The 144,179-nt window shown below is 40.8% G+C and overlaps 3 protein-coding genes and 1 pseudogene across 8 annotated transcripts; 1 reads left to right on the top strand and 3 right to left on the bottom strand.

Moving 5' to 3' along the window:
* Window positions 1-15,546: 15,546 nt before the first annotated feature.
* Window positions 15,547-16,090, bottom strand: LOC110301429 (peptidyl-prolyl cis-trans isomerase B pseudogene; annotated as a pseudogene).
* A 29,572-nt stretch (window positions 16,091-45,662) lies between these two features.
* Window positions 45,663-64,895, bottom strand: Fam76b (family with sequence similarity 76 member B). 2 transcript variants are annotated; one of them, XM_021172046.3, is made up of 10 exons: window positions 64,541-64,895; window positions 63,782-63,846; window positions 62,844-62,898; window positions 61,628-61,783; window positions 59,599-59,798; window positions 56,422-56,469; window positions 56,166-56,246; window positions 55,369-55,501; window positions 52,590-52,691; window positions 45,663-48,180 (listed from the first exon to the last, which is right to left on the bottom strand). In XM_021172046.3, exons 1-10 carry the CDS (start codon window positions 64,625-64,627, stop codon window positions 48,091-48,093), a joined length of 1,017 nt encoding a protein of 338 aa, XP_021027705.1. In that variant the 5' UTR covers window positions 64,628-64,895; the 3' UTR covers window positions 45,663-48,090. The 2 variants fall into 2 exon arrangements, with proteins under 2 accessions (XP_021027705.1, XP_021027704.1); XM_021172045.3 differs by having other exon boundaries at window positions 55,369-55,504; window positions 64,541-64,894.
* Window positions 64,896-65,264: 369 nt separating this feature from the next.
* On the top strand, window positions 65,265-85,218 carry Cep57 (centrosomal protein 57). 2 transcript variants are annotated; one of them, XM_021173115.3, is made up of 11 exons: window positions 65,265-65,746; window positions 71,050-71,206; window positions 73,727-73,906; window positions 74,332-74,453; window positions 75,781-75,897; window positions 76,636-76,713; window positions 79,233-79,343; window positions 80,046-80,123; window positions 81,801-82,036; window positions 82,672-82,816; window positions 83,884-85,218. In XM_021173115.3, exons 1-11 carry the CDS (start codon window positions 65,702-65,704, stop codon window positions 84,115-84,117), a joined length of 1,503 nt encoding a protein of 500 aa, XP_021028774.1. In that variant the 5' UTR covers window positions 65,265-65,701; the 3' UTR covers window positions 84,118-85,218. The 2 variants fall into 2 exon arrangements, with proteins under 2 accessions (XP_021028774.1, XP_021028775.1); XM_021173116.2 differs by lacking the exon at window positions 65,265-65,746 and adding an exon at window positions 65,763-66,070.
* A 1,095-nt stretch (window positions 85,219-86,313) lies between these two features.
* On the bottom strand, window positions 86,314-143,518 carry Mtmr2 (myotubularin related protein 2). Of its 4 annotated transcripts, XM_029481117.2 has the most exons (17): window positions 143,272-143,518; window positions 136,169-136,239; window positions 113,181-113,286; window positions 110,917-111,021; window positions 107,667-107,742; window positions 104,932-105,026; window positions 104,455-104,565; window positions 101,574-101,675; window positions 100,405-100,488; window positions 98,218-98,367; window positions 97,451-97,639; window positions 93,845-94,030; window positions 93,107-93,313; window positions 91,127-91,219; window positions 89,611-89,724; window positions 88,222-88,398; window positions 86,314-87,398 (listed from the first exon to the last, which is right to left on the bottom strand). In XM_029481117.2, the coding sequence occupies exons 5-17, from the start codon at window positions 107,710-107,712 to the stop codon at window positions 87,237-87,239; spliced, it is 1,716 nt and encodes a 571-aa protein (XP_029336977.1). In that variant the 5' UTR covers window positions 107,713-107,742; window positions 110,917-111,021; window positions 113,181-113,286; window positions 136,169-136,239; window positions 143,272-143,518; the 3' UTR covers window positions 86,314-87,236. The 4 variants fall into 4 exon arrangements, with proteins under 4 accessions (XP_029336977.1, XP_021028772.1, XP_021028771.1 ...); XM_021173113.3 differs by lacking the exon at window positions 110,917-111,021 and having other exon boundaries at window positions 143,272-143,517; XM_021173112.2 differs by lacking the exons at window positions 110,917-111,021; window positions 136,169-136,239.
* Window positions 143,519-144,179: the final 661 nt, after the last annotated feature.

Raw genomic sequence — 144,179 nt, 5'->3', positions numbered from 1 at the left:
ATCCCAGAACCTACATTTTATAAAACACTCAGAGAGGCACCCTGGAGCTAAGGCTGCTACGCAGCCCTCTGCAGGCAAGTCTCCACCAGGAGAGAGGGGGCTCACTCTTAAGCTCAGAGTTGAGATCACCACTTTCTCTCCAATAACTGTCTAAAGCAGGACCTGACAGGAGCGCCAGGGCACAGGAACAGCGGAGCAGCTGAGGACAGGATCCTCCTGGTCACCATCTGCGTCCAGGAGCTAAGGTTGCTCCACAACCCTCCACACACAAACCCCTCTCAAGAGAGAGCTGATCTCTGCAGGAGTGCTGACACACCTAAAATCACAGACTTACAGGCCCATAGCACAGAAAAGCTCCAGTCAGAGGCAGCAATACCAACTAACACCAGAGATAACCAGATGGAGAGAGGCAAGTACAAGAACATTACCAACAGAAACCAAGGCAACTTGGCATCATCCGAACCCAGTTCTCTCACCAGAGCAAGCCCTGGATACCTCAACACACCAGAAAAAGCAAGATTTGGATTTAAAATCACATCTCATGATGATGATAGAAGACTTTAATAAGGACATAAATAACTCCCTTAAAGAAATACAAGAGAACACAGGTAAACAGCTTGAAGCCCTTAAAGAGGAAACACAAAATCCCTTAAAGAATTGCAGGAAAATACAACCAAACAAGTGAAGAAATTGAACAAAACCATCCAGGATCTAAAAATGGAAATAGAAACAATAAAGGAATTACAAAGGTAGACAACTCTGGAGATAGAAAACCTAGGGAAGAAATCATGGGTCATAGATACAAGCATCACCAACAGAATACATGAGATAGAAAAGAGAATCTCAGATGTAGAAGATATCATAAAAAAAAAAAAAAATTGACACAACAGTCAAAAAAAGGCAAAATGCAAAAAGCTCCTAACTCAAAATATCCTAGAAATCCAGGACACAATAAGAAGACCAAATCTAAGGATACTAGGTATAGAATAGAGTATAGCCAACTTAAAGGGCTAGTAAATATCTTCAACAACATTATAGAAGAAAACTTCCCTAACCAGAGAAAGAGAGAGAGAGAGAGAGAGAGAGAGAGAGAGAGAGAGAGAGAGAGAGAGAGAGAGAGAGATGCCCATGAGCATACAAGAAGTCTGCAGAACTCCAAATAGACTGGACGAGAAAAGAAATTCCTTCTGTTACATACTAGTCAAAACACCAAATGCACAAAACAAAGAAAGAATATTAAAAGCAGTAAGGTGAAAGATCAAGTAACATATAAAGGCAGACCTCTCAGAATTACACCAGACTTCTAACCAGAGACTTTAAAAAGATCCTGGAAAGATGTCATACAAACCCTAAGAGAACACAATTGCCAGTCCAGACTACTATACCCAACAAAACTCTCAATTACCATAGCTGGAAAAACCAAGATATTCCATGATAAAAACAAATTTACACACTATCTTTCAAAAAGCTAGCCCTACAAAGGATAATAGATGGAAAACTCCAACACAAGGAGGGAAACTAAACTCTAGAAAAAGCAAAAATTTAATCTCCTTTTAACAAATGAAAAACATTTGTTAAAACAAATGTTTTAACATAAACATAATTCCACCTCTAACAACAAAAATCACAGGAAACAACAATCACTTTTCCTTAATATCTCTTAACATCAATGGTCTCAATTCCCCAACATAAAGACATAGACTGACAGACTAGATATATAAACAGGACCCAACATTTTGCTGCATATAGGAAATGCACCTCAGTGACAAAGACCGACACTACGTCAAAGTAAAGATCTGGAAAAAAATTTTCCAAGCAAATGATCCCAAGAAACAAGCTGCAGATATTCTAATATCAAATAAAATCGACTTTCAACCAAAAGTTATCAGAAAAGATAGGGAATAACACTCCATACTCATCAAAGGAAAAATCTACCAAGATGAACTCTTAATTCTGAATATCTATACTCCAAATGCAAGGACACACACATTCATAAAAGAAATTTTACTAACACTCAAAGCATACATTACACCACACACAATAATAGTGGGAGACTTCAACATCCCACTGTCATCAATGGACAGATCCTGGAAAAACAAACTAAACAGAGGCACAGTGAAAGTAACAGAAGTTATGAACCACATGGATTTAAGAGATATCTAAAACAAAAGAATATAACTTCTTTGAAGTACCTCATGGTACCTTCTCCAAAACTGACCATATAATTGGTCATAAAACAGGCCTCATCAGGTACAAGAATATTGAAATAATCCCATGCATCCAATCAGAATACCATGGACTAAAGCTGGTCTTCAATAATGTCAATAACAATAGAAAGCCCATATACACATGAAATCTGAACAATGCTCTCATACCAATATTCTTCAAACTATTCCACATAATAGAAACAGAAGGAACCCTATCCAATTTGTTTTATGAAGCCACAGTAACACTCATACCTAAACCACACAAAGACCCAACACAGAAAGAGAACTGCAGACCAATTTCCCTTATGAATATTGATGTAAAAATACTTAATAAAAAGGATATATCAAAATGATCATCTGTCATGATCAAGTAGGATGCAAGGATGGCTCAATATATAAGGAAATCCATCAACATAATCCACTATATAAACAAAGAAAAAAACCACATGATCATTTCTCTAGATGCAGAGAAAGCATTTGACAAAATCCAAGACCCCTTCATAATAAAAGTCTTGGAAAGATCAGGAATTCAAGGCCCATACTTAAACATAGTAAAAGCAATATACAGCAAACCAGTAGCCAACAGCAAACAAAATGGAGAAAAACTTGAAGCAATCCCACTAATATCAGGGACTAGAGAAGGCTGCCCACTCTCTCCCTACCTATTCAATATAGTACTTGAAGTCCTAGCCAGAGCAATTAGACAACAAAAGGAGATCAAGGGGATACAAATTAGAAAGGAAGAAGTCAAAATATCACTATTTGCAGATGATATGATAGTCTACTTAAGTGATCCCAAAAATTCCACCAGAGAACTCCTAAGCCTGATAAATTCTCAACTGAGGAATACCAAATAGCTGAGGAGCACCTAACGAAATGCTCAATATCCTTAGTCATCAGGGAAATGCAGATCAAAACAACCCTGAGATTCTGCCTCAGGCCAGTGAGAAAGGATAAGGTCAAAAACTCAGGTGACAGCTTGGAATACCCAAGATACAATTCACAGACCACATGAAGTTCAAAAGAAGGAAGACCAAAGTATGGGTGCTTTGGCCCTTCCTAGAAAGAGGAACAAAATACCCACAGGAGGAGATACAGAGACAAAGTATGGAGCAGAGACTGAAGGAAAGGCCATCCAGTGACTGTCCCACCTGGGGATACATCCCATATACAGTTACCAAACCCAGACACTATTGTGGATGCCAACAAGTGCTTGCTGACAGCAGTCTGATTCAGTTGTCTCCTGAGAGGCTCTGCCAGAGCCTGTCAAACAAAAAAGTGGATCCTTACAGCCAACCATTGGACTGAGCACAGGGTCCCCAAGGAGGAGTTAGAGAAAGGGCTGAAGGAGCTAAAGGAGTTTGCAGACCTATAGCAGGAACAATAATATCAACCAACCAGACCCTATCCCCATCCAGAGCTCCCAGGGACTAAACCACCAACCAAAGAGTACATATGGAGCAACCCATGGCTCCAGCCACATATATAGCAGAATATGGCCTTGTTATACATCAATGTGAGGGGAGGCCCTTGGTCCTGTGAAGGCTGGATGCCCCGGTGTAGGGGAATGCCAAGACAGGGAAGCCAGAGTGGGTGGGTGGGGGAACATCCTCATATAAGCAGGGGGAAAGAGGTGAGGGAAGGGGTTTTCAGAGGGGAAACCAAGAAAAGGGATAACATTTAAAATGTAAGTAAAGAAAATATCTAATAAAAAGAGAAATCAAAAATAAAAATGAAACAGTCAGACATGGTGGTGTATTGGTAATCCCAGTGCTGAGCGGGGAGATATAGTTGAATCCCTGGGGCTTGATAGCCCACCTATCCTACTTGGTGAATTCTAGACCAATGAGAGATCCTGTCTCCAAAGAAATGTCCAAGGAACGGTAACCAAGATTGATATCTTGCCAGGGGTCTATCCCTGGGCTTGGTCCCCTCTGAAGCAGCCGACAGGGAAGAGTTTAGTTTGGGACAAGAGTTGGTCTTGCAAGAGAGTAGTGATTTCTTTAATAACTGTGCCTATCTTGACTCTAAGTTACTGAGGCCAGAAGCTGCAGGCCTGCGGGTCTGTTGACACTTGTTGCTAACAGTAGGTGATTAGATAAAGGATTTATTGCTTTTGCTCCCTTCTCTGTCCAGGCAGCTAGAAGTCTTTCTGGTTAACTCTTTGTGAACCAGAGAGGAAGGAAAGGAAAAGAATCAAAATGCTTTATACAGGCAAATATGTACAGACACATATTCATTCAAACATTCATACAGCAGAACTCTGGCTGGGCCCGACTGTCTGTCTCAGTCAGTTCTACAACTATTCATGTATGGTTACATACATACATACACATTTCCCTACGCATATATGTATAGACAAATAGGCATATACATATAGATGGAAGGGTGAGTGCATGGATGGATGAATGAATGGATGGGGCAGAGCCACCCAAGCCAAACCAACCAACCAATTTCTTTTCTCTGGCCTTTTTATACTTTCTTAGACAAAAAGTTCTTTAGAAAATTACCTCAGAGATAAAATGTTACATAAAATGGGAGTTATAGAAGGATATTGGTATTAAGTTCAAAGCAATGTTTCATTCTAATATACTCATTAGAAGTTCAAAGCAACAGTTCTTACATGGCCTTGTCTTGTCACAGTGCACACCTGTGGTTTTATCCTTGAACCTAAATGTTTTTCCTTGAATACAGATTTGTTCCAAGTCTCTCTCTTTTTAGTGTGATTATGAGAGCTCATTGTAATCTTTTTATATAGCCTTTACTTGCTATGAGAAGTAGGCAGATTCTACCCTTGACTCTAACTTCATTGCATCTTTCTAGGAAAGCAACTAAGACCACCTCTTAAATTCTCTTCCTAAAATCATTTGAATCAAATCAGGAATTCTATAGAATCATTAATTCATCTAAACAGCATTAGCTCATCAAAGTTCATCTTTATGTTGATCTGCAGGAAATCTGGTCAATAGGGTGGGCTAATGCCCAGGGATTATTACATTAATTTAATAATGACAGGAAAGGCGTGTCAGCTGCAAGAAACCATTCTGAGATGGAGTCTCTTTGGGTTTTGACATCAAGCTTACCCATTGCAGACCATGAAAAAAATGGTGGGCCACCTCCAGGAAGGCCATCTGCCAGCCTTTGTCTATCCTAGAGGGCTCCTGATAGTATCTGACATCCACATGCACAAGAATCCATGTGAACAAACATGTACACACACACACACACACACACACGCATGCACGCGCGCGCGTGCTCGCGCATACACTGAATAAATAGCAAATATGTCTTATCTATTAGGTATCCTGTGACTAATAGTGTAAGTCCTACTAAAAGCCATATCCCCAATGTCTCTTGCAAGGTGCAGTGAGAGTAAGAAAGACTATATAGCTTTAGGTTCGAGCAAGTCAATGGTTGTGATTGAATTCTGTCACCTGGAGAATACTTGTTTGTTTGTTTGTTTGTTTATTTGTTTGTTTGTTTGTTTGTTTTAGAAGTGAGCTGCCCTGCAGACAATACCTCTATCACTTTCCCCACTGCACAGACATGGTGTCTCTGTAGCCAGGTTTATTCATATAGGAGGACAGATCCACGTTCTACAGAAAGTAGACTTCATGATCCACTCAGGACAGGGCTTCATCTGGTACAGAGAGGAAATGAATTACTTTGCTGGTTGCATTCCTTCATTTCAGTTCTGTTGTTCTTTCTCTGAGATGGAGTTTCGCTATACAGTCCTGACTAGCCTGGAACTCAAAGAGATTCCCCCCCACCCCCACTGTCTCCTGAGTGCTGGGATGGAAGGTGTTTGCCACCATGCCTGGCATTTCAGGTTTTGGAGCAAAGGAATCTATGTCACCCTACTCAGAAAAGTGTGTCTTCTCTAATTTTGGCAGTGCTAAGACACAGACCAATTCAAAGAGAAAGAAAGCAATGAGGCAATTAGATATATGACAGAATTAATCTTTCTCTTGCTTCCATCTCTACTCTTTGAAATTGCATGTGATTATCTTTTCAGTTCTGTCTGGCTCCCAATAAATTACTTTTAAGATGTTATTACCTAATGCTTAAAATAGCATATCAGCTGTCAAAAATATTGTCTAAATTTCAGTTTTGTTCCTCAGTTCTTTTTATTTTTTTTAAAGTTACATCTTTATTTATTTTAGTGTGGCTGTGTACATTTGTGAGTGCAACCATGCCTCTGTGTGTGTGTGCATATGCATACCTGTGGGGTGTGCATGCGTGTGTGTGTGTGTGTGTGTGTGTGAGAGAGAGAGAGAGAGAGAGAGAGAGAGAGAGAGAGAGAGAGCGAGTAGATCAGAGGAGTAGTGAAAACCACTTCTTTCTTTCTACCATGCTGGACCCAGGGATCGAACTCAGGTCATCAGACTTGATAGCAAGTGGTTTTACCTTATAAGCTACCTCACCAGCCCCTGATCATTGGTTGTCTGAATCTTCTGGTGTGGGGCTCCAGGGCACCATGCCTAGCATCATTTGGGATGCACTGCACCTCTGAGAATCCTGTAGTTCTGTGTGACCCCTGACCTCACAGCACTGTCACTCCATCAAAGCAGAGAAGCAACAAGCATGTCTACAAGCAACAGACATGAACATTTTGGACTGCTGACATTCTGACACAGGAAGAGCCTCTCTTCAGCTCACAAACAGAAATTTTAAGAACATAAACTTTATAGAGAAGTAAGGAATATAGCTCTCATCTACATCTCATGCAACCACAGCAGTGTCCCCCACACTGTGAAGTCGGTTCCTCCTGTACAGTGAAGAGAAAAGCATTTACCTGAAGGGATTTATGTGAAGACACAGGTACAAGGATGTATAAAGATCTTATGGAGCAAGTATCAGTGAGATAGTGGCTTATGTTCACAGGGCTCAACAAAGAGCTGGAGAAGAAAATGGATCAGAGGCTCTGTCTCACCTGGCCCCTGTAAACATATCTGGCCTGACCCCATCTTTGGCATTACGAAAACATAGATGCCTACCCCTAAGATCTGGCTCTCAGCATTCTTCATTTGCTAAAAGAGTTCACTCAGACACTTCTTCCTGCCCACATCTTCTCTGGCTTTGGGAATCCTGCTCTCCATTTCTATCTCTGAACCCTTTTGCTCTCATGCCCTTGAAGGGTACTGTATACTCTGCTCTGTTTTTGTGATTCAGATCCATAACTGTGTCTGTGTCCACAAACATTCCAATGTGAGTAAAGATTTTTCTCTCCCTCCCATCCCACCCAGGGAGAACGAGGGTGGTCCACAGTGTGCAAGTGGAATTTGAGCAAATGAAAACGAGAGCATCCATTACCTACATAAAAGTGATGCAAGTGAAGATTGTGTTGCTTCTTGTACGAGTTACTGGAAAATAGATTTTTCCACATTTTAACACCATGCATCTGCTTACCCACTCGCACAAGCTCATGCTTACTGTTGCTAATTATTTAGCACAACTCATAATACACAACCTATAAGTGGCAAAGCATCTTGCAGAGAATAACCAAACACAAATGGAAGACAAAGCAAAAACAAAAGCAAGCAAACAAAACTTGAACTTGTCCAAAGTTGTCCTTATTGTTTCTTTCAGCACCAGCCTTTGCTGGGAGCGGCTGTCCTCGCCGCTGCTTACATTTCAGCTCCTTGTGCATGGCTTCCCCTCACGTGTGGACTGACATTGTCTCGAGGTATGTTAAGTACAAAAAAAAAATAAAAACCAAAAACACTTTATGCTTAAAACACAATGCCCCCAGTGATATGTATACCTTTATAAGAAACTTGAAGGAAGAGCCAAAGGAATGACTCTCTTGGGGTTAGATTTCAGATATAAAACCTCAAAAATTATCTCTATTCCTGAAATGATGTCAGTTGTGGGGTTTTGTCCCTCTTCCACAAATGCTAAAACCTAGACAGAGCAGACAGAGAGCATCAGGAGTTATTATGTATGAAACACATAGTTTTCTTCTTTCATGTGACCTCTAAGGTTAGAAGCTGGCCTCTCTTCCCAGCTGGCAAGATGGATTTTAGAACAATCAAGCCTAGCTGTGAAAAATCCTCTCTGGGCTAGGACACCACCAGGCAGCAATGTTCCTGTGAAAAGTCACAGATCCCTTCCCTCAGAAAAAGCCTGAAAGGATTGTGCTCTCTGTAAAACCCAAGGTGACCAATGATTCTGGGAGAATATGTTCTAATTCTAAAACTATCAGCACAGAAAAGGCAGATGTGCCCATGTGAGCCTCAGCATGGCACAAAGACTGCACTGGAGGCTGTTTAGCTCCAGCCTTCTCTGGATTGTTTCCAGAGAGCCAAGGGAGCTCACACTCCAGCAGGTGCCCAAAACCACATGCTGCATCTTTGCTATTTTTATTTTGATATCGCAAGACTCATCTTGTTCATGAAAAGACAACCTGTGAAGGAAAACCAGGGTGACCAGAGAAAGAATACAGAGCATGGAGACGCTTGTCTGAGATTTCAGGGAGTCAAGAGTGATGGACGTTGTGGTAGTTGGTGAGTGAGACTTCAATACTAGAGGCAACTGCAGACAAAGAAGCAGGGACCTGTGGAAAGGGATGGTGACAGAGGCTGGAAGCACATCCAGGAGCCACTGAGACAGGAGCATCAGAAGGTGCCAGCAAAATGCTTTCTGATCTATTTGTTATTGGCACTGATGCTCACAGGCTCTCACAAGGTCTGTCAGAAACATTGATATAATGACAGTTAATATCAATGCTGGAAACCTCAGAACCCTCCCACCCCAAAGAGCCAGACATGAACACAAATTCTGCAAAATATTGTATGTAGGTACTGAGGGTTCTCTGTCTTCCTTCTCCTAGGCTTTGCCTACTGGTTTGCTTCAGCTCTGTGCTCCCATAAACCGCTGCCTCATTTAACCACAGTCAAAAATATTGGACAGAGTCAAGGTGAACAGCAAGCAAAAAGCTTGGGAAGCTTCCAGGAAGAACGCTGAAGGCATTAGTCACCAGAACAGGAAATGAAAGGACGGATCAATGGGAGGCTTTGGTTTCTTCAGCTCCCCATCACCTCTGCTGTTACTTAGTAACCAGTGCTCAGTGTTCCGTCTTGAGCTTCCCATGAAGGAATGCCAAAGCAACAGAAACCAAACCAATCTGTCTTTTTCATCTTGAATCCACCAAGAAAATATGACACAGCTTCTATCATCTCCCTTTGAAGGGATTTCAAGATGCAGCTAATTATTACATTGAGTTCCTTACTATGTACAATCAACGTCTGTTCAAAAAAAAAAAAAAAAAAAAAGACTGACAGAGCCTGGACAGTGAGAGACCACGAAGTCCGCACCGCCCCACCAGCGGAGGGGACTTTCCTGCAGATTGTTAATAGAAGAGGGACATAGATTTCTGTCTTATTTAAAGCACAAAAAAAGTATATAAATAAAATATTTGGGAGTTGAGAAGTTGAATTACGAGTAAAATACAATTTTTAGATCCACAAACTTTATCTAAACAACTTGCTTTTCTGCAAGGAAGTTCCTTCTCTGACAGAAGAAGACAAAAATATTCCTCCCAAGTACTCAAGGGCAAAGGGTCATTTCTAAAGCAGCCATTTCACAGAAAAGAAACAAAGACTCAGAAATCAGGAAAGACTGACCTGAGCATGAAGCTACTTAAGTACTCAAGGGCAAAGGGTCATTTCTAAAGCAGCCATTTCACAGAAAAGAAACAAAGACTCAGAAATCAGGAAAGACTGACCTGAGCATGAAGCTACTTAAGTACTCAAGGGCAAAGGGTCATTTCTAAACCAGCCATTTCACAGAAAAGAAACAAAGACTCAGAAATCAGGAAAGACTGACCTGAGCATGAAGCTACTTAGTAGCTTCCCTACTCTGGGGTTAGTTACATTTACACAGTGCCACACTGTCTGCCATGCACCATGTAAGGGCTATGAGCAATTGAACCCAAGTAAGTCCTGAGCAAATATGAGGTCACTGTTCATCAGCTATCCACCACGAGGACAGCCAGGCTGGCAGACATTACCTTCTAGTTATGTATATTCCTTTCCTCAGTTGAAGACTGAAGAAACTGGGACACAAGACAGTCATGCAACTGCCTCAAATTATATTCTCATTGGAAGGAGAGACTAGACTGAAACTCACTTGTACCTAAACCCGACACCTTGGCTCTTACCAAGCCTCCATCCAAGGCTATGTATGCCATCTGGAAACTTTCGACTGACCTCTAAAGGCAGTGGGAGATACTTTAGCTAAATGTAAAAGGAATTTCTTTCTGAAAAGCAGAATTTACTGACTCTGAGGTACTTTTCCAAAGTTGTCCACAAAACTGCACTGCCCTAGGAAGCTTTGAAATGAGAGGATGTTGATGAAGGCTTCCTTTGCAGTAGGTCTACCTAATGCACAGTGAGAGGTGAGAGCATGACTTTAGGGAACAAGAACAGAAACAAAACAAACTTTCACCTCCATTTTCCTTGGCGTTCAAACGAGCAGAAATAGGAAGATTGCAAACGAAAGAGACGATCGATGTCCTAAAAGAAAAATGCATGTGAACTTTAAAGAGTTGAAGAGATGACAGTGACTTTTAGGCTGGTGTTGAAGTTTAGGCAAAGGTGTGTGTTTGTGTACAGCGACTAAGCCTGTGTGCATGGGAAGCAGCCACTCCAGATGGCTGAAAATGTGGTAATGTTGGAAAACACATATAATGATTGGCACCCTAAATGAGAAACAGATGTCTCCTCCTAAGAAAGATTTTAGAATAACTTGCCTGCTGACCTCTTCAGACCTCTTTAACTGGATCTCTGCATCAGTCCTACAGGGACACTTGTTGACACTTTAACCCACTGCACTGTGTCCCAGGAAGAAAACAGAGCACCAGCCAAAAGGCAGCCAGTGCTCAAGTGTATGTATACAATAGATAAAAATACAAACATCCTACAAAATTTTATGTATTTTGCAGATTGTATAACATGGCAAAGGTTCTCGTTAATTTTATGTCAATCAAATAGGATTATCAAAAAGCCAGAATTTTAACCCAAGAGCACAAAAAAAAAAAAATGAGTCCTGGTGGACATCGGGCTATCTGAGAACCAGGCTGTGCTCATTCTCCTTGGCCAATGTTCCCCAACAGCTTTAGTCTAAAGTCTTATTTAGTGTAAAGTCTTCTTGCTTCCAGCTTCCTCTCTGGATTCTGAATGCTGTGCACTAGGCTGTGATTGGGGCAGAAGCATCTGGAGTTTGAGAAGGCTCATCTAAAAGGCTGTCCAGTCCACGCTTCCCCAGGGGCATGTGGAACTGGATCGCAACAAGTTGACCTCATACAAAATCGTAACCTTCTTTTAAAAATTATGAGTTTTTTTAAGTAATTGTTTTGTAATTCAACTGCATGGTTCAAGCATGAATTTTACAGGTGAGAAAGTTGCATTGCTATGCCAGGCAAAATAAACACATCTATGATCTCCTATCCTGTGATTAGATCCCCATGGATTTAAGGTGTGCCCATGGCAATTATTTGTCCAGTGTGTCTCAGAGAAGCCATAACATTAAACATTGTTTCTAGACTCTAGATACGAAATGACATATGAATGTTTTTATTTCATGAGGAAATGGCATAAATAATAGAAGTTATTAGCTTTCATGGTGTTCAGGTTTCCTAATCCACTAACTCACTTCCCAACTAACAACTCTACGGCATGACTTGGTTGATAATAAATGCCAGCCCAAGACACTGAGGAAGTTTGTTGCTTGTCACCCTGAACTGGGAAAGCAATGAGTGAGTGTCAGAGCAGAAAAAATGGCCGTCGATCTTCTGTTTAGTCAGAAAAGATTTTACAGAAAAGATGTCTTTTCTCCCATCAGTCTTTCGGGTATCTAATGGAGACATCGCAAGAAAACGGCAGTCAGCCCCAGAGGGGTCAGGATGTGGTGATGAGACTTGCCTGTTTGATTCAACTAGAACCGGCCTTTGGGACTCACATGCTGAGTGCTAGAAAGCCAGAGAAAACTCTGGGGCACGTAAGTGAGAGACTGGTGGGTGGGCTGGGGCCAAGGAAAGACATAAAACATCAAATTTTAGAAAGAACTCAAGCTGGAGCCAGTGCAAGGGAAAACTGGAGATCAGTAGGAGGGCCTAACCACGGTCCTCTCCTCATCCTTTGCTGTGCTTTCCTGGACACCAGATCCTTTCCTAGCAGTTCCATACCCCATCCTCCCAGCCACCTGAAACAACAAACCCTTCAAATCACTACTAAATCTTGTGTATACAGTGGAGGCTCATTGTGCACAAATGTAACATATTCTGACTTTTGAAACTAGGATTGACACTAATGCTTTCTAAAATATTGAACCATAAATAATTCATTGGCTTATATTAAGGTTCCAATGGCTTCATAATAAAAGCCAGACCAGGATATACCCTACAGCAAAAGTTGGAGTTCACACCTATGTTTCTACTATACAATGATTCCATAATTATTTCAAGGGTAGAATGCTTTGAAGGGTCATATTGCCATTCTTCATATACTCCATTTATTCCATCTTTGGTCTAGATCAATTGTGATCCAATCTCAATGTGTTTAACAATTACTGAGTGAAAGAATCCTCAAAGACCTCTAACTGTACTTCATAGCTGATAGAGTGCTTTAAAGAAGATTTAAAAATATAAATCATGTATTGTACACACGTGCATGTATGTATATGCACATGTGTGTGGGAGCCAGAGGTTGACAATAGGTATCTTCCTCAATCACTCTCCTTGGTTTTTGAGACAAGATCTTTCACTAAACATGAAGCTAGACTGGCTGTGCATCCAGCCCTAGGGATTCCTGTATTTCCGTCTCCTCAGCCTGTGGTTACAGGTGTACGCTACCATGCCCAGGTTTTCTGTATATGGGTGTTCATGATCAAACTCAACATTTGAGCCATCTGCGCAGACTCTTAGGCAAATTCTTCGTCTCAATGGATTTTCCATCTATTTTCAAATTTTGAATGTGCCCAGCTGCAAAAGTCACCTCCATGTACCACGTTTTATACATTTTCTGCATAGACGATTGTTGCTTTTGAACTTTCTCTAAAAAGATTGGAAGTGGAGGAGAACTGTCTAAAGAGCAAAGGGAAGTGGGGGGAGGGGAGGGGTTATAACTAGTAGGGGAGGAGAATGTAGAGGAAATAGATTCAGTGTAAAACATGTATGAAATTTGAAAATATAAATATTTAATATTTATATAAATAAATATTAAAAGAAAGATGGATAAGGAGGGAGAGAAAGAGGGAGGAAGAAAAAAGCAAGCAAGCTACTCATAAGAGAAATTTGGGATCTAGGATCACTCTCAGTCCATTCTGGCAGGAAGAAATGACCCATGAAGAACTGAAATGCCTATCCCAGATCATAGCCAGAGGTCACAACTGTTCTCCTGACCAAGGTGAGTGATCTGCAGGTTTTGTGCTTTCAGGGTGTTTTCAGGTCACACTCTAGCATAGCTCTCTGAAGAGCATCAAATCCTAACTGGGGCAGAGTCCTGTGTGTGGTCCACCTTCAAGGGTAAAGAGAAGGAAGCTATGAAAAGCCACTTGTGCAACATTCACACTCAAAGTATTGATCCTGAACTTGGGTAAATATAAAAATATGGAGAAACTCACAGGCAGCTTAATGGAGAACCTGGGAGAATGTGAGCCAGAGCTGGTAAGATGGCTCAGCAGTTACAAGCACTTGCTGTTCGTCGAAAGGACCAAGTTCCACTTTTAGTACCTTCAGTAGGTGGTCCACAAATGCCTGGAACTCCAGGGAGTCACGTACCATAAGCCTCACCATAAGTATCCTTTTCTAAATAAACTGTCTCTTTTTCTATGACTAAAACTAAAAGAAAACAATAAGTTTCATGATGGTGTTTTCATACATGTTCTATCATCATGTTCTGCTCATGTGCTCCAGTCATTGCTTTGCCTGTCCCTGCTCCCACTGGTCCCCCTCTGCCTTTATGTCATATGTGTATTAAAGTCTGGATTCCACATATGAGAGAACACATGGTTTCTGCCTCCTCTTGCCTCACCTCTCTTGTTCCTCCCGCTCATTGGTCTACTCTCCTTCCCTGAAGCCCGCCCTCCTCTAATCTCATGTCATAGATAAATCCAGATTCCCCAGTGAGAGACGGCATATGGTGGATGTCTTTCTGAGTCTGGCTAGCATGAAGATCTCATTCGTGTGTGTGTGTGTGTGTGTGTGTGTGTTCTTCGCTTATTCATCTCCTGGTGGACATTTAGACTGACATTTAGCCTGGTTCTGCATCTTGCATAGTTTCACCAACTCTTTAGCAATGACAAGATTGCATGTTATCCTTATCTTCATTCTACTAATCCTAGAAAATGACTTAGTTCTACACTGGAATGTCTAGATTCCTATCCATAACATGCCTAGAAATCATTTTACTAAATTTGTGGAAGAGAGGGGACTTGTCACTCACCATGAAGAATACATGGGGTTTCTGACCAGAGCTCCTGCTGTAGCAGAGGTTCAGTATTGGGACAGGCAAGAAGGGGTTGAGGGAAGAGTCCTGTATCGCAGTGCCTCTTATTTGGCAGCAACTCTTCCCCTAGGCAGCAAAACCTAAACAGGGGTAGTGTTAGGTGTGTGTGTGTGTGTGTGTGTGTGTGTGTGTGTGTGTGTGTCTGTGCCTCTGTGTATGTATATCTGTCTGTCTGTGTATGTGTGAATGTGCCTGTCTGTGTGCCTCTGTGTGTGTATGCCTGTCTCTGTGCATGAGTGTATGAATCTGTGCCTATCTGTGTGCATGTGTAAATATGTCTGCTTCTTTGATGTGTATATGTGTCTGTTTCTGTATGTGTGTACATGAGCACATACCTATCTCTGTGTGTGTATCTCTATGTGTGTTCTAGTGAAATACTTTGAAGGACATTCTGAAGTAGTCCATAAAGACTTAAAGGACCAGAGTAAAGGAAATGTCTTAGTGTTGTATTGCTGTGAAATACCCCATGCTTTCTTTTATAAGAGTTGTATGCTTAAAGTTTCAGAGCTTTAGCCCATTCTCATAGTAGTAGGAAGCATGGCAGCAAGCATGGCATTGGAACAGCAGTTGGCAGCTACATCCTTATCTGGGCTGAGAAAGGGGGTGGGGATTAGCAAGGGTATATATATATATATATATATATATATATATATATATATTCCACTTTATTGATCAGCATTGGTAAGAGTGGAATGTGAGGGGTGTGGTTGATCCATCAGATGGAAGCACAAGGGCCAGAGTGGCACAGAACCTTGTGACTGACTCCCTTCACCTGTGCGGATATCAACAGGACCCAGACGGACAGCTTAGAGGGAGGAGGTCTCTGAGGCTCTCTATTCCTTGGCAATGACGAAGGGTTTCTCCACTTTGATCCTGCCACAGTCTGCAACTATCACATCCTTCGGGGGCTTATCCTGGCTGTCTGTCTTGGTGCTCTCCAGCTTCCATACCACATCCATGCTCTCTAGAACTTGGCCGAAAACCACATGCTTGCTATCTAGCCAGGAGGTCTTGACTATAGTTATGAAGAACTGGAAGTCGTTGGTGTCTGTCTGCATTGGTCATGCTCAGCCATCCAGGCCTTCAGCTTTAAATTCTCATCTGTGAGGTGCTCATCACAGATCACTTTCCTCATGTGCCATTTCCCCTGGTGAAGTCTCCACCCTGGATCATGAAGTCCTTGATGACATGATGGAACTTGCTGTTTTTGTAGCTAGGTCCTTTCTCTCCTGTAGCTAAGGCTACAAAATTATCCACTGTTTTTGGAACAGTCTTTCCAAAGAGTCCAAAGACCACTCATCCTACAGGTTCATCTACAATTTGGAAATCAAAAACTACCTTACTTGGGAACCGGGAGTAGTGGATCATATCTGCCATCCCAGCACTGGGCAGGGTGAAGTAGGATGACCTCTTGGCTAGAATGAGACCTTGTCTTAGAACAAGCACGACTGGTTATGGTAGGCATGTCTCTTTAGCCCCAGCACATGACTTCAGTATGTTTCTGTGTCCTCTCTCTGAAGCCCTTCCTCATGGCTCCAATTACTCCATCCTTGTCTGGCAAGGGCTTATGAAAACACACTTTCTCCAACAAAGCCACACCTCCTTATTCTTCTCAAATAGTGCCACTCCCCACAGCCAAGTGTTCCACTATAAGAGCCTATGGGGGCCATTCTTATTCACACCATCACACTCCATTCTGAGACCCTCATGGCCCTGTAGCTACATCAGAGTACAAAATGCATTTATTCTGACTTCAAAAGGCCCCATAGTCTATCATAGTCTCAACATTGTACAAAGTTCATAGTTCCTTCAGAGACTCATAGCGATCTCTTAACTGTAACCCTCTATAAAATCAGAATAATAAAAAAAAACAGATCACAAGCTTCCAACATACCATGGCATAGAATATATATTACCATTCCAAAAGGATCATAATGAGGAAACACTGGACCAAAACAAGACTGAAAAGCAGCTGGGTAAACTGCAGACTCTGCATCTCCGTGTCTATGTCAAAGTGCTCTTTAGATATCCAACTCCTATCTACCAGCCTTGTTGACTATAACACACTTCTCTCTCTTGGGATATCCCCCTCCCTATTGGCAGCTCTCCTCAACACGTATCCCATAATTCTGAAATCTCTAACATCTTGGGGTCTCTAAGGCAATCCAGGCTTCATGTTCACAGCTTCATGCAAATGGCCTCTCTGAGCCTCCCTGCAGGGATGCCTCTGCTAGGCTTCAGTGGCTCTCCTTAACCACGGATGGAGAGCCACAACCTCTTTCTTGTATCCTTGACTCAATCTAGAACCATGCAGCTGAAGCTGTTGAGTTCTGCTGCTTGGTGAGCTGGAACTGTGCCCCTTATTCAATTACACTTACAGTTTCTGTTGCTGATGGTCTTGCCCTGAGGTCATACCACCTTTATTCCTCTTAGTATCAGGCTTCTCTTTACACAGGACTTAGCTCTATTATACTTCCCATGGCTCCTTTTCTCCTCAAACTATCCAGTCTGTATTTCTTGTTGTCCAGATTGCTCCTTTTCATTATAGATTAGCACTGGAGTGATTACTGATCCTTTTCACATAGTGCCACTCATGATGACTAAGTGTTCAAATACATGAGCTGGTGGGGCCATTCCTACTCATGCCACCACAGGAAGACAAGTGAAGGCAGAACACATTTCACATCCCACTCTCCCCCTCATACTAGGCGTGGCATCGGAAATAGATCATATATGTCTCTAGAAATTTGGAAGTAGCTCTCATCTCCACAGCTGTGAAAGTTCTGAGGGATAGCTCACATACTCCTGGAAAGTCATTTGGTATGCAAGCCTGTCCTGGCCTCGTGGGAACTCCTGATACACTGCGGCTCAATCATCCTTGGCTGCTTGTGAAGCCCAGTGACTCACACCACAGCCAGGTGAGCCCTTCCACTCATTCTTATTCCTAGTAACACTCATGACATAAGGGCAGCTATCAGCAGGTGATGTCAGGAACAGAGCAGCAAAGAGCTCTTGAAAACTAGAACACACTCATGATGTTCATTTAAACCACGCAGATACTGAGCAGTGCGTTCCTGAGAAACAGATGCATTTTGGTGCATTTTGTATAAAAGACAGATGCTACCTAAGCACTGATTGCTCTTTAAACTCTACAACAAATTCGTCTGCAAAGGAAACCATCACTGCTTATTAATTGTTGGTACATTTATTCTGCCTCGATGGGAGATCTGCAGAAGTGAGAAAATCTAGTGGGTTTCAAGTCAAATAGAGGAGCAATATTGTCCTCAATTAACTGAATAGTGCCTGGGAAGCATCTTGCAGATGAGCTAAGGCCATCTCCTTGCAAGTAAGGTAGAAGCATCCGCTGCAGGCCACAGCTTTCTGCATGAATCAGTGTAGAAGAGTGATAATTCGCTGGGACCAGCAAGATGGATGAGCAGGCAAAGGCGCTTTCTGCCTAGTTCAAACCCTGGGACCCTCAGGGTGGAAGATGGGAAGAGCAGTCCTCTGACCTCCACACAGCATTTGCTGTGTTAACATGTGCATGCTCCTATAACACACACACTCACACACACACACACACACACACACACACACAGAGACACGCACACACACAGACACACACACAGACACACACACACAGACACACAGAGGCACACACACACACACTATGATGATAATAGATAAATAAGTACAAACACTGAGGAATAACCCTACAACAGCCAGTATTATAGTTTATACTCTAAACATGTTTTGATTTTTTTATTCTAGCATTAACTATTAACACTGTTTAAAGTTGACAGCTTCCCTCCAGCTCTAAATGAAAACCTCACCAGGGGCCAGAGAGATGGCTCAGTGGCTAAGCACACTGGCCACGCTTGCAGACGACCTGGATTTAGTTGCCAGCATCTGTCAGGTGGTTTCCAGTGCCCATAACTCTTCTAGCCTCTGTATATACATGACCTACTCACACGCATACACATGAACAAACAAGAATCTTTAAAAAGTAAAGAAAGAAATCTTAGCTAGATTGGATGTGTTTTTCTGTTTTCACTGGAATGTACCCAGTTTCAAAAAATCATACTTTTAATAATTTTATTACCTAAGTTTTAAATGGAGGAGCTAGGGAAAGTACCCAAAGAGCTAAAGGGGTCTGCAACCCTATAGGAGGAACAACAATATGAACTAACCAGTATCCCCGGAGCTCGTGTCTCTAGCTGCATGTGAATCAGAAGATGGCCTAGTCGGCCATCATTGAGAAGAGAGGCCCATTGGTCTTGCAAACTTTATATGCCTCAGTACAGGGGTATGCCAGGGCCAAGAAGTGTGAGTGGGTGGGTGGGTGGGGTATGGGGAATTTTGGGATGACATTTGAAATGTAAAAGAAGAAAATACCTAATTAAAATAATAACAATAATAATAATAATAATAAACTTTTAAAAAAATGCAATGAATTGCCAGACTAGATTTCAAGTAGCCTTTCTTCTTCACAACACACAGATGCTGTGACCAGTAGTGACTGCTTACGGTTCAATATTTGTGTTTTTGCATTTTACGAAAACTGGGCTTCAGATCTGCTCAAAGCCAATTGCAACATTTATCCCAAGAGGAAAATTAGAATAAAATTTGCATGATAAAATCACCAGTTTACATCCCACAGCCTTAGCTGATTTCTACACTAACGTGGAAAACTTATAGGAAACTATCTCTGGAACACGTTCATCATTAAGTCTCCTAAGAGATGGCTGCTTAACAGGTTAGGACAGGAGCTGAACTCATGTTCCTCATTGCTGAGAACTCTTGGTGTCAAACAAATTCTGTCAGGGTATTTATCTCCACACAGAACATTAGATCTTATATTTTTAGGTTTTCATTAAATTTCATAAAGCAGGTGTATTTGTAAGCTGAATTTCACTGATGTGCATGATCCGTTTGTAGACAGATTCGCTCTGCTCCTTCTTCTGGCATGCTTACCTTTAAAGCAGTATTTTAAAAACTGGGTTTTTAAAAAGTCCTTTGATTTCAGTGAAGCCCACATTGTCAAATCCCGTTCTTCCAAAGGTGAACTGAAAAGGAAGTCAACACTCCTTAGACAGACTTTGGCTTACTTCCAGCTGATGTGTGTCCTACCACCTATGTCATAGACCCTCAAATCAGAAGCATTTGAGAACTGAAAATGACTTTGTGGATTATGGAGCCTCCAATCTACTTACTTTAAGAAGAATAATTGGGGGCTGGTGAGATGGCTCAGCAGATAAGAGCACTGGCTGTTCTTCCAAAGGTCCTGAGTTCAAATCCCAGCAACCACATGGTGGCTCACAACCATCAGCAATGAGGTTCCATGCTCTCTTCTGTTGTGTCTGAAGACAGCTACAATGTACTTACCTATAACAATAAATAAAATCTTTTAAAAAAAAAAAGAAGGGGGAGGAGGAGGAGGAGAAGGGGGAGGAGGAAGAGAAGGAGAAGGGGGAGGAGGAGGAGAAGGAGAAGGGGGAGGAGGAGGAGGAGAGGAGAAGGAGGAGGAGAAGGAGAGGAGAAGGAGAAGGAGAAGGAGAAGGAGAAGGAGAAGGAGAAGGAGAAGGAGAAGGAGAAGGAGAAGGAGAAGGAGAAGGAGAAGGAGAAGGAGAAGGAGAAGGAGAAGGAGAAGGAGAAGGAGAAGGAGAAGGAGAATTAAAGCCTGGAGCTGCCCCTTCCATAGATACCAATGCTTCATAAGTCAGCACAGCCCTTTTCTTCAGCACCCACTCCTACCGTCTGGCGTTCTGACGATTGGAGTTCAGAACCTATCCTGGGTTCTGGAGATTGATTCTCTTGGGCTCTGCCTAGCACTTCCCATGCTGAGGCTGCTGTTTCCTAGCACAGACTCTTTTCCAGGCCGGGGAGCAGGCTCTCTCATTGGATGGGTTTGCTCTGCAGGTCCTTTCACAGCTTGGATTGGTAAAGCAGGTTGCTGGCTGGGTGTAGCGGCTCAGGCCTTGGGAGGTGAAGGTAGGAGGATCAGTAGTTCAAGGCTCGCCTTAGCTTTATAAAGAGTTTGAGGCCAGCCTGGGCTATGAAAAACAAACAAACAAAGCAAGCAAATAAACAACAACAACAAAAAACCCTGTATCAAAAATCTAAACAAAAGAGCTGACGGTGGCGCCCTTAGTCCCAGCACTTGGGAGGCAGAGGCAGGCAGATTTCTGAGTTCGAGGCCAGCCTGGTCTACAAAGTGAGTTCTAGGACAGCCAGGGCTACACAGAGGAACCCTGTTTCGAAAAACCAAAAAAAAAAAAAAAAAAAAAAAAAAAAAAAAAAAAAAAAGAGCTATAGAGATGGCTTAGGGTTGAGAGTATTCATTACTCTTGCAGAGAGAACTGGGGTGCAGTCCCCTTTAAGATGATTTTTATCTAGTGTTTTGGAAAACAAACTAACATAATGGTTATAATAGATTATGTAGAATATTTTGTATCTGGACTCTAATAAATAGTTCTAAATACCACGCTATACGCTGCCTTTCTGTCTATTTTGGACAAACAAACCAGCAACTCTGAGCCTCTGGTCATGTGGAATAAATGAAGGTATGGTCCAACTCCAGTGGGTCAAAGAGACAGTGAAACGGACGAAATCCAGCTATGTAGCCACCACTGAGCATATGTTGGCTCCTGTTTATCCTTCCGATTTCAAGTACCCAAGGAGAAGCTTGATTTTCATCCAAGGAAAACACACAAAACACAAACATCATGTAGGCAGAAACAACGTTAAAATAGCCACTCAATAATTAATCCAGTTCTCAGAATCGAAAACAATTTCATAATGACAGAATGGAAAAGAACACTTTTCAATAGCATCTCAATGCGCAGCTGAATGAAGCCCGTCTGACCTTCTTACGGTATCCAGATGCACTGTTTAATTTTTACAGCCTCACAGATTCCAGATCATGGGGTCACCTAGGCCAAAATCTGCTCAACAATCTAACGAACCATTCCCCACGGGACAGTGAGCTGCACGATCAGAAGAGGATGTGACAGTCACCAGTACATTTTTGTCCTGACTAACAGGTGGGAAGATTACTTTTTTCAAGTCCAAGTTTCTTGCAGTGGTTCTCTTTCCTAAATTTATTATGATTAATATATAAAATACAAAATCATGCTAACCTATAGGGTGATATCTTGACCAATTAAAGAATGGGCCTGTTTTAGCTCAGGGCTCAAGGTACAGTCTCTCGTGTAGGGAAGCCGAGGCTGTAGAAAGGAGCTTGAAACAGCTAGTCACATTGCATCAGAAGAAGAGAGCAATGGATGGTTGCTCCTGTTCAGTTCCCCTTCTCTACTTGTACAGCCCAGAAACCTAGCTAGGGAATGGTGCCAACCACAGTGAGCAGGTCTTCCCTCAACACAATCAGGGTAATGCTTCAGGGACACACCTGGAAGCCCATCTATTGGGTGTTACTAGATTCTGTCAGGTTGACAACTAACCTTTACCTTTAGAGTTTCTCAATATGCTCTCCTGTGCCATGTGCTGCTGGATCCAGTTTGATGCTGTTTTGTGGAGGATTTTTGTATCTATGTTAATCAAGGACATTGGCCTAAAGTTTTCTTCTGTTGTGTTCTCATCTGGCTTTGATAGCTGGAGAGGAACTGGTGCTGGTTCTTATGGAAATGTTTGGTGGAACCCAAGTAGCAAATATGGTGCAGGCTCTTCTCAAATGGCAACTGACTCAAAAGTTGGTTGCTGCTATTCCATCCAGGCTGTCTGTCTCGGTTATTAGAGTCTATGTACAAGTATCTATTGATACCTTTAGGTTATGACATCTCTGGAATCATCCATAATAATTGCTAATGGCCATTGAATGTGTATGATATCACTTACAATGTGTCTCCTCTCTCATTTCTCTTAGCTAGTCTAGCAAAATGTTTATTCTGTTTGTCTATCAAAGAAGCAGATTTTTGTCGTTAATCATTAGAATTTTTGTCTCTGTTTTTGTTGTTGCTGTTGTTGTTACTGTTTTAATTTCTGCTCTAGAATTTTTTATACCTTTCCTTCTACCAATTCAGGATTTTAATTGTTACTTATTTTTCTAGTTCCTTGAGATGAAAGGAACTAAGTGACTTGTTCAAAACCTTTCTATTCTTTTGATTTGAACACTGAGGCCTTTAACATTTCTTGACTTTGCTATGCTTTGTTTCCATTTAAAAACAAATTGTTGAGATTTTGTGGCCCATCATATGGCTTATCCTGGACAAAGCTGAGTGTTGATGATAGGCTTACTTAGCAGCTTCTAGCCTATGGCCCTGTCTGCCTTCCAGAGTGGGGCTCAAGAACATCCAAGACCACGGTTCTGCCAGCTCCCTTGCCACCACCACCCAAGGAGTCCTGTGGGCATCAAGGACATTCAGCAAGCACCAGGACTAAAGGCCAGTGTAAGAACAAAATCAACAAGAGCCAGGGCAATGTGGCACCACCATAGCCCAGTGAGTCTACTGCAGGAAGCCCTGGATATCCTAATCCAGCCGAAGCACAAGAAGATGATCTTAAATCCAATCTTATAAAGATGATAGAAGCCTTTAAAAGGGAAATAAATAAACCCCTTAAAGAAATATAGGAAAATATAATCAAACAGGTGAAGAAAATGAATAAAGTTGTTCAAGACCTGAAAATGGAAATAGAAGCAATAAAGAAAACACAAACTGAGGGAATTCTGGAGATGGAAAACCTAGGGATGAGAAGAGGAAATACAGGCGTGAGAATAACCAACAGAATACAAAAATCTCAGTGGTAAATGATATGATGAAGAAATTGATACATGGGTTGAATAAAATGTTAAATCTAAAAAGTTCTGAAACAAAACATCCAAAAAACCTGGGACACTATGAAAAGACCAAACCTAAGAATAATAGGAATAGAAGATTCACCGCTACAACACCCAGAAAATATTTTCAACAAAATCATAGAAGAAAATTCCCCAACCTAAAGAAAGATATGCCTGTAAACATGCAAGAAGCTTATAAACACCAAATAGATTAGATCAAAAAAGAAAATCCTCTTGCCACATAATAATCAAAACACTAAATGTACAGAACAAAGAAAGAATATTAAATGTTGCAAGGGAAAAAGGCCAAGTAACATATAAAGGTAGACCTATCAGAATTACACCCAATTTCTCAACAGAGACTCTAAAAGCCAGAAGCACCTGAGGAGATATCTTGCAGACTCTATGAGATCACAGATGTCAGCCCAGACTACTATACTCAACAAAGGTTTCAATCATTGTAGATGGAAAAAACAAGATATTCCATGACAAAAATCAAAATTTAAAAATATCCATCCACAAATCCAGTCATACAGAACATCCTAAAAGGAAAAGTCCTTCCCAAGGAAGCTAACTAAGAACATAAATAACCCCATACCAACAAACCAAAGGAAGGAAAGCACATACAAACACACACACATACCACCACCACTACCACCACCACCATCAAAATAACAGTAATTAAAAATCATTGTTTATTAATATATCTCAATATCAATGGACTCAATTCCCCAATAAAAAGACACAGGCTAACAGAATGGATACATAAACAGGTTCCATCATTCTTCTGTATACTAGAAACACATCTCAGCAACAAAGTTAGACACTATCTTAGCATAAAGGGCTGGAAAAAGGTTTTCCAAGTAAATGGTACCAAGAAGCAAACTGGAGTAGCTATTCTAATATCTAATAAAATAGACTTTCAACCAAAAGTAATCAAAAGATATGGAGAACAACACTCCATACTCATCAAAGGGAAAATCCACCAAGATGATGTTTCATTTCCGAACATCTGTGCCCCAATTACAAGGGTATCCACATTTATAAAAGAATCATTACTAAAGCTTAAATCACACACCAAATGCCACACATTAATAGTGGGAGACTCTCACCAATGGATAGGTCATTGAGACAGAAACTAAACGGTGAAATAATGAGACTAACAGATGTTATGAACCAAATGGTGCTAACAGATATGTCTGGAAATATCCCTCTTCTCAGCACCTCACAGAACTGTCTCCAAAACTGACCACATACTCAGACACAAAGCAAGCCTCAATAGACACAAGAAAATTAAAATACTTCCTTGTATCTTATCAGACCACCATGAATTAAAGCTGGAATTCAACAACAAGAACAACAACACAAACAACAGAAAACACTGAACAACTCTCTACTCAATGAAATTTTCCAAGTAAATGATCCCAAGAAGGGAGCTGGAGTAGTCATTCTAATATCTAGTAAGATAGACTTTGAATCGAAAGTAATCGAAAGAGATGGGGAAGACTGTAGCCTCTCCCAGCCTTGAGCAGGCTGATTCAGACCTATGCTGCCACTGTGAATGAGACCACCTGGAGTGGAGGCTTCTGGTCTATTGCTCTGTCACTTGCGCACTGCTACCCACTGAGAGGCTGAACCTGTCTTCCTGAGATATTCCTGTGATAGCTGACAACCTGGCAGACGAGTGCTAACAACTTGGCAACAAAGCATCAAGAAGTCTGGCATGGCAGGGGATGGGCCTCCCCCTTTATAAGCACAGACTCTTAGTAAACATTGGGCCTTGATCAGAAATCTGTCTTGGTCTCTGTACTGGCTAGTTTTGTGTCAACTTGACACAGCTGGAGTTATCACAGAGAAAGGAGCTTCAGTTGAGGAAATGCCTCCATGAGATCCAGCTGTAAGGCATTTTCTCACTTAGTGATCAAGGGGGAAAGGCCCCTTGTGGGTGGGACCATCTCTGGGCTGGTAGTCTTGGTTCTAAAAGAAAGCAGGCTGAGCAAGCCAGGGGAAGCAAGCCAGTAAAGAGCATCCCTCCATGGCCTCTGCATCAGCTCCTGCCCACTGACCTGCTTGAGTTCCAGTCCTGACTTCTTTCTGTGATGAACAGCAATGTGGAAATGTAAGCTGAATAAACCCTTTCCTCCCCAACTGCTTCTTGGTCATGATGTTTGTGCAGGAATAGAAACCCTGACTAAGACAGTCTCCTTTCTTCTCTCACCATTTCCTCCCTTACAGCTCCGGCCTCCCACTCAGGAACCCAGCTCGTGTGGCTGCAGGTGGCTACAAAGACCACTTCATACTCAACAAAGAAAAAATTCACCAAGATAATGTCTCAATCATTTACTTGGAAAACTGGGAGAGAGCCAGAGGGATCAAAGACACCATATGAAGACCTACAGAATCAACTAACCTGGGCCCATGGGGGCTCACAGATACTGAACCAAAGAGCACGCATGGACTGGATCTAGGCCCCCTATATATTTATAGCATAAGTGCAGCTTGGTTTTCATGGGTCCCCTAACAATTGGAATGGTAGTTGTCTCAGTCTCTGTTCCCTCCCATTAGATCACCCTTCCCCGAGCTGGACTACCTGGTTGGGCTTTAGTGAAAGAGTGCTTAGTCCTGCAGGGACTAGATGTCCCAGGGTTGGGTGGTACTCATGGCGGGGGGGGGGGGGATACTTCCCTGTCTCTGAGAAGGCGAAGGGGTAACAGGGGAGACTTGTTAGTGTGGGACTGGGAGGAGAGGAGAGAGTGGGGCTGTGATCTGGATGTAATGTGAATAAATAAATAAATAGAAAAAAATAATTGTATTACTTTCTATATAGAAGCTCAAAGTACTGTTAACAAAATCTGTACCAGAAATGCATTTGAGTTTACTAAGAAGCACTTTCTAAATGTATGCAGCAAGGCATTTGTGTCTATGCCTGTACACATGATGTGTATGCATGTGCAGGTATGTGTATAGGTGTGCATACATCCACACATGCCTGTGTGGAGACCAGAGAACAATATTTTCTGTCTGCCTCAGTAACTCTCAACTACACTTTCTGAGGCATGTTCTCTCACTGAACCTGGAACTTTGCTTGCTGGTTGGAGAGACCCTGGGAACCCTGGGAAAGTCTCTGTCTCCTAATGGAATTACCCAATGGAATGTCCATCTGCATTCGTAGCAAGCACATCACCCATCATTATTCATCGTACCAAGCACTGAGCCACCTCCTTAGCATAGATACAAAAATTCTCATACCTGCTATTGAATTGTAAAGTTAGCTAGGAGCCATGCACTCCTTGTACCCAAATGCAAGGGAAAGGCTAAAGTAAATTAATGGACACATTAGTTACTTTTCCATCTCTGTGATAATCACCACAGCAAATAGTAACTTACAAAAGGAAGTTTTTACATGGCTATGGTTTCAAAGGAAGGGTCTAAAATGTTAGGAAGGCACAGCAGCAAGTGGTGGGAATGGGAAAATGGCTGGTCAGAGAAACACCAAGAAACAGAGAACAAGCAAAGTGTGTGTGTTTGACTGAAGCCCACTGCTTGCTGCTGGGAAACTGCACAAGCTGGGAAAACTCCATTTGCCATCCTTCTCCAATCTCATCCACACTGGAAAACTCCATGCCATTCTAACATGGCCATCCTACCCAAGTGCCCACCCAGGTGCCCATGTTCTGACCACACTTGCGTATAGTCCCAGCTCCTGGCTGACATGTGGTCACCCCTTGCCTGAGGTCTATAAAACCTCCCTGCCTTATCCTGTGCACGCTTGCCTTCTCCAGCCTGTTCTTCGGGACTATCAGAAGTTGTACCAATTACACCTGTATGCATTTTCTTTTAATCTTGTCTGATCTGGCCTATATTGTGTCCGTGAAAAACCTATTAGGGTGATGTTATAAACACTCAATGTCTGCCCCCAGTGATGTACTTCATCCAGCAAGGCTGCACCTCTTAAAAGATGTGTAGGCCCTGCAGAGAGTGCCATCTTGGCTCCGGGACTCCACCGAACTTAGTCTACAGGTTAGAGTGAGGACCACAGAGGCAGACAGCTTCTGGGACAGGCGGGAGCCACAGAGCCGCTGAGGCAGCACCCTTTTGGGGCCGCAGACATCCGGCACCCTCCCAGTCGGAGGACAGTGACCTGCCCTGCAGGGAACGCCATCTTGGCTCCGGGATTCCGCCGAGCTTAGTCTCTACAGGTCAGAGTGGGGACCACGGGGGCAGACGGCTTCTGGGACAGGCGGGAGCCACAGAGCTGCTGAGGCAGCACCCTTTAGGGGCCGCAGACATCCGGCACCCTCCCAGTCGGAGGACAGTGACCTGCCCTGCAGGGAGCGCCATCTTGGCTCCGGGACTCCGCCGAACTTAGTCTACAGGTTAGAGTGAGGACCACAGAGGCAGACAGCTTCTGGGACAGGCGGGAGCCACAGAGCCGCTGAGGCAGCACCCTTTTGGGGCCGCAGACATCCGGCACCCTCCCAGTCGGAGGACAGTGACCTGCCCTGCAGGGAGCGCCATCTTGGCTCCGGGACTCCGCCGAGCTTAGTCTCTACAGGTCAGAGTGGGGACCACGGGGGCAGACGGCTTCTGGGACAGGCGGGAGCCACAGAGCTGCTGAGGCAGCACCCTTTTGGGGCCGCAGACATCCGGCACCCTCCCAGCCGGAGAACAGTGACCTGCCCTGCAGGGAGCGCCATCTTGGCTCCGGGACTCCACCGAACTTAGTCTACAGGTTAGAGTGAGGACCACAGAGGCAGACAGCTTCTGGGACAGGCGGGAGCCACAGAGCCGCTGAGGCAGCACCCTTTTGGGGCCGCAGACTTCCGGCACCCTCCCAGCCAAAGGACAGAGACCTGCCCTGCAGAGAGCGCCATCTTGGCTCCGGGACTCCGCCGAGCTTAGTCTCTACAGGTCAGAGTGGGGACCACGGGGGCAGACGGCTTCTGGGACAGGCGGGAGCCACAGAGCTGCTGAGGCAGCACCCTTTAGGGGCCGCAGACATCCGGCACCCTCCCAGTCGGAGGACAGTGACCTGCCCTGCAGGGAGCGCCATCTTGGCTCCGGGACTCCGCCGAACTTAGTCTGTACAGGTCAGAGTGAGGACCACAGAGGCAGACAGCTTCTGGGACAGGCGGGAGCCACAGAACCGCTGAGGCAGCACCCTTTTGGGGCCGCAGACATCCGACACCCTCCCAGCCGGAGAACAGTGACCTGCCCTGCGGGGAGCGCCATCTTGGCTCCGGGACTCCGCCGAACTTAGTCTGTACAGGTCTGCTGACAGAGGATACTCAGAATCCCCAGAAGAACAACCTCTGAACAGAGACAACTATAACAACTCCAGAGATTACCAGACGGCGAGAGGTAAAGGTAAGAATCTTACTAACAGAAACCAAGACCACTCACCATCATCAGGACCCAGCACTCCCACTTCGCCCAGTCCAGGGCACCCCAACACACCTGAAAAACTAGACCTGGATTTAAAAGCATATCTCATGATGATGGTAGAGGACATCAAGAAGGACTTTAAAGAACTACAGGAGAACATGGCTAAAGAGTTACAAGTCCTTAAAGAAAAACAGGAAAACACAACCAAACTGGTAGAAGTCCTTAAAGAGAAACAGGAAAACACATCCAATCAGATGATGGAAATGAACAAAACCATACTAGACCTAAAAAGGGAAGTAGACACAATAAAGAAAACCCAAAATGAGGCAACACTGGAGATAGAAACCCTAGGAAAGAAATCTGGAACCATAGATGCAAGCATCAGCAACAGAATACAAGAGATGGAAGAGAGAATCTCAGGTGCAGAAGATTCCATAGAGAACATGGGCACAACAATCAAGGAAAATGGAAAATGCAAAAAGATCCTAACTCAAAACATCCAGGAAATACAGGACACAATGAGAAGACCAAACCTACGGATAATAGGAGTGGATGAGAATGAAGATTTTCAACTCAAAGGACCAGCAAACATCTTCAACAAAATTATAGAAGAAAACTTCCCAAATCTAAAGAAAGAGATGCCCATGAACATACAAGAAGCCTACAGAACTCCAAATAGGCTGGACCAGAAAAGAAATACCTCCCGACACATAATAATCAGAACAACAAATGCACTAAATAAAGATAGAATACTAAAAGCAGTAAGAGAAAAAGGCCAAGTAACATATAAAGGCAAGCCTATCAGAATTACACCAGATTTTTCACCAGAGACTATGAAAGCTAGAAGATCCTGGACAGATGTTATACAGACACTAAAACAACACAAATTCCAGCCCAAGCTACTATACCCAGCCAAACTCTCAATTAACATAGATGGAGAAACCAAAGTATTCCACGACAAAGCCAAATTCACACATTATCTCTCCACGAATCCAGCCCTTCAAAGGATAATAACAGAAAAAACCAATACAAGGACAGGAACCACGCCCTAGAAACAACAAGAAGGTAATCCCTCAACAAACCTAAAAGAAGACAGCCACAAGAACAGAATGCCAACTTTAACAACAAAAATAACAGGAAACAACAATTACTTTTCCTTAATATCTCTTAATATCAATGGACTCAACTCCCCGATAAAAAGACATAGACTAACAAACTGGCTACACAAACAAGACCCAACATTTTGCTGCTTACAAGAAACTCATCTCAGAGAAAAAGATAGACACTACCTCAGAATGAAAGGCTGGAAAACAATTTTCCAAGCAAATGGTCTGAAGAAACAAGCTGGAGTAGCCATTCTAATATCAGATAAGATTGACTTCCAACCCAAAGTCATCAAAAAAGACAGGGAGGGGCACTTCATACTCATCAAAGGTAAAATCCTCCCAGAGGAACTATCAATCCTGAATATCTATGCTCCAAATACAAAGGCAGCCTCATTCATTAAAGAAACTTTAGTAAATCTCAAAGCACACATTGCACCTCATACAATAATAGTGGGAGACTTCAACACACCACTTTCACCAATGGACAGATCATGGAAACAGAAACTAAACAGGGACACAGTGAAACTAACAGAAGTTATGGATCAAATGGATCTGGCAGATATCTACAGAACATTTTACCCTAAAACAAAAGGATACACCTTCTTCTCAGCACCTCATGGTACCTTCTCCAAAATTGACCACGTAATTGGGCACAAAACAGGACTCAACAGATACAAAAACATTGAAATTGTCCCATGCATCCTATCAGATCACCATGGACTAAGGCTGATCTTCAATAACAAAATAAATAATAGAAAGCCAACCTTCACGTGGAAACTGAACAACACTCTTCTCAATGATACCTTGGTCAAGGAAGGAATAAAGAAAGAAATTAAGGACTTTTTAGAGTTCAATGAAAATGAAGCCACAACATACCCAAACTTATGGGACGCAATGAAAGCATTTCTAAGAGGAAAACTCATAGCTCTGAGTGCCTCCAAAAGGAAACTAGAGAGAGCACACATTAGCAGCTTGACAACACACCTAAAAGCACTAGAACAAAAGGAAGCAAATTCACCCAAGAGGAGTAGACGGCAGGAAATAATCAAACTCAGGGGTGAAATCAACCAAGTGGAAACAAGAAAAACTATTCAAAGAATCAACCAATCAAGGAGCTGGTTCTTTGAGAAAATCAACAAGATAGATAAACCCTTAGCCAGACTCACTAGAGGGCACAGGGAAAGCATCCTAATTAACAAAATCAGAAATGAAAAAGGAGACATAACAACAGATCCTGAAGACATCCAAAACACCATCAGATCCTTCTACCAAAGGCTATACTCAACAAAACTGGAGAACCTGGATGAAATGGAGAAGTTCCTAGACAGATACCAGGTACCAAAGTTGAATCAAGATCAGGTTAATGATCTAAACAGCCCTATATCCCCCAAAGAAATAGAAGCAGTCATTAATAGTCTCCCAACCAAAAAAAGCCCAGGACCAGATGGGTTTAGTGCAGAGTTCTATCAGACCTTCAAAGAAGATCTAATCCCAGTTCTTCACAAACTATTCCACAAAATAGAAACAGAAGGTACTCTACCCAACTCATTCTATGAAGCCACAATTACTCTGATACCTAAACCACAAAAAGACCCAACAAAGATAGAAAACTTCAGACCAATATCCCTTATGAATATTGATGCAAAAATCCTCAATAAAATTCTTGCTAACCGAATCCAAGAACACATCAAAACAATCATCCATCCTGACCAAGTAGGTTTCATCCCAGGGATGCAGGGATGGTTCAATATACGGAAATCCATCAACGTAATCCAGTATATAAACAAACTCAAAGACAAAAACCACATGGTCATCTCGTTAGATGCGGAAAAAGCATTTGACAAGATCCAACACCCATTCATGATAAAAGTCTTGGAAAGATCAGGAATTCAAGGCCCATACCTAAACATGATAAAAGCAATCTACAGCAAACCAGTAGCCAACATCAAAGTAAATGGTCAGAAGCTTGAAGCAATCCCTCTAAAATCAGGGACTAGACAAGGCTGTCCACTTTCTCCATACCTATTCAACATTGTACTTGAAGTCCTAGCCAGAGCAATTCGACAACAAAAGGAGATCAAAGGGATACAAATTGGAAAAGATGAAGTCAAAATATCACTTTTTGCAGATGATATGATAGTATATATAAGTGACCCTAAAAATTCCACCAGAGAACTCCTAAGCCTGATAAACAGCTTCGGTGAAGTAGCTGGATATAAAATTAACTCAAACAAATCAATGGCCTTTCTCTACACAAAGAATAAACAGGCTGAGAAAGAAATTAGGGAAACAACACCCTTCTCAATAGTCACAAATAATATAAAATATCTTGGCGTGACTCTAACTAAGGAAGTGAAAGATCTGTATAATAAAAACTTCAAGTCTCTGAAGAAAGAAATTATAGAAGATCTCAGAAGATGGAAAGATCTCCCATGCTCATGGATTGGCAGGATCAACATTGTAAAAATGGCTATCTTGCCAAAAGCAATCTACAGATTCAATGCAATCCCCATCAAAATTCCAACTCAATTCTTCAACGAATTAGAAAGTGCAATCTGCAAATTCATCTGGAATAACAAAAAACCTAGGATAGCAAAAACTCTTCTCAAGGATAAAAGAACCTCTGGTGGAATCACCATGCCGGACCTAAAGCTCTACTACAGAGCAATTGTGATAAAAAACTGCATGGTACTGGTATAGTGACAGACAAATAGACCAATGGAATAGAATTGAAGACCCAGAAATGAACCCACACACCTACGGTCACTTGATCTTCGACAAGGGAGCTAAAAACATCCAGTGGAAGAAAGACAGCATTTTCAACAAATGGTGCTGGCACAACTGGTTGTTAACATGTAGAAGAATGCGAATCGATCCATTCCTATCTCCTTGTACTAAGGTCAAGTCTAAGTGGATCAAGGAACTTCACATAAAACCAGAGACACTGAAACTTATAGAGGAGAAAGTGGGGAAAAGCCTTGAAGATATGGGCACAGGGGAAAAATTCCTGAATAGAACAGTAATGGCTTGTGCTGTAAGATCGAGAATTGACAAGTGGGACCTCATGAAACTACAAAGCTTATGCAAGGCTAAAGACACCATCAATAAGACAAAAAAACCACCAACAGATTGGGAAAGGATCTTCACCTATCCTAAATCAGATAAGGGACTAATATCCAACATATATAAAGAACTCAAGAAGGTAGACTCCAGAAAGTCAAATAACCCCATTAAAAAATGGGGCTCAGAACTGAACAAAGAATTCTCGCCTGAGGAATACCGAATGGCAGAGAAACACCTGAAAAAATGTTCAACATCCTTAATCATCAGGGAAATGCAAATCAAAACAACCCTGAGATTCCACCTCACACCAGTCAGAATGGCTAAGATCAAAAATTCAGGTGACAGCAGTTGCTGGCGAGGATGTGGAGAAAGAGGAACACTCCTCCATTGTTGGTGGGATTGCAAGCTTGTACAACCACTCTGGAAATCAGTCTGGCGGTTCCTCAGAAAATTGGACATAGTACTACCGGAGGATCCAGCAATACCTCTCCTGGGCATATATCCAGAAGATGTCCCAACCGGTAAAAAGGACACATGTTCCACTATGTTCATAGCAGCCCTATTTATAATAGCCAGAAGCTGGAAAGAACCCAGATGTCCCTCAACAGAGGAATGGATACAGAAATTATGGTACATTTACACAATGGAGTACTACTCAGCTATTAAAAAGAATGAATTTATGAAATTCCTAGCCAAATGGATGGACCTGGAGGGCATCATCTTGAGTGAAGTAACACAATCACAAAAGAACTCACACAATATGTATTCACTGATAAGTGGATATTAGCCCAAAACTTAGGATACCCAAGATTTAAGATACAATTTGCTAAACGCATGAAACTCAAGAAGAATGAAGACCAAAGTGTGGACACTGTGCACCTTCTCAGAATTGGGAACAAAACACCCAGGGAAGGAGTTACAGAGACAAAGTTCGTAGCGGTGATGAAAGGATGGACCATTTAGAGACTGCCGTACCCAGGGATCCATCCCATAATCAACTTCTAAACGCTGACACCATTGCATACACTAGCAAGATTTTGCTGAAAGGACCCAAATATAGCTGTCTCTTGTGAGACGATGCTGGGGCCTAGCAAACACAGGAGTGGATGTTCACAGTCAGCTATTGGATGTATCACAGGGCTCCCAATGGAGAAGCTAGAGTAAGTACCCAAGGAGCTAAAGGGATCTGCAACCCTATTGTTGGAACAACATGATGTACTAACTAGAACCCCGGAGCTCTTGTCTCTAGCTGCATATGTATCGAAAGATGGCCTAGTCAGCCATCAATGGAAAGAGAGGCCCATTGGACTTGCAAACTTTATATGCCCCAATATAGGGGAATGCCAGGGCCAAAAGAACGGGAATGGGTGGATAGGGAAGTGGGGGGGCGCTATGGGGGACTTTTGGGATAGCATTGGAAACGTAATTGAGGAAAATATGTAATAAAAATATTAAAAAAAAAAAAAAGAACCAGGGGAATGCCAGGACCAAGAAGTGGGAGTGGGTGGGTAGGGGAGTGGGAGGGGGGTCTGGGGGACTTTGGGGATAGCATTTGAAATGTAAATGAAGAAAATACCTAATTAAAAAAAAAAAAAAAAAGATGTGTAACCTCCCTTCACAGCACTGTTTAAATCGGAGTCTGTACCAAGTAGCAGTTATCCACTGGGTGATTCAGGGCTGTGCACACTTGTTCTTGGCTCCTTGCTTCATCCCAAGGAGTCTCCACCCCAACTCTCAATTCGGTTGCTTTTCAGCATCAGGCTGGGATAGTCCCTAAGCAGACTTCCCATGCAACTCTTCTACATGTCTCCCTCGCCTCTGGTTCCTTGTTCTACAAGATTTAAGTATCTTAACCTCCCCAACCCCTGTCTCTCCCTTCTGTTTCTGCAGAGCAGACCAGTTGATTCCCTTCAGACCCCCTGAGTACTGCTGTGCATAAGTACAGTAAGCTGAGGCACTGGGACACCCACACTGTTTTCTTCCTCCCGGACCACAGAGCTAGACTGCTGCGCAGAATCTGAAGAGAGCTATTACACACATATCTGTCCAGTTTCTTGTGCTCTGGGCTAAGGAAGCAAGACCAGCCTTAGAACTGAGCTACAGCTGGAAATATAACGCCAGAACTGTTTTAATCACTGCTATGCTTTAGGCAAAATAGCTTTCCAACTAAAGTAAGAGTCACGTGATTCCACCGAAGACTTAACCTTCCTCTTCAAAGGTCAGGGTAGTCCCTTTTAATCACTAAGCAGAAGCCTTAAGGTGCTGAGGTTTGTAGGGCTTCTATTAAAAAGAGAGGAGTTTTTGAACCCTTTCCACTGAGCAACCATTGCTGCCAAGTGGTCCTTTCTCACCAGCATCCCTGGTTCTGAATCCCCCACTTTCTTCTCAAAAGTCTTTTAATAGAATAGTCTGCCTAATTATCCATCTGTTCAGAGTCCGAGTTCCCCACTGAGGGACTGTATGGGTGGCTGCACACCAGGGGTGGTGGGGAGATTTGCTCAGGGTTAGTGCTTTTTTTTAAACCAAGGTAAGAACACCTGTTCTTTTAGGGAAATACTTGCTGGAAATAACAGTTCTACCTTTATTGTTTAATGCAGAAGAGAATGTTTAACTAATTCACAGAGGAACAGGGGCCTCTTTTCCCATCATTTAGAGGGAACACTTTAATTAGGTTTGGACTTAAGTTCATCTCCAGAAAGATAGCTAATAATATCGGAGAGTTTTTAATAACAATTAACCAGAACAGGATTCTCTCCTTCCAGTCAGCACAAGAGCAATGCAAGAGACCATTCAAAACATTGTCTATCTAATTGACCTCTGGAGGATGACAAATTACACCTGGCAAGTATTTATAGGTTTTTAATTTGGGTTTGTTTTTACTCTTTTAAGAAATTCACCAAGGGGTATGTATGGAAGCCTTGGTTCATTAACTCAAGAAGTGTTTACTTTTCTCTTGTGTTGTGTCCGACCCAGCGCTGGATATTCCCTGGGGATAAAGTGAGTGTGGCCCAGTGGCCAAGGAACACATAGTCTCCAGAAGGAACGAGATAGGTAACTGGATTACAACATGTGATTGACAATATGTGTAATAGAAATAGTGTGGATGCTTTTATTTAAAAGAGATAGGCTGACACAGCTGCAGGAACACAGGCCTGAAGATTAATTCTTCAGGTTATGGAAAGGATTTCTGGAGGTGGGACCATTCCCGTAGTAGATGAAGGACAACATCCCTGAGCCAGGTGTGAACTGGGAGACCATGGAAGTGTTCAGAGAGGGGGCACTAACTTAAACACTGTTCTGTAGGGGTAGGAGGAACTGTGGGTGTAAAGATAGGACAGGAGACCCTTTGCTGTGCTCAGACTATTGCCAAGAGGCAGGGCCAAAGCAAGTGAGCAGGTCTGACAGACGACTGGATGGGGGAGTCAGGCTGTTTGACAGCTGACTAGCAGGGAAGGATGGAGAAGTTAGCTGTCATGTGAAGCACAGTATGCCTACCGTGAGGCCTAAAGACGGACATCAAATGAAAATGAGTTGCGTGTATATGTTCATGTGTGCCTCTGGGGAGAGAGGCTTTATGTAGCTTTGAATGGAGCACCAGGGTGTGAAGAGCACTGCTGTGCTGACTCTCACGACATGATGAAGTGCTAAGGAAGCCAGAGGCACAAAGACTAGACTCATCCTCCTCAGTGGTGGTGAGGCCTTGCAATTCTCTATAAGATTTTTTTTTTTAATTTGGACAAATGCAAATATTTTATGAGTTATTCTAAATTATTCTTTTCTCTGTGAAGTACAGCAAATCCTGTCTGGAGGTTAGCTCCTACCTACATGTATAAACATGCATGTATGGGTTTGTGTTTATGTGTTTGTGTTAAATAATTTTTTCGTGGGAAAACATATATAGAAGGAGAGAAAATCATTAAAGAACTCCCATATGGCTATTACTGGTTTTGATAATTATCAACATATAGCCAATATTGCTTCTTCCATGCCTCGATCCCTCTCTCCCTTGTTATGAAGCAAATCTAAGAAATGGCATCGTATTTGTACATATCCTAGTACGCTTCTTTGAAGGACCCCTCTTCCCCTTTTCTCTCCTATCCAATGCTGGTCTCACACTCACTGTGCAGGTGATAATGACCTTGAGCTTCCGATTCCTCGGCATCTGCCTTCTCAGGGCTGGAATTACAGGTGTGCAGCCTATGCCTGGTTTATGGAGCACCAGAGAGGGATCGAATCTAGGGATTCAGGAATACTGAATTTTACCAACTGAGCTAATCTCCAGCCCAAGAACTCATGTTAACTGAATGAAACTACTATTTAAACATAAAAATATCATTATTGTCTCTCAAATATTACAGCCAGCGCTCTGCTTCATTGGTTTAAACCTCCATGATTGTTTGTTTTGTTTTTTAAGACAGGGCCTCACTGTGTATCCCCAGTTAGGCTGGAATTCACCATGTAGACTAGCCTGGTCTTGAACTCACAGGGATCCAACCGCCTCTGCCTCTCAAGGGCTGGGGTTGCTGGCATGCTCCATGACATCTGGCTACTGTGTCTTTGCTGCTGGGTTCCACAAGTTCACTTGATCTTGGCCATTCCTACCATCAGGGGCCCCAGGTGTTCCTCTGGGAAGTCCCCAGATCTAACCAGGGCCTGTATGTAGCTTCAGGGACCAGCAGGTTCACATGAATTTCTTTTTCCTTTCCTTCCTCTGGAGCCCTTTAACTACAGTGGGCCTGGCTCTGCTTTTATCTTCTGCCTTGATTTCCTGAAGGAAGCCCTGACAGTTGACCCTATCTTTAATGACTGCCTGTGGCTATAAATTATTTGACATTTGACCTTAGATAATTTGTTTATGTCACTGTTGTGCCTGCACGGGTTGCTATGACCAACACAAAACAGGAAAAGTGACAGAGTATGACACACACTGGAAGCCAGGAAGCTTCTACTTTTGTTTTCTGGACAAGTCAACCATTACATGAAACTCAAACTACATGAAAAGACCTCATGTAGGAATTCTAATTGGCAGTCCCATCAGAACCCAGTCCTAATGCCACCCCATTAGCTTCTATGCCTGTGTAAAGATGCTTCTAGGTGATTCTGTCTTTTGTTACTGGGTTTGCTCCAGATGCCTCACAGCTCCCCACTGAGCCTGTAGCTATTGTGAAGCAAGTAGAAGCCATCCTGGCTTGGGCTGTATGGAAGAGCATGAAGCCCGGAACACAGGCCTGGGAAGCCATGAGCACAATAAAGTGCTGTGTCTTGTGTGTCATATTTACGGCAGCTTGATAATGCATTAACAAGCTCTCTAGTTCCTGCCTTGCCTGCTGTGCTTACAGGATTAAATCCCTCCACACTTCTGACTCAACACAGCACACTGAGTAACTCTAGTTTAGCTGAGAGTTCAGATAAGTAAACTTAGAGATCTCACCATCTCTTTGTAAAATGTAATGGCATTCCCATCTCTCCCATGTTGACTCACTCTGGCCTTCAGCCATGTCTGTCATCATTAATTGCTGAGTGTCTTGAGTTAATTATTGTAGCGAGCAAGACTCCAGATAGCTACCTTAATAGGTTCCAAATAGTTTAAGACTTCATCAGTCTTTCATCCAGTTCATCCCTCCATCTTTCCTGGGTCCTGCACTCCACAGTAGCTGCATCTCAGCCGTTCCCCTCTGCAGCATCTTATCTCAGCTCTACCTCCACTCTCTCTCTTCTAAAGTATTTGTTGGCATCTCCTATCTGCCATCATGCCTGGGAAAGTGGCCGAGGGCCTGTCTTTGTTCTGTGTGGGACTTCCATGATGCCCCCCTGCTCCCTGGCGGCCTCTCACTTCAGCCATACTTAGGCTTTTGGGGCCTTGCTGTAGGCTTTGGAATGCTCTTCTCAGCTTCAGTCCTGTTCTTCATTCCCACCCTCCGTGGGTCCTGATGCTAAGGCGCTGAGTCTTGCAAGGTGTCTGTGGAGGTGAACTCATGCTGATCCCCACTTGTAAAACTCTTTGAGCCTGCTAATGACAGCTAACATACTTCATACACTGGTGAGAATCCAGTTTGCATTATGCTGACAACAAAAGTACCAAAGTACATCTGAGAGCCAGTGTGTCTTTTACAAATTCAGAAAGACTTGCTTTTTACTACCAGTCTGTAACTCACTGGTACAGAGCTGGACTAGTGCATATAAAGCCCTGGGCTCAATCCCATGCATAGCAGAAAAAGAGGTTTATTTCTGGTCCATGCTGTCAAATGAAAGTGGGAGTAGAAATGCGTATAAAGAAGGTTAAGATCAACATTCAAAGCCATTAGGAAGTTTCCAGTGGATGAGTGAAAAGAACTGAAGCTCTGGGTGTGCACCTGGAAGCCAGGGACAGGAACACTCAGCTTAAACAGCACATGGTCGTCACTTCTACTGGTACTTACTAAATACAGCAACAACGTGTTCTGCGTGTCTTCTTAGGTACTGAGCTACCTCATTGTTCAGTGACTTTCTAAGACCCATCACATCTGCAGCTCAGCCCTGAAGGAACTGTGGGTGGTAATGCTGGGCAGGATATCCAGTTTCACAGCCAGTGATAGGGAAGCTCTGAGTGGTGCTCCCACAACCTAAGCTGGCATTTGCAACTACTTTGGCATGTTGAGGTTGCTACTTTTTCTGAAAGGGTTTGTTTGTTTGTTTGTTTAGTGTTTTTTTGTTTTTTTTTTTAAAGGACTCTATTTTTTTTTTTAAGATTTATTTATTTATTATATGTAAGTACACTGTAGCTGTCTTCAGACATTCCAGAAGAGGGCGCCAGATCTCGTTGCGGATGGTTGTGAGCCACCATGTGGTTGCTGGGATTTGAACTCTGGACCTTCGGAAGAGCAGTCGGGTGCTCTTACCCACTGAGCCATCTCACCAGCCCTTGTTTAGTGTTTTATCTGTGTGTCTGTCTGAACACACACACACACACACACACACACACACACACACACACACACACACACATCTCCATGTGGAGTCCTGTGGAGGCCAGAAGAGGGCATCAGAATTCCTGTAGCTATAGGACAGGGAAGTGAGCTGCCCAGAGTGCATTCTGGGAGCCATACTCTGGTCCCCTGGAGGAGCTGCAAGGACTCTGAGCATTTCACCAGAACTAATTTAAAATTTTTAATATTCTTTTGCATATAGATTTCAAACATTAAAGTTCACTTTAGTTTTTTGATATTGTCTACACTATAAGCTGCACAGCATTCATAAACTATTCTTTAAAATTGTGCATACTCTTCCATAAAAAGTCAGATAGCACCACAGATCAACAAATGCCAAGCCTACTGAACAGTCAGATCACACCATGTTCCCTTTCTGTTTCCTAAAATGGTCTATTTTTCTTGAAAATGTCAAGTGCTTAATAATAGACACATCAGGATAATGACTTACATTTCACAGAATATGACATTGTTGTGTGACAAAACATTTCCTGGAGAGACACACATCTAATCACCCCAGATAAGAAACCCATGACAGACCAAGGTGGAGTTACTTACAGGAATATGGGTGAGGGCATGGTGGCATACACCTGTAATCTCAGTGTGTAGAAGGTAGAAGCCGGAGAATCAGTAGTTTAATGTCATTCTTGCCTACAGTGAGTTCAAGGCCAACAACCTGAACTGCCTCAAAACAAAGTAAAACTTACTACATACTGCTCTAAGTCTCCTTGCTTTGGTACAAGCCAAGCCAAAATAGTAAAATGAAGAGAGATGGCAGATGCTCTAGCTGGAGAAGGGCTGTGGCTATTGGCAGGATGCTAGTTGGTAGGCTAAGAAGCCTTTGGAAGCATTTGAAGAGATGTGTGAACTAACATTGTAATAGGAATATGCGCATACATACCACTTATAAAATATATAAGACTAAAAGTCACGAGGCACAAAGACACACTAGACATTAGACAGCAAAGGGCCTTAGCTCCATCTTCACATCTGGCCCACTCCTTATTTCCAGTTTAACTCACGATTTTCCAGAAATCTAAGTTATCCATTGAACAAGCTGTAACATGTCAGGAGCATTGTTCAGAGCGCTAACACACTAGAACATTTGCTACAGTACACCCATACACTGGACATTTACTCAAACAAGGTTAAGATTTCATCTGGGAAAACTGACATGCTTATCCTGGCCCATATTTGATAGGTTTTCACATAGCAAAGGAGACACAGTCATTTGAGCTGCATTGAAAACCAACAACACAAGAAGAATTTACAACAGAAGCCCAGGCTGTAAGATTCCTGGTTTCTAAGGTTGTCCTATTACCATACAGGGAAAAGCCAGGCACCTGAAATGTGCAAAAACAAGAAACAAGCATAAGACAATGACCCTTTAAAAACCATCTACAGCAGTGGTCCTTGCCTTCCTCTTGCTGTGTTCATTTAATACAGTTCCTCATGCTATGGTGATCTCCCAACCAATAGAATTATCTCACTGCTACTTCATAACTGTCTTTTTTGCTGTTGTGAGTTGTAATGTAAATATTTAATATGCAGGATGGTCTTAGGTGACCGCTGTGCCAAGGTTCATTCAACCCTCAAAGGTTGAATGATTCACTCCCTACAGGTTGAGAATTGTTCATGTAACTCAAGCAACAGCTTGATTTAAAGCATGCCACTTCTCATGCAGAGGGCACTGAGAGCATGGGAGCATCTTCTTGGCTGCCCAGGCTGTGTGTTGGATGGCACTAGGCTGCATCCACAGAAAAGCACAGTGATGCACACTATCCATGCCACACTTTCACAGAGCACACTGCCTTTCCTGGAGATGGCAGCTTCTAATTCAGGACTGCTAGGTCTTGGGTTTCCCTCCAGCACAATAAGAACAGGGATATCTGGGTGTCCATAAGGACAAACATACACACTGTACTCTAAGCATTAGTGGGACCACTGGAAGCGAAATAAATGTTCAAATCTTCAGTGTGATTTTTTTAAATTTACTTACTAATTATATGTAAGTACACTATAGCTGTCTTCAGACACTTCAGAAGAGGGCATCAGATCTCATGACAGATGGTTGTGAGCCACCATATGGTTGCTAAGATTTGAACTCAGGACCTTTGGAAGAGCAGTCGGTGCTCTTACCTGCTGAGCCATCTCACCAGCCCCAGTGTGATGTTCTTAAAGAAATTTTAAAAATACTAACTCTGAATTCAAAAGCACTTCAGCCAAAGAGAAAATGATACTTTCAAATTCACTTTTATTGAGCTAATCAGTTGACTGGATTGGGAGTTGGGGGATATGATGGAATTATCCAAATTTAACCGTTTCTGGAAACACACTCTTATGTATAACAAAACATTCAACTATAGATTCACTAGGCTGGCGATGACTCAGCCTTTAAAGGCTAGGCTCACAACCAAAAACTAGGCTTGCTCTTACTGAAGCAGGTCCTAGGGCTGGTCTGGCTGGGAAGGAAACGACTGCATAGATAGCATGGTTTGGTAGCAGAGCCCTCCCTCTGGTGGACATTGGTAGGAATTTTCAGAAAGCTTAAAATTGCTCCAGGATTCATTGCCTGACCTGTAATTTTATACAAGTTGTTTTAAAGTCAAGGTGTTTGGGCTATTGGACAGCTGAAATGTAAACCCATCCTGGGGGCTTCCAGTTAGAGGTGTTTGTATTTGTCTCTTCGAAATCCTTCTGCTGGATTTCCAAGTGATGACTGTAGAAAGGGGGAGAGGACGAGCACTCGGCGGGGGTGGGGGTACAGGAGTGTAGTTAGACCATGCCTGAGATATGAGAAGACAACTAACTCCCTTGACTTGCCACTATCTGAAGATGTGATGAGAAACCACTACCTGAGAATGAGCGCTCTCTCCACAAGTGGAATCAGCCAGCACCTTCATCATGCACATGGCCTGTGAAACCATGAGAATCAGTGTTGTTAACAGGCCACCAATTTAAGGTGAGATCAGGAGATCACCTTTACTAACAGCCCTTTGTTATGCAGGTGTGCAGCTACCGTTACTAACAGCTCTTGGTTGTGCAGGCTCTGTTTGCTGGAATGTGGGAAGGAGACCAGTCTTTGTTCCCTTGATCCCCAGAGCAGGCCCTCTCCAACCATAGCTGTCCTGATTGTCCAAAAACACTGGAGACATTACTCTCAGAAATGACGACAGCCAAGTGTCACCAGAGGAAATGGGAAGGGGATTGGGAGAGTAGTTAAATTCTGGTTATGCTATGAAGTTAGGGCTGGAAGAAATTTTGAAAGAACAGTCAGAGTGTGAGAAAGAGTCCGGGACAGTACTGAAGAGTTGAGCCCCAACAAATTGAATTGTTTCCATCTAGGGTGAGAACATCAAGAGGGGCTTCCACTTGGACTGGTTGGGTACTTCTAAGCACTAGGACACAACTTTGGACATTAAATGTAAGAGGCTTAGACTGGCAAGACAGTTCAGTAGGAAAAGGTGCTTGCAACCAAACATGACAGCCTGAGTTCAAATCCTAGGGCTCACATTGGAGAGAACTGACTCCTGCAGGCTGTACTTGCATCTTCACACTGTGGCATGTGGGTACACACACACACACACAGAGGTTAAAATAGTAAAATATGTTTAAGAGGCTTAGACAACTAAATGGAGCTGCCAGCCAAGTTGCACTGAATACAGTATGACTAGGAAGGTAGATCTAATCTATTGTACATTTATGCAGCACTAGACTTACAGGTAACACTTAATGAACTAGAAAATGAGTATTGTTTTTAAAATTTAAAAGGAAACAGGATGGAAGCTCGAACACCTCCAACCCTCCAATATAAGGGATAAATGGGGGAACAAGTACAGGAACAAGGCAGGAGTCACAGCAAGTGTGGGAAGCTGAGCTTTTGCAGTTTACAGAACACAGTTGCATCATATTTCCTTTGGTAATGCCATCCTTTGCAGACTCTGCACTCCCTGCAACAATCTGATGCTTGCAGATCTTTGCACACTATTGACTCCTCACAGTGACTGGCACATGGCACATGAAAGTGATTGCCTGTGCTCTACTGCACAGCTCAAGTCCAGCCCTATGCTGTTTTGTAGCAGTGATTCCCTCTGCTATGATCGAGAAACAGGAACCAAATGACACTGCAGCATGATGATGGCCACTACAAAGCCATGAATGGAAGATGAGCAGAGTCAAGCCATGGATGCCTTCTTACTTTCTTACTTGAATACTGGTGGTGTGTGTTTTCTTCATGAACATGGATGCACTGAGGAGAATCTCACGCGGACTGTTGCTGTCAGTGCTTTGTCTTTTGAGTCATACATAGCCCAGGCTGGCCTCAAACTTGTGATTTTTGTGCCTCAGTTTCTCAGGTATCAGGATTCCAGGCATAAACAATGCCATTTGTGTTGCTTTCTTAAGCTCTATCACAAAAATGGGGCATGCCAGGCGTGGTGGTGCACACCTTTAATCCATCCATCTTTTTCCATGAGATGAATCAAAACCAAGTATTTAATAGAAGTCACAAAGACTTGTAAAGAATAATTGTATCATTACCAATACTGGAAGATGGATCTATTGTGTAAGTTTTATAAAGAAAAAGTTAAGTTTGATTCACAGTCTAACTAGGAGCCACCAATGTGATTGGTGATTTCTTGAGTGCTTCTTAGTCTACAGGTTCCACCTCCATTGTTTTCACCCCCCACACACACCCTGCAATTTATGAAGGTCAATTATAGCCTTTGGTGTGACTTTCAATAGGACCTTGGGTTCTATTTTGGTTTATTTCTACCAATTGGGCAACTCTTTATACAGTGTTTCTCCATGAGAAACATTCAGTATTAACAATGTCTTGCCTAGTTTTACTACTGAGAGATCATTATTGTATTGTAAGTTTTGCAATAAGTGGATTTTCGTCCCAAGAGAAACTGCATCTAGTCAATTTGCCTAGTGGTTTCAAAATAATGAATACCAGTGTTCAAATTAATGAACTAGGCCCTAACCATTTGCCAGTGGCGACCAATTACTGCTCTGGTTTTGTGTTTGTCTGCATTGTAACTACATACATAAATTCACTGAGTGTTTCATTCCATTGGTTTTATCTTCTGTAACCGTTCACAGTGACCTGCTCAGATCAGCTTATCCATCTCACTCAGGCAGACTGAACCAGCTAGGGTGTCCTTGTAATGTTCAGTCCCAGTCATTTCCCTCAGAGCTCCTATGCTAGGACTTCACTGGGAGGAGGGAAAACCACAATCCTTGCGGTATGCTCAACGCCTCACCCCAAAATGTCCATAATGGGATTCCTAACTAAACCTGGACACACGGCACTCAGATGAACCTCCGGAGTGTGAAATGGGGCGATTATGCAGACACAGAATGGCACAATATACATTGCAAAGAGTGGAGATTTCAAGTTCATTGTGCTATGAAGGAAGATGATCACCTAGTGAACAGAATGGAACTGAGTGGGAGGAGGCAGGGGGATGGCAAGCTCCTCCTATTCACGACTATCCTGCCAACATGGCGATTTCAGACTGAGGCCAAGTTTTGGATTTGTGGTCCCCAGGACTTATTATTTGTGCGTGTGTGCACGCATGCATGCACACATGTGTGTTTTGTCACCAAAATTACAGTAATTCGTTACAGCAGAATCAACACAAAGCTTTCGGCATATTTTATTGTGAAATATTGGCTTAGAAAAAAGTACAAAATGTCAACAGTCAGATGTATACAGGTACAGTATTTTGATAATCTATACATGTGACCAGCTTAACAGGTTCATCGGAAAATGCATATTTAGACCAATATACTCTAAAAATGACTGTAATATTCACAGGCTATTAATACATGATAAATTGGAGTCTATATGACCCTCACTGGGATATGCTAACTGCAGCAAACAGGCTAAAAGCACAATACAGCACACCATAGTACCTCTGGACAGGTATCAACTCTTTAGATCAATACACTACAGATCTGGGACTGAGACTCAATCACTAATTTATACAATTGCAAAAAATTTTAAGTTATAAAATAAAGTTATGGAATAAAGAGTATGTCTGATACTGTAAAGTCCTAAATTTTAGTTTTAGCCTTGCACTTTACAAAGCTTCACTCTTTTAAACTGATTTCCAATTTCCATGTTAGCTAAAAAGGGGAGGAGGGATTCTGTTTCTATCTTCTCCAGCAAGGTATTAGAACTACTGTAGTTCATTTAGAATTATGACTACTGTGGATTGAAAACTGGCCAAGAACCTGTAATCACAACAAAACGTAAAGCAACGTAATAAGGACTTTATGACTGCAGCAGATCCTGCAGACATGAATACCCACAGGAAGGCATTGTCTACCAAAGTGGAAAACAGTGAGTGAGCGAGTGCACTTCTGAGGCCCCAGGACAGCACACAGCTGACTCTTACCAAAGCTGACTAATTCAATCTTACTGTCACTTGAAAATGAGCTGTTTCTGAACTTGTAGATTTCCTTTCACTTGTAGCAAACTACTGCGGGAAGTTTAGTAAAACCTGAGTAACTTAAAATGAATTGTTCTATGTATTCTTAACAGTAATCTTTGATATGAAGACCATATAAACATTTCTCTAAAATCAACCCTTCAGGACTGATGAAAACAAGTGTAGCTGTCTGCACATTCCTGAGAGGAAGAAGTCATATGGTGTGGCCAGCAGCGCCGCAAGGTTTACAATTCACCTTGAAGCCAGAACTAACAGGAAGCAGATGTTGGTTACTGGCTGAACACCACTAACATCAGAAGCCGATCTGTAATTTCTCAGAATCTATCCCACACTATGTTAACCTTTTATAGACAATTTTATTCTTTTGAGGCAAATTACTTATAAATAGTGTCTGAATCTTACAGATTTCAATTATTCAGACATAAGCACGGATTTGATTATAAAAGTTATTTAATTTTCCAGATTTGTATTAAATTTACAAAGTAAGTATGGTGTACATAAATATTAACTTAGAACACATTATAAAAAAGCAGATATATGGGCTGTTATAGAAACGTTATAAATTTTAAAGAAATTTTATATAAAAATAAAGCAAAACATGTAACTCACAAAATATAAACATGAAGCCACACAACATAAAAATAAAATCACTCTATCAAAATGGAGTTAAAATTAAATCTTTAGGAAAGTATTCCAACATAATTAAATGAACTCAATGACCAACAGCTTCCCTTATGATACAGCAGCAAACCACAAAATCACCTAAAGTCTATATGAATTTATCAGTTAATTCTTAATATGCAATCTTGCATGTTACTAATAACTTTGATTTCTTTTTGAAATCTGGTTATGTACATATGCACTTATATACAAACTTATTAACATGATTTTTAAACAAACCATATGTACAAAAGATCAGCATTCCTATAAATAAAAACATTAGGTGGCAAAAAGGCACTTGTAAGTAAAAATCTACAGTTTTTACAAAACAAAAACACATTTTACCTTGGATGCTGTACAGTAAACATCAATCCTATAACAGTAATGAAATGTTAGATTACTAAACTGATATTAGTGATGTAACTTTTAAAAACTTATTTACATATACTCTGAAGCTCTTTTAATAAAAGCACCATGATTCTCTAAATTCATGTAGATGTGAAGTAAAAATACAATTCCCAAAAAAACAGTGTTCACCATTTTCCTTGTTTAAAAGTTTTGCATTTCTAAATGGAAAACTATGTATTTGAAAACAGCATAGTGTTAAACAAAAGCAAACCCCACCCCCTGCTGCTGTTCTGCCAACCACTCCATTATTGCGTGTTGCATTTTTCACAGTGCACACCCGTGCACTCCACAACCATTAAGACTATTGCTAGAAAAAAGTTCCGGGTATCAAAGAATTAAGAAGTCACTCCAAGCCAGCTGAAGTTTTATCTGCATGTTTACAACTTAAAAAATGCTGTGTGTAAGTTATAAAAGTGAATAGGACACATACCAATTAATTTGGCATGTAAAAATATCTTTCCACTGCACAGAATCTAAGGTGTCACAGGACACCTCAAGCACACACTGTTGGGCAGAAATGCTAAACAAGTGAACTTTTTCAGGGAGATGTTAGCACGCTTCCACTCTTGTCAAACTTTTTACCCTTTGACAAGGCTGCAACCTGTTTGAGTAGTTCTCTGTTTTTGGCCTGTGAGAGACAAAAATTCAAGATTTAAAAAATTTGAACTAGTAAGTCATGCTGAAAACTACTAATTAATTTCATTTATATAAAAATTATATACATGTATGAGTTGGTCTATTTAATCTCTTTCAGGTTAGATAGGCAGAACATTCTGGATTGGTGTATCAGCTCTTGATAAACTCCTACAGTTTTGGACAAATGGCAAGTGGCAAGCTCCCTAGAAGTTTCAAATCTAAAACAAGAAACAACTTTTGGTTCTTTAAAACATGAAAACTATCTAAATGCATGTTTTTCAACAAAACAAAGGATGAATCAAATATTTATTTTGGAGAATTTTCTAGCAAGCTAAATGAGGTTTTCCATTTGCTGCTTACTGTTATACAGAAAAAGTATGAGATTGTTTTTGTAAAAATCATTGTGTCACTTTGCCAAAGGCCCTTCTTAAACATTTTCTTTTCCTTCCTTCCTTCCTTCCTTCCTTCCTTCCTTCCTTCCTTCCTTTCTCTTTCTTTCTTTCTTTCTTTCTTTCTTTCTTTCTTTCTTTCTTTCTTTCTTTCTTTCTTTTGTTGTTGTTGTTGTTGTTGTTGTTTTTTGAGACAGGGTTTCTCTGTGTAGCCCTGGCTGTCCTAGAACTCACTCTGTAGACCAGGCTGGCCTCAAACTCAGAAACCCGCTTGCCTCTGCCTCCCAAGTGCTGGGATTAAAGGCGTGCGCTACGACCGCCCGGCCTTGAACATTTTCTTATCTACTTGTGTGCACCTGTTGTGTGTGTGTGTGTGCCTATGTGTAGGCCACCACATGCATGTGAAGGTCAAAGGACAACTTGAGGGAGTTCATTTCCTCTTCTGGACATGGGTCTGGGAAATCAAACTCTGGCTCTAAGACCTGGAGGTCAGATGCTACCCTTCACCATTTTCACAAGCCCAAGTGGTCCTTCCACGTGATACTGACTTTAGTATCACCTAGGCCATTTTCTAATGGTATTGGTCTAATTTCATAACCCGTCCCACCCCACCCCTCCCCCTGCCAAAGACTCAGAACGTCACTTTAGCAGTGCTCTGACATTTCAGCTAGTTATACAATGCCTGCTCATCAGAAAGAACATTGCCTGCAGGGGGTCGTCTGGTAGAGCTGTTCTTCCTGGGGGATCTACAAGTGGGAACTTCATCAAGTCTTTTCTCATTCTTCTGTCTCTGCTACTCTATGCAGCCTCTGGGAAGTTAGGTAATGAAAGTTCCTCATGAAAACTACAAATCATCAAAGCTGCTCCGAGTTTCTGAGCCAACAGAAACAGGATGAAGTTTGAGCACTACTAAACTATAACACAATTTAAAAATCCTCAGTGGAAGCCCCCACTACTCATAAGCATGAACTATTACTCTGACAAATTCTAGTAACAGTGTAACCATATTATTTAACATTAATTACAGCAGACTCGCTTGCAAGAAATAAATTGTGGAGTGCAGAGCAGAGAAGGGCACAGAAAGGCCTTAGCCAGGGCTGCAGAGGCAGGCAGTTAGGAGCAACCATTTACCCTGGCTTACCAAATAATTAAAACTCTGCTTTCAATCAAGGAAAAAATGAACTTATATGTTTCTTTCCTAGAATAAAATGCAAGAACTAGAAGAATAGATGTGTAGGTAGTCTCCCAAGAGCAGCAGTATTTTGTTGATAAATTATATATGACAAAGGCTTTAAGAAGAATAGTGCATTGGTTGTTATTGAGTCCTTGCAATATAAGCTTTACATTGCAGATAAGATGTATATTGCAGAGATTAAGTGTATACATTGAAATTTTATTCTAATACTTATTTTGCACCCTACAAAAGTCAATGCAATTATTGTAATACTTAAGTTAGAAACATTTAAAAATGTCAGCCTAAATAAAGGAAGGAACTACACAGACCCTGCCTATCATCTCCAGGCTCTACTTACCTATGACTTAACTGGAAGATAAGTCATATCCCTAACAAGAGACTCAGGGAGTTGAAAAAACATGGTACTGTGGCCTGCACACAGCAACACTCACACATAATTTCCCTTCCCTTTAGCTTGTCTTACTAAAGAACAGAATTTTTACTTGGCATTATTGGTACTTTGGATTTAATACCATTTGGGGGGATGAATTTCAGTTTGTATTCTTAGGTTTGATAGTTTAAAATATTTAAAAGATCTATTAGAGCAAGATAATTTTGTTAACCATTAAGTTCTCTGTATCATAAAAGACTAAGGAGACAGGTAGGAAGGAGTAAGGGGTACAAACCAAGCACTTGGAGGCTAAAGGAGGATGATGAGTTTGAGGCCAAACTGGGATACGTAGTGAAGCTCCAACTCAAAAAAAAGCAAACAAATGAAAGAGATAAGAACAGATTTAACTAGGTATACTCACCTCAGTAACTGCTACTAAAGGCAGTAGGTAGGAACTACACTTAGCTGTAGAGTGTCTCTAGCAGAAACTCAAAGTGTATAGGGAAGCAGCTGGTCAGGAGGACATTCGGACACCCAAGTAACCTGAGGTGTGAGCTGATGCAAGACATTCCTCAGAAGGAACAAGTAAGCCTGAGGCACACAATACAGTGTCTATGTCTCGCTTACTACTTATGTGACCGGTTTCACCTGTAACTTGGGGCAACTCATCACTCAGCTATTATAAGAAGCAAATATGAACATGACATACAAAACACATTAACTAACTGTACCTTCCCTTCTGTATGAGTAGCTGTTATAGTAGCATAGAAAAACTCAGTTAAGAGGAAGTGGGCTGAAGACATCAACCAGGCTAAAATAAAAATGGTTCTCTTGCAATTCACTTTAACAAAAGGAACTGTTCTTTGGCACCTTGGAAGAACATACCAGGTTAAGTCAGACCTAGGAAGTGCTTATCATTATTATAGTTACTCTATAACTTAGAAATATTTATTTCAGCCCTTCTGTTACATAAGGTTGATTATATCTCAGGGGATCATTCACCATAACTTAAGAATATAATAAAACAAAGCAATCGCTGATGGTATAGTAAAATAGTAAGTAATGAATGCACAAGAGGCCCAGCTCAAGCTGGGCAATCTTCAGTGCATTCCCACAATCTCCACACATGAAGCAATTACCTGGATACACTAGGCCCCTGGTTTTACAATGGTTCCTTTACAAATTCCTGTCACTAGTAAAAATGGGAAGCAAGGAATATACATGTGGATTCCAAGAAGTATGTAAATCCTATTCAATTACGACACATACCAAACCACAAAAGGAAGAGAAAATATACCTTGGTGCAATGGGGGAAAAATTCAGAAAACAAACAAAACATTCAAATGAAGGAAAATTCATGCACTCCCTTCAAAGCTGCACTCTCCCCTCAAGTCTGAACTCTGAATATGACATCATCTCTATGTTTAAGAAATTAACTCTATAAATATCCTAATGTACAAACTACAGAACATGAATGAATGTGTTATGGTTTTATGCCTCAATTTATAGAATAGTTAAAAACAAGTTGTAGGGCCGGGCGTGGAGGTGCATGCCTTTAATCCCAGCTCTTGGGAGGCAGAGGCAGGCGAATTTCTGAGTTCCAGGCCAGCCTAATCTACAGAGTGAGTTCCAAGACAGCCAGGACTACACAGAGAAACCCTGTCTCGAAAAAACAAAACAAAACAAAACCAAGTTGTAATGAGGAAATAGCCCCTTTCTATGTTGATGTTCACTATCTACCCTCTTTGTTAGTGACTCTCAGCTCCCATTGTTCAGTTGTTCTGTATATTTAAGGCCTATTTATGTACATTAAATACACTAGTATTTATTAAATATAGTAAATACCTAATACACTTTCAATACAATCAAGTACTGTCTTGACTTGTAGAACATATACACAACATGAAGGCCCTTCAGTCATGGTCTCGAGACCTGGCTTTTGGGGGGCAGTTGTGCAGGGGAGGTTTTGACATAAGGCTTCTCTGTATAGCTTTGGCTGTCCTGGAACTCACTCTGTAGACCAGGCTGGCCTCAAATTCGCAGAGATCCATCTGTTTCTGCCTCCCAACCACCTAACAAGATTGGCTTTATCTCCCTCCCTCTGGGTGTCCAGAAAGAAATGGGAAGAATGATTACAGTGCATATAGTCACCTTAGTATCATAAATGACAGTCTCATCTTAGCTCAGTAGTCAAGTGAGCAGTCTTCACTATTTTCTGGAAATCCCACTTAGTGTGTACATGTTTTCATGATCAACAGTGAATCATCTTTCAAGTGATTTCAAACAAAAGCTTTTAATGGGATCAAGATCTAAACTTTATAAAGTCAAAATTAAAACTGGAAATGAACAAAATAGAAGTAATAAAATACCCATCTACTCAAGTCAAGAAATACTATAATACAGATTTAAATCTGCAACTAGCACTGCACATAAACAACCCCATTTACCTGAAGTTGTTCCACAGTTTCTTTATGCGCTTTCTCCATACTGTTCATCTTAGTTCTCAAATTTGACTCTTGGTATTGAAAGTCTGCCTTCAGTTCAGTTAACTGAAATTTAAAAAAAAAAAAAAAGCATTCATGCACACACTTATCTGTCCATATACTGACACATTAAATATTCTCCCAACAGACATGTACTTGTTAAGAAAGTAGAGGTAGTTGGTAGCAACTGCAGCTTCTGTGAGACCAATTGTCTGACCCACTGCAGCTGAGCTTCTAATGTCAAGGTTGATTTTGGGCTTAACTGGTCACACCTTCATAACTAGAATGCCAAAGCAAAGCTTAATGGCTCGTGAGCTGCTTCAACTAAATACACATCACAGTAAATCAACAGACGTCTAGTTAAAATCATCTCCAATGATGAAGGGAAAAGGCTCCGTAATAGGCACATTTACCCAATGGTTACCAACCAAGGGCAATGGTGTTTGTAATTGTTAATTTGTGTCCAATATTATGTACAAAAAGCCATTATACTACATTTACCTACCAGGACAAAAATATAGTCAATGTGAGGAAGCAGACACTACAAGACAATGCTTTCATTAACATGAACACAAACAAAACTACATTGTAGGATTTCAAATATACAGCCCAAGTCGCTATTCACAGAGCCACACAAAACCAGCTTCTGCCATGATGTAAGTTTTCACAGTTTGTGTTTTCCCCATAATTACTAAGTACCTAGTAAATAAAAAGGCACAAAAGCCAAGAGAAAAAGGGAAGGATCTTATGCTCATTCTTCCAAACAAAAGGCTTTACTTAGTCCCTCTCCTGGGTCTGCACTGTATATTATAAAGAGAGTTCTGTTCTGAAATGCCAATTCTGACACCATCAACTTTGATAATTATTTTAGTAGATGTACTGCCTCCAGACTGTGAGCTTCTGGAAGGGAAACATAGTGTCTGTCTGTTTGCCTGTGATTCTTTCTGACTTAGTACAGTAAGTGTCTGGCTTTGGAAGCTACTCAATAGAAAAACAGACAGAAAACTAACTTGATCCTTTTAGACTAAAAAGAAAAACTGTAAGTGAATCATTAATTTTAGATACACATACACTAATTATAAACTTGCTGATGCTTTTTGTCCTTAAAGGAAACACTAAAGCAAGAAATTCCAACAAGTAGTTAAACACAACAGCTATGCTGGGTATAAAGGGTCCAAGAGTCTACAACAGCAGTTTTCAACCTGTGGATTATGGCCCCTATTGAGAGATGTTGATAGACATTTTTGCAGGGGCCACCTAAAACCATTAAAAACACAGATATTTACATTATGACTCATAACAGTAGCAAAATTAGTTTTGAAGTAGCAACAAAAATAATCTAATGGTTGGCATGAGGGTCACACAACACTAGGAAGGTTGAGAACCACAGGTCTACAATTTGTTAATATCTGGTTCATAATTACTGCTATTTTGCATCATTTTATTTACCCATCATTTTATTCAACTTTTGTTCAAGGTTAATGTAGACACATTTGGCTTTGTGTAAAAAGTAAAAGTTTTGTGTACACATTTTCATAAAAGCAAATTAATTTAAAATTATTACTCATAAAGAACCCTAAAACAGACAACTACAACTATGCAATGTTTAGCTTGCATACCAGCGCCAATGTTCACACACTAAGTTTACTCATACTGTGGTCCATACGAACTGATCTCAGCACTCGGGAGAAGGCAGGCAGGCCCGGAGTTCCAGGCCCGCCACAGGCCACAGAAACCCTCGGTCACAATATAGAAAATGAAGGAGTATAGTAAATGAAGGCCATCAACCACCAAAGTGGTGTGGGAGCTGTAGCACAGAAGCTGCTGAAGGGAGGCTCGAGGACTAACTCTGTCCCTATTGGACCTGTCTACACTTTCATCTCTTTTGGCTGATGACAAGCCACTTTAAAGATTCTAGGTTTTTTAAATGTTCATTTCTTTTGTCTGCTAAAAATACAATTACTGTTTTTTAGGAGTCATTAAAAATTGTTTTTAACGTTTTCACTATTTTCCCAGTGAATGCTTGTCTGTAACCTAAGTGTGCAGTAAGTTCTCTTCCATGGCCATAAACAGCAGCATCAATCCAGCATTTACAGTGTCAAGAGCTGCAGGAAATACTTCTGGCACACATGATCATCACAGCCAGCCATCAAGTGGCATGAAGTGCATATCTATAAAATGAGAAACCAAGGCCTCAACTAATGAACATGTTTTACTTAAGGCCACACAGAAATGGCCAGGATTGGAATTTCATCCGGAATGTGGCTAAATAACTACAAAGCTCGTAAGCACAGCCACTTCTTACAGACTGCTCTTAGACACCGATTACTAATCACCGCCACAGGACATCAGAATATCATTACCTCTCATCGGCTTGACACAGGGACATGCTCAATATACATCAACGACTGTTTTTAATTACTTTACAACCACAATGATTTAAATATTTATATCTCATTTTAAGATTAAGATATTAGATCTACTTTAAATGTGCATGCTACCTGAAAACTAATACTCAAAATATTACTACTATAATTAGCTCTCAGTTAATTCTTAGAACTATGAATATTCTAAAACACTTATTTTTTTCATTAGATGGCTTAGACTTCAACTTGGGCTTCTATAGTTTGTCTTGTAAAAGTCATGCATTGCAAACATCACCAAATAACTAAAGAAAATTTGCAAAGGTTAAATTAAAGTCAAGATGCAAACCTTATCAAGCTTCAGTGAACTGTACTCTCACCTTTTTATCTTTTTCCAAAATAGTCTGGTCTCTTTGCTGTAAGAGACGTTTAAGTGACATCACTTCTTCTTTCAGTTGACTGATAAGGACAAAATTGTCTGTTCCCCCACTATCTGCTGACTGATTTATAGAGCTACTAAAAAGAAAAGAGTAAAACGGAATTACATAAAGTAGAAGGAAAATCTGCAGATGCTCAAATTGCATAAATGAGACAATTCCACAAACATCCTTAAGGCTAATGCAAAAAAATATGTACCTGACAGAAATGGATGCAACTGGCAAATTACCTTACTAATGGCACACATTACATACACCTGCAGAAATATAATTCAGTATTAGCTTTTAGGGGGTCAATACTTCTAGTGTAAAGCAATAGGCAGCCAATTTGTACAGTAACATCAGCAAACGTTGGCTAATGAACTAAAAACAAAGTCACACTCAAATTTTTAATCAAAACATTTGCTAAGCAGGTCAACTGAAAACTACCACAGTCCGATTTGTGTTTCTCTTCCTTGAAGAACAACTACAGTAATGCTCTTTATTCAGATTTGTTCTTTTCTCAGAGCCCAAATTTATTCCCCAGTTATAACAACATAGTTCAGTGCCACTTTCTTATTGCCAAAATTAAAGTTTTCTTAACTGATTATGTATGTTTTACTCTCCAAGGTGACTTTAAAAAGTCAGTGTGTGAGACCCATGTTTCTATTCTCATATAAAATATGTAGTAATAATTGATAATTAACCAGAACTACTCAATTAAGTTCAGTTTTCACAGCACTAAAGACATTCATTTTTACCTATCTCCATTAGATGGCTTAGATTCCAATTTGGGCTTTTTCTTTGGAGTTTCATTCTGAATTGCTGCAGAGGATTTATGGCTGAAAGCAAAAATTAGCAAAAATGATTAGAATAAAACAGAGGTGTCAACGTATAAGCTACTCATCCTCTGAAAAGTCACTGATCGTCCCAGTTCCTTTTCCATCTAAATAAGCATGTCAGAGAGGCTGACTTACACAAGTGCCCCTCACCACCACCACACCCACCAGCACTTACCTCTGTTTCCACAGTCCCTGCTCCTGCTCAGGACTTAGACTGCTGACTCTGAAAAACACACGAGTAACATCTGGTCATATTTATTTAAGACATTCTTTCCCAAAAGAATCAAACGATTGCAAATCTACTGTTCACAGTAGCTATATAAGCTGATATATGGAACACATCACATTTAAATAGGATAAACTCTAATCAAATTATTACTAGCCAGCTTAAATTTTTTACACACATGGATAATGGTAGATTGTCTCTTCTCTTTAAGATTTCCAATAACTCAATTTAAAGTTGTGCTCAGTTTTGGAGAACATAAGCACAAGGCCACAGCAGGACCATGTAAGAATCTAGGAATGATTATGTCAACTGCCCTGGCTATACAATACAGAAGTCTGCATCTGCATGGTTATCCTAAACGCAGATAAACTTGATATGACTCAAGCTGCTAAGAATCCTGTGCCAAGTCGGACTAGGAAGTAGCTTATTTCATTTCCTCTTAGTCTCCCTAAGCAGCCTCCCCCTAGTCTATAGATGTCTCTTTGTCAGTGCACAAAAGTCACACTCATCATATTGGAAGATTTCATAAAGACAAATATTTCACTCATAATACTATGACTTCTTTTCCATTTTTCTGTAGTATTAATAACTACTACATAGCCTGTGAGTTAGAAATACATATTAATTCAACTTAAGAAATGCATATTATCTAAGCTGTAATACCATAAAGTTATTTAAAGTCCCCAAGTCTCAGTTCCATATTGGTGAAGTGGTACAACTCATTTTGTTTATGGCTACAAGCACTCATAAAAATAAGTCGATCTAATACAACCTAATACAGCATTAACATGTACAACAAATATATACATTTACATGTGTATAAAAAACATCGGTTCCATTTTTAAGTAGAAGTAAAATAAAGAATTAAAGTGTACCCTGAAGAACAAAACAAACAAGAAAAAAAAAATTTAAGCTCCAAAGACTGAGCTGTGACCCTATTACCCTGGACCATTCTCCACCAGGTATCGAGTTGCAGTTCTAAGGAGGAATTCCTCTGTACATGTGTAAGATTAAAACAAATCTCACTACCTGTAAGCATTCCCAAGTCATATAATTACTGAAGTAGCAACAGCACAGTAATGATTTATCAGGAACTCCTGGATCCAAACTGACTTCAGTGCTAAGCCCTGTTCCGATGGCCTTTCATCACCAACCTTTATCTATCATCCACGGTTCTTTCTGATTTACTCAACTTAAGACAGGACCCAACAAACTGGCCTGTCTATTCATAATATGGCCTTTAGTTATCAGATACAAAACTGTACCACCAGCCCTACGTATTGACAGGTTCTGTATCTGAGGAGCCAATTAACTGCAGAGAATATGTAGGTCAGCCTACAGTGGCTGCTGCAGTGAACAACACTGAACTTGTTGTCTTTTCTGCATAAACAACATAGTCAACAATGAGTTCTAATTATATCCATTGTGTTAGGTATTGTAAGTAATCTACAGATCACTTACGGTACAGGTCATGGAAAAACTAGACCATATCATGAAGGATACTGGGGCACTTTGGAGTTTCCTATCCAAAGGACTTGGAACCTTTTTCTTGTGAACAACAGGGGACAATGTAACTGTATTTCTTAAGTACCCCTCCAAAAGAGAAAACAAAAAAATAGAAAGTCAGCATTGTCCTTTTCCCCTTTTTGTTAGAAAATTGTTATCCTTTTAAAAGATTACACGTTGCACCTATATCTACCTCTTGTTTTTTCCCATTGTGCTAGGAAAATCATTCTGAAAGCCAGCCCGGGAAGAAGACATTCTAGAATCTGAGGAACAGAGCTTATGAGAGCTTTTAAACATTCTTCTTAAAGCAAGAAACAGAATGGAGGCTGTGCTCCTCGCTCCTTGGCTACTCCAATCTAAAGCCCTACCTTTTCTTTCTTCGTGTCAGTGCGTGCAGTCTGTGACTGCCACCCTAGGAAACAGTACAACACAGCAGCAAACACCACAGGTTCAATGAATCCTCATCATCTAAGAAGTATTTGCTGGCAGATAAGCTAAAACTTTTGTGTTGAAAAATGTAGAAGCCATTTGATTCCTGCACATAAAATCGTATTTTAAATAACTATCTGAAATTCTAAAGATGCATAGTAATATTTAGAGAAAAAAACAAATTCTTCTGAAAAATGAGTATACATCATATCATTTGCAATTTCCATTTACAAATAAATTTGTTTTAGTTTTTTTCTTCAAACACTAAAATTACATCTTAAAAACTTCTTAATCATACACACAGTTAAGACATTACTACTGCATTTCTTCTCCGTACATGAAATCACTTTAAAAACTAAGTAAGATGTTGTATTTGAAGTATTACAACCACCTATGCTTTAAACAAAAAAAATCCAACAACCAACAAAAGTATAAAACAAAGTAACCATAGTTAAAAAATACTGTCTCTTACACTTTGGAACCTCCAAGATTAATAATGTTTCTATAGGGGCTGGGTATATAGCTTAACAGTAGAGCCTGTGCTTAGCACAAAGAAGGAGACCTGGGTTCAATCCTTACAACAACAAAAAAGTTTCTACTTGTCACAAATGATGTTAAAGTCTGTTCTCTGAAAGGATTCTCTACACTGCTTTAAATATGTTTTTACTGGGATAAACAAATGGCAAGTAAAATAAACTTCAAATACTTGGACAGAAAACAAGGGCTTCCTATGAGGCCAACTTGAGCGTCATCTCTGGAAGTCACATGAGGTAGAAGGACCGAACTGGTTTTACAAAGTCATTCTCTATCTTCCAAGTTTGAGCTGTCATGCACATACCCAGAAGATTAAAAAATAAATAAGTTTATATAAATAAAACCTAAAGTTATCTTTAAAATGGAAGCTTTTGTTAATTTGCATAAGTGAAATGGCAATGCTGATATATTTTGATTTCCACACAGGATGGTTTTATAAATGAATTCTGTGCTACTTTAATAACCACTGAATATATTGTGTGGAAATCTTTCAGAGTATATAATTGGGGCACAGCCAGATAAGAAAAGCAGGACATCAAGTGCAACAGAAACTGGCCTAGCATCTTACCACCACATGGAGCTAAGATCATAAATACCAGTGAAAAGATCACGAGCAATGGCAGGAACGGCTGTAACAAAGGATTTCAAAGTGCTTACTTGTGGTGGCCACTGCTGTGGCGGTGGCGGTGATGGTGGTGGTGATGATGGTGTTTAGAATGGTGCTGGTCTTTCTCAGTAAGAGATGAAGATGAGGAATTAGAATGTGAAGACCCCAAACTCTTCCTCTGTTCTTTTGTCTTCTGTAAAACTCTCTTGTATGATAAGGTGCAGAGCCAGCACAGCAACTTCCCATCAACCTTTGAGGAAAACAGCTGCATTAAGTGCACTTGCAAACTGGCTCCAGCGAGTCCAGCAAGCAACTCAACTGCAATCATACTCCACTCCATGTGTGCAACACTCTGCCTTTCATGAAATTCCAGAATAAAGGTACATATGCAGATCTTTTTAATTAACACATTTGATGTTTTGAATAATATTGTAAGAGGATTATAAAATTAGCTACAAGAACTGATTTATAGACCTCCAGTACTGTTTAAATTATTTTTAATTTTGAGAGACACTGCTTTTATTTAGTCTAGAAGTTAAGTACAACAAGGGCTGGAGAGACGGCTCAGGAGTTAAGTGCATTTTTTTTGCTCTTACAGAGAACCCAGGTTCAGTTCTTGGCACCCACATGGTGGCTCACAACCACCTATATAACTCCAGTTCCAGGGCATCCAGCACCCTCTCCTGACTTCTCTGGATATTAGGTAGGCACATGATACATATTCATATATGCAGGCAAAACATTTATAGACATAAATCAGTTCCAGTGTAATTACCAAAATGATAGTTACTTCCCACAACAGTAAAATATTGTGACAAACAAAAACAGAAGCCTTAACAACAATCAATTCTCATTATACTCAGAGTTTATAAATCTGTAGATTTGCCTAGTGATCTCTAAGAATCCTACTTATGGTTGTTCACATAGCTGTAGAGCAGTGCCAAACTCCTGTCAGCAGGCGTCACAGCTTCAGCTATAGCAAAACAAGCCCGATACCCTTCCATGCTTCAGCTCTCGCACCGTAAACCACTGCTCTTTCCACGATTCATTCAATACTGTCATGTTCAGTTTTAAAAAAGGCTGTGATGAACTTTTTTTAAAAAGCTAGTTATAATTTTATTCAGCTATTATTACTGCTCCTGGCTATGAGTTCAATTAAATTCACAGATAAGTTATCTTCAACAGACACTAGAATCACAACTGTCTTGGTGAACTGTCAAGCATCTTAGGATTATAGGCAGGAACTTCTTCCTGAATTTCTCTTAAAAGCCATGGCTCACTACTCACTGGTGCTTTTGGCAACTTTACAGACAGTAACTACTGCAAATAATGAGAATCAATCATGAGAGTCCAGCGGAGAGAGAGTGACGTCTTCCCAAAATTAAGGTCTAGTTTCTGCCTTTCCTCATTGCATATAGGAAATGCTGGAGGGACATGTCTTACAACTAAGGTACATACAGTGCTGTGGGGGGATCTGGGTAAGCCCCTCAAAGTCATCCTCCAAAGAACTGAAACTGACAAGCAGGAGGCTTGTGGGAATGCTCATCAGCAGAGGAATGGCACATGCACACCTAATAATTAAGTCACTGTAGGCAGAGAGAAACAAACAGTAGTTTCAAACAGGAACCAAACAAAAGGCAGAACACTAACTTTGAATTTTAAGTGCTAATATGCCAGCTGGTATTTTTTTCACAGCAACAATTTCAAGTAACCAGCAAGAGTATACGTAAAAGGATTTACTACAAAACTGAACTGGGATGAACAGTGTAGAATTCCTATCACAAAGGAATTATAAACATTCTTACTCAGTCCTGTTTTACTGCACTGTCTAGGCTGGTCTTGGATTTCTGGGTTCAAATGATCCTCCTGCTTCAGCCTCCTAAGGAGCTGGGACTAGAGGCACACACCATATTCAGGTATAGTCATCCTAACTGATCAACATGAACCCATACATGAAAGAAAAATATGCTACTCTTCCATTCTGTTTTCAGGCAGCAGAAACAAGTGTCTTAGAGATATACTGATTATAACAATTGCCAAGCTGTTTTCTTTCTAGAAGACATCATAAATGAAACATACTTTCCTTCTTCCGTCCTCCTTCCGATCAAAAGCACACTGCTGTTTGCACTGCTCACAGGTCTGAGGTGCTCCATATTTCTTTTCTGAATTTGTACAACGCTGACACTTGGTACCAATAAATGCTGCAATTATGTTACAGTACTGACAAGGCTTAGGCTGAAAAATAAACACATTTTGTTTAACCGAGATATTCAAAACTCTGTTGTATCAGACACATTCAGTGTTAGTAAAATATTTAGGGGGTTAATAAAGAAAAGTGCTAAGTTAAAAACATTTGTTTCTGCCAAGTTATATATTCAAAGACAAATATCATGGGTCTACTCATTCAACTAGCACTCACTGCTGCAGCCATGAGGCTCACCACTCTGCTCAGAAATCTGACCACGGTGAGAAATACACTCAGGACTTCTATGGCATTTTTATACAATATAAAATTTGCTTATGAGGTTAAACAATTATTCACAGGAAAGTCTCATAAACCTGTAATTTGAGGCTAAGAGCTTGCAGTGATATACAACAGGCTTAACCCTTACATCATTTATTTAATTAAAAATAATTTTACCATGTATAGGTTGTTGCCACAGTACACATAAATATCCTTTCAATATTAAAAAAATTGTATAAGCATATTCAATTTAAGTAACAATAAGCATCCTTGATTTCTTGGATATTCAGGACAGTATGAAGTCTTAAGGCCAGCACTTTGACCATCATAAATAGCACTGATATGTTACTATCACCAACATATATATATATATATATATATATATATATATATATATATACACACACATACATACACACACACACACACACACACACACACACACATATATAAAATGTGTGTGTGTGTATATATATATCAGCCAATTTGTAGTTTTGAACACTTGAATGGTACTACCATATAAAAAGTTCCACAAATCAGGAGAAAGTTTGATTATGTTAACATTGTAAATAATTATGTTCACATTAAGGAATTTCCTTCATTTGTACTTTTAAAAGATAGCTTCACAAACTTCATACTGAAATTCACTCTAAAGCATGCAGTTGTTTTTAAATGATTTCATTTACTCATCAAGACTACAGAAAATTTCTTCCATGAGCTATTTTGATATGTACAGATTCACAAGTGTAGAGACTGGACTGTTTTATGAGAAAAGTCATGAAAAACATTAAGTAGTCAGTAATAATGACTTGAAATGAAAAAAATACTTACTGTTCCAAATTGCTTGACATTTTGAGCACACTTCTTACAAATTGTGTTAGTTTTACTGAAAAGGAAATTATTCAGATGATTACACTCATATAGCTTTCCAGGGTAAGTTAACATATTCTGACGTATAGTAAACGGTCGAGTTAAAAGGTTGCACATTACTTATTCTAATTAACAATGAGTGTCTTCTTAAAAAACACAGTACTAATTTTAGAATAGTTTTCTGTAAAAAGACAAATTTTCCATATATAATTTATGTATTACACAGTGCCTACAGGTCTCAGGACATCTGCCCAGGTTAGTCTCTAAGTAGTAATTCTCCTGCCTCCAACTCCAAACACTATGCTTATAGGCAACCAGCTCACTGCATATTTTCTATAAAGACAAAGCAGAAATCCTAATGCCTTCCCTGGGGCTCTAAACGCTCCCCCCCTCACCACCACGAATGCACATCCTCAGCATCAGGGCCCACCACACTCCCCAGTCCACTCGTCTCCACTGTCAGGTCCACATACTCAGTAATAAAAGGACTTGTTCTCTTGAGCTTACTCTGTGTCCTCTAAAAGAGGCATTTCCTGTCAAAAACATCTGTGCTAATCACACTGCCTAAGGCAGTGACTTCAGTCTTCCAAGGCAGTTAGTAACACTGTAGCTCTTTCCTCAGGTTAACTAGCAGTTTCCCATTAAAAAAAAAGTTTAAAAGTAATTGCTTATATTTTGATTGTTGGCAGAAGTGTCCAGCTATCAATTTATCCCTTATTTTCACATGTAAAACCAGGCTTTCTTTAGTTAAATATCTTCTCTCATACTGTACATAGTAGCTCTAAATTTTAAAATTCAAAACCAAATCAGTTTTTCAAAGCACTTTAACACAAATCTTACAACCCCTAATTATTCCTTATACAAATTTGTAACAATGAAAGACTGCTCAGTATACAAACCTCTCCTGCTGAAATTCTGATCTGCAGTAAGTACATTTTACAATAGGATGTGCAATCCGACATTCCTGTAATAAGATAATACAAAAGTTAGTATTGATTTCAGAGACCCAATCTCACTCTTTGGTAGAAATTAATCGACTTAGTCAAGTGCCTGAAATGTCAATAAAACCTGGCTGGCAACGTAAACAACTGGGTGACTTATCATATCAGCCGTCAGGCAGAGTATAATTCCATGGGGATATTTTTGTCCTTAGTGGAGGGGGGGGGCGGAGGGGGTATATGGAACAGACAAAAACTAAGGAAGCTGTCAGGACTGACTTCCAGGGGTGGCTTACATGTGAAACTACTAGTTATTTTGTACAATTGCTCACAGACAGCATCCCGGCTTTTATGGGATGGGAGGAGCTCCAAATCAGAGCACTCTGTTCCTAAACCAGTCGCTTCGCTTTCCGGGACAGAGAAGCAGGATGCCATCAGCTCTGCAGCTTTGGGTTGCTAGCAAGAAAGTGCAAACACGGGCCCTGCCTCCCAGTGGAAGAAGAGGGCAGTCCCTGCCAAAGCTGGGATGAGAGAGTCTGCACCCAATCTTTGCGACACGGAGGACTGGTGGCCGCCTGGCTCAGCCCCACCCGAGACCGCCAGAAGCGGCCGAGCTAGCCCAGCCTGCGAGCAGGCGGGACGCGGTCGACACGGGGCTCGCCCATATAATGCCCGGGCCCTGGCGGGGAGCGGTGCGCTGAACGACCGGCGCCCACCGACCTTGCAGAGCTGTTGGCCCTGCGAGAGCTCCTCGAAGGGGTAGCGCTGCGTGCACTTGGTGCAGGCGTACAAGGCCGACGCCGCCATCCTGCTTTCCGGCTCCTCCGCGCGCGCTCAGGCGGGGCCTCCGGGAACTCGGCTGCCCCGCCCGCGGGCTCTTCTGCTGCTGTGGCCCAGGCCTGGTAACTGCCGGGTCCCCTGCGTCTCCCTCCGCCTCCGCCGCCGTCCCGGGACACCTACTGCCGCCCGCCCCGCCGCTCCCGCTTAGGCCCGGACCGTGGCGGAGGGAGACGAAGCGGGATCACGGCGGTGGATTCCGCTTCCTCCTCGGTCTCGCGTCCCTCTCTATGATTGGCTACAGAGAGCCTCACGTCACTAGGAAGCTCCGCCCAGTCCCTGGCCTAGGTTAGGCAGGGAGCGCCCACAAAGAGAGAAAGTACCAACCAATAGGAAGCCGCCGCTCTCAGAGCGCGAAATCCGCTTTGAAAAGATCCCGCCCACAAGCCACGGCCAGTCGTCGTTTGGCTGGTGCGCTTGAGCCCATTGGGCAGGGGTCCACGAAACGCCGGTTTTTTTCAGTCCTTGGCTTCCATTGGACCATATCTTAAAGCCCCTCCTACTTCTGTTTGTCATTGGCCAAAAAGGTCAGTACATCATATGGAGAAGCAACGCTCTCTGGAGTTTATTCCTGGGATGCTGATGGAGTATGTCAACTTTCCATTCTTCTTTATTCAGCTTCCGTCATCCGCCCCAGCAGGCGCTGAAGGTTCCAGAAGCCCTAGCCTTTGCTTCCTCATCCAGAACATCCATCCCTTTTCAGACGCTCCCACAGCCGTCTGTCAACTCAGACGTTGCCGTTCCCGCAGGCTCCGCGATGCGCTACCTTGTGACGTCACCGAGAGAAGAGGCGGGTTCTTCCCTGCCACCAGAAGTTGTCCTCTTTTCTGATTGGTCACTGGAAGGCGTCTATCAAGACGCGTTGCCTTTCCCGTGCGCGCTGAGTGTGGCGTCCTTGTGGTTTGCGAGACCGAGGCTCCTATAGGGTTCGCAGCTCGCCCGCCCCTTCCATCGGGGACTTGGATTCCGCTTGCCCCTGGCGGGCGGCTGTCGAATCCGGAGGAGGAGCTCAAGGACGGCGGCTGGGGTTGCGCAGGTGGGAAGATGGCGGCAGCCTCGGTCTCGGCGGCTTCTGATTCTCAGTTTTCGGTAAGGGGCGGCAATCGCGTGGGTTCCAGGTGGGCCTGTACGGCTCTCCGGGTTGCCTCACTTTTCAGGCGGCCCGCGACCTGCCGTCAGCCCTCGTCCCGCAGGATGGCGGGCTGCCCGAGGCCGCGTGCCACTCCCGGAGGCTGCAACTGTGTTTTGTGGAGCAGCAGCCCGCCTCCTTTTCCACCCTGCGGTCCCCTGTCCTCTCCGCCGGTGCTTTGGAGCCTTGTCCCGAGCCTGGCTGGTGCACTCTCAGGCGGGCTAACACAAAGCTCTGTCGGTCACGTGAGCGTAACGGCCCGTCTCGGAAACCCTCACTAACAGGTAGGTGTGCAGGTTTGTAGCGTGGCAGCCGCCGAGGCGTCCGTGGTCCCCAGTTTTCGCCGTTGCTACAGTGCCTCGCTGTCTGTTGCGCGACCCTGGCAGGCGGAGCCCGGGCATTCCACTTCCCATTACTAGGACTCTGTGTGGAAAAGTTGCTTTGGAGAAGCGATCGGGAAAATTAAGCCTGCGGGTTTAGTCAGTCACCGATGTTTTAAGAGTGGATTGTGGAGCTCAGGCTTTTGGAAAACGCTCCAGTAGGAAGAGATAAGAATTAAATGGGAGAAAACTGGAGTTCTTTTTAGAAATGTTCCTGTACTTAGCCGACCGTTGGTCCTAAAGTTACAGGAAGGAATTGAATAGAAATCCCACTCTGAAGAAGGAGCAAAGCACTGTACTAATTAGATAATTACTGCGCTGCAGGTTTTGATACCAGAGGCGTCTGGGAGAGATTGATTAGCAGTGTTAGGGAAGATAGAATCTTGAAAGGAAGATAAGCTAGCTGCGTGTTGAAGGAATTTAAGAGAAGAAAGCATAGCAAGTTTTTTACGGTATGTGACAAGACAATAGGTATTTTCCGGACACCAGAGGGTAATTCCGAATGTGCAGAGATAATATAAAGGTAGAGTTGATAAAGAAGAACTAGAAAAACAGGTGAAAATTGAATAACGAGGGATGTCAGGAAATTTTTTGGGTAATTCTAACAGCCGATGAGGAAGAGGGCATAGAGATTACCAACATCTTCAGAAAGTCTCACTTAGGAATCTCAGCAGTTTCGACTTTCTGTGGCTACTAGAATTTGTGATAAGGTCAGAATATTTCAAGTTTTTCAAACAGTGGGGTATACCTTTGCCAAAGAACTAGAGGAGATTAAGGAGAAGAGTTGAAGCAAGCATTTGGGAGTCAGTTCCTTGCCAGATAAATGAAAGATAAAGGAAAAACTATCAGAACTAAGTGTCAGCAAACACATGAATTATATAAGAGATACAGTTGATTAAACTGGAGAAAGGAGAGCTCTTTGCTCTCAAAACTTAGAAATTGGAACCTAAGGAAACTTGGATTGAACTGCACCGCAGGGCTGTCAAGGCAGTGCCACCGGGATGTAGTTAATCCCTAGTCCTTATGGTAGACCCGACAGGAATCTAAAGGCTGTTTAATGGAAAAATGGATCCTGTGACTTCTGTGTCTGGAATTGGAAACAGAAGAGAAGCTCTTCTTTACTCCACCGTAGTCCATGTGTATAAGAGTAGGTTTGGAGCTGCATTCATAAAAAGGTATCCAGAGAATGCCTTAGTGTTAGGCTTGTGAGCAGGCAACTGAAGGGAAGAAGGGAGCTTTGCAGGCAGAATAATTGCAGCAAATGAAAATAAGAGTGTATTGTGGGTGTTTGAAATAAAAAAAAGTCCAGATTGCTGAAAAACTGGTAGCGAGACAGTGTCAAAACACAGTGTCAGGAAATGAAACAAGGGTCAGCCTGGCACTACATTCCATGGGAGGTTTATACATTATGGGAAGGGTCATTATCACTAGCAAGCTGTTTGGAAAAGCATACTTAAGAAATGTGGAAAATGGTATTTCACATAATTCAAACTAAAAACATAACTGTAGCAACATGGCAGTATAAAAGATTCTAAATATATTATGGAGAAAGAACCCTGAATGATTTGCAGAGAGTAGATAAGAGGTGAATGAGAATTACCTCTTATTAGGGCTTATATAGAGCAATTTAGTAAATAGCAGTGCCGTTTGTTTTGGTATGGTGGGAGAGGAGCTGATTTGGAAACTAACCAAGAATTTGGTTATAGCCATGTTACATTTTAGGTGCCTATTGAGACATCCAAGTAGGCAATGAGTAATGTGAGTTTAGAGTTTTAGATTCAGATCTCTATAATTCTGTATTTTAAACTTGAAAGCTACTGAAAAAAATGAAGAGCCCTGAGAGTAGATGAGACTTTTCAGAAGAATCCTTGTAGACAAAAAAGAACCTTGAGGACCAAGCCTTGAGGAACTCTGGCATTTAATAAAAGTGGTTAGAGATCCAGGGGGTTTTGAAGGAGAGGCCTGTGGGACTAAGGGACAATCCTTGTGGCTTCCTCCGCTGAGGGTTTAGGTGAATGACAGCAGTGTGAGCCATGCTTCGGAGGTTGTTGAAGTTAGCAATGGAGAGTAGTGGGTGAGTTTGATGAGCTCTCGCGTCTTAGGAATGAGTAAAGTGGGGTGACTTAAAGTAACAATTGCAAAAAGCCTTTTGAAAGATTATTTTACTTAAAATTTTGATAGGTTTTATTAATTGTGTGCATGATGATGCCCCTACCCCTCCCCCCCCCCACCTGCCACAGTTTGCTTTTGAAGGACACAGGACAGCTTTGGAGTTGTTGTCTCCTTCTACCATTAAGTGGGTTCTGGGAAGTAAACTCAGTTCATTGAGCTTGTTCAGTAAGCACCTTTGTCCACTGGACTAGAGTTTGTTTTTAAGAAAACCCTCAGAATCAGTCTAGGGTTGAGGAGTCTTGTAGTTTAGGAAAAGGTTTTCTCTTTCCCCTTTCCTGGCACTGGGACAGATGCAGTGGAGAAACGGAATAAGAGGCACCAGGAGGGGCTTAATTGTAGGAGGCAAGACTTTACAAAGCTAAGTAGAGACAGACAGGTGGCATGCTTGCTGCTTGCTCTGGTAGAGGGAAGAGCTAGTTGATGGGTTTTCTACTTAGAACTAGTGTTTTGGTTCAAGTGAAGGCATAAATTTTTCTGCTGCTTTTGTGAATTGTAAGCTAAGTGATTTTGTTATAATCACTTAGTGTTATCACTCAGCTTAGTTTGAATGTTAAAGATGGGATTCTAGCTGATTCTAGCTATTTCTAGCTAACCAATAAAAACACAATGTTCTCAGTTATATGTAAGATCAAGGTACCAGACAATTCGTAATAACATTGACCATATTTTAATATTTTAAGAAGTAAAAACTTAACTGTTTTTCAGGTTACCTTCAAAACAATTTTTTTAAGGTTTATTTATTATTACATCTAAGTACACTGTAGCTGACTTCAGACACCCCAGAAGAGGGCGTCAGATCTCATTACAGATGGTTGTGAGCCACCATGGGGTCGCTGGGATTTGAACTCAGGACCTCTAAAAGAACAGTCAGTGAGTGCTCTTAACCACTGAGCCACCTCTCCAGCCCTCAAAACAAATTTTTATTCTCACACAGGTATTTGGATAATTCTGCTTATTCCAGGACTTGGCTTATTGTTATGAATACTCTTCCTTCGTTTGAACCTACACAGACTACACTAATACAAGATTGAAAATCCTAATTTGGTTTGACATTCTGAAAAGAGCAAATGAGGATGTGAGGATTCTGAACAGCTGGCAGTATAGAATCTCCATTACTTCCTTCTTTCCTAAATGTCTAAACACTATAAACTCAACAACTACTACTAAAATCCCAGTTAACATTCAGAGATATACTATGATAAATTTACATCTTGTAGAACATAGTGTCAAATTTGACAAATTCATGACAGATGGTGTATGTGAAGAAATAGTTTTATATGAGAATATCTCATAAGCCTGAATGTTTTACAATTGTTTCCCCCTTTGAGGAACTAAATATAATATGCTGGTGTCTGTGGGCTAAGCTGCCACAAGAGGACCATGCCTGGGTTCAGGATCCTTGGTGGGGGTGGGGGTGGGTTGAACCTAATGTCATGCAGATATTACAGTCAAGGGCCATTTAGATGTCAGTGTTCTATGCTGTTGCCCCGGGGCCATATTGATGTGAGTGACCTGTGAAGCCACCTGAGGCTCTGTCTAGGGCACTAGTTCCACTGAAGCTGGAGGGCTTTGTTGATGTCCATGGACTGTGCTACCACTGAAGGCTGTACAGAGTCTCATCTGTGCTGCTGCCTAAAGCCATGCCGATGGTGTGTGTGGGCTGAGCTGTGCCATGGACTGTATGGGCCTCTGTGGACCATGTTGACCCACTGGGTCATGTGTTGTCCTTGGCCTGTGCTGCGGCTGAGGGTTATGATGGTGCCTGTGGCTTGTGCTTTGACAGGTGGCCATGATGTCTTTGTACTGTCATTGGAGACCATGCTAAGGTTCTTGGCATGTGCAGATGCTGGAATCCTTAATGATATTCATGGTTATGCTCTTGCCAGAAGCCATGTAGAAGTCCATGATCCGTGCTCATGCTGACACTACATGGAGGTTCCTTTTGTAGTGGTATCGATGGCTACAGATACACAGTTGAGAAAGGGGGACATAGAAGGCTTCCAGAAAACTCACCCCGTACTCCCAAAGTAACAACCTAAACAAGAAGTAATTGAAAAGAACGCTTAAAAATTGAGCCAGTCAGTGGTGGCACACGCCTTTAATCCCAGCACTTGGGAGGCAGAGGCAGGCAGATTTCTGAGTTCGAGGCCAGCCTGGTCTACAAAGTGAGTTCCAGGACAGCCAGGGCTACACAGAGAAACCCTGTCTCAGAAAATAAATAAATAAATAAATAAATAAATAAATAAATAAAATTGTGATTAAAGACTCTGAAGTGTAGCCCTTCACAGTTGATGGCTTCTAGCAAGGGTGCAGGTGGAGAAAGACTCAGTTTTCTTTAAGAGTCTGGTCACTGGGAATTTGACCATACTCCAGTGAATAGTTTTTTGGGGCAGTTCACAAGGGTGGGGGGTTGGCATCGGAGGACTTGGAAGTGAGTGACAGGAGTGCTTGCTGTGAAATTCCCAAGTAATAGATAAAAACATTGTGTTCTTTATCGATGATTGAGTAATTCAGCAATTTCTATCTGTTTCTGATTTAAACAAAGATTTAACTTGCCTAAATATTTGTATTTAGGTTGTATGATCGTGTATAAATAGGTAAACATTTAATTCTAAAAATTATATATCTTGACAATAAATAGTGGTTGGGTTCTCAGTCATGAGTATTTGGTTTAAATGTTTGAAAGATAATTACAGTATTTTGTTTTTCAGAGCGTCCTAGCTGAACCATCAAGGTCTAATGGAAATATGGTTCGTCATTCTTTGTCTCCGTATGTATTGTATCCACCTGATAAGCCTTTCCTTAACAGTGATCTGAGACGCTCCCCAAATAAGCCCACATTTGCCTATCCGGAAAGCAACAGCAGAGGTAATCAACTGTAACAAAGTAAATGCTATTTGTTCGTCCATTAGTTGAAACTTCTTAACTAGGATGTTGTTTTTATATTAGAACAGTATAAGTTCCCCCTTTACTTATGTGTGCTTTTCATGTAAACTGCTGAACATTATTCACCAAATCATGGAACCTAAAAGACTTTGAGACACTTATCACTAGTCTGTCATCTTCAGAATCAGTCAGAAACCAAAGTCTCAGGTAGGGGCTAGAGAGATGGCTCAGTAGTTAAGAGCATTCAAGAAGACCTGAGTTCAATTCCCAGCACTCACATGGCAATTCACAACTGTTTGTTACTCTAGTCCTAAGGAATGTGACACTAGTTTTATGCACAGGGTACACAGATAAATACATACAGGCAAAACATCCATACCCATTAAGTAAAGAAATACCTTTGTAAAAAGTAAGGGCCATCTTGTAGAAAGCACTACTTGGACTCTGCGTTCTATTTCTCTAAAGAAGACGGACATTGAGTGGATGTGTGTGTTCCTGGAGAGAGTGAGAGGAAGTGGTAAATAGGATCTAAAAAAGGTGTCAAAGAGTAAACGAAGCCAGTACTTTATTTTTTTAAGCTAGGACCTTTAGGGTTATGGTTAGGGTTAGAGTTTCTGTTCCCATGCTTTGTAGCAGAGGCAGATAGCTAGATCTCTGGAGCTCACTGTTCAGCCAACATAGCTTTAATCAGTGAGCCTCAGTTGTGAAAGACGTTGGCTGAACAAACATGTGTTACCTGAGGTTGGTAACCAAGTGCATATTTGACCCCCATGCGCATATTTATATACTTGTGTGTTCATATAACAAAAAGACTGAGATATCTATTGTGTCCTTGTTGCTGGGGATACATGAACAAATAAATGTCCGCTTGCCTCAGAGAGGGATCAACAACAGACCAAAGAGATAGTCTTAGTTAGGGTTTCCATTGCTGGAAAGAGACACCATGACCAAGGCAACTCTTGTCCAGAGGACAGCATTTATTTGGGACTAGCTTTCTGTTTTGAGGTTCAGTCCACTATCATGTCAGGAAACATGGCAGTGTCTAGGCAGGCATGGCACTAGAGGAGCTGTTTATATGCTTGGCCAAGGGAATGGCAATATTAGAAGTTGTGGCTTTGTTCGAGTAGGTGTGTCACTGTGGGTGTGGGCTTTGAGACCCTCATTGTAGCTGCCTGGAAGCCAGTATTCTGCTAGCAGCCTTCAGATGAAGATGTAGAACTCTCAGCTCCTCCTGCACCATGCCTGTCTGGATGCTGCCATGCTCCTGCCTTGAACCTCTGAACCTGTAAGCCAGCCCCAATTAAATGTTGTCATTTATAAGACTTGTGTTGGTCATGGTGCTTGTTCACAGCACTAAACCCTAAGATAAGCTGAGAGTTCTACATCTTGTTCCAAAGGTAAACAGGAGACTGACTTCCAGGTGAAGACTTGCTTCCAGGCAGCTAGGAGGAGCTCTCAAGCCTACCCCCACAGTATCACTCTTCCTTCAATAAGGCCACACCTACTCCAGTAAGACCACACCTCTAATAGTGCTCCTCCTTGGGACAAGCATATTCAAAGCACCACAAGATGATTCTATTAAAGATGAGTTTGATGAAGTAAAAGTTTATTGAGCTTCCTCACATGAACATGGCCGATTTACAGGTGACTAATGAAGAGTCTCCCCTGAACTGACAGTAATTATCAACCTCTGAGGAATCTCTAGGAAGAGGGCCTTCTATATTGCCTCCTGAGCTGTTTGGTAAGCTCTGTGAGCCTCACCTTCCAGGAGACAATGTTAGGACACTTTTTTTAGGGTCTTATGTGGACAGCCATAGTGGCTCTGATTTCAATGCATCATCTAGAGGCCAAGGGGTTGACAACATTGATGTACTTTGGGACTGTCTTATAAGAGTTGCCTTGGTTATAGTGTCTGTTCACAGCAGTAAAAACCCTTTGAGTTCTACACTAGATTCAAAGGTAGCGAAGAGAGACACTGGGCCTAGTTTAGACTTCTGAAACCTCAAAGCCCACCCCTAGTGACATTTCTTCCAACAAGCAGTACCATTCCCTGTTCACCAAAATAGAAGCCTATGGGGGCTTTTTTTACTCAAAGTTCCTTAGAACAGCTGTTAATTTATGGATAATTAGCCAAGGGTTTTGGTTTTGTTTTTAACAGTTAAAGCTCTGTGGTGTGTTTTAACACAGTGGTGGTTCTTGTTTAATTTTTACTTGAGTAACTAGTAGAACTTTAGAGAATTCAGATGATGCCTTGAAATGACTTAAAGCAGGAAATGCTTTGTGTATAGAATGCTCTGCTGCTTGGCTTTCATCAGCTTTCTTTTCAGAGATGGGCTCTGGCTCACACCTCTAGACCAGTGTTTGGAAGGCTCAGGCAGGGTTACTGTGATTTTTGAGGTCATCCTGGGGTACAGAATCTGCCAACACAAAATTTCCTTTTTTGGTTAACTTCTCTATGGGCATAGCTAACTTAAGGTGTGGTGTGCTTTTTATATTTGTCAGCCATATTTTCTGCTCTTAAGAATCTTCAAGATAAGATTCGACGCCTGGAACTGGAAAGGATTCAGGCAGAAGAAAGTGTGAAAACCTTGTCTAGGGAAACCATTGAGTACAAGAAAGTATTGGATGAACAGATCCAAGAGAGGGAGAACTCAAAGAATGAAGAATCAAAGCACAATCAAGGTGTGTTTAATTATAAAGGAAACTAAAATCTATCCAAATACTGTAAAGTTAGTTCACAATTCCACATTGGTATTTTGTAGTGGTCACTGTCTTTAGCTGGTAAGGAATTACATCATAATCAGGTGTATTGTGAGGAGCAAGTGACGTCATGCATGGTGCTTACTGTCAGTGTGTGGCATATTTGACGCAAGTAAGGAAGACCCTAAAGTCATTCGGAAAGGTTTCGAGGAGTACTGAAAGGGAAGAGGCTGAAGGCCGGGAGGGCTGCTGTTTTCTTTTGTGGTACTCTGGCATACTGAGCAGGCACTCTACCGTGAACCTTACCTATGCCCCATGAATTTACTGCAAGTCCACTTCCTGCTTACAAGCTGTTGGGACAAGACTGTCTTAACTAATTACTGCTTTTTTGTATGTATTCATTTTAGAACTGGCATCCCAGTTGGTAGCTGCAGAAAATAAATGTAATCTTTTAGAAAAACAATTGGAGTACATGCGAAATATGATAAAGCATGCGGAAATGGAGAGGACGTCTGTCTTAGAAAAGCAGGTATGGCGCCTCTCAGGTGAGGCCGGAGGGCACTGCTGTTACACTGTAAGTTCTCGGGCACGGTGGAGAAGATCGTGCCTTGATTGGCTCTGTTTATTATGATTCTTGTACTTGGTAGACTTGTGCTTACATTGGAAAGATAATCATGTTAATGTCTTTGAGTCTGCATTATTGAATAAGCAAATAAACATATGTACCACTGAGATCCACTGTTCTTTGTAGAATTCTTTGCAATTAAAAAAAATACCGTGTAAGTAATTTGGTTATTGAAAGAGGATCTCATATAGACTAGGCTGGCTCATTTATGTTGTCCAGGGATCACCTGGAGCACATTATACATGGTGTACGTAGTGTTATGGATGACACCCTAAGGCTTCTCTGGTGCTAGGTAAGTACTCTACCAAATGAGCTATGTGCCCAATTGTTACATTTTAACAAAATATTTTTCTTTTGTTACATCAAAGTCTTTGTCTTAAGTAACTTGCTACATTTTTAGAGGACAATTACAACATCAGTGTCCATTATATTTTTTAAACATTCTTTTCATATGAAAAATTTAACTTTACTATGCAAAGTTTGATTAGAAATTTCTCTTGTGTAATTCTCCATTGTCATGGACATGTGGCAGACTCAGGTTCTTAATGTTGGGTTTTTACAAATATATCCACTTAGTGTATTTGCCCTTTTCTTTTTTTCTTTTTCCTCTTTTGGAGATTCATCCCTTAAGTATATGGGCAGCCTTTCCAAATCAGACGCTACGTTTGGAGGAAAAAAAGAAGATATCTTGTATTCAAAGTAAATAAATGCATCCAAGTTCTCATATCTGTTAAGAGGTTGCTTAGTAGACCCAGCTGGCAGAAGTACTTGTGTATTTGCATAGTTTGTATGTCTAATAAATTCTCCTTAGTCTAGAGTATAAGGATATTTTCCTTATATTAAACCATAGACTAGGTAAAATACTGTATGTTGAGAATACTATTCCAAGGCTGATGAGATAGTTTAGTGGATAAAGGTATTTGCAGTGAGGCCTGAAAAACAAATTTGATCCCTCTGACCCACATGGCAAAAAGAGGGAACCAGCTTGAATATGATGTCCTCTGACCTTCAAAGGCATGCCGCGCGTGGCATACAAACAAAATGAGACACGGAGATCATGGATACCCTTGAGGTCTTAATGTTCTATTCCTAGAACTTCTTTCCATATCAGCAAGTGTGTGAAAGGATAGGCAAATTACATGTAGTATGATGTGGCTGTGTGCAGAGTCTACAGTTTACAATTATCATATTATATTGTAAGTTATCAAATTATCTTGATGCTGTTCCTCAGGTTTCTCTAGAAAGAGAACGGCAGCATGATCAAACCCATGTTCAGAGCCAACTGGAAAAACTGGACCTTCTTGAACAGGAATACAACAAACTCACCGCCATGCAGGCCCTTGCAGAAGTCAGTGAACATGACTTTTACCTACTGATGTAGAATGCTGTGGCTGTCACTGTTTTCATAAACATGGGTATTTATAATGTAAAGGTCTTTCTCATACATAGATTCTTTGGAAAGAAAAAGATAATTTGAAAAGTAATGTTGGGATTCCTCAGTCTTGGTGGCTGAGGATAAGGTAGTTCTTTTTTTTGAAAACTGAAAGGTAAAGTGGTTTTGATACTTAAATCTGGCATCATGTAAGTTTTTTTTCTGAACTAATTTTATTTCTGTGTTTTACCCTGGAGATAATTGATACTACTGAGTGAAGATCTAGATTTGTCTTTATGTAGTCTTTACCTTTGTACAGCCTGTGTGTTTCAGTTGTAGATTTTCTTTCAGAGTTTGGCCACTTAACTCACACCTACCTCACTAATTACCATTAGTTGATCTATTAGAACACTATTAGGAGAGTGGCAGGGATATTATCAAGGCCTGAACCACTTGGCATGAACTGACATAATTTTTTTTGTTTTGTTTTTGTTTTTCCAGACAGAGTTTCTCTGTGTAGCCCTGGCTGTCCTGGAACTCACTCTGTAGACGAGGCTGGCCTCGAACTCAGAAATCCGCCTGCCTCTGCCTCCCGAGTGCTGAGATTATAGGCGTGCGCCACCACGCCCAGCTTAACATGCTTATTTTAACTGTCCTTAAAATTCTACAAAAAGATACTTTTAACCATTACTGTTTTGATATTGTTATTGCTAGAAAAAAATGCAGGAGTTGGAGTCCAAACTCCGTGAAGAAGAGCAGGAAAGGAAGCGGATGCAGGCCCGGGCAGCAGAGGTGAGTGGAAGGAGGAACAGGTGCTCTAATGGAGAACTGTTCCACACAAGCACAGCAGACTCCTGTGGAGACCTCAGATAGTTTAGGAATGGAAATTATGAATGTAATTTACAAAGTAAAATTTGAGCAGTCCTTTTGGATGTTTCAAATTGCAGAGTCTGAATTAGTATTTTAAAAACCTTTGAGGTTGGAGCTGGAGGGATTGCAGAGGATTAGAACATTTTGTTGTCTTCACAAGCCACATGTGGCTCACACTCCTCTTCAGCTCCAGTTCCATAGAGTCTGACTCTTCTGACCCCTGGCCAAATGCAGGCAAAACATCCATACATGTCAACCAAAATGTACTTGCGAGGTAAAAACAGGTCAGACAGAGTAGTAGTCACGTAAAGCTAAGGGATGATGAGCTACTACCAGCTCATTCAGTACCCAGTATAAAGTATGGCTTGGGTTGGAGGTAAAGTTAAATGGTAGAACAGTTGCCTGGCATTCATTCATAAGACACTTGGTTCAGTCCTCAGTACTGCAGCAACAAAACTACCACTTCCCTTGAGACTGTTAACATACCAGGACAGACGTGTTAAGCTAGCAGCCTGCCCTAGCAAAAGAACGAACTCTACTCTCCTAGTTTTGAATCTTGTGGCCAGCCACTGGAGGTAGAATTGTGTAGATTCAAAGCATCAGTTTATGTATTCCAACCAGAACTGCATTATCAAAGATCCTGCAAGAATAATAAAGTACTGCTTAGACTCTACAAGATAAAATTGTTTTATTATTTGGCTAGAGACTTCTCTGATTACTTGTTCAGATATCTTCCAGATAATCTCTCTTTTCCAACCGCTTTAAGATTATTACAATGTATGTGACTTTCATCATAGTAACCCAAGGAGCAGGTTCTGATATCTGAAGTTACTGGTAGAGCCTTGATAGTTGAGTCTGTGGCACTGTGTCTAGATGCCGTTGTAGGAATAGAAACATTGCAGTTTTTTCTTTTGGAGCTTCTTTGAGTCATTGATTCTTTTATATTAAAACTGATAAGATTGGTAAATTTACTCTCTGTGTACTTGTTGGGTTAATGGCCATTTAAACAGTTTTGATTTTTAGAGAATTTCTTCCAACTTTAGAGAAAACTATTTTACTGTGTTTCCGTTCCTTAAATGTAACCATGCATATGCATGGGTAATTCCTTATTAAATTATAGTGTATAGCCCTTATATGCCAAATAGAAATTTTCACAGTCTCATTGATTGATGAATTGTTAAGTTTGAGTTGTGATGGTGAATGCCATGGTAGTGGAAGGCAGATGCGTTTCTGTATCTTGTTGGTTCTGGTTTATATAATCCAAAACAGATTATTTAGCCATCTAGAGCCTGGGTTTTATAGTGCTAGGGAATTCAAACAAGAAATGATAATAAAAGTACTTTAAAATTCAGGCATGCATACAAGAAATCAGCAAGGAAAACTAGATATGTAAGATAGAATCAAAAAGTGACTTTTAAGGGGTTTCTGTTAGAGCTGACACTTTTTGACACTGTAAGGATGATTTCCTGTGGAGTTAGGTCTAGTATAAACTATTACTAAAGTATGAGCAAGGCTGCAATGCTCCCGAGGGTGGAGAGCTGGCATGCCATTGCCGGGAGACCCTGTCCTAAGCTTGCATGAGATGGGAGGGGGTGCTCGGTGTTCTTTGTTTTTCATTCATTACTTCTGCTGTTCCCTAAAGTTCAGTTATAACTTCTGGGGAGCTTTGCCTCATGTAGAAATTGTAAACAATTTAGAGGAAAAATCTGCTGGTTGGAATTTTTACCAAACTCCAGGCTTTTGATATATAGAGAGACAAAATGGCCATTGACAGAGAGTTTGGAGGGACTTGTGTCTCCCTCCACCCCCAAGATTTGTTTTAAGTATTTGGGAGTTTTGTCTGCATGTTTTGTATATGTGCCCCAGGTGTACAATTCGTGCAGAGGCCAGAATAGGGTACTGGATCCTCTTGATCATGGGATTAAATAACCTGGGATTAAATGGTTAAAAGCTGCCATGTGGGGGGTTGCTGAGAACATTTTCTCTGATGGGAGCAGCCAGAAAGTCTCTTCAGCCCGGAGGAGTGGAGAAATTCTACTAAAAAGATAACATTTGCTGAAATAATTATTGCTACTTTTGAGCATTAAACAGGAAGGAACCTATTTTGCTCTTGAGTTGCTTTGGGTCTACTTTTATGGTAATCATGTTTTTAAAAATGAACGTAGCATGCTGTCATTCACTCATTAAGTGGAGCTGTGTACATTCCATTTAATTTCTGAACTAGAATTTGCAGACTACCTACCAGTAGTGAAACAGTGCTTCCAGGCAGTACATAGTCAACTGTGGCTCAGCAGTTCACATAAATGAGAGGCTGAGGACATAGTACATCCATGCTGTCTTATTGAAATGATTACTACTGTATTGTACAGACTTAAATGGTGTCTCATATGTGAATTGTAGCTTTTATTTTACATCACTAACTCTATGCTATTTTTTTCTAGTTACAGAGTGGTCTAGAAGCAAATAGACTTATTTTTGAAGATAAGACTACTTCATGTGTTTCAACTAGCACTAGAAAAATTAAAAAAAAGAAGTCAAAGCCGCCAGAAAAGGTATGAAAACTGAACCAGTAAAAGTACCAATTTTGTGTAATAATTTGTGTAAAAACTACTCAGAGCTGTGTGGTATTAGAGCCTTGGGAGGTACCTCTTAGTCTTAGTCTCCATGTTCAAAGGTGAAGACAAGTAAGATTTACTCACGAATTCTTACCTTGGTTCTGAGGACCTATATGAAAATTGGGAACCATAGAAGATAATACAATTACTAAAAATATTCAGCCTGTACTCATTACCTTTCTCTTAAAATGCTTTGTTCCTCTACTTAATTCTTGCATTTGTTTTGTTAGTACTCCCCACAACCTCCTTAGCCTTCAAGTCATACGAGGTTGTTCAGCCAGCACTATACGATCCCAATATAAACAAGTGTGGTTTGAATATAAAATGTCCCCCATTAAATCACTGGAAAGTAGGCCTTGAGGTTCTTAGCCTGACCCTTTTCCTGTCCTCTGTCTTTACTTCTTGACTGTTGGTACAGTGTGATGAATACACACCCAACCCCAGACCTATGGTTGCCATGCTTTTTCCGTAATGAGTCTTATCTTATTAAACTCTGGGCCAAGTAACTTCCTGAAGCTTGGTTTCTTCCTGCAGGAAAGAAAGTGATTCGCCAAGGTACCCAGTAGTTTCACAGTGAGCTGGAGTCTTGGATTAGCTCAGCAGAATACAATAAAATGATTTTCTCTTTTCTCCATCCAGAAAGGTTCTAGGAGCTACTTTGGTGCACAGCCCCATTACAGACTGTGCTTGGGCGATATGCCTTTTGTTGCTGGAACGGTGAGTTGTAGCTATTGTTTCTATGTTTAAAATATTTTCAGTATCTTTAGCTTTTTTATTTCCTGTTAAATGTATGTATATGGGTGTTTTGCCTGTCTGTGTTTTAGTGCTCACGGGGGCCAGAAGACGGTGTTGGGCCCCCTGGGACTAGAGTTATAGCTTAGAGTAACCTGCCATGTGGGTGCTGGGAATTGAACGTGGTGGAATTCCATTGAAAGAGCAGTCAGTGTTCTTAACTGTTGAGCCATTTTTTCAGACCTTATTTCAGTCTTCAGAAAACACATTTTAGGGGACGTTAAAAGAAAAATCCTGTATCGGCTTTGGGAGTGCTAGAATTATAGATGTGAGCCACCATATGTAGTTCTAGTAAAACCTTCTTGTAGAAGGCACAACCTAAGGTTTTTTTCTTGAGTCTTTGTAGAAGCCTTTATAAGTACAGTGGTAAAGTTATTTTTTACACAAACTTACTTTTTAATTTCTGTGATTATTACAAACTTTGTTTTCAATGTGAAGAAATGGGGAGTTGGGGCATTTTGACCTTGTACATGTGAAGATTAGGATACAACATGATGGGATTTCTCTCTACCATGGGTTCTGTAGATAGAATTTAAATCATAACACTTGTACAGCAACCATCATGGTGTCCCTATATGGTATGCTTAAATCTGTAGTAATACATTTACATATTCCACTTGACAATTGGTTCATCTTTGTATTGTCCAGTCTTGTCTAGAGTCCTTTCCACCCATTTTGTTTTCTTGGCAAATTGTCATCGAAGCCTTTAATCATAAAGGGCAATGTGAAGTTGTTTTATATATTCTTTAGAAGTGTTATTCCAAAAGTTTAAGAAAACACAGTTGTTTACTTGAGCTTCTAACAGTAACAAAACTTTTTAAAACCTGTTCATTGCATATTAAAGTATACACATTGGCCATTAGAGTGAATGTGTGTGTGTGTGTGTGTTTTACTGGCAAGTAATGAGTATTCATTCTTTCTGATTGTCATGGGTCACCTTTTCATTCTTAGGATCACCTCATTTGAGTTTGGCGTGTATGATTCTTCCCCACCACAATTAGCCAAGACAAATTAACAAACAATACAGAAACATTTTTAAACAACAAGCACATTAGGTCTTAAGTTATTCCCCTAAATCTGCATTTTAAATAAGTTAAGTCTGCTGGTGACTTATGGAGCTTAAACAAGCCCAGCCAACTATTGGAATTGTCATTTCCTATTGGAAACAAGTTCAAGAAAGCTATCAGGTTTTATTCTATTTTTATGTTGTGGCAGATAAACATTAGTGCTTCCTACAAGAGGCAAGAAGGCCGTTGGGTTGTTTGACTTTAGATGTGGTCTTGAACTCCACTACAGCACAGGATAAATAATTTCTGGTCCTCCTGCCTTCTTTAAGTGCTGGAATTGCAGGTGTGCAACAATTTATATGATGCTGGGGACCAAAGAAGGGCCTCTTGCATGCTACTTAAGTACCTTCCAACTCAGCCACATCCCCAGCAGGATGTTCATTACTAACTGAAGACGTTAGTACATCAACCAAGTGTTTGATACAGGTGGATGGCTAGTTGCCAGTTTGCCACAGTATAGTCCATGTATGCCTTAGGATTACAAACTAGACCCTGGCAAAAGGACATTATTTGCTTGATTTACTTTTCTCTTTAGTCCACCAGTCCCAGCCATGCCGTGGTAGCCAATGTTCAGCATGTCTTGCATCTGATGAAACACCACAGTAAAGCCCTGTGCAATGATCGAGTTGTTAACAGTGTTCCCTTGGCAAAGCAAGCTTGTTCACGAGTTAGTAAGAGTAAGAAGTCAGTGACGCCTCCTTCCAGCAGTGTTAATGAAGAACTTTCGGATGTCTTACAGACTTTACAGGATGAATTTGGGCAAATGAGCTTGTGAGTCTTGACTTTTTGAATTTAAAATTACATTTAGTTCTAAAATCTCATTTTTTTAGCAGCTTGGATTTTTAATCCTAGTTTTATTCACTGATGTTGAGCATAGCCATTATACCAGCCCACTGGCTGGGAGTTAAACAAACCTCCCATTCTAATTTTGTTAGATGTCAAATGCCAAGGCTTAGGTAAAAGCTCAATAGTATTGAGGGTTATCCAAATATAACTAATGAGTTAGGACAGTGTTTGAAAGCCAGTGTCCCAGAGGATTTACTTTATAAGTAATGCTGATGGGAGAAACAGATAAAAAAAAGCAGATAAAAGTTTATATTAGCCTGCAGCCCTGGATGGACCCAGATTTGTCTGGAATTAAGAATACTTGCATGTATCTTTATTTTTGTAAACCTTTGTTTTTATTTATGTGTATATCACATGTGTACAGGTCCCCAAGGAGGCCAGGAGAGGGCATCAGAGCCCCTGGAGCTGAAGTCACAGGTGGTTATGAGCCACCTATGTATAGAGCAGTAGTTTGTTAAAAGGGGTCATTTTTTAAGAGTGGTGAATCCCATAGTGAAATATAAAGGACATAACTTAAAAATGAGGAACTGAAGGTGGTCTCCCTTGTGGTTTGTATGCAGTGATCATCAGCAGCTTACTAAACTCATACAGGAATCACCAGCTGTGGAACTAAAAGACAACCTGGAGTGTGAATTGGAGGCATTAGTGGGAAGAATGGAAGCGAAGGCCAATCAGATAACTAAAGTTCGAAAATACCAAGCCCAGGTGACTCCTGCCCTTCTGTCTGTTTTTTCCCCCTTCATATATATTAATTGATGATGTTTAAGCTGTTTCTGGAGGTTTTCCTAACAGTCTGTGTTAAGTAAAGAAGTGTTAGTTCTTATATTTCATATGAGATGTGTCTTTACTGACTATATTTAATATCCTTGGCTTTATGAACAAAGCTAAGTGGTTTAGTTTGACTAAATTGTCTAAAAATACAGCTAGAATTTTTAATTTTCAAAGTCAGGTTAAATATGTAAAAAAAAAAGTAGTATGTTTTGCTCATACTAAATAATGACTAAAAGTAAAAGTGTTACTCACATTTAACAAGCCTACTTGGGGTTCTCATCTAGAGAAACAGACTGGGTATTTGAGATTACTGTGAAGTAGGAATAGAGAATAGAGGTAGAGTCCAGCTCCTGGGTTGACAGTAAGGAGTCTGGGGAGAAGTGGACAAATTTGAAGGTTTTAGAAGCAAAAAATCCCTCTCAAGCTTCCAAATGCTGTGTGATGTGGAAGAACTGTTTCACTGGCACAGAATCAAGTATATTGAGAATGTCATCTCACTTCATTTCCTTAAAACCCATTTTATAGGTGAAGTAACTGAGGCCATACTTCTGGGAGATATGACTGTATCTCAGTAAATGAAATAACCTGCCCAAGGAAAGGAAATCCTGACTGTGGTTGTTGGTGCTGGACTTACAACTAACTAGCAGCTGTTAGAGTTTACAGTCTGGTCAAGCAGGGAGCACCCTAAGTATTTGAAGCCTGCCCCTCTCTCCTTGAAGAGACTTTTACAGTATTTATTTAGCACTTTTTTACCTGGCTGTGTATTTTACATAGGTGATTTATAACTTCTGCAGATCTATGTGCTTTTAAAAAAACCCACCTAGAATCTATCATTTGAGTGTTAGAGGAAGATTATTTAAGTTAATGGTGTACTTAAGAAGTTGAGGCAGGAAAATCAAGAGTTCAAGAATGAACATAGCAAGACCTTGTATCAAAAACAAACCTAAAAGAAAATGTTTTTATTGAATTCATTTTTTCCCCTGTTTTGATTATTTGGTCAGCTGGAGAAACAAAACATAGATAAGCAGAAGAAGGAATTAAAAGCTAACAAAAAGACTCCTGATGAAGAAGGAAACAGCAGCGGTCGCTCGTCTGGAGTCACAAGGACAGCATGTAAGAAGGATCTGGCCAAACAGAGACCTGGAGAAAAAAGCAGGAAAAATCTTCAGTTACTGAAGGACATGCAGACCATACAGAATTCATTGCAGAGCAGTAATCTGTGTTGGGATTACTGACACCAGGGCATAAATGATGTACCTTACTGGTCATAAATGATGTACTTACTGGACAATGAGCAGACTTTCCAGGTCTCATGCTTGCTAAGCTGCCATTACTGGCAGATATTAGGGGCCAAGCTTCATTACAGTCTATTGTGCTATGTAGCACAACTGAATGGAGATGGAGTTCTACAGCAGAGAAGCCTCACCGTGTCTTTGAATTTGCTGTACTCATACACTGCACTTTGTAAACAAATGACCAGTTTTTTACTCGTGGGTGTGTTTTTTAAACTAGGTATATATGTAAATTGGGTTTGAAAATTCCGAATATGAGACAGTCCCCATAGTCAGTGCTTGAAGTCTTGTTTTTTAAATCTTCCCACAGCATGAAGTGACCACTACTCTACCTTCTCCAGATGACCATTAAATGTACTGTTTTCAAGAGGACTTTGTTTTGCTTTGGTATTTTAGACATTGATCAATCATAAATTCACTATGAAATACCCAAACATTTTAAGTCAGTTATCCATGAAATATGTCACAATGTCTTCAGAAAACTATATAAACAGTTGTTAATGAAGTAAATGAAACTTTGGAATAAAGAATGAGAAGGGGGGGTGTTGTAAAATGTACGTGTTTACAGTTTTTAGACAGTACCAATTTGTAATCATGTTAAGCACTGTTTAATCTTGACTTAAGAGAATCTCATGCTTTTAGCATACAGTATGTGAATTGAATACACACATCTATCATGTCAATGTAAATTATTTAACTTTGAGTAGATCGACATGTTAATCTTTATAAATTTGGTACTTCAAATCAATAAAGCAGTTTTTAAACTTTGCTTAACAGCCAGCTAACAAAGGCTTTATTTGTCATACAAACTCAAAAAGTGCATGTTAGTATTGTGATTGAGGAACAAGAATTTCTGATGCATGCTTGTCATTCTTGTGCTTACCGAGACCAAGCTCAGTGTTACTGAATGGTTTAGACAGGCTGGGGAACATACTAGCCATCTACTAAGTTGAATAGCATGAATTGTTTGTGCTACTCAGGCACCAGAAGGCCCGATCACTTGAATTTTCTAGTTAGAAACATAGATCTTTGAGATTCACGAGTCACCTGAAATTGTATGTAAACTTGTGTGTGCAGTTTTTCTAGTGAGGTTTGCAGGAACAGTGAACTGACAACTGTGAGTCCTTAGACCCCAGGAAGGTAAGAAACTGCTCTGGTGACACGGCTCAACCAACACTTCCAACTGTTACACTTCTGTTAATTCCTTGGATTTCAGGACATTAAACTGTGTAACTGTCCTCTGAATGATAATGGCTCCAACTCCTAATAAGAATAGTAATTGGAAGATACTAAATCCTACCCATCTCCAGCTGGACTCCAACTGTAGGCTTGGGGTTTTGATTCTGCTTCAGTTTCTTGTTCACTCACAGCAGAGCTCCCTTGTATTCCGTACAAGATGCCAGCGTGGACCCCATGCTTTGTAAGAAAGGAGTGCTTTCATTGGTTTCATACTGGGATATGTGTGAATATACCAGGAATGCAGATGAATTCCACATAAGCACTTTTAGTGTGCACATTCCACACTGAAGATTCCTTGGAGGTCACAGGAAACATTTGAAGGTTTTGGAGTGATCTATTCCTCTGCCTTTTGAGTGACTGTATGATCAGCTTTAAAGTCAGGATCCTATCAGCATTCCTTTTATGTCATACCAAGATGGTCAAAGGTTTCAAGGGAGGAAGAAAACAGACTAGTGAGGAAAGTGAGCTATTACAGAAACCTTACTTGAATGCTGGGAACATAAATACCTCCTCAAAAAAGTTTTTATAGCTAAGTTACACCAACCAAATTATTTGGTACCAATTTTTGTAAATACTGGGTATGCTGGGGTATATTCAATAGTATAGCATTTGCCTGGCAAGTGTGAGGCTCTGGGCTCAATATCCAGGTAAAATAATATAAGAAAAAAAAAATGTAGGGAAGAGATCTGTGTGCATACATATACATGTGATGTACTAATGCCAAAATCAACAACAGGACTACAGTTCAAACAATGAGTTACAGAACAATGGTTTTTACAGTTTGATTTTAGGTGTCAAAGACAGGTGGGCTCAAATTGGATTGGATAATTCCAGGTTAACATTTTGGGGGTGGGGTGGGGTGGGGTGGGGAGGGTACTTTAGACAACTGTGGACAAGGACAAAGTTTGAAGTCATTTAATTAAAAGACCAAGTGGTAAGCTCGTTTGTTACAGTACATTACATATGGCTCTTGTACAGAGTAAAACAGACACCAGGAGTCAACTGTTCACACCAGCACCGGACTCGGGTGAGCAGAGAAGCAAGGCTTTACTTGATGGCACTGAGACCAACTCACATGCAGAGTGTTCTTTGGTAAAGTGTCCATGTGAGATTTAAACAGCACATAAAGTCAGACTTCTAAGTTTTTAAAATACTGTCTTAAAACTTGCCAAATAGCATTAAGATAAAGTAGAGTAACAGTAAGGTTTTAAGATGTCTTCTGTGATGTTTGTGATCAATATACAAATGGAATAGATGACAGCTACTACTTTAACCCCCCAAAGCACATATATAAGGCATTGTTTCCTAATTGCTGTTGAAAATATGTTCATTACAATGTCAGCAGCAAAAAACTACTACTATGCCATAATAATGTCAAGACAATGCTTTTTACTATATTAAATATCACAAAACTTGGGGAAACTGAGAAAGGAATATTTGGATCTGACACAAGCGTGTGCTCTCAGGTGCAACAGCAGGTGGCCTTGCTTTTCTCCCCTCCTGGAGATCTGACCAGGTGCTCAGGGTTTTAAGACATTTTTAAATGAAAAACTTGCTCCCAGTGTGAATACAGGACTGCAGTACTTTAGTACTCTTTGGGTGACTTAAGGTTAGTGTCATACTTTAATTATGAATGAGATCATCTTCATTGTCACTTGCACTGCTATGTTTCTAAACTCATCTAAGAGAGATTTGAGATAAATACAGCATCTGAAGGATTCTCCAATAGATGGGTTTTAAACACGGAGGCTTTCTACCCATAAGGTGCTGGAATGTCAGGTTCCTGGCAATGAGGCGCCCCCCCCCCCTCGGGCCTAGTCCTTTCATACAACAGTTTGGACAGGAGTCACACACTGTGCAGGAGAGCTGGCTCTCTCTGAAGAGGAGGTTGAGCGGTTGGAAATTTCTCTCTGAAGTTCCTCTACTTTTCTTTGAAGCTCTGCTCTTTTGGCAAGAAGTTCTTTGTATCTGCTGTGGATAGGTTCCTGCAAGAGCAAACAAAATCACTGCAACAGGAATCCAGACAAACTTGAGGTCTTAACCATTCCTTGGGCTTTGTGGCATTAGCTATTTAAGCAGTTGGACAGCCCCACCTTTAGCTCCTTAGTGGAATTAAATTCATGTTTTGTTGTTACCTCTGATCGTTCAATGGCTTCAGATGTCCCTGGAAGATGCTACTTTATAAATATCATTTACTTAAAACTCTTCAGGACTATGGGCCTGCAGTTTTTATATAACTTTTATAGAGTTATTTTCTTTCTTTTTTTTTTATTAAGTATTTTCCTCAATTACATTTCCAATGCTATCCCAAAAGTCCCCCATACCCTCCCCGCCACTTCCCTACCCACCCATTCCCATTTTTTGGCCCTGGCGTTCCCCTGTACTGGGGCATATAAACTTTGCGTGTCCAATGGGCCTCTCTTTCCAGTGATGGCCGACTAGGCCATCTTTTGATACATATGCAGCTAGAGTCAAGAGCTCCAGGGTACTGGTTAGTTCATAATATTGTTGCACCTACAGGGTTGCAGATCTCTTTAGCTCCTTGGATACTTTCTCTAGCTCCTCCATTGGGGGCCCTGTGATCCATCCAATAGCTGACTGTGAGCATCCACTTATGTGTTTGCTAGGCCCCGGCCTAGTCTCACAACAGACAGCTATATCAGGGTCCTTCCAGCAATTTTCTTCTGTCTACCTAAAGACCACACAGAAATGTGTACAGTTGGGAAAGTTTCATAACTAAAGGACAGAGTGGGAAGTTTTGGGTGTGACAAACCTAGTGGGGTCATACTGTATATTGCAGATATATACCTGAGGTTTCATCCGGGGGTTCCACCTTATATAATACCCCACCCAGAGCTCTAGGTGGCGCATGCTGGCTACTGGGTAAAGGACATGATTGGAGTAGCTTCCATAAAGAGGATTAGTAAAGTCTTCCAGCTGGCTGTTTATATAGGACCACAGTGACACTGTCTTCTTAGGAAGATTCTGCAAGAGGGAAAAATTGGTAAAGATCTACCATACCAGCCGCTTAAACCTCAGGTGAAACTTGTATAGGGTTGTGTGATCATTAAAATTAGAGGATGCTGGAGATAGGATCCACATGAGTAGATCCAAAAACACTGGCTCCAAGGCGCCCTCTTCTACTCTTCTCAAACACATGTATCACACACTTGTCAATAGACAAAAAATAAAACTGCTCCATATGATTAAATCAATACTCTTCAGAACAGCCAGAATGAAGAACCACCCAAAAGACCGCCAACCGCTGGGACATACACAATGACCATGAAGAGGAAGCGTGTGGTATGACATAAACGTTGGAAATAGAGTAATGAAAGGGGCCAGACACAAAGGTCACATGGTGAATGATCCCATTTATATGAAGTGTTCACAAGTGGCCATCCATAGAGAAACCTAGTCAGTATCTGCCCAAACCTGGGAGAACATGGATTAGCAGGTGTGTGATGAAAACTCCTCTAAATTAAATGGTGATGGCCCACAATCCTGTGGTTATACCATTAGATTATCAATTTAAAAGAGAATTCTGTATTTAAATGTTACGATAGGGTAGTACTTAAGGGTAGTTTCTCAAAAGACTGGCAGTAATTAGAATACTGCTGTGGTATTTGTGACTAATAACCCACAATATACTGAAAGCCTACCATGCATGGAAATATATTCAGTATAAAGTATAACACCTGCAAGGTAGTCTAGGAAGAACTTAATTTTCACAATAGTAAACACTATCTCCCTGTTTTTCAGAAACAGAAATGAACTTAGTGAGTCTAATACCTGAACCTGGTAGCAGGGCTTTTCAGTGTTAAGTCCTGTCCCATAATAACCTACTTTCTGACAAAGCTTTCAGAATGAAAGTTGATGTGCATGAGGGCTCTCTACCAATACAGTAAAAGTGATACGTCTACAGAGAGTGGCTCTTTTGTTTTGCTGTAGCAGGATCGAACCCAGCGCTTTGAAGAGCTAGGCAAGCACTCCAGCATTGACCCTGTATTGCTCCAGCATCTTGTGTTTAAAGGGCTGGCTTTAGACTTGTGGTCCTTTAACCTTAGCCTCTGGAATATCTGGGATTGTAAGTGTGAGCCCTTATGCCCAGTTTATGGGTTGAAGTAATCCTAATCTGCCTGGTGAGACACTGTATAACTAAATGCATGCCAAGTGAGAGTAGAGACCATACTTTACCTCCTTCCCCCTCTGCTGCTCGCTGTTACAAAGGAATGTTCCAAATAAACAGCTGTACAAGTGCTCCAGGATGGTAATGAGAAAATACTCATTGAATTCAAACGCGGTAGGGAACTGCAAATTGAGCACCACAAACTTGAATCATTTTTCATGCACATTTATCTGTCATGAGTAGATCTGTCATAACAGTACTTAGACAGATTTTAAACTACCTAAGCCATCAGAGCATTCTCTGTTTTCCTTTCCAAGGTAGAGTGTCTCCCATGCAGCAAGTACCGAATGGTTTTGTGTTTGCTCTGCTTTGACCTTATAGTTGCCAGCCACTGATTTCTGACATGGAACAGTTCTGATATTTTTTCTTTTAGTTTTCAATATGTCTAAGAATTAAAACTAACAAATGTGCCCAGAAAATATCATAGGTATATACACAGAAGTATCAGCTATACAGCTGTGCTGCTATGCAGATAACTTATTAGTCAACCTACTTGTCTTGTGGAAGAACACACCTGGAAGCATTAGTCCAACTAAGAATCCACCCTCAGTGGGTATCTTAATTTTATACAAGCCATTTTTGGAGGGCTATCAAAGGAATTAAAGACGGCCCAGAAGGTAGTAAAAGGTTTAACTGAACCCAATCCTATTAATATCACAAAACCATTCAGAAACTTATTTATAAATAAGCTTGTAAAACATTCCACAATGACCTGGAAAATACTGCCTTGGTATTTTAGAAAAAGTCTGTCAACCTAACTAAAATCTACCTACGGGGACTTGTAGGTTGTTTACATAGGTAATTAGCATACTGATGAGCTTTCAACGTTTCTAAAGATCATGTCCCCATCCTGCCCAAGTAGCACCCTAGTCAGTTCCAACTCTCAGGTGACCAGGTTAGGGGTTAAAGTCTACCAATCCAGACAGCTGGGCCATATCTTCTCTTATTTGTCTTACTGGAATACATATCTCCAGTGACAAAAACTCTACTCCTGCTAAGACATTCTCAAAACCCTGCAATTGTGTGTCCTATCATGAACCTTTCTGACTTGAGTCATTTATACAACTATCTCAAACAAACCTGCTGCCTACAAGGCTGTTATAGGGTTTCTTATAGCTCCATATTGACAGGGGCCAAGTCATCCCTGCTTTACACATTCTACCCCAACACTTCTTCCTTTAAAACATAAAATGGCTCAAAATAATGTTTATTTTTGGCTGGAATTTGATGTACTTTGTTTCTTATCTTTCTTAGCAAAGAAATACAGAACTCTCAATGAGCAAAGGACTTTATGTCAAAGGAGGAATCTTTTTCATTTGTATCAATGCCCTGGGCCAAGATGCTACTAGAATCCAAGTGTTTATGAATTGATGCAGATACTATTACCCTAAAAAACAAGTTTTAGTACCGAATAATAACAACAGCTATTATCTCTCTCCAGGATTCTATCCAAGAACCACAAGTCAATCAGGACCACTCTGAGCTTGCGATGTGTGGTCAGGGTGTTAGCAGATGACGTCTCACCTGTCTTGTCATTTGCCAGACACAGTCAATAAACTGAAGGAAAACAGGTGATCTGTCTGCATCAGCATGGTTCTTATCTCCATGGCCAACTCTCTGAAGCAAAGACAATGAAATGTCACACAGAGGATATTGTACTTAGTAGATTTCCTATTTTCTGAAAGTATAATTTGGTCAGTATTCTTAATTTCTTCAAAACATCTTTTGAAAGTGTTGCAAAGTAAAAAACAACTCTACCAAGCAGAAATTTATTAACATTTTCACACATGAAAACTTCAAGAGGACTACTTTAATAAATGAAACCCAGACTCTAAAACAAAGTAGAGAAAATCCTTAAGAGTCCAGATTTCTGACTTAAAGATTTAACTTCTCTGTGGTAAGACATTTCTTATGGACAGTCAGTCCCCTGGGGAGGTGACCTTTTTACTTATAGAACTATACAGCACAGATCTCAAGACTTTTCAGAAGTGCGTGGATCTACTCTTCACACAAACAGGTTCCACCCGTGCAACTGAAAATCCCAAAGCAGGAATTCATTCAAAATGTTGGGGCATACAACTTCTGCGGCAGGTTTCAATATAAAAGATACTGTCGTAATCCTCTGATGTTATCCTGGGTCACATTCCCCAGTGTGCAGTATTGGTATTCCTGGTGCAAGTGAGCACTGCTGTTATGTCAAGCTGGGCAGTGGGGATGGCCACAGCAGACTCTTCTATCCTGCTAGGGAAGATTGTTCAGTTTTCTTACACAAGTATCACTAGCAAAGCAGGAAAAACTAATGTTACTAAGTAAACATTTAAATGTGACAAAACAGAGAAGATGCTAGTTTCATTTGCTATTATCCTGTGCATCAAGAAGAAACAAAATAACATTTTAATGTAAAGTATGGATCATAAGACTTGAAGATTTAATGATGGTTTTCAAAAATGTACCATTTTTCCTTAAAGTGAAATACTATGGGCAGTATTTGTTGCTACTCAAATGAAGATCAGAGTTTTAGTGAACATCTGCCTTATCCACTTGCCTATACCCCTGATACAATGTGTCACTGATATGATATGTCATCTGCCTTATCCACTTGCCTATGCCCCTGATACAATGTGACAAAGCAACACATCAGAAGGCTCTGTTTAACTGGGAGCTAGTATTTTTTGTACAAAGGACAAAAACAGATTTTTTTTTTTTCTGGATTCCACAACCTCTAAGAAACCATGATCTGCTAAGTTTTGACAGATCTCAAAGCATCCTTAATTCTCCAAAAAGGCTACTAAAAATACTGTCTACCTACATTGGAAAGGAAAATTTTTCTGACCCCAGATTTTTTTTACACGATTATTTTAGTTCCAAATTACTTCAGACCTTGATCTATATTGTTAATACTACTTTATATAACTGAATTAGTATCTAAACCACTCATTTTTCATACAAGCCCAAAGGGAAAGCTAGCTTCATTTAGAGGGACAGCTGAATTTCTAGGCAGCAATCACAGAAAAGACAAGGTCGGACACCTAATAAACGTGCTACTCTGGGTTCAGACTGCATTAAGAATATACTAACACTTTACCAAATATAGGACTTTTATGACTTCACTTGCTTAGGAAATGGCCAAATTTATACCTTGCACAAGATGCATGTGGAACATTAAAAATGAAGGCTCAGGATGGCTCAGCGAGAAGAGTGTTTGCCACAAGAACGTCAGACCTGAGTTTGGTCTGAACACCTAAGTTACAGTTGGGCATAATACGCATGCCTATAATGCCAGCATGCAGAGACTGAAATGCAGGTCTCTTAGTTTTGCTGGCTAGCCAGCCGACCCCAAATCTGTGTGCCCTCCAGGGTTAGTGAGGGACCATGTCTCTACATAAGAGTAAAGTAGAAAGTAACTGAGGAAGCAAACTGACCGCCCCTGAGCTGCACACGAATGCACATGCCCATGTGAGCACACAACGACCAACCCCAGGAAAATGAAGGTTCTTTACTCACTAGTTGGAATCTATGTCCAAAGCTCAGCCATTCTTTCTCCACAAGGACTTCAAATCCTCGTATGGTTCGGTAGTATCCATCCAACATGAGCATGGCCAGGGAAGTGAGCTGAGCTGTGCGATCCCATCCATCGCTGCAGTGCACCACCACAGATGTCTTCCCAGACTCGACCTTGTCAGCAATCCTAAGAGCCCCTGCAAGAATGAGCTGAAAACAAGTTTTAAAATGAAAGTTTAAAAAAAAAAGTTAAACACTTCTTAAAAGAAGAAACTAATGCAGTTTTGTTAGATATATGACAACCTGTATAGATTGAGAATATGTCAGTCACATGGAAAGAAGTATCAATCAACAGTAAAAAGGCGGCAGGTGCCGAGGCTCATGCCTATAATCCCAAGAGTCTGAGGTTGAGGACTGCCTGGAACTTGCCTCAAAAACAGGAAAATAACTGAGAAACATCATATTAAATGGGGCTGGGGTTGAGGATGTAGGAGCCTGGAATTGGAGACAACGTGGGAAGACATGGGAAGTGAAAGGCACTATCATCTGGAGGGTGGATAGAATGCAGACGGATGGGAAAGAGGAAGACAAGCAGCAGAAACGCACACACAGCATAGGATGCAGCTACTTTAGACCTGAGTGTGCACACTGTCACTCAGGAGGCCTTCCTACTAAGTTCAGTTACAAGAGCCAAGGTAGACAAAGGGATGGAGACTTTGAGAAAGAGTAGTAAATACACACCTTAATGTGTTCCAGCCAGTGTGTAGATTCTAAGTTAGACAACCAGTGAGTTTCCTCAATGTTGGGGTACACTATCTCCTTAAGCTTCCGTAATGATTCTCTCATAACATGGATATTATGAATATCCAGAAAAACGAGTTCTGCATTTTGATAGGCATCTTCACTTTCATAACCTCCCCCCTTTGCCTGCAAAAGAGGGTACATACAAAATCATAAATGAGTGCATAGCCATCTTTACATATCCATGACAAAGTTCCACAAAATACCTAAAGTGTACAAAATAAGACCACTGCTGCACAGCAAGCAACCCTGTGGGAAGCGTGGGTAGCGCGGGCCACCTGGAAGAAACACTTACACTATTTCTGAAACAGCCTGTGCTAGGCCTATGAGGCCAGTACATTAGTTATGTATGTGTCATCCCTAAGTATGTCAGCATTTTAAAGAAAGCTTCCTCTGAGCATATCAATCTTATCCATAACTTAACAAAAATTTTCCTTCAAATTTACTGAAATAATTATAAATTCTCTATAAAATAATCCCATACTGGTCTACCCAAGCTGTTTCTTTTCACATCATTTCACATATAATTCAAACAACAAAACTTATTGTAGCCACGATGATCTCCGAGTGAGCGTTCTGTGGCTGTGACAAATGCTTGAGGGATATCTCGGAGGGGGGTTTACTTCCCTTCCAGTTCCTGTTTCACTGGCAGGCCCCACGCTTCTGCACTGTGGTGCTCACCATGGGAAAGAGCATGGCAGAGGAAAACCATTCTCCCAGGTCAGCCAGGAGAAGGAGAAGAGGAGGGGCAGCCCAAGTAGCCTGAGCCCCAGCCAACCTTCTGTACTCTACAACTTTCCAAAATCTAAAGTTTGACACAAAAAATGCATTAACTCATTGGTCAAGTCAGAGCTTTTATTTCTCAAAATGTCCTCATGGATACACTAGCTCTTTCCAACCAAGTTGACAAGATTAGCAGCAATCATAGTTTGCTTACACTATACGCAGTTAATTCATTTTAAATTTAAAAAGGTATAAAACACAATCCCACTGATACTACTATCCTCAAATCTATTTTAAAAAGAAAAAGAAAAAGAAAAAGAAAAAGAAAAAGAAAAAGAAAGAAAATAAATGCTTTTCAAATCAAGCTATAGCAGGGAAAGAGAACTAATTTCCCCAAGTTTAATATTACATTTTATGTTAAAAATTCCATCTTTCCTAACTGATATATAATCAATCACACTTCATGGAGCCTTAACAAAAACAAGTAAGGACACTAGAGCAACTACACTAATGTGATCATGACTGATACCTGAGTTCAACTCCAAACTAATTTTAAAAATTGGTCAGATTTCTAGTCTACAGAGTAATATATATTCAAGACTGTCACAAAACTTAATGTCAAATGTCAATAGTACTTGTTAACGATGACAAATTCTGAAGAGCGTGAAGGACGTGATGGTTTAACATGGTAGTGTTGTATACTTGCTCCCTAGCTGTTAGGACTATTTAAAAGGTTGCTGGAGGACGTTTACCATGTGAGGCCTCACTAGAGGAAGCAGGTCTCCCAGCATGCCTCAGGGAATAAGTAGCATGTGCTCAGAGCACCAGCTACTGCTACAGGATATAAAAAGTCACCAACAAAGTAACTCTAAAACTCAGGATAGAGAAACTTGCAAAGCAATTTTGTTGCAACAAATTTCAGAGAATGTAGTAGCTACTATACAGTCCCATCACAGAACCAGGAAGAAATACTTCAGAACACATATGGCAGTAGCTACTTTATAAACTACAGAAACAGGATGGGAAGAAATACTCCAGAACCCACAGCCAGGATGGGCTGCAAATACACTAAATGCTCACATTCTCCATTAAGCATTTTTTTAAGGCATCTAGATGATAAACCAGAAAGCATGAAAATCATTTAAAACTGAACTCTGTGATTAGCTACTTTACTAAGTCTTAGAATACCACGTATGGGGCAGTGCAGGAAAGACTGCCAAAAGCCCCAAAGGTTGACTGCCATCAGTGAATGGGAAGCAACATTGTGCAATGGATACGATGATCTTAACCCAAGCCAACCTAAGTAACTTGGACCCAAGGGTCAGCAGTAGCCCACAGAACGAATGGAACCTAAATCTGAGCAAACTTCAGGTTCATCTCAGATTTGGGGACAAAATACAACCAATCCACTATGATGTAGTCAGGTAGCATGGAAGGAAAGGCTGAATAGGCAAGAGGAGCCCACAGATAAGACTCCTAAGACACTCTGAGCATGGTATTCTGGGATATGAGTGGAAACTGTGAAGTGAAGAGATGCACACCTGTGTAACAGCATAAAGATTGTGTGAGGAATGCAGGGCAAGAAGAGTGGTCACTCCAGGACAGATGGGGGCTCCATGGGGTCTGGAGCAGTTACAACGGAAACTCATCTAGGTGTGGAAACTTCTCCTCCTACACTTGCTGCCACAGAGTACATACGTGGTGCTAAAGATTTTCCCAGACTGAGGAGCGCACAGGCAAACACAAGACCACCAACACTGCCTACCATAGCTGCTGCCTTCTAGTCCTTTTTCCTCAGAGAGCTAAGTCTGACTACTGCTTTTATTAAGTGTGCAGAATTTAGAGAGGAAAATCAGCACTTGCTGGAGAATTCATTTGGCTATAAGGTTCCTTTATGCATCATTTTCTATAAAATATCAAGAAGGATGGCGTAAAGAAAGAAGACTGTTGGTGAGGAGGAGCGGTGTGTTCAACGATATGAAGATAAAATCATGATAAAGCCTGTCTGTGGGGGATGTTTGCTTGATATTTGGAGTACAGATGTAATTCAAATGATGCATAAAGTTTTATGAGTCTGCTTTTGAAAATTGTAATTTTTGGCATTCAAATTATTAAATACTCACTGAATGACAGAACTCTGCATTACAAAATCTTTAAGGATGAACTTGGAGTTTTAGCCTCAATGCAGTCTATCAGTTTAACTGACAAGAAGGGAATAATAAAGTCATCACGCCTTACAGCTTGTACTGATGCTGGGCAGCAAGACCCATCTGGTCTCCTTTAAAAGGACCACTTGCAAAGCATACCTGGGACTCTGAAGGCCCTCAAAAAGCTATGCAGATGCAGAATGAGGACCATGCTCATGATCTAAGGGAGATCACTCAAGCGTCACTCCCACAGGAGGACAAAAACGTCTAAGTACAGTTCAGTGTGACTAGCTATCAGAGATTAAGGTGACAAAAATTTTCATTGACGTAATAAAAATGTGTTGATTTGAAAAAGTATTCCATTTTACTTCAAACATTTGTGCACAACTACACAGGTTTGGAAATATAAACAAAATTTAATGATTCTAAAGGTTTAGGGGTGTGTTAAAAGCATTTTGCTATTTGCTTAGCAAACCGCATTAAATAATTTTTCTTAAATACAGATGAAATGCAGTCTTGGAAAGGCTAGAAATGAATTTAATTAAGCTCGCATAATCAACTCGGCACAATATGATCTCTGTCATTACCTATGTTGGTCTGACCACTATTTTACAGACAAACTCAGCTGACTTGAGTCACACCACACTAGTGACAACTAATTAAAAGAAAACCTTACCTTATTGGCAACAGCATTGACACTTGGCCGAGCATCAAAGATAAATATTTTGTGAGACTGGGCATTGGAGTCCATGATGGCCTGAAGGTACTTCTCATCCTCTTTGCTGCGCTTCCCGCTCACTCCAACCATGGGCTGGCTGCAGCGAGTGACTGTGGCTTGACTTTCAGGATGAATCCAGGATAAAACCTTCATGAAAGGACATGGTGACATACACCTACTGTGTCCCTGCTTCCAAGCCTCCTAGAGAGCAATCTCTATACAGATGCCTGGCAGAACAAGCTCAGGACCCTTCAGGGTACCAGGAAAACATACCACCCTCATTTCTAGCCAACTCTGCTTTAGAGAGCATTACCTAATTCCTAATCAGACATTGTTATCAAACTCACTGATTATTGAGAAGTCTTGTCTTAAGAAGTACATTAAAACAGAGCTCAATAAACCCTGCTTGATTTTTTTATTACTATATCAATAAAACTGTAAAGTCCTCAGAATCTATGCATTTGCAACTAAAATCATTTCATCTGCTCTTTTGAGATAGTTATATATGATAAAATGTAGTTTCCTACTTTCTTGGACTCACCATAACTAAAGAATATATTAAGATATAGAATGATAACCAATACACAGAGCAAATGTCTAAGTTATGCTGTCTAAGGCAGCAATACTGTTTTAACTTCAAAGTTTAACTTGGTATGTAATATCTACATATAAATGCTGTGGCTTATCACCTTGGACCTGTGGATATACCTACTCAGCCTACTTACTGGGATCCGGCCCCGTGACCTAAAGGATGCCACTCTCTTTAGCTCCTCATCAGGAATGTTTGCTGGCACAACCAAGAGGGCAGGATAAGTGTCACAGAGTTCATAGCGTTCATTTATCTTTGTTATTCTCCAGCTTTCATTTGGAATTCCCTATACATGACATAAAACACAAGACAACCTGTGAGTTAAAAATATAACAGACACTAGGACAGTAGCCACCTAAGCCAGTTTCACCTATCTCTACCACCCACATCTTAAAACTGTTCAAATAGTGATGGCCAGGATTTTACGAAGACACATTTTAATGTGGGATTTGCAGTTACATGGCACCAGATGTAGTATTAGTAAGCCTGTTAGTTCATTAGATACTAAGAGAGTGTGCATGTGAGCCTGTGCTAGGCACATCTCGGGGAGGGAGGGAGGGAACAGACAGATAGCAGTAGCTGCTCTCCCAGGTCTCACAGGAGCCCTCAGGCCATGATTAGACTGATTTTGCTGCTGTATAGAGATAGGTATACATGCTTTAAAACTTTCTCTGGTTGCTAACACTCTGTCAGGAAATGTTTTTATTTCACTTCCATTTCTGCAGGATATAATTGCTGGTAAATAGTTACCAAGTAGAATAGTTAATTACAACCAGGTCACACAATCCTCTAGCTTCCGCTTTTGAAAAACAACCTGCCAGTCAAACTTTTGCTTTAAAAGATAATAATAAAAAGAAATCTACTGCTACTACTATTATTACAACTACCACCACCACCCATCACCACCACCACTACTACTACTACTATTATTATTATTATTATTATCATCATTATTATTATTGTGGGAGGTGGGCAGGAAGAGTAAAGGCAGGTACCATAGCCCACCTAGAGGCCAGAAGAGTTATGTGCAGCTGGTTTTCAGCCTCCATCTCGATGTGCATTTGGGGGATTAACTCTGGTCTCCAGGCTTGTGTGCCATCTCACCAGCCCAAGATAATCTACTTCTTCTAGCTACCTTTAACATTTTGTGGGTTTGATGTTCTACAGTTACTCTATGTCTATGTGTGAACTTCTTTATAGTAATCTTATATTAACTCATGTTATTCACTGTACAAACTGGTTAGCTTTCATTACTCAGACTACCTATTGAAACATAGTTTTGCTTGCATTGTGTGACTTCAAATCCTACCTTCCACAATAATACCTATGTTATCATGGACAGATTGCTTAACCTTCCCATGCTTCAGTTCACCCATGCTATGCAGATATTTAGTATCTTTACACCATATGTTTACCACATGGTTTAGTAAATAAAACCAGTATGCAAAATGTTAGTAACACACAGAGCACACGCTAAGCAAATTCTTCTCTTAGCCTCCCTTCATTCACTCATTCAACAGACACAGTCTATGACAGAGCAGGCACTGCTAATCCTGATGATATTATCAGTGAGAAAACTAATCAGTACCTTCCCTATTGGAGCACAAGCAATAACAATACCATAACAGATGATTCCTTCAAAAAGACAGAAGAGCCTCAACAAAGAAAACCACATGTGCCATTAATAAATACTCATCAAGTGTAAATGCATCCAAGTGGAGTGGGAGCTAGCTGAGAAGCTATCAACAGTAATTAAACTTTGATCTATATGAGGCAGGGAGACAGAGCTCAGTAGGAGAGTTTGCCCAGCACATGTGAAACCATGAACTCAATCCCTACAAGCACCCACACAAACACCAAGTCAAGAAGTAAAGTAAGGGTACTAACTAAGGTAAGTCAGATGCTGCCCTTAGCATAAGGGAATGTATCTCTCTAGCCTCTGTGAAGAGTGGAACTCAAATTAGAAGCAGTACAGTTACTGCTTTATTTCATAAATTATAGAATGCCTAAAATGAGAAAAACAAAATGAATATTACGACATATAAGAACATTTAAGTTTACACATACTGATCCCATTTTCAACTTTATAGTGAACAAACATTTTTTTAAACAAACTGATACTTATAAGCTAGATAAAGACTCATAAAGGATCACTAGTGTATTCTAAAAAGCAACTCAAAGGAAATGAAAAGAAACCCACCAAACCAGATTAGCTTCCAGTTAAAACAAAACGAAGAGACACTGAAAAGAACTCCTTACTTTGATCAACTGTCTGTCATGAAAATAACATAGAACACAAAAGCTGGAAGAGAAAAGCACGTACCTGCCTTCTGTACTCTAGAAGGGGGTCATACAGTTTCCACCCATTTTCAGGGAATACTTCTTTATACTCAAAAGCAAAAAGAGGCTACAAAATAAACAGCAGTTAAAAAAGACATTTAAGAAAGTATTGAATCAGAAATATGTCCCTAGAGTACTTCTGTTTTGATTTACTTATTTGCAAGAATATTTTCTATTGTCCCTTTTAAATAGTTTTTTTATGACTGAAATTACTATTTTATTTACAACACTAAATATCTTAATTATGCTTTAAAAAGTACAGAAAACACAAGGTCCACTTATAAAATTTACCAAATGCTAACCTATTTCTTTTAAATATTTTGGTACCTTTTGTAGGTTTCACTCTAAGTAATAAATGGCATCTCCAAGAAGGTGCTTTCCAACAGAAATAACTGGTCCAACACTAGAAAGCAGCAGTGAGTGGCTCTAAAGTCCATACTATATGCTCTAATACATTGAACAAGCTTTTTATACATTGGCATATAAGCTTTTTAAACATGTAACTAGAAAAAAAAAAAAAAAAACAACAACATGGTGTTTAAAAAAATAACTGCAACTCAAGTGAGGAATCCAGTGTTAATTCCAGTGCTGGGTTAATTCCCTGCCATCTCCATTCTGGCTCTAACATGGGAATGAATATGGCTGCCATGGAGGTGAAATGCTATCATGCAGTTGAGAGAATCTAGCACAGCTAAAATACTCACTAGTAACTGTCCCAAACTCCTAGTCCTAATGCCAGCTCCCACCCAGGGAGACTTCACACTCTAATGAAGACTACATAAAGCTTTTATCATAGAAACATCCAATAAAAAAATTACATAAGCCAAGATGGTGATACAGGCTGAAATCCAGACCTCATGGAGCTGTGGCAACAGAAGCCAGCCTTGTCTCAAATAAAGACACATAAACAAAACCACTCTGTGGTACAGCAGTTGCCTAGCATGTGTGAAGCCCTGGGTTCAATCTCTAGTTCGCTCCTTCCTCCTCCGAAATCAACATGTACTTATAGAATGTCATTACTGAAATGGACCTTGGACACAAGATAACTTCTATCTAAGTGCCAAATCAGGAACATAAAAGGGAGAATCTGGACAACTTAGCTGAGTCTGTCCACACTAATAAGTACAATACAGATTATAGAGAAACATTTACCAAGCCATTAGACACAGGAAATGCATATTTCATTAGATTCTCAAATATGGATCTTCTTGTTCGCCCCTCCGGTTTATGAGCAAATCGTAAGTTCCTGATATCCTAGAAAAGATATAGTATCTAATTAAATCACTTTGTTCCATTTTAATGAATAAATGAGGTTACGTGGAAATGTTGGGTAAAGGGAAGATCTGCATTTACAATACAAAAACAGTTCCTGCAAGCAAAAAAAATGATGGTTCACTGGGAGCGAAGAAACCCAGAATACTCTACTACATGGCAGAGAATCCTCCTGTGCTCCCCTGCTCAGCAGGGCCAAAGGAGAAGGAAATGACATAAGTACTGGCACACGCCCACTATCAACATTTGTTTTTTCTGGGCAGGAGAGATGGCACAGTAGGTAAAGTGCTTGCCTCAAAAGCATAGGACCATACAATTCCCAGAACCTAATTTTTAAAAATAAAAACCACAATCAGCTGTTATTATATTTCCATCATGTAGAGAGATCATTTCTTATTCATTCTTGCTTCCTAAGGCTCACTTCATGTCTCTTCTGCTAGACAGGACTAAACTGCCTTTCCCTTCCTGCACTTCAGTGACTTGCCTACTAGCTGGCTATCAGCGCCCAGACTCAGCCTCCACCGGATCTCAGGGACTCTCACGTGTGTACTCAGCCGTTTCCCATGCTCAGGCAGTGACATTAGTAGTCAAATTTATGCTGGCTCACTGCATCTAGTAAAACAGAAGTCTCCATTTTTATTTCAGTATTTTAACCTAGGCAAAAGTTGAATTTACTTTGTTACAATCTCATTATTATTGAGATTAGGCCGTGTCCTACTCTGGTACTCAGTACTGTACAATATGAAATATATACTTATAAATAGTTTTGCTTGTTTTTAATGACACTCCATTTTACAAGCAATTTTAGACTTCATTCCAGGAATGAAAGATGACTGCAGCCGGGTGGTAGTGGTACACGCCTTTAATCCCAGCACTTGGGAGGCAGAGGCAGGCAGATTTCTGAGTTCGAGGAGAGTGAGTTCCAGAACAGCCTAGGCTACACAGAAATCCTGTCTTGGAAAGAAAGAAAAAGAAAGAAAGAAAGAAAGAAAGAAAGAAAGAAAGAAAGAAAGAAAGAAAGAAGGAAGGAAGGAAGGAAGGAAGGAAGGAAGGAAGGAAGGAAGGAAGGAAGGAAGGAAGGAAGAAAGAAAGAAAGAAAGAAAGAAAGAAAGAAAGAAAGAAAGAAAGAAAGAAAGAAAGAAAGAAAGAAAGATGACTGCATCGAGGAGAGCACCCAGAAATGATATTATGTGTCACACACCACCCATCCACCCAGCACCCAGAAATGATACTGTGTCACACACCACCCATCCACCCCATAGAGAAGGATCAATGGTTTATTTCTGAGAATAGAAAGACACTACTCTATGTTCACTGTGTTGAATCGATACTGCAAGGGCACATGGTGGATTGAAATCCTAGACTATGGAAAATACAACTCCCTCATCTGGACCCCATAGCTCCCTTATCATCTGAAACCTGGTGTGTCAACAACTAAGAACTCCCCGACTGCTCTTGAAGCTCTGGTTGAGCTAGCCTACTCAAATGCCTGACTGCCTGTGTGCTCTCCCATCTGAATCTAACTGGTCACCCCTTGCTTCAGACTCGCTTCCTGTGCTGGCTGGCCTCACGCCTAGTGGTAGCTTGCTCCCTCCAGCACTGGTCTGACTTACTACCTATAGACACAGACTCTCTTCACAGACTTATGAAGCTCCTAAAATCCACTGTGGCCTCTATAACTGGTGTCCACTCTGCGATCCATCTATATGCCAAGCAATATATAGAAGCATTTACTATGTGACTTGAGAGTTCATATTAGCAATTAAGACTAGACTAAAAGAACCTTCAGCCAGGCTACAAGGTTGGTGTGGCTGTATGACACAGTGCTGTCAATGAAACCACAAAACGTGAATGTAGTGCCATTCAATAATTCTCACGTCAGAAATATACAAATGTGTTCTTCTGATTTAGGGCATAGAACACCCCTGATAATTTTGAAAAACCACACACAGAGGCAATATATAGTGTACTTTCAATAACAATAAAATAGCTTATTGCAAATTTGAGCCAAATGAGTTTCAACTGTACCACTCTGTGAAAATACACATATGTGTATACTGTGGCCCCCTGTAAACATCTTTATGACTAGTAAAGACATTCCCATCACCTCTTTGGTTAACCTCTCTCCAGCAAAGACCCAACTATAATGGTACAGGTCCACACAAAAACATCTACAACTATTTCAAAAGTCAGCCTGCCCAAAACTTTATGTACTATTTCTTGCTAAAGAGAAATGACACTACTATATACATAGATAACAGCCATTACACTTAGAATCTTCTTGACATAAAGAAACTAGCAGTTATTAAGTCAGTAATTTTCACATGCGATCCAACAAACTCTTAAGATTAACACATGCAAACATTTTGGATGTTTGGACAGTTACACAAACTGTCTCTTGTACTTAGGGCACTGAGAGAATGAGACAGAAGTCATGTGGTCTAGAATTGAGATGTATACAGGCCAGGCGGTGGCAGCACACATCCCAGAAGGCAGAGGTGGACAGGTCTATGAGTTGGAGGCCAGGCTGCTCAGAGCAAGTTCCAGGACAGAGACTTTGTCTTAGAACAAACAAAAAGAGATGTGCAAAAAGGTTGATTAGGTATTGGTATGAAGTGCCATGTGACTTAACGGCAAATAATAGTCACCACTATAAGAATACATTTCTACTATATAATCCACTTGTACCCGTTTCCAAGTAAAGGTTCCAGTTAATAGCTTTCTCGAGCAAATATAACCACACCAATATTGTAAAATTTACCTTGCACACAGTTTCCAGGCCATAAGAGTTTTCACCTCGGCTAGATGCACCACCAATCTTTTCTACTCTACTTATCACTCCAAGAGAAGCATCTAGAACAAATGGGGGGTCCTGCAAGATGAAAAGAAAACACACAACTTACAATTAAAAACCTGCAAAGTGCTTGAATAACATGAACAGGACCATGGATTCAATCTCTGACACCTGTTTCCCCAAAATGTTAAAAAATCTTCACCAGAAATTCTTCAGTCAATGCTTTCCGGCAGTGAACTGGAAGTGGGGGAGCACACCGTTAGCCTTAGAGGCTGAGGCAGGAAGACTTCTGAGTTTGAGTCGAGCTTGGTCCCATAGCAAGTTATAGGACAGCTATGACTACATAATTATTATGTCTCAATAATAAGTAAGTCAATTAACCAGAAGTAAGCAAACATCCCAAACACAAATATACAGACAGAAGCAAATCCCAAGAAGCCTCACCCGCTCCATGCTCTTGAAATATAATCTGTAATTTGTGACAGTCAGCGTTCCTCGTACAGCACCAGTGAATGGACATATGTAAGTCACATCTTTGGCTGAAAAGACAAAATGGCCATAGTTAACTTGACACTATGTGCTATTGAAAACAGATTACACATTTTATAAAATTAATTTGCTTGGCTAATTGTAACAAATCACAGAATAAATGAGGTAAAAAAAAAAAAAAAACAATCCTTCAGAGGCTTAATCCAAACTTCCAACTGTATCTTAATCTAAGAACTATGGTAGCCCTGGCTGTCCTGGAACTCACTCTGCAGATCAGGCTGGCCTTGAACTAAAGACATCAGCCTGCTTCTGCCTCCCAATTGTCGGAATTAAAGGCTTGCACCACCACCACCTAGCTAATGCGGGGGTTATAAATTCCCTCCATGTCATTATTAGGGCAAAATATCAGATTTCCCCAAAGTAACGCAGGTCAATTCTGAAGAGCCACAAGATGCTACCAACTTCCAAGGGAGTCTGGGGAGGCAAAAACCTACACAATCTCTAAGACACTAGAACTTCCTGACTTTGGTTTCATATTAATCAATTTGAAGGGCTGACTATGTCATATGGGATTTGAAATGAGACCAATCTTTTAACAGCTGTTCTAAACTCCACATCCCCTAGGAAGTGTGAGGTACATTTTCTTAATCGATTTCCAATGCATGTTTCATTTAGAAATTTCTGAAATTAAAGAAGCCCATCACTATATAAAGACAGATTTTGTTTCTGTTATGCTCTTGTAGCTTAATTTATAAAGTTTTATCAGTGTCACTGAAATGGTTCTGGATGATGTCAGACCCCATTTTCTTCTGCAGGAAAAGCAGCTGGTACTCTTCTCCTACAGCCACCATGGCATGTCCTTCTTGTGCTGGCCCACTCCCAGAAAAGGAGAGAAGACGCAAGCAATCACCACTACCAACAGCTGTCTCTGCTTTGTTCTATACCCTCCCTCACTGCAGAGAGAGAGAGACTTTTAGCTGGCTCACACCAGGGAGAAAAAGAGACTGACTAGCAGCACCTTGAACAGAGTAAAGGGCAGAACCAGCCCACACTGGTCACCTAGTACTTACTTTATGAAGTACTTTTTACCTGTGTATGTGTAACAGCCTCAATCAGATGTGTGTGTGTGTGTTTGTGTGTGTGTATCTCAGATATATTATGTATGTATATATGTATATGTATGTATATATATATGAATATATTTGCTAATAACTTAGATGAGAATATCAATGTGCAGAAAAGTAAAATGAACTGTTCAGCATTCCAGAACCAATAATTATTATAAGACAAACCCAGTTCTCCTGGCTAAAAACATGAATATTAGGCTATCTCTTAGCAAAGCTAACCCACTAACAGAGCATAGTCTGCTTAGTGTCTGACTCCTTCATTAAAGTTGAGTAACTGAAGTATGGGAAAACCAGGCCCTAATTCCCACAGCATTCATTGAATGCTTCTACTACCATTTGGGCTTCTTATTACATTTATTTATTTGTATGCGTATATGGGCATGTATATGCTATGGCCATAACACTCATGAGGTTTATCATTATTAACCGTGTCCACTTCAAGTCCTTCCTAGTATCTTTTCATTAATATACTCAAATACCTCCAAGTGTTGTAAGCAAGAGAACAGTTAAAAAAAGAAAAGAAGCAGAGGTAGCGAACCCCTGAAGGTGAAAATGCAAGATAAAGAGTGAATCTGAGGCTAAGAACATTTGGAATAGGATGCATGGGAGAGTTAGGCCTGGTTCAGAGACAGAGGTACTTGTTTGCAAGCAGGAAGGTGGAGGCTCAGGTTGAAACACACATTTGTACTCATGAACCCATAGGTGGGTAAACAGACTAATGAGGTATAACCAATTGAAAGAATAAGCAATAAAGAAACCTAGTCCCAGAGCATGGGTTGTGGGTGAAGTCCCAGAGCATGCTGATAGTGAAGGAAAGTGGCCAATGGAAGATTATTTGTAAGTCTACACACTGTAATGGAAGTGGCAAGGGCACTGATCTTAGAATAGCAGAAAGAAACCATTATGGGCTGAGCTGTGGTTTTATTAGCTAAAAAGCTCCCAATGCTATAGTTTCCTCATCCACCAAAGCAAGCGAGTGTCTTTCCTACAGTATTACCCTAAGCATCGTTACGGCAACTATTCCCATCACAGCATCCACAGTGGTAATGTATGAAAGACGCTTACTTTATTTAGCTAAGAAACCACTTTCTTCACCCCCCAATGTTTTACTCCTTAATCTACCAATATTTGTTTTGTGAACAAGCATAATAAAACAAAAACACCAAGTACAGCTTTCCTGATTACTGACTGCACTAGGCTGCTAACCTTGTTTACACACACTGGTCCTTGTTCTGCAATGAACATCAAAGACTTCATCAAAAAATAACCTGAACTTATTCAAGGAAGAAAGTTACAAAAAGTGAAAATAAGATGCTGTACTTTAATAAAAATCACTTGTTTAATGTTTTTAGCTAGCCAACACAGTGGCTAAATGATGTAATTCAAATAATAAAACTGCTCTTCACGGATTTCAGCAACAATTTAAAGAGAATAACATTGAATTTGTACATTTCCCAACATCCAGACAGGAACACTCCCAACAGCTCTGGGTCTCGGCTTGCAGAACACAGGCTGGACACTACAGGAGAATGAACAGCTGTGCAGACAAAAAATATTACAGACCCATATCTTTAATGTTCTCTCCTGGAAGCAGGGCTGGTTCCTCCATTTCTGCTAACTTGTTTGCCTCCCTCAGGACCTGGATGGGGATATGCAAGAAACAAACACTTTTTATTCAAAGGCTATTTTTGTTTCATTCAAATTTCATTTTAGACTATTTTTTATTTGAAATTATAATCTTACTACACTAACTTTAAATCAAATTATAGAAACTTCAGTATTGCCACATACAACTTGAAACTGCCATTTTTCTAAAGTATTTCCTGAATGCCTAAGAATTATAAAATCTTGCATTCACTAAAAAACTGCATATTTTCACAACAAACCCTAAAACAGCATAAATAAAAAGTAAGTTTTTAATCCTCATTTCATAGGTAAGGAAAAATAGGTCCAAGTGGCAGTGAACTTGCTTAGTCCCAAAGCCTGGGTCCCACAATAATAGTAGGAAAGTGCAAAGCCCACCGCGCTTCCAATGAAGCATGCCGCGAGTGCAGAGCACATTCACAGTCAGCAACACGAGATCCTGTGTGCATTTACTATTTGGAGAACTCTTAGGCGACAGCAGTAAATAACCTTACTAAAGAGAGGACTATTAAGTTAAATCCTTACCCTCAGAAACATGCTCCACTTTTCCAATAAGCAGATACAGAATCAAGGTCATGCTGTCAGATGCCTCCTAAATAGTGGTGTGCACAAAGGTGCCAGGATTGCCCCCTTGGCCAGAGATGCTACTAAATGCAGTGTGCTCAGTGACTAATGTAGTCAAAGTGCTGAGAATTAGTCACATAGAGCCATTAGCCCTAAAGGGTACCTATACCCCACCCTGCCAGTCATGTGCCCCCCCCCCCCCACACACACACATGGCTCAGGGAACACTGCATAAGAGTGGGAAGAGGAATGCAAGAGATGAAAAATGGAAAGGAATGCTCTGGTAAGCTCTCCTGAACATGACATGACATGGTCACTACACTGGTCAACTCACCATAGCTGTGCTTATCTGTGTAAGAAAAGCCGCCAGAGAGAATAAGGGAAGGGAACATGAAGTGAAGGATGACTTGCTGTGGCAGTGAGTTAACAGAAACCAGGGTGGAAGGGTGTGTGTGTGTAAGAGAATATGACCAAGATCCATTGTTTATACATCAAAGAATTAATCAAAAAAGAAGAGAAAAAAGGAAAACAGGATCCTTTGGGAAAAAATAATTATAATGTTAGGACCAGGGCAAGGTATTGGATGAGCATCTCACAGTGCATAGAGTAAAGAACATTCAAATATCACCAAGGGTGTGAGACTTATGCAAGATCTTCCCACTGGGAGCTTCTACAGTGAGAGCACCAGTCACCCTAAAGTGTACATTAATATTCATAGGCCCACTATGAAGTAAATAGCAAAGTAACTAACTGTACAAGGGAAGGCAGGGAAGAACATCTCACATTAATAACACCAAAGAATGTGCGCAGATGTTCTGTCCCAGGTCAGCTCTCACAGTGGTAGCAGGCACAGCTCTCAAGGATGGGCTGTAAGGAACAACTTCTTCTCAAGATTAAATATAACAAGACAGAATATTCTACCTTAAGTAAACTGAGCACCTCAACCAGTAAGTAGTCAAGGTGAACTCTATGGTGAAGAGCCATGGTGACAGAATATAACCTTGACAAGGCTGAGACTTCATCTCTGAGGTCCTTCCTCAACCTGCAACCCAGTTTGACAATAAGCAAAATGGTATATATTTTACAGAGTATCAGGTCAGCTTCATCAAAGTGAGAATCACTGGGAACAAGAGTCTTAGAACTGTCACAGTATTGGGAATGCCTTATTGACACTACTGTCAAATGTTCTGGGTAAGATCCTGTAGCACAGAGAACACTGAGTTAAACTATGCAGATATGAATCAAAGGCAGACTTTAGTAATGGGAATAAGTACTAGTTCACTACATCTCTCTCTCTCTCTCTCTCTCTCTCTCTCTCTCTCTCTCTCTCACACACACACACACACACACACACACACACACGCAGATACACACAAACTAGACTAGAGTAGACTAATAGCATAAGACACTATATATGACCTATATGGGAACTCTTTACTAACAGTCAAACAGTTTTTCTTTAACTTTAAACTAATCTAAAATTAAGCTGACCTAATAAGAATCATAAATAATAACATTTGATGTTATTGATGAACACTCTGGCCTCATTATGAGCAATTGTGAGCCCGTCACTTATTATTTATGACATATATGGTATACAATGAAAGAAGCGTTTATGCCAGTGGTCCTCAACCTTCCTAATGTTGCCCTTTAATACACTTCTCCATAGTGTGGTGACCTCAACGATAAAGTTACTTTTGCTGCTACTTCATGACTGTAATTCTGCTACTGTTATGACCCATGATGTAAACGCAAAGGTTGAGAACTGCTATGCGATGGTGACAGTAGAGGTAAATTTTGTTTTTAACTAAAAAAACCTACATTTTGAACCAACTCTGTTTTTAAGTAGTAAGAGCTGACTACAAGCAGACCAAAACAGTTTAAAATTAAGCTTATGTCCTACTTTAGTTTAACCCAAGAATAGACAAAAATAGATACGAGCCACATATTTGTTAGCATTCATAAGGAGAGCAGCAAGACTTCCACCCACTGTTACTAGCACCAAGTAACACCTGAATGCTCGTGTTCTTCCAATGCTAACCATGAAGACACTGTGAATAGGACAGTGCACACACACAGACTATGAAGATAAGCCCTGGAGCAGAGATATGTCTTTAACCCAATATTACACATAAGATAACAACAAGTATTTTAAAACCTTTATAGATTCCTAAACTGTCTTCATGTATTTATTAAAATGAAAAAGATAACAGTCTCAATAATTCTCAAAAATTCTCAACAACAAAGCACTTCATTAATGAAGATATTTATATTCTCCTATAAATATAAATGCCTAAATGAAACCAGAAAGAATATGCTGCAAACACTTGAACCTAGTCTTCCCATCTTTCAGAACCTTGAAAATGAATGTCTACTATTTAAAAAGAAACTCTGAAGAAAGGGTAGAATTAATATCATAAAATAATGCATTTTCCATCATTCATGGGTAAGTGGTTGAAGAAAAGCAGATGAATCCACAAATATACAGTGCTTCACTCATGTGGTTAATTTTGTAGAAGACAGACATAAATTCAAAAAGTGGAATACTTTTAAAGATACTGAGATGTGTAGGGATGATCCATCACCTAGCACTTATGTGACTTACCTATAGAATTGGATTCAACAGGATAGAACACTGGTGTGATGGCTAATCTTGGCTGTCAACTTGACTATGTCTGGCATCAACTAAAACCCAAGCAGCTGGGCACTCCTGTGAGGGATTTTCTTGATTAGATCATTGAAAGTGGGAAGACCTACCCTTTATCTGAGCCACACCTTCTCTGGCAGCCTACATAAAAGGACATGGAAGAAGGAAGCTTTTGCTTTTTGCCTGCTTGTTCTCACTCTTGCTGGCAAGTTTATCTATTCTGATGATGAGACAGTCTTTCACTGTTGTTAAAATCTACTTTTTCAAGATTCTAACACAGACTGAAGACAGCAGTTCTCTACAAATTCTCTGGAATCCCAGTACCAGATAGGGACTGTTGAAGACATTCAGTCTTATAGATTGCACAGCTACCAGATTCTTTGCCTTTCCATCAGGAGGTAGCCAGCATTGGACTACTAGTATCATAGCCTGTAAGACACTCTCATAAATCCCTTTATACATACATTTTCATCCTATCAATTCTGTTCATTTAGAGAACTCTGACTAATACAGTAATACAGCAATACAGTAAAGTACAGTACAATATTAGCTATGAGACTATGGACATACTAATCTGAGACATTATGTGGAATTGAAAAAGCTACAAGTCTTCTAAGAGATCATTTAAGTGCAGCACTTGGAGTAATGGTTGGCTATAATGCATTTTCAATGAATGTTAGCTATTATTCCCTGTTACTACAGAATTAATCAGGAAAACCATATCATAAAAGAAATATTATCTTGGACAAAATATTTAAAAGTACTAACTTAAGGAATGAAATCATTCACCTTTTAAAATAGTAAATAAACATTCAAATTTACTGGCCTTATCTAGAATAGTGTCTTAGTTAGAGTTGTACTGCTGTGAAAGACACCGTGACCAAGGCAACTGCTATAAGAATAATTGAGGCTGGCTTACAGGTTCAGAGGTGCAGTTCATTATCATCAAGGTGGATGCATGGCAGCACCCAAGCAAGCATGGTGCAGGCAGAGCTGAGAATTCTACATCTTCATCTGAAGGCTGCTAGTGGAAGACTACTGGCTTCCAGGCATCTTAGGATGAGGGTCTAAAAGCCCATGCCCACAGTGACACACCTATACCAATAGAGCCACACCTTCTAATAGTGCCATTCCCTGGGACAAGCATATACAGACCATCACAAGAAATGAGTGTGATTGGGTGATCACAAAAGAACTCGCACAATATGTACTTACAGATAAGTGGATATTAGCCCAGAAATTTAGAATACCCAAGATATAAGATACAATTTGCTAAACGCATAAAACTCAAGAAGAACAAAGACCAAAGTGTGGACACTTTGCCCCTTTTTAGAATTGGGAACAAAACACCCATGGACGGAGTTACAGAGACAAAGTTTGGAGCTGAGACGAAAAGATGGACCATCTAGAAACTGCCATATCCGGGGATCCATCCCATAATCAGCTCCCAAATGCTGACACCATTGCATACACTAGCAAGATTTTGATAAAAGGACCCAGATATGGCTGTCTCTTGTGAGACTATGCTGGGGCCTGGCAAACACAGAAGTGGATGCTCACAGTCAGCTATTGGATGGATCACAGGGCCCCCAATGGAAGAGCTAGGGAAAGTACTCAAGGAGCTGAAGGGATCTGCAATCCTATAGGTGGAACAACAATATGAACTAACCAATACACTCCCCCCACCGGAGCTCGTGTCTCTAGCTGCATATGAATGAGAAGATGGCCTAGTCGGCCATCAGTGGAAAGAGAGGCCCATTGATCATGCAAACTTTATATGCCTCAGTACAGGGGAACGCCAGGGCCAAGAAGTGGGAGTGGGTGGGTAGGGGAGTGGGTGGGGGAGCATGTGGGGGACTTTTGGGATAGCATTGGAAATGTAAATGAAATAAATACCCAATAAAAAATATGAAAAAAAAGGTAAATAGTGTATATAATGATGATATCAAAAGGGTGTATCTTTTGGCTCAAAATATTTGTTATGGATAATCCTGTATATATTAATTGTGATTAATCACTTAATGAATAATTTAACTAAAGGATGATTGTTAACCAATTATAAAAGTAACTATGATAATAAAAGCAATGAAAATAAAAAAAATGAGTGTGAGCTTTGAGGATTTTCTGTTATCACCTACTTCATTACTATAGGTTCTACTGATAGTGCTAGGAAGATACTGAACAGTACAGATATCCTAAGTATGTTCAGGCAATATACATACCCTCAAATCAGGAGAAAAGTTGTCTGTAGAAGTTGAAATAGAATCTGATGATATAGCAGAAGCTGATTTGGTATGCACCGAGTTCTCTGAATGAGAAGTGGAAGCACTACAAAAGATAAAAACACAGTATGTTTGGAAAATGAAGCTTTGCAGAACAATTTTAAGTGTTTGATTTATAACTCCAATAGTTTTGGCAACTTGCATTGTCAGCAGATTCTGGGTTGCCTCTTCAATGACTTCTAGAAAGACAGAAAAAAAAATGAAGATTCTGTTTTTTAAGAGTCAAAAACATAATTTGGATGAGCTTCTTCCTTTTATCCATGCATTTATTTATTTGTTCATCTAAAGGACATCCATGGAGAGGGGCTGGTGAGATGGCTCAGCAAATAGGTCAAATAGAAAAATTAAGGTCATTTGTGGCTGATGCAGCCATGAATTTATGAAGAAGAGAGAGATCTGTTAGAGCAATGGATTAGCATTCCTCCAACTTGAGAGACAAACCATAAAATAAAAGATGTTCCTGATTAATGTATCATAAAATGTTATCAAGAACAGTCTGAGACTGTCCAAATAGTCCATAAACCAGACACAGCAGAGGCAACCTCTCCAACTTTATTTGGGGGAGCCACTGCTGAAAATCCACCAACAACCTTACCACTAAGATGGTTGGTTGACCAACCAGTTTGGGTAGAGCAAAGGCCTATGACAAATGAAAAATTCCAGGCATTGGAACAGGTAGTCCAAGAGCAACTGAAGGGTCAACACATAGCAGAGACCACCAGCCCTTGGAACGTTCCTGTATTTGCCATTAAAAACAAATCTATCAAATGGAGAATGTTGATGAATCTAAAAGTAATCAGCAAAATCATTCCAGCTTGGAATCTCATGGCCTTCCTTGTTACCCAAGGAATGGCCTATCATAGAGATCGATTTAAAAGACTGCCTTTTCACAATTTCTTCACAGGAACAAGATAAAGATATGCTTTCATAGTGCCCACATTTAACCACTCTATGCCAACCAAAAGGTACCATTGGAGAGCCAATATTTCACAAGAAATATTGAATACCTTATGACAATATTTGGTGCAATAGCCATTAGAAATAATTTGTAAGTAGTTTCCTCAATCCATAATTTACCATATGCATGATATCTTACTGGCTGATTCATACATAAATACCTTTGAAAAATGTTTAATGAAATAAAGAGAATTTTGACTTGCTAGGGATTACAAATTGCTCCTTAAAAGAATACAAAGAGGAGATTCTACTAATTACCTAAGATGTAAAATAAGTCTATAAAAGATCTGACCATAGAAGATACAAGTTGGAAAAGTCCAATTAAGAACTCTTAGTGATTTTCAAAAGTTGTTGGGAGACATTAATTGGCTAAGGTCCACAAATAGATTAACTACTCAAGAGCTAAAAACCTTACAAGGTGATAAAACCTAAATAGTCCAAGAAAATTATCAGCTGAAGCTAAAAAAGAATTGACTTTGATAAGAAATTACAAGATGAACATATCGATCATCTTAATCCAAAGATGTCCTGTATCTTGGTAATTTTGCTTTCTACTCATTCTCCCACAGGAATCTTTACACAGAGAGATTATATCTTAATATTTTTAGTACCAAACAGAATAAAAATTTAAAAACCTATATAGAAAAGGTTTCTGGATTGATTCTGAAAGGAAAAATGAAATTTGGACAATTATAATTGTGGAATCTTTTACTAATGCTGAGATAACTTCATTATGGGCAGAAAATGAATGCTGGCAAAGAGTCTGAAGTAATCTTCAGGGGAGAAATTAACAACAAATACCCAAAATGCAAGCAACTTCTATTTATATAAAGAACTACTTGGCCCCTGATAAAATAAAGGGATTCCAATTTCTGCATTTTATACTGATGCAAATAAATCGGGAAAAGCAGGCTATAGGTCAGAACAAAAGCAAGTAAAATGGCTCAGAAACTTTACGATTCAGTTCAAAAATCAGAGTCATATGAGTTCTTATGGTATTATTAGATTGTGCAGAATATTAACTGACTCACAATATGCAGAAAGTTGTTTTGCATACAGAAACTGCTGAACTTATTCAGGATGATTGCGAATTCACTTCACTACTTAGTCAACTATAAGTTACAAGAAACAGAAACTATCTGCTGTATATCACACAGATCCGATCCCATATGGGTAGACCAGGCCCTCTCGCACAGAACCATAGTGAAATGGATCAACTGTTAGTAGTTGCTGGAGGCTTCACAATTCCATGAGAAACGCCATCTTAACAGCAAAGGGTTAAAAAGGACTTTTCTATCACCTGACAACAAGCCAAGGAAATAATAAGAAAAAAACTCTATTACCTGACAGAGTAACCCAAAAGGTACCCAAGGGTTTTGGCAAATGGATGTGTCTCATTTTTGCATAGTTTGGAAAATTAAAATATGTACACCATGCCAAAGATACATATTCAGGACTTCAATGGGCAACTGCTTTAAATTCTGAAAAACCTGATTCAGTAATTACACACTTATTAGAAGTTGTGGCAATTATGGGAATGCCTATACAAATTAAGACTGATAATGTTCCAGCATATGTCTCCAGTAAAATGAAACAATTTTTTTTTTTTTTTTCGAGACAGAGTTTCTCTGTATAGCCCTGGCTGTCCTGGAACTCACTCTGTAGACCAGGCTAGCCTCGAACTCAGAAACCCGCCTGCCTCTGCCTCCCAAGTGCTGGGATTAAAGGCGTGCGCCACCACTGCTCAGCTTGAAACAATTTTTTACATATTATAATATAAAGCATATCACAGATACCACACAATCTGACTGGACAAGCAGCTATGGAGAGATCCAATTATACTTTGTTTTCTGTTTTTGTTTTTTGTTTTTGTTTCTCTGTGTAGTCCTGGCTGTCCTGGAACTCACTCTGTAGACCAGGCTGGCCTCAAACTCAGAAATCCGATTGCCTCTGCCTCCCAAGTGCTGGGATTAAAGGTGTGTGCCACCACCGCCCAGCTCTAATTATACTTTAAAAGAGATGCCTAACAAACAAAAATGAGTAACAAAACCCCACAGAGATAGATTACATAGTGCTTTACATACTTAAAATTTTTTTGAATGTGAGTGAACAAAAAATAACAGCTGCTAAGACACTGGATTATGGAAAACCTGATAAAGTAAATCTTCCTGTTTATATTAAGGGATGTCCTAACCTCAGAATGGAAGGCAGGTAATGAATTGTACTGGGGAAAAGGTTTTGTGTTTATTTCTACAAGAAAAAAAAGCTACAGATTCCTTTCAAAGTGATAAAAATCAGATTTGACAGGGGAAGACTTCTGAAGATCTTGGCTACAGACAGGAAGAAAGAAGTCAGAAAGACCAACAAAGCAAGTAACTTGTATTACTGATCCCTCTGCATGGGAACAGTTCTGAGACTGGCTGAAACATAAAAATGTCTCCAGAAAGGACTTCAGCTATGCCTAGCCAATAAATCTTGTTGGCTATAGAGTCCTCATGACTTATTATTACATGCCATCCTTTGTTATAGAGTCCAAACTAACTTATAAAGAAACACAGATGCCTAACCTGCTCAGACAGAAAGCACAGAATCCTCTTTGGCTGAACTGTACACATTGCACATTCCATCCATATGTTAATGCAGAAATGTATATTACCTGTCAAGGTTGTGCTCACAGAGATAAATAACCAAAATAGCAGCCCTGAAAAGATTCACCTTGAGGATGTTAGGATACTGAGACATATATTCCAGCATCCTGCTTCATCCTATCTCAGACTGCTTCAATAATATTTCCTCAAAAATCTGCATCCAGAACAACTTCTACATGACTTGTTAGATCATCCAACATTACAGACTGTTCCAGTCAAGACTTGAGTTAAACCCTGAACTTTCTCAACAAGCAGGGCTGACAACAAATGCTACAGCTATAGCTTCCTTAAGACTGACCTACATTTCAATTTTTTTGGGGGTGGCATCAAAATGAAAATAATGCCCCAAATCACCAGAAAACAATTTTTAAAGAATGATGCCTCCACTCCCAAAAGGTGAGGTGGATGTTGTTTTGGTCGTTAAATAGATGATGAATGTCACCATTTAAAGGAGTTGGATACAAGTTGTTAATAGTCTTAGGGAGGAAACAAAATGAAGAAGGATTCAGGGATTTTTTTTTTCTTTTTCTTCCCTCTATCCTTTCTCTCCCATCTAGTGTTGGGGAAGAAAGGGGGGAGAAGGGATGAAAGAAAAGGGGGAATATACAAATAATAAGACAAAAGGGTAGGTTATTGAATCTACTTTTATACCAAAGACTGTCAAGACAAGCATCTTACACTGACATAGATTTTTGTATGCTGACACAAATTACAGTTATATTTGGTTACACTGGTATAGAGCTTTGTATATTGATACATATTAGGACCATATTTTGTTTGCTACAACATACTAAGGTATTGTACCTATGCAATTCATTTTAAAATGTAATGTAAAATTCGAGTCCTTGAAAACTGCTATTACAAACTGTTTAGGAATGCAAGTTATGCAAGAAATGCAAGTTAATAGTAAATCAATCAAACTTGTGGTCATGTTAGATAGTAGTTTAGTTAATCATAGAAATCTGCTTCCTAGGTTGAACAGATAGTAAATAGCTAGAATCAAGCAATGTTTGCCTATTCAGATGTACTATAGATGTCAGACGGTTTTCAAAATACCTAGAGATCTGAAGAATATGGCATTTAAAGATGTTTAATCATTAAAAGGCTTTTATGAAAATGAGACAGGTCTGCTCTTGGCAGCAACTCCAACTCTATTTCAAAGAAGATGATGCACGTTGAAGAACCTCCATAATAAAGTTTGTTTCAAAAGTGGCAAGCTAGCCACCAGGGAAAAAACTCTCCTTGCTTCAACTGTACAAAATGGACAAACAAGATGCAACTGAGCTTTGCCAAGACAATGTAAGCAGTCCTTCATAATTCCTGCTCCAGAAAAAGTCTGTCAGATACCTGGGCTGGAAGGAGGAAGTGGATGCTCTGTCCACACAGAGAAATCTTGAGGAACTGTCCAGTCAATCAATTTTCTCTGTCATTTCTATAGTTTGGAAGCTGCTTACTCTGCACTTCTTACATACTCAGGTAATATTTATTCCTTCTCAAGTCTCTGATGAGGCTGAAGATTAGATAGTTATAATCTCACAATTAAGCTTAACTTGTTTAGATTTTATTTTTTTAAATCTAAGAAAATGTTTTAGGTTGATAGAGCAAATTGTAACAGAAATTTATTTAGGTAAAAAACTCTACTAAAATAGGATAGATACTAGAATACTTTCTCAAGGATACCAAATACATATGGACTGGACATTGTGAATGTAATCTTACCTGATAGTTTTCATAATTATTATTATTGTATGTAGTTTGTTATTAGGAAAAAAAGTATTTTATTAGACTAAAAGGGGAAAATGTTGTCATGATGTCATTGTGCACTGTGAAAAGATTATTCTTTTATTATTCAAATGATGATTTCTATGGCTCTGTATCTGGTTGCAATCCAGAAATGGTATTGTAATGCTTATTCCAAGAATCTCTTGTTTCGATGTTATGCAAGCATTGCTTCCCAATTACCTCTGATGGGAGAGGGAGAGGGAGAGGGAGAGGGAGAGGGAGAGGGAGAGGGAGAGGGAGAGGGAGAGGGAGAGGGAGAGGGAGAGGGAGAGGGAGAGGGAGAGGGAGAGGGAGAGGGAGAGGGAGAGGGAGAGGGAGAGGGAGAGGGAGAGGGAGAGGGAGAGGGAGAGGGAGAGGGAGAGGGAGAGGGAGAGGGAGAGGGAGAGGAAAAACCCTGTCTCAAAAAACAAAACAAAACAAAAGAATGTGCTGGTGAGCCTTTAAGTTCTCTTTTAAGACAAATGGTGAAAGCGAAGGACACCAGGGTGTGCATGTGTTACAGCACTGTCACTGTGATTATGTCAGAGACACACACTGGCAGGACTGCCGAAAGCCACTGTCCATAGCAAATGCTGCCTTTTGTGAGCTTCTCAGACTAAGGGGCCACACAACAGAAGCACAGCTCTTTTTCCCTTCTCACATAACTGCGTATGATGGATGTTCTGGCCGCCATGGCTACTATTACAACACATCTAATTTCTACCGTCTCCTCCTCCCATTTCTCCATTACTTATCTTCATGTCAAGATCTGTTTTGCCAATTGTTCCACAAGCCCAAATCTCATGCCATCCCACACAGGCTATTTTAGCTCAGTCCATTAACTAACTTTGCTATCAGCCTCAGTGAAAGCCTTCCAGCTAGAACTGAAGTCTCCATCTTATGTCTCCACAGTCTGTAGCTGCACTTACTTTCCTCAGAATACTGCAGAGTTTGAGCTGCACGTCCCCCTCCCCTTTGAATCTTAGGCTGCCAGACAGTAAGAACCTTGTAATTGGCAAGGCACTAGATCTCAGCAAATTATGCAGCCTGATAACATCATTCATCAACCAACACCACTCTGGCCCACAGGTTTCCTAGGCACACACACTTCACTAGCCAAAATCCGTTCCCCCTGCTATCCTTGCCCCCTTCTACTTGTTATCAACTCTAAGTTACTCAGCTTCTCCCACCCACTTCCCCTGCTCAGGGCATCCATCAACAACTCCCCTCAAACATTTCTGCTGTGATTTTTATTCCACAGAGAATACTGTCCTGGCATCTTCAGCAGAATTCTCCAAACTCCCACTTTGCCTCAGCTGACACCTCCCAAGAATCTACTATCTTGAATCCCTTTGAATTAGGGCAGCTTTTTCATTTTTTCCACAACTAATAACTACAACCAGCATTTTCTAGCTCAGTTCTTATGTTTCTATTATAGTATACTTTTCTGTCTTCACATATAGAAAACTTCTGATATAAGTGGCCTTTTATACAACTGGTTATAATCCTTCCTTGTTAATTAACCATACCTTTCTCAAAAAGGGATTTTCCTGGTCACCTGGCCTATTCCTATTTCTTTCTACTCCAAAAGTGCTGTCTAAAATTGTGGCAATTTTACTGTCCACCAGGATACATTCCTTATCCACATTTCTGCTTTATCAACATGAACATTATCAGTTCTGGAGCAATGCTGCTTCTGTAATCTTTAACCTGAAGGACTCAATTTCTCAGCACAGATGTTCTTCATTCCAATAACCTTGCTTTCTTACTTGCCTTTTGGCTAGTCTTCAGCCTAATACACCAGTGTCCATTCTCCCTTATCCACTGCTCTCCTCTTCCTGCTCACTTCCCCTTTCCTATCCAACATGTCCCTAAAATCTCACATGCAGCTGGCATAGATAAGATACTTGCAAAATCCTTGTTGGATAAATCCATAAGTGAAAAAATAAGGATCAAAGAACTGGGAGACTGAAATCAACCCCCTTAGAGGCTGTTGGAAAACCTCACCCCCAAGCCCACCTTCAGTAACCTAGAAACAGCAGGCCACATCATCATCAGTTTCCAAGATACAACACAATTCCACTGCTGTCATTAGGTGCATATTATCCCTATGCACATGTGCTATACCCCTTATTAAAAGCCAGTACCTTCTCCTCCTGCTCTCTCTCCCCTTCCACCCTTGCTCAGAGGCAGTCTCTGCATTTTGCCCCACTCCCCCAGTAATAAATCTCCTGCATGAGATCTGTTGCATGGTGTGGTATTTGCAGCATGCCCTAGCCTAGACCCAAATTACTTGGCCACTAAATCGTAACACTGGTGTCATGACTCGGTAGGATATCCTGGTGTCTGTACACTCCCCAATCATGGAGTCACACCAGGACCCTATCCCTTGTCCCCAATCCTCCTACAACAGACTCAATTTCTGTTTCACCTAATGCTAGGCACCCAATCCAACACTGGCAAATAGCAAGTTTTCCCTCCAATCCATGTGAACACTTCTCTGGATCCGAGGGAGTAACTGTTGAGTTTCTGGCACCTCCCTGGTATTCTTGGAGGCAGAGGTACCCCCAGCCATGGTCTTTAAGAATACTATTGAAGCTCTTCACAGATACTCACCTATGACCATTTCACTTTTGAGCAAGCTAGCTAGTAGCTTGCTTGTTTGCTCCTTTCTTTCTTTCTTTCTTTCTTTCTTTCTTTCTTTCTTTCTTTCTTTCTTCCTTCCTTCCTTCCTTCCTTCCTTCCTTTCCTTCCTTCCTTCCTTCCTTCCTTCCTTCTTTTTCTTCCTTTCTTTCTTTCTTTTTGTTTCTTTCTTTCTTTCTTGCTTTCTTGCTTTCTGGCTTCATTTGAAAGTCCTGGTTCCTGCTACTTGTGTCTCCAGCTTTTAGCCCTGGCCCTTGAACTGTGAGGTGACAATCGCATGCCTTCTGGAGAACTACTGACTGCTTCACCTAGCACCCAACTTAAAGGCCTCTAAACGTATATGCCTTTGCGGTGGAATATATCTCAATACCCCTTAGATAAACAATCAAAATGGCTGCCCAACAGCAACCTAGATGCGGACATTAATAGGAACCTCTATAGATACTTCCAGCAATCTGGGAAACAGAGGGAGAGTCTATATCTAAGCTTTCTCTTATCTTTGCTCCAAGCCTTCCCTCTGTTATTCCTGTTCCTGTTTCCCTACTCAGCTTCTTCTAGCTACGAAGTCTGAATAAGAGGAACTTCCATTATTCTTGACTCTGCCAAGAGCCCCCTGACCCCCTGCTAGTCTCAACCCACAACTGCTTCTTTTCTGGCTCCCTCAGCAACAGGCTACTCCAAGCACCCACTCTGACGCCCACTTTCACCCCACCGTCTGCTATACCCCCGGCCCCACTACTCACTCCGATCCCCTTAACTCCACCTCAGTTCTCACTTTGCAAGAGGTTGCAAGAGGATGGCCTGGTCAAGGTACATGTCTCCTGTTCATTAAGTGAACTCTTTTAAATAGAAAAAATAAAAAAATAAAAACAACAAAAACAAAAAGCAAAAACTAAAACAAACAAAACCTGGGTTTTATACCTCTAAGTCATCTACTTTCATTAAAGAATTCCAATTTATCACCAAACCCTACAGTCTCACTTTCTATGACTAACAATCAACTTCCCAATGAGGCAGTCTGACAGGGACCCCCAGGGGACTGCAATACCCCCAATGGGGGCATTCTAGCTAGAGATCAGTTTACAACTTGCCTCCTGGCCAGTCTCCAATACATCATCCAGGACAAACATCAATCCATCTCAATTTCTAGAATGCCTCACAAAGGCCTGCTTACAGTACACCAATCTAGATCCTGAAAACCCAGAGGACAAACAACTCCTCATGACCTATTTCTGTTCTCAGAGTTGCCCCAATATTAGGGCCAAGCTTAAGTACTTAGAGACAGGACCCATAAGGGCCATAAATAAAATTAACAAATGCTGACCAAGGCCATTCAACCAGCTTCAGCTACTTCTCAGGCTCCCTTGCCTCCTAAGACCACCAGGTCTCCGTTTCAAATGTATTCAGGAGGGTCACAGGGCCTGGGCCTGCCCTAACCTCCACAGACTACCCTGGCCATGTCCAAGTGCCTTCAAGAGTCAATGGGCTGTTGACTTGCCCCCCGAGTCCCTCATAGAACAGAGACATCAGACTCATATCACCCTCTAACCCTCCTTTTAGACCTAGCCATGGACAACTGAAGGGGTCTGGGCTCACATGGCCTGACCACTGTCATCTCTAACAGGGAGCTCTGGGTAGGCATTATGGTAAGCCACCTCCTTCCTCCAGAACACCAGAGCCACTTACTCTGCCTGATGGGAGTTTTGGGGACCCACCTCTCCTCCTCATTTCCCTATTGTCAGGAGGGCAGGGAAGCAACCTTTCCACCTCATCAGATCCCACCTCTCAACTGCATTTTCAGAGGTGTTCCTCTCATCCCATTCTTTACTGGTGGTGCCAACCTGTTCCATTCCCTTATTGGGAAGGGATCTTCTAGCCAAAGTGGGAGCCTCTATTTCCTTTGAATCCTCCCACCCCTTGGCTGACCCCAAGCCAGACAGAAGCCCTTTTCCTCCTCCTAGCCACCCAACCTACTGGTTCCAACACATTTCCTTGGGAAGAGGAGGGGAGGGAGAGGGAGAGAAAGCAGAAGAGGAGAAGACAATGAGAACAGGAGGCCTCCATTAGAAGTGATGGAACAGTAGCACATGGTTGAGTAAAATGCTTCCCTGGGGCATCAGACTGCTAGAGCAGAAATTACCCAGAAAGATTCACATAGCAAGTATTTAGGGTCCATAGCCAGTCCAGCCACTAGAAAAGCTTACTATGGGCTATCCCCCAGTAATTGCCAAAACCAAATAAGAGTCTCATTCATTTGTAAGCTAGCTGAGAATAAGCATCAATCAATTAATTTACAAACTACTTTACCCCTTTAGCACCTCCATACTTGCAGCTAAAAATCCCAATGGGGCCTACAGCCTGATTCAAGACACCCAGTTCGTCCATTCTGCAGTGGCTCGCTCTGTCCTGTCCTAGCTAACCCTTACACAACACACTCCTGTCCACTCAGGAACCTCCCATGTCTCAGCCTGAACCTCAAGAGTGCTTTCTTTGTTATTCCCCCACCTGGACTCACCGTAACACTCCCCTCTCTACCTAAGGCACCTGGACTGCCCTACCCCAGGGGTTCCAGGATAGCCCACACCCATTTGACCAGGCTGTGGCCGGGGATCTCCTTTCTCTCTCTCTCTCTCCAAATCTAAAATTATACAGTATGTAAATGACCTTCTCCTCTGCAATCCCTCCCTACAAATTAGCTAAACTGACACCTCTGCTCTTCTAAAAGACTTCCTGTCCAGTTGGGGCTAATGGAGTCTCTCTAAGGTTCAACTGTCCACCCTTCAGGTCACCTACTTGGGACTAACCATTATCCTGGATAGAAAACACCTAAAGCAGCCCCATGCAGTCCTCTCTACCAAAAAGGGGATGCTATCATTCCTAGGAACCCCTAGCTTCCTATACTCCTGAACACCCTCCCTCTGCCCACTCACATGAACCCTTTCTCACCCATTCCCAAGCCCATCAGAAGCTCCCCAGGCCTTCATCGAGGTCCCAGGCCTAGAACTCTCGGACCTAACCCATCCCTTCTCCCTCTATGTAACAAAAACATGAGGGATATGCACCTGGGATCCTAGGCCACCAACTGGGACCTTCCTTGGCACCCGTGGTATATCTGTCAAAAAAATTAGACCTTGTCACTCAGAGATGCGCAGCCTTCATAGTTGCTTTACAAGCTGCTGAGCGCCACATTTGTTAATCAAAGAAAGTAACTTTTAGTCACCTCACTACCATTTCCTCTCACAACCTGTCCCACCTCTTGACATAAAAAACTTACAAACTCTACCTCCCATCTGGATTCTTTCCCTCCAGGTGCTAGTAGAAGATACTACACTTGATTTTTCAATCACGCCCACCCCTCGACATCTCAAATCTTCTTCCCCAACCAAACACAGACCACTCCCATCTCATTCTTGCATTGAAAACCTAGAGGAACTACTGCCTCATCCCTCCCACATACAAGAGGGCACATTTGCTTCAGGCCATCTATACCTGGTACACATACATAAGGGGGCCCAAAATGCAGGCTATGTCATAATGTTCGATACAGGTGGTTGAGGCACAAACCCTCCCTGCACACACCACTAATCAACAGGCTGAACTAATAGCTCTCACCAGTGCACTGCAATTTGCATGAGGACAACCCCTAACCATCTATACAGACCCCAAATAAGCCAGTCACATCCTCCTATCACTTGCTGCCATCCGGAAAGAGTTTGGACTACTTACAACAAAAGAAGGATCCATAACCAACTAACACCAAATTATAGCACTGCTAAAAGTCCACCATCTCCCAACAGCTATAGGAACTGACTGCCAGTCCCATCAGACTGGCAATTCGATCATCTCTATGAGAAATAACCAAGCCAAGAGCTGCAGCCCTTGGAGGCCTGGACCAATCTCACCCACAATAGGACATCCCCACTATCACCTCCTGCCACTGGACAAATTCTGTCCTATCTACACCAGCTTTTTCATCGTAGTAGCCAAACTTGTTTCTCTTTGTTCAAGCCCACCTGCAGCCCACCCCTGAGGATTTGCACTTCTTACAGGCTACTACTACTGCCTTTAATTTAAAAAAAAAAAAAATCTGTCAAATAGCAGATTCCAACTCCTGTTACTGCAGCCCCCCTTTCCCGTTTCACCAGGCCAGAGGCTCTCTCCCTGGAACCAACTGGCACCTTGACTTTACCCACATGCTCACAGTCAAAAGTGTTAGGTATCTTCTGGTTTTGGCGGACACCTTCACAGGCTGGGTAGAGGCAATCCCCAACAACAACAAAAGGGCCCAGACAGACTCCAACCTCCTCCTCTGGGAGAACAGTTCCTGCTTTGGAATCCCTACCTCCTTCAGGGTTAAATAGCCCTGAATTCACCACCCAGATTTCTCAAACCCTATCCAAGCCCTCAAAATCCCTTGGCATTTCCATATCCAATGCTACCCACAGTCCTGAAGGCCCACTGCTCTAAGTGGCAGCTGGAGATAAATGCTGTCCTATAATGACAGATGAAGCCCTACCACCACTGTCCCAGTCATGGAGACTACAGGAGCTAGGGCAACTCTCTAGGTAATGGGGAAATTTCTGTCACTTTAATTGATACATAGGCTATTTATATTATACTCCTTACTATAATTTATCCTACTCAGATCTCTGATGATACTAAGGGCTAACTGTAGCTTTAAAAGCTTCAAACATACCACAGCTTCTTTCCCAAGGCTACAGGCCTTCTATTCATATGTAAAAATCAGGTCTCAGGACTTACTGGAGAGCATAATTTACCTTGCTACCAGACTGTAAAAAGATAAACTCACAAGACAGATTTCAATGTAACTTTTTACTATATTTTATTTAAAGAAACTTGTTTTGCAATGATTATTCTCGATAACGAACCACTGTGTCTCATGGTAAATTGGATGGGGAAAAATGTTTAAAATTTATACAAGTTCTAAAGGTCTAAGAGTTTTAAGGTATGTAAACACAAGATCTCTTTCCTCCTCTATGCGGTTGTTACATTAAGACTTCAAAAGTTCAGAACTCTAACACTGATTAGTGGAGCTCTGACAAGCTATTAATCTAGCTCTGGTAATCAAAAGTTCAGAACTCTAACACTGATTAGTGGAGCTCTGACAAGCTATTAATCTAGCTCTGGTAAGCACTAGCATCACCATAGTCACAAAGCTCAGGATTTTACATTTCTTTTGGTCGTCTTCTAAGGACAGATTTAAAAGTGCTTCTCTATACAGAGAAACCCTGTCTCGAAAAAACAAAACAAAAAACAAAAAAATCACACACACAAAAAAGTGCTTCTCATTCATGCTAAAAGCATCTCTGTTCAATCTATATAACCAATACTCTTGGCTGCCCTCCCCCAGCTGACCTTCCCTATATAATCCAGCCATTTTGGTTACATGGCCCTTTTTTGTTCTATCCTTTATTGTCTTGGCTAGTCTCTTGATCCAGACTGTTCCTGTCTCCAGGTTCCTGCCCTGTTTGAGTTCCTGTCTGACTCCCTTCAATAATGACCAGTGATATGAAAGTGTACATCAAATAAAATAAATCCTTGCCTCCCCGTGTTAAATTGGTCATTGTGAAAACACTAAGGCAAGAACCTCCTAAGGACAGCGGTAGAGCCCAAACTAGCAATAAAATGTAAATAAGAGTAGCCACAAGGCACACAGGGACCAGAATCAACAGAACTTAGCACTGACTTAGTAAGACATCAAGGGCAAGGGAAGAGTCAAAATATGATCCCAATTCTTCTAATCAAGAAGACATTCTGCCAACTACATAGGAAAGAAGAAAACTGAGTCATGTGTGAAACTGATGGAGTTAGTCTTGGAACTTTTCAGACAGAGCTGGCATGGGTGCTGCCAATAATGAACTAGGAGGCTGAAGGGTTTGGAGCCCCCACACCATGCATTTGTGCATGTGTTACTTATCCTCTACTCAGTGTTGACTTAGTCATGACTTTATGCTAGGTGAGTACACTGTAAAGAGGCACAGAGTTCAATATTAGCTATGCTACCAAGGAACAGGCACCAGAGAGGAAGGTGCTTATCAAACTTATTCACCTTATTGAAATCAATGCTCTAAGATTAACTTTAAAAACGAAATACTACAGGTACACAGAGAAGGATGGATTAACTGACCAAGAAAGGTTCAGGCTGGTAAAATTCTGGATGAATTTGGTTTATCGGGCAGTCACATCACTTAATAGACAACCAAAAAAACATGGTATGACACATGAGATACACAGAAGGAACAAGTGACTAAACATATGGAAAACACAGAAAGAATATAAAATGTTGATTCCACTGAAGGTGAGGTTCTCACAAAACTACTCAAGTTGATATGTTCACTAAACAGTGGAGCAGTTAAAGATGGGTAGTAGCTGTATCAAATCCAGAACACTATACTGGTCCAAGGAGTAGAGTAAGCAGTTAGTATTTACTGGGTTAAACAATACATTTACTGCTATACAGGCTACAAGTAACACAGGATTCCCAGAGTCCAAAACATGCATTCCCAAAGGGAGAATATGGGCCCCATAGGTGTGAATAAAATGGCCCTTTGAGAAAGAGCCAAACACAACAAAAATTTTAAATGTTATTTTCTTTTCTGACATAAAGTCTCATGTAGCTCAGGCTAGCCTTGAATCCCTAGTCCTTCTATCTCCACTGCTCGAGTGCTGGCATTACAAGCGTGTACCAACACAAGCAGAAAAAAAAACAACAAAAAACTATTGTTTTAAGCAAAAAATATAGTAGGTAAAATCAAATATATTATGTGAACATGGGGGACAGGACGGAGAGAAATGTGTCTAAAAATACTCCTTATAAGGGTAATAATTTTCTTAGGAAATAATAAACACTGGCTTAGCTCTATGATAACAGCTAGCATACAGTACTCTTAGGTTTAATTTTATTTAAATTTATTAGATAAATTACTTAGGACCTACTGAGTACTAAACGCATGCTAGGAGCTATTTGTATACTTATAATGATGAAATAAAGTAATACATGTAACAATTTAGCATATTATCTCACAAATAATACCAGGCCAACTCTTATTTTAGCTAACGGAAGCTAGAAAAGGAACCCTAGTTTACAACAACAGAGGTAAATAAAAGGTGCAAAGTTAAATTAGGTGAAATGCTTAATAATTTGCCCTTTAGCCTTAATAGAGTTAAGGCTAGAAAGATGGCTCAGCCACTAAAGCCTAGGCTCACAACCAAAACATCAATAAGCAGAGTTAGCAGGAGGTGAATAGGCAGGCCTGTCATCCTAGAACTTGGGAAGCAAAGGCAGCAAGTTGTAGCCCACCTATAGGTAAATGATGATATCCTGTCTCAAAATGAATTTGAAAATTAAGAGAGAAAACAGATTAGCATGGTCAGAGAGTGCTGCCAAAGGAAGACTCTGTGCTGGGAGCACAGGCTTACAGGACGGATGAGAGTCAGGAACCAGTTATAAATACTGAAATCATTTCGCTAAACTAGGTCTCATGGTTTCCATAATTCTTCTGCTCCTGAGAGTGAAAACAGTCCCCACCTCTCCCCTCTCCCGGTGCATGCACATCTATACAAATTTAAACACTGGGAAAATGTGAGCCTTGTCCCTCGAACCGCTGTTTAGTTATACTGTATCCTGTCCATACAAATGCTCTCTCTGACCTGTAGCACCATATGCTTTTCATTCCCAATTGCTGTGGGCCTTTTTGTCCAAGCCAGTGAGTAAAGGCAAGAACTAAAATTAAATTAAAATCACAATATTCTTCTATTACTCGACAGCTTTCAATGGAAACACACACACATAAACACACACACATAAATGTACACACATACACACAAATACATACATAGAAACACAACACAAAACATACATCCATGAACACACAATTATTAAACACATGCTGACAAAGCTCAAAGCCATAACTAGCAGCTTCCAACGCACTGAATAGCATGCAGGTATTAGTGAGATTCAAACAACATAAATCAAGTGTGTTCTGCAACAGAACACACTCACAATACTCCATGCCCCAGAGCATTCATGTCTCTCTTCAAAGAGTCAAGCATTGTATGCCAAGGCAGGAGGCATAAACAGAACCAATCTTAGAAATTAATGAAGCATTACAGCAAAGCTGGTCAGAATATAGCCAGCACTCTGGATAACTGTCCGGGACATCAATTACACTTTCCATTATTCATGCAGACAATTTTTCCTATGAGAAATACCCTCATAACAGCACTACAATTATACTCTAATGCATTAAATTCTGACTATCGCCCCTTAAGAAGTCCACTAACACCTCACAGCCAGCTGGATGTAACTTAATGGCTGTGTGCTGGCCTAGTAGAAGTCAAGACCCCTGTGTTCAATGATCATCACAAATGCATTTGTCTAAACTTTCAGCATCATTTTTAAAAGTGGGATAAACCCGGTATTATTTAAATGCTAATTTCTGGTCTCAGAAAAGAATGCATCCCTGTGTCCACACATACCTCTGAAAGAACACAACTTAAATCTACACTGAAGGCAGGCAGGGGCAGAACTCTCCATCCCCAGTCATCCCCCACTCTGTCGGTGGCACTGCTCCATCCACCACAAGAACCACACAGAAACCATCATCTGACTCTTAAGTCATGCCCACACATCTGCTCATCTCTGGTGTTGGGCCACAATGTCCTTTTTTTCCTTTGTTGCCCTATTCAAAACTCTACTACTGCAAAGTGCAGTACTGATGTGAACCCTTATACAAGCCAGGTATCCTCAGACAGACAGGAGCTACTCTGCCTTCTCCAAACACTGTCAAAGGTAAGATAAAGAACCTTCTACTTTCCTGGAGTTTCTTTTACTTGGGAACCTGACCCCAAGGTACATGTATTGCAGAGAAATGTTTAGGATACAAACTTACAAATTAAGAAAATCCCTCCTAAACAAATGAATGTCGGTACCTATTTTGAGGATTCACACCTGGGACTACCAAGTCTACCACCACCTGTACTTTCTAAGGAAAATAACAGGAAAGTATTATTGTTTCTGAAACACTGTTTTGCAGGACTGTTAATAAAACCATCACTACTTCCTTGTCACATTGTCACTTGGCAGCAATCAACAGTAATAACCAGAATATAATAAACTCCAAGCACTAACAGATCCCAATACCCACGCTGCTGATTCCTCCTAAACCACTATCCAAAAGCCAATAAAACACTCCTTGTACAAGTGAAAATCAGACACAAACACAACCAACACCACAAACGCTTAACTCAAAAGAGCCCAGAAAGTTAGACATGTGTCACCTACTTTTCACACTCCTAATAAACAAGTCTCAAGAGGGTGCAGGACCAGCCATCTTCCTTCTATCCCAGGCTCAGCTGAACACAGTTGTTACAGTAAGATCTAAACCACCTGCTTTGCATAAGCAGCTTTCGTCACTGTCAACTCCACTTCTGTTGAATATCCCATGAAACGAAGAGGTACTTTCAGAGGGTTTTCTGGTTATTAATGTCATCTGACCATGAATATTAAAGAATGCCTTCTGAATTCTGATTGGAGGAAAGCTTTTCTAGGAATGCAAATTTTGCTCTCAACACTCACACAATGGACTGCAGTGTTCTTCCTAAGCACTGTATGTGCTTGTGCTTGTTAAGTCATTCTGTTGAAAAATTTACTTAAAAAAATAATAAAAGGCCTGCAGTGTGTTTCATAAAACAAAAGCCTTACTGTCAGAATATCTGTCTCCATCTCCAAAAGAGAAAACAACTTCACCAGAGCACAGTAAGTGCACGTTTAATCGCTTTTTTAAAAGGCTGTGCCAGCTCTGGTGTTTAATCTTAACCAATCTAAAGGATAAGAGAGGTGTCGGAAACGATGTTTTATCAAGGGAACTGACAGAGATGAGAGTCTTCACTCCAAGAACAAGACGGATCTGAGCTCTGCTAGTCTTGGCACTGTAAGAACAGGTCATCCAGGACACAAAGTCAAATTCTAAGTATCATTTTATTTCCAGATCAATTCAGTGCATGTGATCTGTTAATTCCAACATAAACCTGAACCAATTTATACTGATACCAGCTTACAAGACTTTCCCCCACAGAATGGTTTTGGAAAGATCATATTTAGAAGTTTAATAAATTGGTAAACACCAATCACTGTAATCAAATGAATGTCAACATGAGGTGGGATGAGGCCAGGCACAGGGGCTCCAAAGCTCCAACATGAACCCAGCAGCCACAGCTATCCTAAAATAACTCCTCTAAATCGATTTTATTCACCAATCTGTATTCAGCAAGCAGCTTAAATTAGTACTTAAGTAGACTCATAAATGTGGCCTACAAGGAAAACTTCCTTATGTATCAGTTAACTGAGAAAAATATTCTGAAGTGAAATTTGTCAGATTATATCTCGGGTTACTAGCAGGGTAGTCAGCTTAGTCAGTAAGACTCTGACCTGGGCACCCATCTGTTTCAGCAAGCACCAAAAACACATGAGCACCAAGACTCTTTTGGGGGGGGGGGAGTGTTTTTCTTGCATGATTATATGTGCACCACATGCATGCCTAATGCCTGCAGAGGTCAAAGAGGGTGTTGGACATCCTGAAACTGGAGTTATGGATGCTTGTGGACTGCTATGTAGGAGCTGAGAACTGAGTCTCCTGCAAGAATAACAAGTGCTCTTGACCTCTGAGTCATCTCTTCACTCTCTTTACATCTTAATTAATGATTAGGATGTAGCCATCTGTTGGAGACTAGTTGTAATGCTTTGATTCAATCGAGAATCTGCATGTCCAAACACTGAAGGTCCTTGTCAGTAGCAGGAAATATTTAAAAAGGCACCATCCCACGTTAACGCTGCCTACTCTTTGGCTCTGGCGGTCTTACCACCTCCCTGACTAGCCCCTTGCAGTGACCTCCCATCCAGAGATCCTCTTGCTGTGGATTCTGCTCACATTCCCAGCTATCTGTCCCCTGTGGTTAGCTGTCACAAATCCCCACAACCAGGGAAAACTCAACTCTAAAGGCTTGTAATTCATCAGTCAGATTTATATCAGTAAATTCTCTCTCCATAAAACATTCACACAATGAACTCAGAGCCAATTGATACTGATATACGCTGCCCACCTAGATGGGACAAACTGTCCTGTCCTTATAAGATGTTCCTAGCTACCTGCGGCTATTTAAAGCCACACAGAATCTGGATGTCTTTCTCTTCCTCCATCTTCCTTCCTTCTCTCTCTCCCATCTCTCCCATCTCTCTCCTCTCTAAAACTCCCAGCCCACCTTCTTTACCCACTTCCCACTGCCTGGCCCCTTGAAATCTTTATTCATGAGGGGAAGGTTCTGCCACATCTCAACTTTTCTGTCCAATAACAAACATCAAACCAAAACAAACAAAAACAAACAAACAAAAAACCCTTTTCTCTCAAATATAAACTAAGTATAACTGTTACCATTCTGTAATTTATAAAGTACAAAATACACCTAACACCCAGTCCATCATTTTTGTCAATTAAATACAACACTCTGTTATCTATACTAACTTTAAAAAGACTGATAAATCTCATGTTGTGTCCTAGTTAGTTTGTATACTATCTGAAAACTATCTTCTCAAATATATTCTCTCAATGCTAAATAACCTGGGTTGGCTATGAGACTATAACTAGTCTTTCAACCCCGTCAGAAATCCGAGAACAACCAATATTATCTGAAAATATAGGAAGCCTAATACAGTTTCCAGAACTGAGACAAATTATAGAGACAGCTGTCTATCTATAGAGCCCCTGTACATCAGGAATTTGGAGTATTAGTTTTCTGCCTATTGGACCAGGATCATCTGACAGACCTTGTAAACAGGCATTATTAAGGACTAGCCTATTCTGTCTCAGCAGAACTAAGCTGTCCTAACCTGTAACTTGTGCTCTGAAGGATGGTACAGGTCTGCAGGAGAGAGAGGCAATTTCTGCCCAACGGCTACCTAGCTGCAATGTACAGCCTCACCTGGAGGTAGAGATGCTCAGCTGCTTCGCTGCTAGTCATTTCCTTCCATAACTATGTGCTGAAGGAAGTCTTCCAATACAGTATCCTTGAGTAGTTCACATACTAAAGGTGATAATCTGGATTGATCACTAAGGCTCTGCTCTAGTTTGTTTTCCTGTTGCTATGATAAAATACTTGGCTAGAGCAACTTAAGGAAGTAGTTTATTTCAACTTACAATTCAAGGGTGAAGTCCATCATGGTGGGAAAGTCACAGCAGCAGGAGTATGAGACAGTTGGCTACTCACATCCACAGTCGAGAAGCAGAGACGAATGCACTAGTGCTCAGCTCGCTTCCTCTGTTCTATGTAGTCAATATTCCCTTGCCCAGAGAATGATCCCAACCACTATTAAGAGAGGTTTTCTTCCCACATGGAATAATATAATCAAGATAATTCCCCACAGGCATATCCAGAGGCCCATATCCCAGGTGATTCTATATCCTCAAGTACATGGCACTAACCATCACAGACTCTGACACAATTTAAGAGACATTTAGGCTACTTCTGTAACAGTAACATATGCTTAACAACGGAATAAAATCTGAGCACAAGAAATAACAAAAGTCAGGTGATCAAAATTTATATTCTTCATTCTGATTTTAAGCTACACTTAACGGTAAGCATATACAGTTAACTAGTAAGGGAACCTTGTAGGTAACAATTACATTACACTTGTGACGTTCTAGTTCTAAAACATTCCACATCATCATACAAATACAGTGTTATTCTGACCTAGCTTTCAGCATGTATGAAACTTCTTAAGTAAATTCCTTTGGTGAGGAATTAACACCACATAATAAAGTTCCCTTTTTCTTTCTTTTCCCTGTTATAATGCTGGAAGTTGAATACCAAACACGGGCTCTACAACTGAGCTACATTCTCAGATTAAGTCTCGTTTTGGAGACAATCTATTTGCAACTTTGACCATGCGGTTACAAAACCAATGACAATGGAGCTGGTATCTGTAAAGCCACGGATAATAATTGTGCACAGATGAATGACTACTTACAAGCAGCACTTTGTGCATTGCGATCCCATTTGGTCTCCCACATCATAAAGCAAATAACACGTGAGAAGCATCCTTTAACTAAGACATACCTGAAAACACTCAGAAATTGGGTTGTAACGGTTTATAACCCACTTTCTAATAATTCCAATCTTATTATCTTATGATAATAAGATATTTTCTAAAAAGTGGGCTAACTTCATTTACTAATACAAGATATAATTCAGGAACTATGAGACAATATAAAATATGTGCAGTAACATGGTTAATTCAAAACATATGGTTTAAAACATAAGATTTTTTTTAATGAATACTAATGTATTACAAATACAAGTTAATTTCAATGGCAAGGCCTATGTTTTGGTGTGTGAAGCATCAGGTTCCATACATAGTAAACACAATCACAACTAACACTATGCTTCACAGAGGTGGACAGAGCTGCTCCTGACACAGCACCTCCCACTCAGACACTAAAAGCACAACTTCAGAATCATAGAAAACTCAATCCACACAGGAATAGGGATGTCCTAGATTAAAAAAAAAAAAAAAGGCTTTCCCTTACACAATGATTTCAAATCAGTATCAGCCATACTTCAGGCTAAAGATGGGAAACGGCATACCACCTTCAGGTAAATGATACATCTGTGGCTTGTAGGTTTTTCCAGGTACAATGGTGGAATGGTTATGATATTAAAATGTGGGACAGAGTAGGGGCTTATAAACATGAAGCACAGTGAGGCTGTCTAGCAAACAAAAATCGCAGCATGACCTGTGAAATCTCCAGCTCAGGATTGGTACTTAGTACAAAAACACTAACCTTTCCCAGCCTCCCAAGTTCAACTGTATTTACAGAGAAACAACTGAACTTCTCAAAGTCTCTTCCCTTATCCACAAAATCTTGGAGTTTGACGAAGACTCCAAAAAGCATCTGAACCAATGATGGATTTCAAACTTCCCAGTACAAATTCTCGGACCTGTTCCTGATGATTCAGAATAAGCTGGAAACTACAAACTAACTGTTCACTTAGCAGCACCTGTGACTAGACATGCAGGTCTCCAGAGTGTCTGAAAAGCACTGAGTGATCCTGATGTGCCTAACAGGAATATAGCAGCCACAGCACCAAGCTCTCAAGAATCAGGAACTTATTGACAGAGATTTGCCTAGCAATTTAAAAAGCCCTGAGTTTGATCTGCAGAATCATAAATCTAGTGCAGTGAGGCACTTCTGTAATCCTGGCATGAGGGAGGTAGAACAGAGGATCAGAAGTTCATGATCACACTCAGCTACAGAGTATGAGGCCAGGGTGGACTGTATTAGTCACCGTCTCAGGAAAAACTAATTAATGAATGAATTAATTAAGATGCTGATTCCAGTGCATAGAGTACAAGACATAGTGAATACTTGGCAACTTGGAAGGAAATAGAGAGGCAAAAGAAGCAGGTAGAAAAGGGAAGGAGAAGGCTTGCATCTCTCTGTCCTCTTTATGACTAAGAAATACAAAATGGTACAACAAAGCCACATACAGATCTGCTACCAGAAAACAGTCTCCCACACAAATAAAATTCGTACCCTATTCGTCATGTTCTCATACCAAACTTCCAAATCCTAAGGGAGAAAAGGGAGGAAGCACACAGAAGCACCCCATGCCTCAAAGTCAAACGGAAAATTACTGGGTGACTGAAACGTAATGACTGCTTCCCCAGGCAGAAGGAATCACAGCATGTTCTTGACTGGAACTTGGAATTAAGATTAAAGTCTGAAGCCACTGGTTACTTGTGCACAAATTTTATTTGGGATAATATCTGATCCCAAGGATGTTACTGGCAATGTTAATTTCTATCCATTTTTTTTTTTTTGCAGTTTCCCATTCACTTACATTATAATTTTTGAGATGTTTTATCTTCACTTCTGATGATCTTCAAATGTCAATGGTTCTTAACACATTAACTGTAAACAAACACAAAGGAACTTAGGGGGTTCGGATACTGAATGAATGATACCTGGAATTAAGAATTCTAAATGACTGTGCAAAGTCTGAGGGTCAGAGAAGGAGGGGAAAATCTTCACTTGCATGATTTGAGTGATCTTCAAAACATAAAACTGTTCTTGTAAATGAAAACTATACATCACCAGTCATCTTTCTTTCTGTATGAAAAAAAAAAAATTGCTCAGAGCTAAAGAAAATTCTCCACTCACTAATGTGCCTTTACACTTCTCTACAAGGCACATGTCAAGAACACCCCTCTGGAGCCAGCATCAATCTGGACAGGAACTGCTCTCTAACTGCAAAGCTGCCTGGAACCCAGGCACCTCGATCATTTCTGTGGCACACACAGACCCTGAAGTCAAAGAGACGTGGACTCCAACGTCAGTCCAGTCAAATCTTCAATCTTATCCATAAAAATGGAAAATTTAATACTGTCTAGCTTATACAGGCATATGTGAGAAAAGCACATAAGTAACTTAGTGTCACACTCAGCGCACAGTAAGCCCACAACAAACACTCAGGACTATCATTTACATTATACTGTATTTATTATCCTACTAACTTTGCTGTAACAACTATCACTTGGCAAGCAAAACTTACCCTGGGTGTTTCTATTTTTGTTGCTCCCTTTGCTAGAATAGAATAGTGCTTTTTAATATTAGGAAAAGGAGAGTGATTAATTTTACTTTTGACCTTTACAGTAAGACAGGCATCTTTGCTTAGTTCAAGGAAATTATGGCTCACTGTAACTGGCCTATCACAAGTCAATTTCTATCCTTTTTACAGAAGCACAAACTCGAAGGGAGACACCTAGCTTGAGCAAGCATTCATTTTCTGTCATGAGAAAAAGGAATCCTACAGAGAGGGAGACTGACAGATTTGTTATTTGTGCCTGTGGAATCCTACAGCCTGATGGAACAGTGGTCCTATCAATCCACAGAATACTTACCTACTCATTCTCAAATATTCAACTCCTTATGTTTGAAATCATACTCTTAAAATATTTAAGTTAGGAATGGGAAGATGGTTCAGTGGGTTAAGCATTTGCTTCAAGCTTGGGCAGGAGACTTCATAACCCCAGAACTCACACAAAGTCAGGGTCATCTGTAATTTCTGTCTTCCTAGAGCTAGATGGGTGGTGACAGGGGAGAGTCTAGGAAAGCTCAGGGTTTAGCCAAATCTGGCACATGCAGCAGCAAACAAAAGAGACCTTGCCTCAGACAAGGTAGAAGGCAATGACCAACACCCAAGGCTGTCCTGACTAAAACACACATATACACATTAGAGCATACATGTGTCTACATACACATCCACATACATTTACAACATACGTACACACATACCATACAGAAGACATTTTCCCCCAAGTTTAAGAAATAGTTAAGTTAGATAATACAAGGACTCATACAACATTGTTTCCTCTGGATTTTTAGTGTTTTAGGGCAGAATGAAAGACAAAGAACGTTGGCAGAAGTACTGATAAACTAACACAGCTTAAGATGGCCAGGTTTATTTCTCATCTAGAGATAAAAATATATGGGCAGATGGTTTGGAACTGGAGAGGAGGAAGCAGAAGCTGGCAAGACCACCACTCCCACTACCTTGCCCTAGGATCCCTTGAGGTCTCTGAAGTAAAGTGCAGCATAGCTGCCTATTCTTTGATTCCTGCTTGCCCAACTCTTCCTGGCCCAACAAGTACTAAGTACCAGTTTCATTTTAGTCTCTAAGATTATCACTATAAAAAAAAAAGCGCCAAAATAATACACAAAGCACAGAGTTTAACTTGGAGTTGAAACTTGCTGGCACGTTTCTTGGTTTGCTACAATATGCCAGTGCTCATTTTCTATTGTTACTACTGCAAAGCAACCAGAGGCATCTCCACCTTACATGAGCAACACAGGAACATGTTTCTTGCTTTTAAATGGTTAATTTGTGTCAGGAAGAATCCACTGCCTACATCCTATACTATCTATGTCTCTTTTTCTCCTATTCTTTAAGTCAAAACCTCCAAGCTTTGCCTTTGCACGAAGTCTCAGAGCCTACAGAGCTTGCTAGCCTAGGCTGCCTTACAGCTAGCCATGGCCATAGTTCTATGCAGGAGACAACTGCACAGCAGCTTTAACAACCTATCATCTCCAAAACATGACTTTTAAAGACCTGAAACTTCAATGTCAAGCTCTAACTGCAATTTTGTTCATGAGGTAACTTTGGAATCCAAACACATGAAGAATTTATATTCTTGGTACTCAGACACACTTACTACATCACGTCGGCACTACCTCTGTGGGCTTTTATATGAGAAAAGAAAAAAACTGTTGTTTCTAGTCCAGATGTTCTGTTATACTCTGTCTAATTTCAACTTTAGGTGGAACTCAATGTAGGACCACTACTTGCCTAGCACTCGGAAAGCCCTGGATTCTACCACGAGAATTGCAAAACCTAACTAAAATATCAATAAAAATAAAACACCTGGGACCTAGGCACCAATTCAGTACATAAAGGCACAAACATAGCTATGCACCTACACACACACACCCCTACACACACATATACACATGTACACTGGGGGAAGGGGGGGTTGGGAGGCACAGCTGCACATACACAAAACCTATCTTAAAAAAAATAAGAATTTCTCACAAACCAGTTTTTAGATGGGTGGTGTGGTAATATTAAAGCATATTTTAAAGTTCATTTTTTTATATTTAAAGCCCAGTACCTGTCATAACTGAATCTAGACTAAAAAGTATTCAAAGAGCTAAAGGTTATTCACAGTAGCAATAGTCTGTGAAAGAAAGTGGTTTCCACCCTGGGTGCTTAGCACTCACCAAGGACAACTTGCTCTTTCAGTGGTGCCCCATCACAGTGGGAAAAATGAAGCCCAGTTAGCTGTGTGGATAGGGGACTGAAACTATGGTTGTCTCCATCAGGAGGGCATCTTCCAATCTCTTATACTCTGAGTATCAGGAACCTTCTGACATCATCACCTTATTTATTTATTTTATGCCTATGAGTACACTGTAATTATCTTTAGACACATTGGAAGAGGGCATCTGATCCCATCACAGATGATTGTGAGCCACCATGTGGTTGCTGGTAACTGAACTCAGGACCTCTGGAAGAACAGCCAGTGCTTTTTTTTTTTTTTTTTTTTTTTTTTTTTTTTTTAAGATTTATTTATTATATGTAAGTACACTGTAGCTGTCTTCAGACACTCCAGAAGAGGGCGCCAGATCTTGTTACGGATGGTTGTTAGCCACCATGTGGTTGCTGGGATTTGAACTCTGGACCTTTGGAAGAGCAGTCGGGTGCTCTTACCCACTGAGCCATCTCACCAGCCCCAACATTCATCACTTTTTAGAGCTCCATTTTTAACCTGCTTCCTGTGGAATCAGTCTTATAAAATCATTCCAGGTCCTTAATTAGCATTCAGTCATTTATTTCACCTAATTACAAGGCATAACGATAGCAAGTACTTTACATATTCAAAGCCATTTTCCCTTTAAAATGGAGAACATTCCACACTAGAATCTGGAGAATTTCCACTATTCAAAACCCTAAATCACATGCAATCTTAGGCCCTGGTTGTTTTTAATACAATAGCATTAATTTGGCAGCTTTCCAAAATAAACTTCCTGCCTTCTGGACATCAGCGCCCGGCCTGGTCATTTCCTTCCCTTGGGTACAATTCAGGTTACTTTCGTTTGGTTTATTTACGCTCTCATATAATTTTTCCATTATTATGCTTTTTATAAGTATATCTTACTGTGATATATCTTATTAGGAAAAGTCTTAGAGTCTATACTTTTGAGTATGTTACCCATAGCTGCAAATGATAAATACTTAGAAAATTTCCTTTAAAGCTAAGATTTAAGAAAGAAAAAGTACACTAAGCCCAAACTCAGCTTTAATCTCAGCATTAACTTTCATACATGAACACAATCATGATAGTAAGGCTGCTGCTGCTGGTGGTGGCTTAATTCCAGCTACCACTTTTAATTCCAGCTCCTGCGAGGCAGAGGCAGGTGGATCTTTTGATCCTAGGCCAGCCTGATCTACAGAGCAAGTTCCAGGACAGCCAGGGGTACACAGGAAAACCCTGTTTCAAAAACAAAAACAAAAAAGTCTTGATAAACGTCCTGGTGAGTGGTGAGTTCATAATAATATTGGGTCTTAAATAAAGAGAATGTTAAAGTTCTTTTAGGGTCTAGAAATAGTGAAATTCAAAATAATTTTTAGATTACCAATACAATCAGTGCAAGACTCCATGCCAATAAGAACAATGTCAAGAGAGACAATCAGCCATACAGTCACCTCATCCTGAATCTGTAACTGAATCTATAACTGAGGCCGGCTGCCTCAGAAACACACCACGAGTCACAATGGGAATACCTAAGAATGTGGTACTATATAACTATCACTACTTGAAGAAACACAGAAACATATTTCCGACCAACATATCACTTTAAAGTGACTTTGAAGCTAAAACTACAGATGAGATTTTGTAACAAAATATGCTTCAGGCATCTGGAAACTCTTTACTTCTAAAAACTCACAGAAACAGTAACCCAGGATTCATCATTTTCAAATGATGTTAACTTACAATGTAAACGTGTAATAAGTTGAGGGGTATACCCGGAAGGATGGCGTCCACCTATCATTATGGCACCCAGGAGACTGAGGCATAAGAAAGCAGTTCTGAATGGTCTTCAGTATATGTGTATCCTCTTGCTTTGTTGGTGAAAGTTAGGCATAAATATGGGACATGGACCAAACAATCTAATAAATTTATCAACTAGAAAGCAACTTATAAATATCAAAATAACCAAAGACAAATAAAATATTACCCAAAATAGTTACAGCTTGAGGATATATGATGAAGAAAGGACACATTAAAATGACTGACAGGGAAAATTAGAAAATAGGAGTCAAAGTAATCAAAAGGAAAAAAAAAAAAAAAAAAAAAAAAAACGAGGCCCTAACAAGCTCAATAAAGACAGGGCTATGCCCAAAACAAGAAAGAAAACAAAATGCTATCAATAAAGAGCACACAGGGTGCCGGTGGGTTCACATCCAAGGAAGCTGAGGATGAGCTTGAGGTTGCTGGAAGCTTAATGGAAGCCTGGAAGATGAAAACTAGATGTAGGTAGTAATATCCCCACCACTGAAGGGCAGGTCTAGCTGAGCCCTCACAACTGGCCTACAGTCAGTACTTATTTATATTTACATTCCAGAGTCCAACTTAAACAAAGAATCAGAGAAAGACCAACAAAATACAATTATAGAAACAGCTAGATGACCAGGATGTTGCCTAGGAAAGGGGAGCCACATCTGTACAGAGTACCCAGGAACTGCCTAAACAGGGCAATGCCAAGCAAGATTCACCCATCAGTGTGCACTACAGTTGATTAGAAATTTCTGAACGTTGTATACAGAAAAAATAAATGGTCTTTTTAAGCCAAAAATCAGATCTATATTGACACAGAAGGCAAAGTTAAACCAACATCTCTGAAACGACTCACTCATGTAATCCATCAAAACCCACTTTTAGTAGAAGCTACAACTTCCCAAAGCCTTTCCTCCAACTCTAACACAGTACAGTATGTATAACCTTAAAAAGGACCCAAAATGAGTTATATGCTTGCTTTCATATTTATGTTATTCCCAGAAAATAACTATTCAAACACAGTATTTCAACTAAATTCATCTCATAATAGAAGCACTTGAGACCATTAGGGCTTTATCAACTTCAGTTATAAACTTCGAGTTTTTGCTAAGCTGAGATAATCTCCACTCTCCAACAAGTAGAAATAATTCTCATAGCTAAACTCAATAGTAATTTAAGTGAGAGCTGAAGAGATGGCTCAGCAGTTGAGAGCACTTGCTACTTTGGCAGAGGACCAGCAACCACAAGAGGGTTCAGTTCCCAGCAACCACAAGAGGGTCACACCGACCTGTCCTCCAGTTTAAGGGAATCTCACCTCCTGGACTCCTCCATGCCTGTGGTACACATGAACTCATGCAAGTACACACACACAAAGACACTTTTAAATAGTAATACATTTATCAATCTACTGGGTGAAAGAAATTGTGTGATATATTGAGAAATATTAAAGATGATTTTGTAGAATGTATGAAAGCAAATAAGATAATTTATTTGAGCATCTGTAAACAAACAAACAAACAACTTTGGAGTGACCGGGCAGAAAAAAGCTGAGCTATCATAATCAAACACCAGTACTTGCTTGTAGTACTTTGTAGACAAACAAAACAAAACTTGAAATAATTTTGATAAACACTTAACACAGTAAGTGGAAATATCAGTTTACCTTGCCTGTACATTCCATTCACCTGTGGCTGACTGCCTACATTAAGTTTAAAATTTAAACTGCCAAGTTTTATAATGAAGCTGTTACCTACAGTTAATTGAAGAGTGCTCCAAACAGACACCACATATAATGTACATTGTGTTGGTAATGTCACTGATGTTTAAGCTGAGAAGCTGACTCTGAAGGCTGTGTCCCCTTTCCATTTCAAATCTAACCGTGCTTGTCTCAGAGTGTCCTCTAAGGCCTCTTGTCTGGTAATGGGCTGGTCCCCAAACTGTGATTAGAGCACAAGAATGAAAATGTCACGCCCTTGACAACTGAACTCCTGATAAAGTAAAAAACGCTGCGTCCTTAAACACAACTGGAGCAAAATCCAGGACCGGAAAATGAGCAGGAATTAGAGGGGCAGTGGCCGTAAAGAAACTGTATTTTCACTTCTCGCACCAAAGGCCCAGAGGAGGAAGCACCGCTCTGCTGGGCTCTCCATACCCACGGGATGCCCGCGGCCTTTGCCCTCTTCGGGGTCCAGCCTCTCTAGGCCCAGGTCTCTCCTCCGCATGCCCCGGCCTCCCTCCCGCAGGAGCAGCCTCAGCCTCTCTTCCCGCACGCCCTGGCGTCTCCATCTACACTTGCTCCCGGCCTCCGTCCCCATACGCCCGGCCTCACCTGGACAGTGAGTCCTCGCTGGGCAGCCTTGCCGCCGGGAGCTGCGCGCCGAGACTCTCGCAGCTGGAGCTCTTCTCCATGGCGCGAGAACTGGAGGCCGCTGCGCCCTCCGCGGCTGCCGGCGCGAGATGCAGAGGGAGGAGCGCACGGGGCCGCAGCCGCGGTCAGCCCCGCGCCAGGCAGGCTCGGAGACCGGAAGCGGCCATGTTCCCCCAGCCTGCACTGCGCGCGGGGGCTGTCGGGAGTCGGACCCCGTGGCGCTACAAAGCGGAGCGATGCGCATGCGCCTGGCCGCCCAGTGAGAGTCAGCTAACAGGAAAATCTCCAGAAGGAAGAGGACGCTAGTATGTCAGAGAAAACACAAGATGTGATGGCTTGGGAGAGGTGGACTCGAGGAAAATGAGAGGAACGTGGGCGGCCTGTGGGATGAGAGGGTGAGGTATTTAAAGTATTTAAGGGTGAGGTTAGAAGTAGTGAAAATGTACATCATACGTGATGTGAGAACCCATTTTGTAACGGTAACAGTGAAGCTAAGCAGACTGATTCCACGGCCTCCAGTTACCTTGTATTTACATCTGCTTCCTTCTGTGTAAGTATATTAACCTCACAGAATAACTATTGATAAATGTAAAACGCCTAAAGCAATGCCTGCTTAAGCACTCAGACTGTAGTCAATGTATAAACAACCTAACAAATTTAATAAATGGTAACTGTTAATGAAAGAAAACTAAAGGATGACAGACCATTAACAAGTGGTTTGTAGGAGAAAGATAGTAACAGCTACCCCGAATGGGGAGGGGAAGGGAAATTTCCATCTCTGAACAGCGTTATACAAAGGAAAGTGAGAATGGAGTTGAATTTTCAGGCCTCCAGTGACAAAAGTATGGGTTAAAGTGGCTTGAAAGTGT

Source organism: Mus caroli, unplaced genomic scaffold (assembly GCF_978045245.1).
Source record: "Mus caroli unplaced genomic scaffold, Mus_caroli_1 scaffold_11, whole genome shotgun sequence".
Lineage (NCBI taxonomy): Eukaryota > Metazoa > Chordata > Mammalia > Rodentia > Muridae > Mus > Mus caroli.
This window is presented reverse-complemented; position numbering and strand designations above follow the sequence as displayed.

Bases quoted from the DNA above. Each gene is read 5' to 3' on its own strand.
- Fam76b (XM_021172045.3), bottom strand. From the start codon at position 64,627: ATGGCGGCGTCGGCCTTGTACGCCTGCACCAAGTGCACGCAGCGCTAC. The intron at 62,899-63,781 runs GTTTGTATACTG...TTTCCTTTTCAG, and splicing joins TCAGAATTTCAGCAGGAGAG to TAAAACTAACACAATTTGTA. The intron at 61,784-62,843 runs GTAAGTATTTTT...TTTATTTTTCAG, and splicing joins ATGTCAAGCAATTTGGAACA to CCTAAGCCTTGTCAGTACTG.
- Cep57 (XM_021173115.3), top strand. From the start codon at position 65,702: ATGGCGGCAGCCTCGGTCTCGGCGGCTTCTGATTCTCAGTTTTCG. The intron at 71,207-73,726 runs GTAATCAACTGT...TATATTTGTCAG, and splicing joins TCCGGAAAGCAACAGCAGAG to CCATATTTTCTGCTCTTAAG. The intron at 74,454-75,780 runs GTATGGCGCCTC...GCTGTTCCTCAG, and splicing joins CGTCTGTCTTAGAAAAGCAG to GTTTCTCTAGAAAGAGAACG.
- Mtmr2 (XM_021173112.2), bottom strand. From the start codon at position 143,351: ATGGAGAAGAGCTCCAGCTGCGAGAGTCTCGGCGCGCAGCTCCCGGCG. The intron at 107,743-113,180 runs GTATGTATATTG...ATCCCCATCCAG, and splicing joins ACTTTTCTCCTGATTTGAGG to GTCCTGAGGGAGGCAAACAA. The intron at 89,725-91,126 runs GTGAGACGTCAT...CTCAATTTGCAG, and splicing joins TCTGGCAAATGACAAGACAG to TTCCCTACCGCGTTTGAATT.